The sequence below is a fragment of the Cottoperca gobio genome, chromosome 3 (genome assembly GCF_900634415.1).
Source record: "Cottoperca gobio chromosome 3, fCotGob3.1, whole genome shotgun sequence".
NCBI lineage: Eukaryota > Metazoa > Chordata > Actinopteri > Perciformes > Bovichtidae > Cottoperca > Cottoperca gobio.
Window position 1 is genome coordinate 26939041 of NC_041357.1, and position 143016 is coordinate 27082056.

Consider the following 143016-nt stretch of genomic DNA (forward strand, 5'->3'; position numbering starts at 1 on the left):
TCCAGTGTTGATAGGCATTGATTAAATCCACACAGCTGTGACCTTACTATGAGCCCCAGGAGAGGAGTTCAGCTTCCATGGTCCGATAACACCAGAGCTGTACAGTCCTACTCCATCATAATTATGTCCAGCCAGGACCAAATGTCTCCTGTTCTTCCTGTTCAACACAAATGTGCTCAGAGGATTGAATGTAGCATTAGGAGGTTTCATGCTGCAGCAGACCGACGACATTTGTTTTTCCAAAGTTAGAGAACATTGTGTGCAATACAATACTAAACGCCAAAAAAGCTAAATTATGACTTCCAATTTGTGTAAGACGTTTTACTTTCATAGATATTGGTAATGAGTTATATGTGCCGTCATAAACTAACTGTACAATTTGGAGTGAAGGTTTTTAATACTTTTTTCAATTTTTGTGCCGAGGAAGAAACAATCAATATTTTTAATCTGCATCTATAACTTACTCAGTTTCCCTGCCTGTCAGTACAGGCAAATAATACAGCGGAAGAAAAGGAACTGACTTCTTTAACATTTTCCCACATTGACTTGGAATATATCACTAATATATTTGTGTTCTCTCTCAAGGCGTCAGACATTTTCTCTCTGATTTCCTCTTTAACTCACAATAAGGACATTGAGGGTGAGGATTTTAAATAGCCCCAACTGTCTGTTTACCTACTAACCTACATTCTTGTTCATTTATTTCTTAACTTTAGCTTTTTACTGGCTGCTTCCTTCGTCTGTGTCTCTTCCAGGCAGTGTTTCTGACATCTAACCCTTGTGACCAAAGAAGCACAAAGAAAAGATTTACAGACAGACAAAGTTTGCATGGCTTGTCCGGGAGCACCGAGACACACCTTTCTAAGCACATTAAGATCTCATCTAGGGCAGAAAGAATTGAGTCTAGTCAGCATGATTTAGGGACGCTTGTCAGTGAAAAGTGCCCTTGTAAAAGACCCTCACCGTGATAAATGGGATCAATTTTACAGTTCTGTTAATACTGACGGCCCGTCGAGCTGTTTTGTCATTTGAATTACACCCGTGCAAAAGAAACGTATGCAGTCAGACAAAAATACAGCTACACATGAACAAATGCATGTATGTGCAAACAATCTTACAGTAAACACATACAGTACACTCATTTCCCTGTCAGCCTCTCGGTTTTTAATCTGCGACGTACAATTTGGTAAACCTGCCTTTCAACTTTCAATCTTTAATTTTGAATGGGTAAAATGACCAGGCAATCTCCTTCAATGTGAACGTTAGGAGACTTTCACCTCTAAATCAGACTTCTGGGGACGTCCCAGACCAATGAATCCCTTCAGGATGCCTCAAAACATGTTTGGTTTAATACCCCTCCCTGCAGAGTACATTCAGGAGGTCACATTAAGTCCCGCTCTATCAGCAGGTGTCACTGAAGACAATTTATCTTCCTCACTCTTGCTGTATGACGTATAGGACACTACACTCTGGAGCAATCTCACCGTCCTGCCTATCACCGAGACGCTGAACACATTAATGAACAGGCTAATCTGTCTTCTCCAGAGACTATTCATTACTCACTAAGTCTGACGCAACAGATATGAACTGCTGAGATAAAACCTCTCTGTGGCCAATTACTATTTTGGGAATTGCATAAGGAATATTCCTCAATAACACTGTCCATCTACAAGACAAGTTGCAAATGTAGTGAGGATGCAGCGTAAACATGTCTGTAGGAAAGTTTCATCTCTGGTCTTTTTTGAAGTCCCACACTGCCTTTTAAAAAAACAGCCTATGAAAATGGTTTGCTTGCAGAATTATGAATCAATGAACAAGGAGTAATTATTTTTGTGGTCAGCGTACTGTATTATGCATTTCTGCAGAGTTTGTGGAATGTGTTTCAGTAGTTCAGGCCAAGTGGAAGTGATAAACGTTGGATGCCTGCCAGAGGCCACTGATGAGCAGCTGCAGTGACTGGCCTCAAACTATCAGAGAGCTTCCAGTGATGTCAGCAGAGTAGATGTTTTATAGTGAGTACGACTGGATTTACGTGTACTTTAGAAGCTCAGAGCACCACGTTTGGATCTCTGTTGAACCATGTTTTGCTCATTTCTGAGCAAATGTGGTGTACATGTAAAACATAAGCAATACCACAATGTAAGAGTAAAGTGTTAATTTAAAATATGCATTTAATGTATAAAGATAAACGTGAAAATTGCCACTATAAATGTTATATTATTAAATATTGTATCATTGGACTGTTAATATGTAGCTATGTGTCATAAACTGCAAGTTAATTGGAATTTTACCTGTCAAAAGTGTAGTGGGTAAAAGTACAATATTTCCTTATAACATGTAGTGGATGAGTATAAAGTACAAACAACCATTACATGAACATCCTCCTCACTGCCAATTGTTTGCAGTTACACCGTGAGAACAGTTTGAGTGGTCTTGTGAATTAAACATGCGGGTTAAACCTAATGTGCTTGAGTGAAGCAGTGTTCAGGAGAAACATGACGGAAAGCTGTTAACACATAAACACACATATGTATGCATACACACATGCACACACTTAAACCAAAACTCTCAATAATATCCTGAGATTGTCGTCATAACACAAAAACATCTTGCATGAACCAATGAGATGGGTTGATCCCTCTGCAGCGAGCGGATGGTGGGCAATCGATAGCTTCACATGAGGCTGCGACTCTCTGGTGCAGGAGCCAAGCACTCCAGGTAATGAACTGCCTGCTTGATATATCTCCCTGGCAGGGTGGAACTGCAGTGGTGCAACATGGTACTGCAACAACAACAAATTCTTTGATTAGCAATTTCTCTTCCCTGGCACACAGAGAAATCTCTTACACGCACACACTAACTGTCGGTCGATGTGTAAACATGTCCACTGTCAAACACTCATGTGGCTCCTGCAGGATCCTATAAACACTGTTTATATTTTTATACTAAACTCTATTCAACTCCATTGAAAAGAAAAAGCAACAAGAGGTTGGCAGTCTGTTTGGATCCTCAATCTTTTTCAGAGCTGGTTCCTGTTTGTATTGCGTCCGCCGAGAATAAAGACAGGCTACCTGCTGGAGTGAATGTGATTACCGGTAATGATTTAGAGACGTGAGCAAAAGGCTAAGCTGATAACACTTCACACCCAGAACAAAACAACGGGACCTCTGCTTGTATGTGAGCGCACCAGCTGAGACTTCTGCACAACATACCCTTATGATATATGCTGTGACCCTTGAACTATAGTATGCAAGGAGACGTACGTAAGTTAATACTAAATATTAATGGTATTGTCATGCAATGATTTATGCTTAAAGATCCCCTACAAACACATTTTAAGACTAAATATTCACAATGATTTGTGTCACTGTATGTCCATGCTAACAAACCAGTTGTCACAAAATCATGTTGCACATATAACTCTCAGATTCAGATTCAAGGAGAGTAAAGAGAACTTTACTTTGCTTTGTCTTTAAGAGTTAACAGCCATGCTAGTGGCTCTATACGCCTGTACTTAACACTGCAGTTCTTTGAGCTATAAGCTAACATCCGCATGCTAACATGTTTTGGAGGTTTACTGTTGACTGTGTTCACTGCGTTAGTTTAGCGTGATAGCATGCTAACATTACATTAAAACACAAGAGCTGAGAGCCGCAAACATCTCACTTGAATCTCTCAAATAGTTTGTGCACCTACTTACCATAAAATGTAACTTGTGGGAATATATACGACCTTTTAGAAGACTTTATTAGGGAGGACAACAGCTTGGGATTAGGTGATTCAAATATAAAAAGTCCAACCTTTATTTATCCTGGGATGTCAGACCACGATCAAACTTCTTGTTTGGCATTTACATACATTCATACCTGGCAGCTGCTTACTGCAACGTGTACTGCTTAGATATAAAAACCACCTCAAACTCAAGTTACTCTTTCTGAATCAACAATATTTCAATGTCAATAAGGAAGTTAAGAAAAAAGCAACCAGCAAAGTATTTATCCATCTATCCTTTGAGGAATTAGAGACGGGATCCTATCAGTGATGGGACCGTTGGCTTTGATCCAAAGTCCAAACAACCTTCTTGCTCTCTAATCAGAAATGATATTGTAGACAGAGTATTTCACAGAATGAAGGATGAAATGAGAAGAAAAGAATGAAATGTGAGTGTGATAGAAAATAGAATTCACATAATACGTTTAAAGTATTACTAATTAAATTTTAGGCATTTTCTTCCAGCTTCCGGTATTTCAAAGAAAACACAAATCATCCCCATTTCCTAAATACTTTTCTCTGATTTTATTTTGAAAAAGAGAGTTGAAAGTGCACTACAGGGAGCCACGCTGTTTGATTTTGTGTGAAGATTTCCAACAGAAAGAACACTTTGCCATTTACTGAGGTGACGTCAGGCCTTCGCAGGGCGTATTCACAGTACCAAGTTAACTTACTGTAGACCTTAAAGGTTAAATATGTAATTCTGAGCCACCTGCTCCACAGAAATAGGGAGTCAGTATATCACCTCTACGTTACGGAAATGTGTTTATTAGAATAAATCCAAAGTGTCAGAAACTAGAAAACAACCCGCATATTTGTCTCATCTTTGAATGTAATCCAATAATAATAATAATAATAATAATAATAATAATAATAATAATAATACTATAAAACAGACAAGTGATGCAATACATCTATAGTCAAACTAATTGAGGGTCAAAACCTAATCAGCCCCCATTGATCTGCTCTCAATGATCCAGAATAAAAGTCTTTGGAGTTAAAATTTATAACCCAGACGAGTCCTTGAGGCTGCTCTTGATGCCGGATACAGTTCCTTTACTACCCATTATAATGAGGCTTTAAGTAGCGTGCTGACTGTAAATCTGCCTCGCTAAGGTTGTGCTGCCCCTCGTCTGACTGGAACTCACCTCACTAAATCTCACATCCAGGAGCAGATAATTATTTATTGTCTTCTCCTGAGCACACTCGCCAAAGCAGTGTGCAGACAGCAAATGATCGCAAGTCACCAGGATTGTCAGCTAATTGTTGATGGGAAGAGAATTAGGCCCAGATGTGTATATCGATCATATGTCTGGGTTGTTTTATTGAGGATAGACAGGGGACCGCACGCTGACATGTGACTACTTGCTTGGCTCCTATCACATGAACAAAGCATAAATATTCTTCTTTAAGTCTGTAGAAAATCCTCAGATATGATCTTTTGTAACATTCCAGGTCTGCATGTTGTAGGCCTATAGTAGCATACTGAATTCATACATATCCACATACAACCATTGATTAGGGTGTGGGGGCACCAGAGGTCAGAGAAATACAAATGGATCACACTAAATGCACTGACTGCGTAGTAGCCTATTCCTTCCCTAGAATTCAGACATGTCTTCACCAAATCCAAGTGGTACATATGTGACCTACCATCTAAAGTAGCTGCTGAGCTTACAGTAACCGATCACAGACCCGGTACAGGACCTGCAGGACTCGCTGGGGACGGAGAGAGCAGCGCGCCAGGGGCAGGCTGCTGCTGCGCGTTGGCAGAGCGTCTTTCTGCCAACGCGCAGCAGCAGCCTGCCCCTGGTGCGCTGCTCTCCCTACCCCAGTGAGGAAACTCGATGCAATTAATGGCGTGGATTGCTGTAAAGTAACCACACGACGGAGCAACACATATTGCCATTCGTTAATTATCTCTTGTTCAGGCATCAGCACAGTGCTGGTTAAGTGTCCAAACCGTGCGCGCGTATTATTCCGGCATGTCCGAGAGCAAGAGCGCTGAAAACCGCAGCTTTGAGGCTTCATCCCCGATAACTCCAGCGGATCAGATGGTGCCGAAAAAATGACTTCGGCTCTTTTCATCCTCGCTTACTTTTTCTCTTTGCTTCACTGTAAGTGTGTCTTTATTTACACTCTGTGACTTTACCTATTTATTCAGGCTGTTGTAGATTGTGCTTTTATCTGTGCGTCAGCTCCAAAGTTGTTTTGGGTGAAAGTGCTTCTGTGGTGAGAAGTGATTGTCTTTGTTTTTATGTGTCCCAAAGTCAAATCGCAGCTTTTAATTTGGAGTTCAGCTACGTTTCCAGTGCAGTGGCTCAGTTGCATATCTTAAACATAACGAAAAGATGCAGATTGCACCCGAAATGTCTTACTTTACTTTTCTAATCTATAAAATGAATTTGAGATCTCAATGTACATTTTTATTTAAATTAAAAACACATGCATGAATAACATATATGTATTTCAACACGGTGTCTCCTTAGAGGTAATTTGATGAGTCAGTCCTGCTTTCAAATGTGGCCTGTAGTCATCAAACCAGCACCAATACGAAGGTTTGAGATATTTAGTATAGAGTCACAACCATTATGCCTCCACAACATATACACAGGAGACATGTACACAATGTTAGAAACATCTTCTTAAACCTTTAAAATTACTTAACCTTTGTGCTTACCATCCTTTTTTTCTTAACTGGTGTGGATTTACTTGTTGAGATCAATGGGACTCTACGTTTACTTTACACTTTGTCTCACAGGATAAGACTTTTTAAATGAATGAAAAGAGTACATCACACTGACACCCCCTCTGAGAGTATGTTGTCACAGTTTTGACATTTAAGTGATGAATCCTCGTGTGTGTCACGGAGACAAAGCTTTCTTCTTCTACCTTTTTCTCCATGTAAATGAAGAAAGAAGCTTTGATAATGCCCTGATCTTATTAATATTGATCATTATATCACTAAGAGGTGGAATACAAAGGAATAGAAAAGAGAGAAATCTGCATTCATACTTGTAACACCTCACTTAACCTTTGCCCCTTGTTGTGCTTCATTCACACACTTCATTACGCTCTCGGGTCTCGAACAGTTTTGTGGAATAATGTTTTTCAGTGTGGTGTGCAGAGTGACCTTATCAACTCCACAACAGCTGACTCTAGCATTGTATTAACACGCCTGACCTCACTCTCAATCAACATAATGTCAACACGCTTATAAAACACTGCACATTTTACACATGAAACCTACACACATACACACACACACACACACACACACACACACACACACACACACACACACACACACACACACACACACACACACACACATCACTGGCAGTCCACAGCAGGTGTGCCAGTGGCCTTTACCTCTGGGGAAGGCAGAGCTTGTTTCTCTCAGGTCTCCGAGGGCTTTGACAACACACCATCTGTTAGAGAGTGATGTGGAGAACCCACTGTGTTGGATAGGATCTCAGCCAAGTGTCTGACAAAGGCACAGTCGTGGCAGCATGCACTGACCCATGCGGCCAGACTGTCAGCATGCCACGCCCTGCAAAGCTCCAGGAGTCCGTGTGCCGATAATGGCACACACAGTTTGATATCGAGCAACAGGACAAGCATTGCAGTTGGAAGTCTAATGTTGTTCTTACTTATTGTGAACTGCATCACTTAGCACATGTGCTGATTCTCTGAAGTTCTGCAGCCATGAATATCACTCTGCTGAGTATTGACAACAGAAGTGGTTCTTCGTCAACGGTCCCATCAGTAAGCGTCTCACCTCATTGGAGTGTTTCCCGCGAGTAAGTCGACTCAGCTACTCCAGAGCACGTGGGCGCATTAATAACCAGCTGCGTGTAAAGAATATGGAAGAGGTACTGCTACATGTATTCATTCGACTCCAGATGAGAAGCACTGATCATCCGTTTCACTCAGGCTTGTCTTTACCTCTGACACGGGCTTCATTTATCAGGATTGGAGGGAAGAAGGTGTTGGTACTCATTCCCCCTTGACAGATAAATCCAGTGGTTTGGAGAAAAAAACAAAATGATTTAAATGCTGTGAAAATATCTGCCCTTATCCAAAATGAAATTACTTCATTATAGCTCAGAATAATTACCACAAAACACCCATGCCTAGATTTCTGAATTAGCAGCCGCTGTTTCCCTTAAGACTACAGTGAAGCAGTCTGACTTATTCCAGTGAAGGTATTTTGCTTAACATTTTTGCTCACTTCCTTTTCATAGTCTTTCAGTGTTTTAGCTGCAGGGTCAGGCGGAGAGGGTGGACATTGACTTTGATATTGGACCACCACTTAGTGCTAAAGCAGGAAGAAGTGTAGAGACAGAGAAAGTACGGGTGTGGGAGTCAGCGTGATGGATGGTCATGTGGCTTCCAGCGTGAGTTCATGTACCAACAGTTAATGCAACAAATGTAACCACAATCTTTCGCTGACCTTAAAGACACCTGTGTTCCGTGCATTTTGTAATTTATGGTCCTGTTTAGATTAAGACAGAGGATACAAACAGGGTATGCTTTAGGGAGTGGCTCCCTTGCGACAGGCTGCTACCACAGCATTCTCCGTCTTCTCGTCCTAGAAGTTTATCACCCTTCAGTGTGTTTTCAGTCCATGAAAGTTAATTGTAACATGTTGGTCGCCTAGAAGTGTCTTTTTCAGCCTTGGGTTGTACTTAGCTCCACCCTCGTAAAACCAAGAGTCCACAAACCAATGGGTGACGTCAAAGTGAGTACTTCCACTTCTTGTATACAGTCTATGGTTCATCTTCCGCCTCCTGAGGGAGGTGTGGCTGGAAGAAACCAATACTCCTCTTCAGCTCCATATTTGTCATATATGCTAAACCGCTGAGATATTTTGAGTGATCCAATCATATGTGAAGACTTTAAATTCCACTTGTCATCAAACCCAATCCAGTAGGCCTTTTTTATAAGTTGTTATAAACACTTCTCTCTCAGGTCTGAATCCCCAGAATGGCCAAAAAGCAAAACAGCAGTGATCTGGATTGTTTGGACTATAGTGAGGAAACACTGCAGTGCACTTTGCCACTTGTCATTTCCAGACAGATTTAAAGAATAGTTCAGTGTGACAGCTGAATTTAGTGGCTGTAAACACATCAGTTAAGTTATGCAAATAAGTGGAGCCAATCCTGTTTTGTGATTTAATGGATTGTAAATCAGTAAAGAAGTACTTTATGAAAACAAGCATGAACCTTAAGTTTTCGGTCTAATTTTCTAAAGGTTTTGTGTTGATACTGATATTTTGGATGTGATACCCGTGCATAAAAATAATCATTTGACAACATTGTGTCACCAGGTAGCAGCTGTGCTGACTCAGAGGAGCGTCTCATGAACTGGTTGCTGGGTAAGGATCGCTACAACCTGCTAATCCGCCCGGCTGTCAACAGGACCGAGAGAGTCCCAGTGAAGCTGCAAGTGTCTCTGGCTCAGCTTATCAGTGTAGTAAGGCACCAAATACTGCTACCCACCATGAGGATGTGTGTGTATTTGTTTATGTGTGTGTATCTGTGTGCGTGAGGGAGTAAATATGTGCTGGGGAAACAAAGAAGAGTGAAAATATAGGTTGCCACAAAGCTTTGAGAAAGCAGTTAGTTTGCAGAGAGGCCGTAGCTCTGAATGGATGGATGAAGTACATGATAGATCTGGTCAGTTGTGATCTCTGCCTCTGTCATGTCCAGATTGAAACTTCAGCACATTGGATTAAAAGGGGCCATAAAGCTGTTTTAGCCTCAGTGATAGTGGCTCTCCTCTGATTTACAGTGGAGGCTCCTCCCAGCTGCAGACCAAGGCAGCAAGGCTCATTTAGACTCTCACTTTATGAGTTTGCATTGTGCCCCTTGGAGTTATTGTTATGACTTTATTGGATGTGTTCGTCATGACAATGTAATGACAATTCCATCAACACACATGTTAACAAGCAATCTGAGAAGAGAGGAGGATTTAAATGCAGTCATTTTTGACCACGCCAGATCCAGAGTAAAGATGACGGTAAGCAGGAAGGTTCTTCTGAAGTTATTAACAACTCTGTCCTTAAAACTTAATAACTTTTGCTTTGCAATATAAATAACAGGAGCCAGAAAGTAGCTGTTTAGATGCCGACGCTGTCCGATCGAGATTATAATTTATTCTGTGTGCAACACACTGTTGTGTACACAAGCAGAGACTACCTCCTTCTCTTAATCCTCAGTGTCTTCAATGACTTTCTTATCGTGAAACCATCTCTATTATGTTAAAATGTTATGTAACAGACCATGAATAAGAGCGTTTGTTTATTGTTCCTTTGAATGGACATTGGACTGGATATTATTTAACATTATATATTACATAAATACATTTCAGCTGTTTATCCATTAGTATTATCTAACTGCTCCAGACGCTTACGCATTACTTTAAGCTAACAATTTTGACTCTTTAGCCATTACTTTTAGCCTACAATGTCAAACATTTATCAGCTACTTTTAGGTAATTTCTGTATTTCTACTTCTCTGCTTGCTTGCTGGTGTTAAGGTGTTACAACTGAGGAAGGTTTGTGCATAAAGCCTATTGTAGCTGGTTACTGGTTATGTAGTTATAGACCTAAGATCAGCAGATACATGTGTAATGCTATATGGATTTATTTTATTCCTCCATCACACAAATATGTGGATATACTGTATATATTCAAATTTTTGTTATGATAGTTGGGAATCACTGAGTGTTCTGAACAATGTTCTGGCTTAAATGCAATTATATTTAAATATACAATTTCAATTGTATTTGTACCTTAATTAAAAACATTTTCTCAAAGTAACTTCCACCTCACTTGTACATTTGCAGAATGAAAGAGAACAGATCATGACCACAAATGTCTGGCTCACTCAGGTAAGTGTAATGAAGCTCAGAGTCTCTTAATCAGTTTATTCAGTGTTACATGTCCTTCCCTGTGAACTTGAATTAAACCATATCCATTTTTCCTCTCTGTGTGGAACAAACTGCTTCTGTAATTGTGCTCCAAACACATTTCACTGATAATGAAGCATGTAATTAGAAATAAGCTGGTCTTGAGAAAGTGTGTGGAAGTCCGACTTGACGACCAGGTCTCTCTGTCTCTCCAGCACTGGGTGGATTACAGGTTATCATGGGACCCTGCAAAGTACGAAGGTATCGACAAGCTGCGCATTCCCTCCAGACACATCTGGCTCCCAGATATTGTCCTGTACAACAAGTAAGCATCATAGTCATAGTGTTATGTTACAGAGAGATTTTACATGATTATGTGAAGATTATTATATAGAAGAATATCTTTATTATGTTTTCTCTATCGGATTTCATCTATATTTGGGGATGGGAACGGGAAGCTCTTCCAGATAGCTAGACATTTGAGAATGAAGATAAAATAAGATGGTTTCTGTTCACAATCAATATCCCAACTGAAGCCTCTACAGAGTTTATACACCATGGAAGGTTTTAGTCTTTCCTCTGTGGATTTGGTTCCTTGGCTGTAGGAAATAACCAATACAAAGGTTCAGTATGGGTAGCTCTCCTCTTATCTGCACTTCACTGTGATTGCAGGGTTGATTACACAGGCCTCCGAGGTTGCATAAAAAGGCTCTCTAAAGTTTTTCCTCTTTCTTCCTCCTCTCATAGCGCTGATGGTACCTATGAGGTAACAGTCTTTACCAATGCCATTGTCCTTTTCAATGGCAGCATCAACTGGCTTCCTCCGGCCATCTACAAAAGCGCCTGTAAGATCGAGGTCAAGCATTTCCCCTTCGACCAGCAGAACTGCACCCTCAAGTTCCGCTCTTGGACGTACGACCACACGGAGATTGACCTGATCCTGAAGTCTGAGGTGGCTAGTATGGATGATTTTACGCCCAGTGGGGAGTGGGATATCCTGGCGCTGCCAGGCAGAAGGACTGTCAACCCTCTGGATCCCACCTATGTGGACCTCACGTATGACTTCATCATCAAGAGGAAGCCCCTTTTCTACACCATAAACCTCATCATTCCTTGTATTTTGATCACCTCTCTGGCCATCCTGGTCTTCTACTTACCCTCAGACTGCGGGGAGAAGATGACCCTCTGCATCTCCGTGCTCTTGGCTCTCACTGTGTTCTTGCTTTTAATCTCAAAGATTGTTCCTCCCACCTCACTGGATGTGCCCCTGATCGGCAAGTACCTGATGTTCACCATGGTGCTCGTGACCTTCTCCATCATCACCAGTGTGTGCGTGCTCAACGTCCACCACCGCTCTCCCAGCACCCACACCATGCCTTCCTGGGTCAAGCTGATATTTCTTGTTAAACTGCCTGCCTTACTCTTCATGAGACGCCCTCAAAATAACTCTGCACGCCAGAGACTTCGCCAACAGCGGTGTCTACGGGGGAGGAGATCCATTTTGGGCTTGGGTTACCCAGTCATAGCCCAAACAGGTATCACCATGTCGTCTTCTGCCCTGCTGTCTTCCGACTCTGCCTTCTCCACCCCAGGACACAAAAATGTAGCTCCTCCGCTGGGCTACAGCAACTCCAACAGGAAGGGGGACTTTCGCTCGACTGATTACCTTCCCAGTGGTTTCACTTCTACCCAAGACTTCCAGCAGAGACGCAGGTCAGATTGGGCTGCTGATGTCCATGAGGCGGTGAACGGGGTGCGCTTTGTGGCTGAGCACCTGATGGGAGATGATGATGATCAGAGTGTATGTATACACATTTAATCCATCTATACAGTGCTATAGCTAATTATTTGCTAAATTTGTTGTGCCACAAAATGATTTAACATCGGAAATGTAAGACTTTAAGAAAGATAGACATTTGAATATTTAAAGTTATACAATTTAAAGAGATTTTTACAAATATGGTGCGCAAATGTAATTATACAACAAACAGTGCTACTTGTATTCGCGTCAATCTCCAACCAAACTGTCAATGCTCCAGTTGCATTGTGGGTAATGTAGGCACCAGGTTTTAAGCCAGGAAATTGAATGCATGGAATAAAAAAGACGAAACTGTCCATAATGACGAGTGCAATGTTACATTAGTGGAATACTCTTTTAAATAGGTATTTGCAAAATTTCAACAATTAGGCTCCACTTTCTATCGGCGTGATGACACTACATTCTGTGACCTCAGTAAGTACTACCACTAACCTTAAGTGACCTTAAGACCTTTGGTAATCAATCCCTTTCTTTGGAAAAAGCAACAAAATAAGGAGGGAACCTGCAAAGAGAAATGACTTGTTTCAAAAACTACAAAGGTCAGCAGTAAAGATGGGGTGAAAGGATCAATAACTATTACGGTGTAGGTCTCAGCAATATGGAAACGTCCGTTCTGTCGGCAGTCAGCATCCTAAGAATAAGTTTTCCTGTAGTAAGGAATATTATTATTGGTATGAATGGATATAACACATATGAAAACGTATATTACAGAAGACCTTATGTTCCAATTCAATCCAATTCGATTGCAAGCAAACACAATAGACTACAATAAATATTGACATGATGTATAAGATGTGTAAACAGGGTTTTACAGTTTGTTTGGATGCAAATAACTCTCAATTAGTAAAAGATTATTTGGTTATCTCACCACTCTGCAATACTGCTGGTGTATTATAGTAAATGCCTGTAAAGTTTGTTGTGACAGAAACATGAAAACTGACCAAATTGAATTTGATTTCTGTATATTTGCAGGTAATAGAGGACTGGAAGTATGTGGCTATGGTGGTGGATCGTATGTTCCTGTGGATCTTTGTGATAGTGTGTGTGGTGGGCACCCTGGGCTTATTTCTCCAGCCTGTCTTCCAGACTCAGATTGTTCCCAACCAACAGCCCAGCTCAGAGGCTCCTCGCATATGATGAGCAACAACGAATACAGGGCCAGTTTTATTTTAACAATTTTATTTTTTTCAGCAATCAAGCTCATTCTTATGAGCTGAGGCAGCCATGTTGTAGTTGCAAAGTATTTTTTGGTGTTTGCTTAAAGCTTGTAGTACCATATTGGTGGTGTCCAAAAGTGGTTACAGCAACGTTATCTGTGCCAAACCCCACCAATAAGGCACCTGAGAGGCTTAAACCAGACACAACGTACTTACAACCACTCATTGAGTACATTAGTGGAACAGACATGATCTTTGTCAGAGATGGAATTGGATCAAATGTCTCCTAATAATGAAAACCACATGGTCCACATCAATAACACACTGTAGAGCCCCCAATATGACGTGGAAGTGGTACATCTGCAGGGGATCTAATGTGGCATCATTGTACGGAGGTCTTCAAGTATGCTGAGCTGTTACAGAAATATATTCAAATCATGAGAAATTATCAACATCTGTCTACTTTACTCTGTTTTACTCCTTATTTGTGTTTAAGTTATATTCCCATGTCATTAGAATGTGACGTGTGATTAAAGAATGAATAATGTGCTCTTTCAGTTTGATTAAATGTAAGAAATCTCCAATAAAGTACTAAAATTGTCAAGGTCTTGCCAAAGTGCTTAGTTAATCTGTGTTGGCAGTGATGAAGTTTGTCCTCAGAGCCAATGCGTGCGCTGAAGATGTGCCAATTAGAACATTTCATCACATGGATAAGACAGCTGTTCACTTGCAATGTGAGAGTGTGTGACCAGGCATAAAATAATGTTGATACAACAAAACTGTCGGGGGATAGAGCTGATCTGCACTACGATGTCTTGAGGCGCATAGTTATAGCCATAACTCTGACACATATCCTCAAGCAAAGCACTTCTGAAAATATCTGCACAGTGGCTTGTAGCACTCAATATAATAATTTACCTACTTAATCTGATCGACGACGTAATAAAACCGAATAATGTAATAACTTGACCAATAATGTAGAAAATGAAAAGAAGACACTTTATTCAATAGTTGTGTTTTGCCTTCATCGCTCTCTTGTGTAACGTTAGCCATCTTTGTCGTCTTCTGATGGTATCTAAGATCCACTCTGGTCTAATGGACGATCCTTGCACAATGAACAATCAGCATGGTAATGAGCGGGTTCATTTCCCACTGATATGGATTTTAGTTTAATGCATCTTTGCCTGATAACGACGTACCACTTGCCATCTGTTGCAAATTCAAATTCCACATAAAGCCTTTCTATTACATTTCCAAACATAAAATCAATGTCCAATGTTAGTGTTTCCAGTAGGTTAACTACACTATCAGTGTTATAAATGTTATATACTTGCACACTTTACTTTTCTGAGAAAGAAAAGCTGACTTTTTACATTATCTGTCAAAATGATTACATCACCAGCTTTGAAAAAAAAAAGACCCACCGGTTGCAATATCGGCAAAACATTTTTTATTGCAATATCAGTCAGGAAATGTTACATTATAGGTCACGTTATTACATTTTTGATCACATTAAGTGCAAATGTTATTACATTTCCAGGCATTACATTTTAAGAAAATGATTTAATAATCTTATGGCCATTCATTTGTTTATTTCCACTAGAGTTGATCTCTGTTAAGAGCTTATTTGCACATACGGGAAACTGCAGACACACAAATAAATGAGGCTTCACAAAAGGCAGAACACATGCTGGACCGAACCCACACACAACATTTACTGCTCGATGAACAGCGCTGAGTGGGCTCGTTTGAGATTCTGCAGACTGTTGATTCTTTTATGAGACCTTCTTTGAAATCAAGAGACAGCAATCAGCATCTCTTTGAATGCTTTACCTTAATCTCTGTTTACAGTTTCCAACCTCATTCATGCCTTTCGTTAGCTGTCTGTCATTAGTGGAGAGAGACAGTGCACTGCCACAGCATATCCATCAACAATTCATCATGTTTCACTCCAAACAAAGCGGGAGGAGGCGTCATACAATACTCGATGCAAGGTCCCGTAAATCAAAAGCCTTTGGTTATTAGTCTTCAATAAGATATGCATGGAAGCATTGTCCTTGAGAATTGATCTGCCACATACGCAAGCACTTGTGAGTTTCAAACAAACATCTACCATTATATAGTCCTCAGAAATGTGAGGGTTCAATCAAAATGACATGTTCCACTCCAAGTATTTTTAAATCTCCAGGATAGTCTTTGCAGCATGACATGACTTGTTAAATGACCCGAGCCTCAGCTGAAGTCTTGTGTAGGTGTACAAACAATCTAAGTTTCATTATGTGCTGTCTGGAGGTTAAAATAGCATTTACTCCTACTTCTATGTGATGTAATCCTATATTAAACCCACATGGGGGCAATTCTTGCCAACTCTTGCCCCACTTAAAGGAGTTGAGAGAGCAGGGTCAGACGCCAGAAAGCATCTCTGGTGCTGGTAAGGATTTATTTATCGTTTGAGGACACTTCAGCCAGGTGGATGTTTGCTGAAAAGCACTCAGACCTACCCTTCATCCAGCACAAGGACAGAACTGTCTAACCACGGGGTCATGCTGCTGGCCAACGGAAAGAAAAATGCTTCTTTGAACTGACGTTAAAGAAAGAAAAAAGGGAAAGTCAAAGTCAAAGATAGAGCTATATCCAAATTAGAAGTGGGCTTACTAGAAAAACACAGGATGTTATACGAAAACCAAAATATGTTATGCACACAAATTGTCGCCGAGGGCCATCCAGTAGCACATGCAATGGCTATTGATCATGTCTGATGAACTGAAGGCTATTTGGTGATTTATATGGACTGATTTAATATATGCTGTGAGGGGAAATATGTCTGTGTATGTGCATTGTCCATGGGAAATGTTCGCTCTGCACAACCTCAGTGCCAAAAACGTCTTAATGCAAAAAGCCCCTGAACATGTATATACAAGATTATGTATTGATGACTAAATAAACAACAAAGTTAATACCATCTTTAAGTATTATTTGTTAATAGTTTAACACTCAAAAACTCAGCTGCTCTGCTTCATCAAGATTGGGTGGGTGGGGTTTGATCACGTTTGATTGACAGGAACAGCCCCCAAATGTTTCATCAGATTCTGATTGAAATGCTGCTGAATCCTGATTGGTGTCCGAAAGTACGTGACCCATGGCCCCGCCCACTTCTGACCAGTGACAAATGCAAAGAGAGAAAAAGAAATACAGAAATCTCATGTAAAGAAACTAAAACCGGATGTAAAATAAGTTTTCAGGGTCTTTAAAAAGACAGATTTCTCTGTCCCTCAAACCTCCTACTTTAGGAACATAGTCTACGTAAATGCCTAATCTAATTTCAGTCTGTTGGAATACTTCCCATACCAAGACGAGAAAACTGTGATATAAAACCTGTCAGGAAATAGTCAAAATCAATTAAATAGCTGATTTGTGTAACTAATGTAATCCTGTTTAGATCTGTAAGTGTAAATGTGCACACTGACCAGTTTCCCCGCTTGTTCTATCAGATTAGTGCGCTATAGGCTGCACAGTGTGCCTCCTATCAGTGACTGTGTGGCTCAGTGTCGCTCTCTCTCTCTCTCTCTCTCTCTCTCTCTCTCTCTGCTTCTCTCTGGAGCTGCAGACGCGCTTTCACTCTTCTCACTTTCTCCTCCTGTCTGCTCGGCGCTGCCGCTGACCCAGGATACAATTTAGATTTGATTGAGGATGAAAGACCATTTTTGCCTCGTTTTGCCCATCTGTTCATTACTTATTCATCTTCTACCAGGTAAGTATTAAGCTACTACATTAACATACCATCTTGTTACTTACTTGTTGCTTGACTTGTTTAATAATGTTGCCACAATTAATGATGCAATTAGTTTTTATTGTAGGATAACTGTGAATTAACCTCATGTGTGAACAAAATAAATTAAAATCCTACATGTAAGAGAAACCTTCTGGGAAGTCAAACTAATGAAGGATGGCTGTTGTTGTTTTAAAGGGAACGTAATATAATTGGTGCCAATTGGTGAACAACACAGCATGGGATTGCAAAAAAATGAAGAAAAGAAAAGTGGTTATTAATTAAAATCAGTGGGAAGTAGATTAAATATGAAGGCATGCACTGCTCCCCTGGACAGATGACACACACCTGGCTGTTATTCGCCTTGTAAGCAAGCTGTACTGTAAAACCAACTAAACCACATTGCAGTGACGGATCTGTGTGACCCTCTGATCTTATTCAGGAGGCTCCTGTTCAGATGCAGAGCACAAGCTCTTCTCTGTGATATTCTCCAACTACAACCAGTACATACGACCGGTGAAAAATGTGACCGACCCGGTCGTTGTACAGTTCGAGGTGTCCATGTCACAGCTGGTCAAAGTGGTAAGTAGAAGGTTTGTGTATGCTGTGGTCTGTTGTACATGTTAGTTATTATGGGCTGCTACTTTTCCACAGTCAGACATATATTACCATGCATAATGACCTGAGAGAAAATAACAAGGGATATTATAGACAGCATCAAATGTGGAAGGTCTGGGTTTAAGAAGAAATATCTTAAGACACCTGAGATACTAAGTTCGCCGTAGCCCCTGGTTTCGTATCCTGAGGAGGAAACTTCAAGATGAAAGAAGGGGGCAGTGTGGCTGTTTGGCCAAGACAAGATGTGGAGTGTCAGCTGTCTGAGTACCTCTCAGTTAAGGCAGCCTCTTTCACTCAATCACTGCCACTTCAGATGAGCACCTCTGGATTTAAGGGCAGGTCTTGCTGGATTTGTTAAGGCAGACAGAGACTTTCAATAAATATTGAAAGTTTTGATGAATCATACCTTTACATTGCATCATTCTACAGAAAAGCTTTTATAAAATGATCTGAGCTGACATAAAAGTATGCAATAATAGCCTATAAACAAGGTTGGTTCAAGAAGGTAAATGGATAATGTGTGGTCTTCCCATCTCAATCTGTTTTCCTTTACCTATTACACACAGGCAATCTTTTTTGTTCTTTCTCCAGAGAGATGGATCAGTATTGAAGAACCGTCTAGAGATGTAGAGTATTTTGTTATATCCTCCTTAACTCAGTTGATGTAGAGGGCTGCGGCACTCCCCGTGCTGATGGATGACTATTATTTCCTCCCCACACCTGGTGCTCCCAACCCAGATGCAAGTGGTATTGGTCAGCCTACACACGATTACTGCAGGGCTAAATGAGCTCATTTAGACCATCAATAGCTCATCGCAGAGGTGACTCAGTCATCATTTCACAATCAGGGATCTTATCACAGGCTCTGTGCTTGTGGGTTTCAGAACAGATGGTAACATGGACTGTTCTTTTAAAGAAATGTGCTTATTCACCTTCTTGCAAAAGTTTGATGACAAGATCAATACCACTCTTTTGTCTTATTAATTATTATTAAATATGAAGCTATAGCCAAGAGTCAGTTAGCTTAGCATAAAGACTGGAAACAGGGGGAAACAGCTAGCCCGGCTCAGCCAGCTCATTCATTAACACATCATGTTGTTTATTCCCTATAAACTATCGAATAAGCGTATTTCCCAAAATGTGTAACTATTCTTTCAAGTCTTAGGTTTGATCACCACATCGGAACATTTGGTCAGCCATGTTTGGAGTGTTATACAGTACCTGGTGAAATAGTGAAATACAATCATGCAACCTTTCCCCCTCAGTTGTTCCCCCTCCCCTCGTTCTGCACCAGCTTCACCACGGAGTTAATCAAAGTTAAGGCTCTGCTGCGATCCTCTGACTCCAGCTGTCATGTGGGTTATGCTCTAGGCGCAGAGGACCCAGGTGTGCCTCTCTTAATCCTCTTGTCTGGGATCCACAGAGGTCTGACCCTGCAGAAAGCACACAAACAATCCTCCCTGGTGAATTGAATAATCGATGGTGACAGAGTTCTCCCTGTTTTAACTTCAAGATCATCTATTGTCTTTTTCTTTGCTTAAATGTCTTCATTATCAATTCTGCTTTGTTCTCAGGATGAAATCAATCAGATCATGGAGACAAATCTGTGGCTGAGACATGTAAGTTTATGGTGCATGGCTGAGAAAATAGACCTTGAGCAAGGACATTACGTTTGGATCCCGCCTTCTGTCATACATGATTCTTCGGGGCTAGGCTGACACATTGAATTATTCATGGCAGCTGCTTTATAAACACATTGATCCTTCTAGTCCAACCTTTTTTGAAAGAAAAACAATCATATAAATCACATGCACTAAGATTGCATGGTCAATATTATAAAAAGAAAATGTTTAAATAATTTGACAGCCGTCTGGAATTCATCATACTTGCCAAAGACCATAATATTCCTTTTGACAGTGTGACAGAAACCTCTAAGCACCTGCTGTGAACCGAGCCGGAAAGATTAAACTGCTTTAACCTCAATGTATTTCACATTCACAAAGAACAAGTCTACAACAACAATGAAGCTGTGTCCATAAATGATGTATGGCTTGATGGTTTTGTCATTCACTCTGTCCCACATGGTGACTCTGCTGCCAGGATGCATTGTGTAGTGAACTTGTTTTGAATCAAATGAGGCAGGGCAGGTCACCAGGTCCCACATTACAAGTTCTGAGCGAATGCACATCTGTGCTGGAGCCATGATCATGCTAAAGGATTGAGCTGTAATTGATGTTTAGTGCTCAGAGTTGAAGCACTGTTTGACTTAATGTAATGTCTCAAGTGTCTCTAAACAATGTACAAACAGTGCACATTTGTACAATTGTACAATACAGCTCTCTGAGGTCGCTTTACTACTGTTGCTTTATGAGTCTCACCAAGATCCCTGGCTGTCCTCAAGACAGGATCAACAACAGTGTGAAAAAGGTCCATAAAACACGATGTAAACTGTGTTTAATTATATCTCCTCTCAGACTGCATACTGTGTAATCTCTGTTTATATGCCACAGCTGGAGATGACGACTTCTCGTTTTCTTTTTATGAGGGATATTTTACAAGAGAATGCATTTGAAATCAGTTTGAGTAGATTGGTATAGTAAACGATAATCACCAGGAGGAAACAACTGGGGCCCTCTTGCTTTTATATCAGTTTTGTAGCTTTATGAAGCTGTTTACGGCAAACTTGTTGATTAAAGCCCTGAACAATGTTCTTGCAGAGTTGGCATCCTGGCACTTGCTTTGTTTAAACGGGACATTTCACTCTATGAATGTCTGTCTGTTGGTCAGTCCACCACTGCCCACATTTTCTCTAGCGCCACGATGGGGTCGATATGTTTTTGAGTGAAAGGTCTCGCCAACTATTACGGGGAAAAACATTTATTTTCTCAATTTCGTCCAATATTTGTCTGTAATTTCTCTGACTTGTTTTTTTATGTAATTTAATCATTCTGTTTTGTTTTTCAGATCTGGAATGACTACAAACTCAAATGGAAACCAAAGGATTTTGGAGGTGTGGAGTTTATCCGAGTGCCGTCCAACAAGATATGGAAGCCAGACATTGTGCTCTACAACAAGTGAGAGTAACAATACATTAAAAACCTGGCTTAACACCTCCATTGATTGTTGAGTGCATTTACGATAAAGGATTGGCAGACAATTACAATCTCTATCATTGCTCATTTTACATTGCTCATTTTTTGTTTGCATATTCTGAAGGGTTTGAGTTAATGAAACCACGTGGCATCTTCTTCTGATTAATATCTCCAATAGTAAATTGATTGTATCCTTCAGTTTAATCTTCAATGGCTCATCTGTCTCCAACCTTCACCCTCTTTTACTCTTTCTCTCTCCACAGTGCAGTCGGAGATTTCCAGGTTGATGACAAAACGAAGGCCTTGCTTCGTTACAATGGAGATGTTACCTGGATCCCTCCAGCCATATTCAAGAGCTCCTGCAAGATTGACGTCACTTACTTCCCCTTCGACTACCAAAACTGCACCATGAAGTTCGGCTCCTGGACATACGACAAGGCAAAGATCGATCTGGTGCTAATTGGCTCAACCATCAACCTCAAGGACTTCTGGGAGAGCGGCGAGTGGACGATCATCGACGCCCCTGGCTACAAACACGACATTAAGTACAACTGCTGCGAGGAAATCTACACGGACATCACTTACTCTTTGTACATCCGCCGTCTGCCACTTTTCTACACCATCAACATGATCATCCCCTGCCTCCTCATCTCCTTCCTCACCGTGCTTGTCTTTTACCTGCCATCTGATTGCGGTGAGAAAATCACTCTGTGTATCTCCGTCCTGCTGTCTTTAACGGTCTTCCTCCTCGTCATTACAGAGACCATCCCCTCCACATCGCTAGTCATACCCCTGATTGGCGAGTACCTCCTCTTCACTATGATTTTTGTCACCCTCTCGATTGTCATCACTGTTTTTGTGTTGAACGTCCACTACCGCACACCAAAGACCCACACTATGCCCTGCTGGGTGCAGACGGTGTTCCTGAGGATGCTGCCCAGGGTGATGTTCATGACTAGGCCAGAGAGGGACCCCGAGAAGGTGTCAGCGGCCGGCAGTGTTCAGACCACTCATTTAAGGCCCTGTGCCATTCATTCGTCAGGTACTCTGCAGAAGCAGCACAAACCTCCGGCCCTGGCCTCCAGCGTGGTATCCAGCCTGACAAACCGCCAACGGCTTTACAACAACACAGAGCTTTCCAACCTCAATGACTTAAGTGGAACCCTAGGCAAAGGTGCAGGCTCTACAGTCTTGGGCTGCGAGGGCCGTTGCAACTGTTGCTGGCACCAGAGATCCAGCAAACTGCCTGCAGACTCCGGGGGAGGGAGCGGAGGACTTGGCAGTATCGGGGCGCTGACTGGAGGCAGTGCTGTCGGAGGGGGGAGTCAGTGCTCCAGCTCCGACTCTCTGGATGGAGGAATCATGTCCCTGTTGCCTCTCTCCCCTGAGATCAGGGAGGCTCTTGAGAGTGTCAAATACATAGCAGAGAACATGAGACTACAGAATGAAGCACAGGAGGTGAGTGCTCATAATCATAAACTAAAGATTTAAAATCTTCATAGGAAATTTGCTTTCAAGGAAACGATTACAATATCAACATATCATTGCAAATGTTTTCCCTGTGATCCTCTCTCAGGTGCAGGATGACTGGAAGTACGTTGCCATGGTTATCGACAGGATCTTCCTTTGGGTCTTTGTCCTCGTGTGCATCATGGGAACAGCTGGCCTCTTCCTCCAGCCTTTATTACTTTGGGATGACATTTGACTTTGAAGAAACAAATACTTCATTACATGTAAGACTCTTGGCTTCGACAATACAGAGCGGATCCAAAGTCAAGAAGAGAAGATGACCGTGTTTAAGGACTGTCCAATGTCGAGGACATGTTTAACAAACAACGGCAAGGACCATAGTGGTTAGTCCTTTCATTGTGTACAAACTAGCTCTGCTGTGGCAATATAATCTATAATTCATAAGGTAACACGCTTACAGAATCAATTATTTTGTAGAGTAAATATTTGTAACAGTGATTAAATGTACTGGAATTGAAACATTTCAAATTAGGCAAGTATGTACATACATTCACAGATATGCCTCTGGAAAGCTCAATATTTGAAGAACAATTATCTTCCATAACAAGAAAATCGTAAAAAAAATGTTTATTAAATGTTAAATACACATTGAGTGCCATGCCAAATATACCGCATAAGTGTGTTCATGTTTCTGATGTTCAAAGAGTGACATCATGTGGTAACTCTTAGCTACTACAAATTCTAACAATGCTTTGTTTTAAAGGATACGTCAGCCATTTCATCATCATCTCGGTTGTAACATATTCCCAATTGTAACATTATATGAAAAGCTATGCTAATACTTTATGGGTTTAAGGCATTCAATGCTGTTTGATCTGGATAGCATGACCTTCTGGAGAGGGTGACATGAGAAAATGTCGTACAGAGTATTTGACCTTGCACATTGGATATTTTAAATGCCCTGAAAGTAATATATATACAAAGAGGAAAAAACATCCTCTATAAATATACACCTTTTAGTTCTGTTTTACTCGCATATTTCTGTAAATAAATCTTTAAAATACTTACATAAAGGTTGACCTCTTTTGTATCAGTGGTTTCTCTGAACGACCAGCATTTCTGACCCTGGAAACAAAAGATGTGGGATGTTGATGTGATTTCAAGGAGCCCACGAGGCTCTGTTTATTACTCTGTTCCACATCCTCTGTGCCCCCTTGGAGCTAACAGTTTATTGGATCACAATCAATATAGAGAGCACGAGAAGTGATGAAGGACCTTATTGGATTCCTTTTCTTCATCCAACCATCCTTCCTGACCAAAACACAATGTTCTGCCCTTTCTGCACTGCCTCTTAATAGCTTGGTCATGTCTGATGCTGTCAGGGGTAAGGGTCACATTCTCACATGTACTTAAAGATACATGCCGCCATGGTTGCCATTAATTTTGCTCCAGGTATGTGCTGATGGTTATTATACTCAAATCACAGTCTCCATGGCAGAATCTCCTACATGCACTGTGAGTGCTGAAAGAGTCTTCTTGCATGGGGTCTCAGTTTGTCACTGTCTGATTCTTGTCAGGCTATTGAACTAAAAATCCGAGCAGATGGCGAGATATGTGATTACAAGAAAATCCAGCCCATATTTAATTGAATGCTGGCAGGGAAGCACAGACAGACAGTATTAGCTCTCTGTCACATCTGATAAGAAACCCCTGGCTAATGAATTGAATTAAAGCTCACTCAGAACCCGTGTGTGGCTGCTCTGCAGGAGAGCAGGAGATCTGCCGGACCGATACCGTATGATGTACAAAATGAATGAGCTTCTAAACGTATCAGTGAATGTTTTCTCATGTGTGCTTTTGAGAAGTTAAATGGTAAAACTGGCTATGAAAAAGGGTGAAAAGAACAACAATTAAAAAGGTTTTCACTTTCCAGAAGCATGCATGAAGACATTATAACCGATGATGTTTCATTTTGGATTTAAAATACTCATATGTCACAATTCACCACAGAATGAACAGGAAGTGGCTCCTTTTAGTTTCTGCACGTTTATTCCTTCAGCTGTCCGTGGGTGTTGACAATAATCTAAAAGTTGCCTTTGAGAGCGTTTCACATGCACTGTGCAGTCTATGGGTGTCACATCGCTTATAATCATGAGAATAATCATCATTCTTCTGTGTAAGTACATCGACAAGTGATACGTATTCAATGAGTGAAGCTCTGCATGCATTTTTAAGGAAGAAAGTATTAATTTTACTTATTTTTCTTCAAGACGCTCTCGCAGATCAGGTCACAAGCCAAACTAATGGTGAGTTTTTATTTCAGGATACCAGCTCTGTGTGCTCTATTCTCAATGTGATTGATTTGCATTGTATCATTTGTCAATTCTGTCTGTTTTAACTCATAGTTACAGATATTTTCCCTGCGAGGATCATCGCACAACAGAAAATTATAAGCGAGAACAGCGAACTTTATGTGACCTGCACCACATTTGGGCTCAAGAAACAGATCCTGGTTTATGTTTATTTATGTAAGGATGACCTTTGGATCGATAACAAGATACAGAGGGAAGAACAAAGTGACACCCTCTTCACCGTGCACAGAGTCGGTCTTAATCACAGTGGAAGCTACAGCTGTGTTTACTCCTTAAGGAATGATTTGCTTCCCAAAGTAGCGAAGAGAGGACACAACATCATTGAGATTCTGGTTGTATGTAAGGATTTTTCATCCCTATGAAAGCATTGTGTCAACGTTATTTCTCTCCACTCATTTGTCCTTTCTGCCGCACAGCCAATTTTCTCCCCGCAGATATTTCAGTAGCTGGGCCGTCCACTGTCGGCGAGGGAGACGATGTTACATTCAGATGTACTGCTTCTGACACCCTGCAAACAATTGATGAATGTCAACTCATCCACTCTTACCTGAGGAAGAATGACAGCATCCTCCAAGTGCAGACATTTCATGTCACCCGGAGGGAGGCCATTTTCACCATCGAAGGTGCCGTCATGAGGGATTCGGGCGATTACAGCTGCGTGGTGCTGCCATCTAAATGCATCCAAGAGCATGAGAAAACACTCTATGGAAATAACACAGTAGTGCTCAAGGTCAAAGGTGAGGGTGTTAGCTGCTCATGGTTACAACATGCAGTAAAGAAGTTTTTCTGTTTGCACATTTTTCATCATTTGTATTTTTGCTTTCAAGGAAATATGGACTTTAGGATGATTATCACGTGTGGAGTGATAACCCTGATGTTGTTACTGGGTCTGGGTCTGTGGTGGATCAACAAACGAGGTCAGTTGATCAGAAGGAAATCGAAAGGAAAATCACTCACATTTTGCAGTGTATAGTACGATCATTCACTGACACACGAAACAAAATATCTGTTATTACTATTCAGATCTAATTTATATTCTGTACGACACAGGCTTGTCACACCAACCCCATTGCAACCTTCATCATACAGTATGCATGCTTTATTATACTCTAAAATGTTTGTTTTTCCCCCTATTTCAGCTGGCCACTATTTGTCCAAGTCATTGTGAGTTTTGTATCATTGATGTTGTCTTTAAAAGCATTCTTTAACCTATGAGCAGATAAGCAGAGAGTCATGTAGATTTCACTTTTCATTGCTGTGTTCAGTGATTTGTGCTCAAATAAAAATGTTTGATGTAATGCAGGATGTTTACAGTGAATTAAAACATGCTGGCTACACAACTGAATCTGTCAGTGCTGAGTTGATTAAAGGGCTGATTGTGTTTTCTTACAGTGTGGCGAGTCTGCAGGCCGACATGGTGGAGGAACAGCAGGTGCAGACAGAGGGGGAGGATCTGGAAGCACAAGATGGTAGGTTGAAAACGGAATTACAGTAAAGGCAGACTCCGGGGACTTTGTAATGAAATCACCGATGATGACTTAGAAAAACAAACATATTATAGCTACATTCAGGTCTCTTTAAGTACACAATGTGCTTTTCATTTTAAAGGGTTTAATGTCTGTGGTAAACACTTTATAAAAACATCATTAATACATTGTAAATTGATAGTTATTTCACTGTTAACAAACAAAAAAGTGCTGAATAATTCTTTGTTGATTAGCAGAGCATATAGAACAAATGTAACCCTCTTCTATTCGTCTCTCTTTTATACATTTACAGTTTCAGAAGACTCTTTCAGCATGGAGCAGGACGAAGAGTAAGAATATAAATTAATTTGAATACAAATAAAATGATGGTGGAAGATAACTCCCCTTCTCTCTTCAGTCGCTTTGAGCCTGTGAACTGAGATAATGATGATTCGCTAATTAAACAGATTTCTGCTATTTAAATTCTTCAACTTGAGCTGAATAAAAGGTACACATCTTGTATGGCGTCTACATAAATACTTGTTTTTTGTTTGTTCATTTTCTCAGGTATCAAAACGTATCTGTTCAGGCCGTTCCTCACGCTGATGACTTTGAGGGAGTCTACAATATGATCAGTAAGTGATAACCCACTTTGTTTTATTACTGAAGTCGTTTTGCCTATTGAAGGTTAGTAGATGACTTTGATTTCTAACATGCAGATGATGATGATGAGTACGATGACATTGAGCTGAGGTGTGCCAACTGACAAAATTTGAGTGTTTAAGGTATTGTGAACTTTACCATTGTAGTGCAATATTCTCATACAAAGAGCACAGTTGGCAAAGTGAGAAGTGAAGCGAAATCCCATCAAAATAGTTTTTTAATAACAAGGCAGCATGGACAGAAACATAATAAAAGGTATAATATTAAAGAAGGCATTACACAGTATGATGCAGCTTTGTCCTTTCAGATGATCAGGTTTTTCTGTTCAGCTCATCTTACAGGAAAACCACATCTTTATTTGTAGCAGCAGCGCAGATGTGAATAGCATTCTGCAGCATTCTCATGACGTACACAAGTAAATGTACAAGCGTTCACATTTAACCGTGAACTTCTCTGCCACAGATGAAATACCAGATGCAACATGTGAGTATGCCGTGTCCTCGCGACAGAAGAAGAAACCCAGATCCACCGCTCACCTCATCGCTTTCAGACCACTTCACACTTCATGAGGAAGGAAATGAATGTTAATATTTAGAACGGAGGAATGAAGTTGTTCCGGAACATCTGAACTTCAAATGATTCTTATTCTTATTAATATTATTATCAGTCCAGCTGAACGGCAATACAGCAGGAGGAATACAAAATGTCCTCATACATTAAATGCTTACATGGATCCCTTTTTTATTTCAGAGGGGTCAGATTACATTTCACCTATTTAGTGGGGGAATACTTGACTTCCTGTCAATTTGTACAATACAGTTTTTTAAATAATAAACACTGCAGCTGTTGTAAATTGTCTTGATTGATTTGACTATTAAACATTATAGAAAACAAATATTTGTATGTTTGTTTATATTAACCGTGACATTTAAAAGATGAAAGATGAAGGTTGCAGAGAGAGCCACTTGGATCCACGCCAGCCACTGCAAGAAAGTACCAAATCCCAAAACACCTCACACTGCCTGAACTTCTAGAGACTCGCAGAGGGTGTCGTTGCATCTAACTGGAAGAGGTTAGCCTCAGTTTGAGCAACGTACGCAGTTACACTGCCCTCGAAAACATCCAACTTAGGAGAAGCCATCAAGTGACATGCAGACGAGACTCTGTGTCACCATCGAGGGATCTCCAACAGAAGAGAAGATGACTGAGGATAATCAACCTTACCCAGGTCGTATGATGGACAGACTGATCGAAAAATGTTTGAACCCTCCAATTATACCATGGAGTAAGATACTATGTGCTGCACTTGTATAAATCATTCTGTACACCAATAATGCTAGTTTTGCCTGTTGCCATTGGACAACTTTCAGGTGCGTCCCAGGAGGCTCATTCTCGTAGCAAAAGAGCCGAATACAAAGCTCGGAATCAAATTGCAGCCGGCTTCGAATCTATCTTTCTCTTTATCTCGACGAATAAGAACGTAGATTGGATAAATTACATATATATTACAATCAGCAACGCTTCATTAATTACACGTACGATGCGATTAAAGGTTTCTCCGAACAATTAGAGGCCACCACCCTCATGGCATGGCAAAACAGAATGGCACTGGACATGCTCCCAGCAGAAAAAGGAGGTGTGTGTGTGCTCTTCGGTGATGCATGTTGAACTTATATTCCAAGCAACACCGCCCCAGACGGGTCAGTTACCAAAGCACTCACAGGACTAAGATCTCTCAGAGCAGAATTGGCTAGAAACTCTGGCATTGACACTTCACTCACAGGTTGGTTAGATGATATATTTGGACAATGGAAAGCAGTAGCTATGGCTATATTTAGCTCTCTCATTGTTCTTATCGGACTGTTAAGTCTATGTGGATGTTGCATCATTCCCTGCGCTAGAGGGTTAGTGATGAGAGCAATAGACAGATCTGTTTCACACACAATGCTAAAAACTGAGTCTCTGTCTTCTGAAACAACAAACGAACCCGACCTCTATCCTGATTTCTATCCAAATCCCCATGACTCACTCTCCGACGCCAGTTTTGACTCAAACAATTATGTAAATATAATCTCCTCCCTTCACAAACGTGTTCAACACACGTTTACAGATACTAATACAATTGAATCCCTGTGATAACTTAAATGAATAACATGTATAACATACTAGTAAAAATGTTGTAGACTATTATTTTGTTTATGTGATCATGTGTATCAAAAGGGTGGAATGTAATGGTCATTTTTATCTCGTCTTGTACTGTCGTATTCTCCATATGCTCATCTTATGTTTGTCCTACTTACAGCGATTAGGACGAGAGTACACTCGGGTCACGTCAGCTTGTATTCTTGTGTCAGCTGGATGTGCGTAGTGGCACAGCCGATGGTCTGTAAACATTGTCAGCCACTTGATGACTATATAGTCTAATTGTAGTCTCTGTTCGTTGAACTTCACTGCAGACTGCTTGACACTCTGTTGTAGAGCTCACTTCTTTAACCAAGTATCTTAGTAACAGAGATAATGAAAGAACTTCATACACTTCTGTCTTTGTTTTCTCATTTTGTAATGATTCAACACTAATCAGTAAACTACGAGCCGCCTTATCTGAGAAGAAAGGCGATCTATCCGCAGCAGTAGCTGTAATGACAAACCATGTTCTTCATGAGATACCAATTAAGAGGAGCATCCGATATACGTGTCGCTGCCGCTTTACTCCCATCTCTCATTACTGCTGCAGCTCCTGTGGGAAATACAACAGAGGAGCTGATGGACAGAACAGAGTTTGTCATCAGTGTGGGCATTGCTGTAAATATTCAACTTCTGTACATAATAGGAGCTTTAACTGTACGCCTTGTTAAGTACGTTTCATATTGATTTTTCATTGTGACCATGTGAGGTCACTTCACGTGCTAAAGCATTTCCTTTGGGGGAAAAACCACCACACTGCCATTCAGCTCGAACATGTAATACAAATGTTTTTTATACTGTGACTGCTGTCACAAAACAAACTTGTAATCAGATAGCAAATGTCTCTGTTAGCTTTTAATAAGCATGTCTAAGTGCTTGCTGTGCCTGCTAAACCTGAATCTGGATTGTGTCACACTGTTTTTCACCCTGCACTTCCTTGGGAGGGGTTGGTCTATTCTCATTGTTACATGGCTTTGGAAAAAGCCTCGCACAACTAACCTTTATCCTGCATGGAAGAGTATAAGAACAAATTCCTTTCATGCAGTGAAGGCTCACATGTGCAACCCAACTATAATTCCCCTGCTGCACCTCAGGGGGATTATAGCCAGTGGACATTTTAGAATTAATTTCTTTTCAGTTAATAAAAACATCCTAAACATGATTATGTATAACATTATTGTACATCAAGTAGGACAGAGTTCAGTGACTTGTCATTTTTTATTTGTTTTTCTCGAGACACACACATCTGAAAAACACAAGAGGGAGAAAAGTAATTGCTGCAACAGCAGCCAGAAAAGAAAGAAGTACATCTACGGAGTGGTAGGAATACCAGGGCAGTCTGTAGGACTCTGTCCTCAGGTGAGCTGCACCTTTGTGTCTCATGACAAACTCTATCCAGAAGAGGGCGGTATCCAGAGGCTTCATCGGCTGATCTCTGTGCAGCCTGGAGAGTCTCTGCATGTTCATCCTGTAGGAGGGCTCATTCAGGACTTCCTGTATGGCATTCACAAAGTTGTTGTCTTTGTCCACTGTGGCTAATGTAAGAAGCTCAGCAGCTCCTCTCTCCTGCAGACGCAGCAGGTTGTCGTATTGGTCAAAAAACACAGGCAGACCCACAACTGGGACTCCGTGATAAATAGCTTCTTGAACTCCGTTTGTTCCTCCGTGAGCCACAAACAGTTTGATCTTGGGATGTCCTAAAAGGTCATTCTGTGGCATCCAGTCGACTATCAAAGTGTTGTTGCCCAGAGTGGCTGGTCTGTCACCTTTATGCCTCCAGATGACTTTCTGGGGTAATTTAGCAAAAGCAGCAGCGATCTGGTTTGTCATGTCAGCGGGAAGTTCACTCACAAAAGACCCCAGAGACATGATGATGAACCCATGCTCTCCAGAACTCTGCACGAACTCCTCCAGGTGTTCAGGAAGAGGTTTTGGTGGTTTACACTGGAAGCCTCCAATATAGACAACATTAGGCATGGTGGGCCGAGGGAACTCAAACACAAAGTCCACTCTCATCAGCCACAGGTCTGCTCCCTGTAATAAGTCACTATATCTGACTTCTGGGTCAAAGAATTTATCACAGACAGCTTGATACTGAGGGCGGATTAACAATCCGTCCTGAGCTTGCCAAATGACAGAGAAAATAAGATTTGTGACTCTTTGTATGAAAGTCATTTTGTCTGACAGTCCTGAGCCAGTCAATGGGACATAAGATAAAGGAGAAGGTGCAATGGCCATATGTCCCTCTCCGCTAGTTATCCACCGCACATTATAGACCAGAGGCAGCTTAAGAGCGTGAGCCAACATTATACCAGCACCCCATGCCGGGTCAGTAAGCACCAAGTCATACTTACTCTCCTTTAAACTACTCATTAAGTCTTTATCTTTAAACATGCTGGTAGCCATTTTGCACATTATTCTATGCATGTTAAACATTGCCGTAAACATCTCGGCCTGCAAAGCTAGCGAAGCTCCAAACTGAGCTCCCTCCTCTTTCTATATCAATGATCTTTTTCAGGATCGGGTGAATGAAGTCAGTGATTAAAGGCTTCAGTGACAGGAACTGTGATTGTCTCAAAGTGCGGAGAGTCATCCTGGATGTACCAGCTTTTATTGGTTCGTACCACATCAACAGAGTGTCCTCGAGAGTGGAGAGCTTTGATCATGATGTCCATGTTAACCCAGTGGCTGCCCTCTAAAGGGACTATCAAAATCTTCCCTCCATGACAAATTCTCCACGACAAGAACACGATGGATAATAGGAGAAGAAATGTTGCATTTGTGTGGGCGGCCATCTTTAACCTGAAAGTAAAGAAATAGATACAATCATCATTCTTAGTCAGTCTGGATATCAAATCTAACTTTACATGCCTTTAACTGTTCCCAAAACAAATACAAATCTAGTTATATTAAATTACATGCAAGATTGATCTGTAACATACCTGTTGTACATGAAGTAGCTCCGGGCATGCATGTGCTTAGATGCTGGTGTGGAACACCAAGGAAAGGAACTACTGAATACATAACTAGAAATTCCACAAAAGCTCACATAAGTGGATTATGGATAAGCTTTTCTTTGGGCTTTTCTTCAGGGATGGACAACAATGTGACCTCTTTGTTGAAGCTGTGGGCAGAAATGTGTTACAGCTACTTATTTGTACCTCCTTGTGTGAATTCTGTTCTGATTTTTTTATTTATTCTAAGTAGCACATAGCTTTCAGTGTTTCATTTATAGTCAATATCATGCTCTGCTTAGAGGAGGATCTTCAAAAGGATGCTCGCACAAAATCACTAATAACATGCAAAGTATTTGATCCTTCAGGAAACAGCCGAAGGGATCCAAATAATTGTGTGTACCTCAGATCAACATCTCTCCGCAGGCAATGATACTGACAAACCAAAAGCAATGCCTAATAGCAGTGCGGGGCTGTCTTAGTAGTTCATATATTGTTAAATGCCATACTTAATATACGTTGGTTTAACTTTCTTTACTCTCAGGATCCCGGACCAATCTGACTTTTGGATACATTTATTTACTAATGCCAAGAAAAGAATCCATTCAACCTACTTGTGGTGCCATAATGTGCAACTGTGCCTCAGATGCATTGCATGTTTTGGGATTGATTTCAGCACTACATATATTTTTTCACCAGTTCCATGCAAAACCTTTTTACCTATTAGACAGGTGAATGCAATGTGCAGTGTCGGATGAAATTGAAAGAATATTGGGCCTTATGTTAAACTGACCAACTCAGTTTAGGAGCCCTCATTTTCTTTTGGACTCTTCTAGATCTCTTCACCCTTTATTCGTCTCGTCCATCTGTTTTTTTAAAATACAAATACAAAACTAAATGCCCCACAGACGTTATATGTGCTTGTTTTTTGTTTACAGTTTCTATATTTAGTGTAGCAGTAACTGGAATGTCACAAATTGCATCACTACAATCACCAATATGTTCATGCTGGTGGTGCCGTTGTTGTTTTTTCAGCTGTCCTGTGAAGATACGGCCATGAGGAGGCAGTGCAGCCTCATCTAAAGGCTGAGCTGCTCAGCTGCTGGAGCACAGAGAGTCTTTTCTGGTGCTTGGAGATGTTGATAGTGGCGTAATAAACCTAAGGCTCTTTATCACATGTCTCTATATTATATCCTCTGAGGTATCTGCATGCAACATCAAGTAACAAGAAAGATTTCTTTAGGTAAAAACATCCTTGACCCACAGTGCCTCCACACGGATCTGTTATTAAGACTCGTATTACAGTCCCCGTAAAGAATACAGGATTTGTCCTCAGGCAGAAAGGTTGTCAGGGAAATTCAAGTCTGGGCAAGAACGTCCGGCTCTCTTTCCCACGCACAGTCAAGCAGAATGAATAGAGAAGCTATTAAACCCTGTGTCTCCCTAAAAGGGAGTGTCTGACCTGTGTGGCACTCTAATGTATTATCTAAAGATCGTGCTCATGTAACTGTGGCCCTCTGAATGTACACAGGAGGAAAGATCACTGAGACATACAAGTCTTTTATTAGAAGGAATGTGTGGTTCTATGATCACTTTCCTTGTCCTTGCTCTTTATCACATTTGTGAAAGTAGAATTACAGTTGAACCATCACATTTATTTTAATTCTGCCCCACAGATAAAGTGGTCATTTTTCCAAACCCTACATATAGCAGATACGCACACATAGAGTAGTATGTGAAATGAGAATTCTCTATCTGTTGATCTGGGTGGCACGCTGTCATAAAATCTCCCTTACAGAGATTAATTAATTTGTTTTGAAATGAATTAAATGAGCCTGCAACCTTCATAAACACAAGAGCCAGTAGTTGGACATTTATCCCAAATTATCTATGATTCTTCTTATCATACGTGATACATCAATTGAGTCTGTTAATTTATCTTAATACATCGTTCAAAATCTCTCAAAAACAAACAAAAACATGTCTCTGAGAGATACACTAAGCAAACAAGGCCTCAAATCTGCAGCTGAAACTCTGGCACAGCTGTAGCGTACAGACTGAATGTGGAGAGGACGAGCAGGACCGTATCTAAGTTGTAATCACAGAATGTCAGTCTTTCAAATCTCAAATATGACCCACAACAAGCTGTTAATGTGCTTTGCCTCCATTAGTGGTTAGTTGAACTGCGGCTCTTAGAGGGTACTTCCAATATGGTTAGGGACGATGATGCTGGCCCATTTGTAAATAACCGGGATGAAGAGGAGAGCAGAGCCCAGGATCGACACCAGGAGGAAGGCCCAAAGAAACACTCGATCCAGGACCTGGGCTACAAATTTCCAGTCTTGAACCACCTGGAGCAAAAGAGAAGTGCATCACTTATCACTAATAAACATTTCTATTATTGCCTATGAATGTGCAAATACACAACATCTGACACACTCACCTCTCTGACCTCATTTTCTTTAACCACATGCATGGTTATGTAGCGAATAGAATCTAAAGCTGCTTGTAGGTTATGTCTGGTGTAGAGCAGAGGTGTAAGTTCAGATTTTGAGTTCTTCATCATACCCAGTCCTCCTGCTCTGGCTAGTTCAGCAGGAGCGTAACGGTCCACATGGCTGCGCATGCACAGCAGCTTAGGCAGTCGATGCAGGAAGATCCTCCTCACCCAGGGTGCCATGCCATGATGTGTAGAAGAGGAGCGATGGTGGATGTTGATAGCAAAAACGGTGATGACGATGGAGAGCGTGACGAAGATCATAGTAAAGACCAGGTACTCCCCGATGAGAGGGATAGCCTTCGAAGAGGAAGGAATGATCTCTTCGATGACCAGGAGGAAAACGGTGAGCGACACCAGAACTGAGGTGCAGAGAGAGATCTTCTCGCCACCGTTGGATGGCAAATAGAAGACAAGGATGGTGAGGAAAGACAGGCCAATGCAGGGGATGATGAGGAAGAGGGTGTAGAAAAGAGGCAGCCTGCGGATGATGAAGAAGTAGGTGATGGTGGGATAGGAAGAGCTGCTGTCTGTCCTCAGACCACGGCTGCCTGTAGCCTTCACTATCTCCCATTCACCGTTGTCAAAATAGTCCTGCTTGTCCACATGGAAGTCCTCCAGAGTGATGTCCACCTGTTAAATATGGAGTGAAATCTCATGTCAATCACTGGACCCAACTAACACTGATGTACTGTGGAGTAGAGACTCACCTGGGAGCCATCATATGTCCAGGAGCCAAACTTCATTGAACAGTTCTGGAGGTCAAAAGGGAAGAAGGTGACATCAATGATGCAGGCTGACTTGTAATTGGCTGGTGGTGTCCATGATATGGTCCCATCATACTTAACCACTGCCTTGGTGACAGTACCTTCAAAACGCCCATCTGAACTGTTGAAAGATTTATTCATGTAAAATATTAACTGATAGCTAGATTACCTTATTTTATAGTCATTGTTCAGATTTTCTGACACATTTAGAATATTTCAGTTTGAAATCTTTTTTTCTGTATCCTTTGAAATTCTTCAAAGACTTTTTATGATACAGAGCTGTCAATAGCTTTGTCCTAATCCTGCAGCCGCAGCCTTCGGAGGCTGCATTTCTAGACCGATAGCGTCACAGCGGCCGCGACAAGGCTGCCATTTTGAAGACATCTTCAAATGCAGCCAACAACTGTTAAAAAACTTTAAAACATTACATTTTCATTAAAATGATTGATTACGTGAGGGGATGTTAGTGATGCTAACCGATGATGCTAGCTAACCAGCTGCTTGGAGCTGCTGTAAAGCGTTTAAGATCATCACTTTCAAACGTAAGAGGTTCAAAAGTTGATTTATATTTTACAGAGATTGTGACGAATTTATAGATAATTTATACTTCATGTAGATAAAAGATAAAGAATTTCTCAGTATGGTCAAGAAATAACATCCATTTTGGAAAATATAAAATGCATCACATGGATGTCATTTCCTTCCATATATAATGGCACATACTTATCATACAATACAACGTCAGGGAGCCAGATCCTGTCAGAAGGGACTCGGATAGTTGTGATGCCCTGATAGTCATCCGGGTTCCATCTGAGCTTTCTGTCAAGCCACTCCTAAATTAAGGAAAACAAGTTGTAGCAAAAACTTATCAAAAACATGGTTTGACATTTTGGGAAATACGCTAATTCAATGTCTTGCCAAGAGCGAGATCAGAATAGTGATAACACTCATCTGTCTGTAAAACAAGAAGCTACAGCCAGAAGCAGCTAACTTAGCTTAGCACCAAGACTGAAAACAGGGAGGGAAAGCTAGCCTGGCTCTTTGGTAACAAGATCTGCCCACCAGCAGCTCTTAAGCTAATGTCTTAATTAGCTAGATGTACAGGTGCTGGTAGATGGATTGTGTTACCTTTGGAAAGCTGTTTCCAGTCTTTGTGCTCAGCTAAAATAACTAGCTGCTAGCTGTAGCTTCATCTTTACTGCGCAGACGTGAGAGTGGTATTGTTCTTCTCATCTAACTCTTGGTAAGAAAATCAAAAGACATAGTTTTTCAAAATGTAAAACCTTTCCTTAGAGTTAATACATATTGTGTAATGTTATATTTTGCTAGCATACACAGTTTGGTCCAGCTCCAGGCCACAGGAAAGGGTAGGCTACATGGACAATTAAATATAGCACAATGTACTGTTATTAAATTACTAACTAGCAAATCTGTTTGATTCAGCTTCGATATGCTATACATGGTAAGCCTTGTGAAAGACTAAGCTGGAGGGTAAACCTGTGTATAAACAAAGCTTAGTATTCATTTTCTAAATTGAAATGGTGACCGCCAAAGGAAGGACATAAATACAATTACTAAATCTGACATACTTTGCAAATGACATGTATGATAGATAGACATCCACCACTGGGGGCAATGCCCTTCCATCACTCTTTTGGCATGAGGCAATCCATCACTGTGAAAGGGAGCAACTGACCCAAATGGCAGAGTCTGGTCTGTGGAGATAACTTAAAAGATGCATGACAGACAGGACACCCGAGGCCATGAATAAGGCTGACAGGAACAGGAGAGGGGAAGAGGCGGCTTGGGGAGGCAGGTGCGTGGGCACAGGGCCCAAAGGACTCATATAGATGAGGACTGTCAGTGAAATGCCACCAGACCAGATTAAAAAAGGGATGACTGGTTGCCTCTAAATGCCATAATGCCAGAGGTTGTTGTTTTTTTAGTTTATATTTCCTCAACCATAAAATGAACACTAACAACCTTAAGAACTTTACCTGCATGTTTACTGATGATAGTTAAATGTAATGTTTAGGTTAGATGTGTTGCTCTACTTGCCTGTTTCATCCACACATTGGTTGTCATTCGCTGATTTTTCTCGTCCTAGAACAGTGAAACAACAAAAGTAATTTTGAGTTTAGATCCCATTCTGACTTTCAACCCGACTGTTGTACATTCATGGGGCGTAGTTAACACCTCAGAGACTCAAGACTCAATGATCAGTGCTTTTCTTCCTCACCACATCAACTAGCTGGGAGATGGCCAGTCCGAACTTCACACGGATCGTCTGGTTTAGGTATTCCACTGGACGGACCCATTTCTGGTAGTTTACAAAGAGGTATTTGAACAGTTTGTCTTCTGCTTTCGCAAAAGAGGAGAGTTTTGGAACCCCTAAAAGGTGTGAAAAAATGTGACGGTTAAATGGAAAAATAACAAGTTTATACTAATTTGCAGATAATTCAGCAAATACAACGGCACCTTTGATTTATTCAGCAGTCCCATGCTTTGTAATTAATCCATTTACAGTTCGGTTTTTAGCAATGCTTTCAAACAGCCCTGCATTCAGCTCTCTGACCTTATTACAGTGTTTATGTCATCTATAGTTTCTGGATATGACCTCTGTGTTAAAGCTTTGGTTTCAAGAGGCCGAGAAACTAAAGCTTTGAAGAAAGGACATACTGAATATACGTTGAGCTCAAGAATCCTTATGATATACAATGTATTTGACCCCTGTCAACAGAGAATGAAGGTAGCCTTTATTCAGTTAACAGCCTGTAAAGGAACTATTATCAAAAAGAAGGATAATATTAAAAATAGCAGTCATGAGTATTCAGTGTTTATATCATTTGGCTGCTTGCCTGTAAACTAGAGCCAACATCATAGCATGAAATGTTACAGTTTACTTTCATGAAATGAAAACACAGTGAAAGGGTTAAAGTTCAACGAACAACACCAAGACTGGACAATACCGAGGTAGCGACATGTCAATCACAAGGTAGCCATGCCCTCAAGCATACAACGCTTCATTGTCTATTTTACTCTAAATCAGGGGTCAGGCCAAGGACCCCCAAACTGGTGTAGCGTGGACCAGGGACCCCCTACACCCCCACACCTACAGTCAGAGACGTTTTGTAACTGATGGTGCTCTAAATGGTACCATCAGTTACAAAATGAAGACCATGCTGTATTAGGGAAGACTAGCAATTGAGACCATAAACGTGTCAGGGAAATGTGTACAAAGGTAAAGGTAAAAAAATATTTTTGCAACCAGTGGAATCACTCCTTGCTGGATATTAGAAAGAATGCAAGTTTAAGGCACATCGGCCCGTTTTCAGACCTATGTACTCTGTCCAGCTAACATGCAGTAGTGTCTCAAATAATTTCCAGTCTCGTCTTTATGTTATCACTTATTCAAAACAAACACTTTGGTAACAATGAATTGCACACAGGCTTATTGAGGAATGTTATATCAACTAAGCACATTTAAATATGATTGGAGAAAGCATTGCAGAGATTTGGTCCACTTCCTATTTACTGCATGTCCTTCACTTCTACAGTAAAAGACTGGTTTGCACTGTGACTCATATGCATCAGTGATAAATAAAATAAAAAGAATATCTGGTGCCAACTCACATTCAGCGCTTGATCAATGTCTTTCTATAAAATCGTTGACCTTCTATCCATACATGCATAAAAGCAAGACATCATGGCATCATGTTCAGTTACAAGATCAGTGTAATTATATAAAGCAGTGACACTGTTTTAATCACAGTCAAACTGGTGCATTGTTTTCCTGAAGCAGAGCTCCTCTACAGTGTAGACACATATTGATTACATTTTGAAATACACTCCATATCTTTCATCCCGCTCTTTAAATCTTTCACCAACGCGGTTATAAACTCAATTTATGGATGGAGTTCATGGCTGGAAATCTACCTCAAGACTGACCACAAATGTATGTTGTCACCCTCATCGGTGTGTGCGGATCGATAAAGACAAGACTGCAACACCCTCAATCAATGACTGTGTGATAAGCAAATTCATCATCTCTTCAGCCTCTCACCCCACTATCACTTGCTCGACTGAAAAGCAAGATGCAGAATCAATGCAGCTTGATTCAAATGACTCTGTTTTAGTGTATGATAAATAGAATGTATAGAGTTAGAAAATACAAAAAGATAATGTCTGTGCTATAAGGTTAAGGAATTTCTTATTTGCACCCATGCTGAGTAAAATTTATATTTAATATTAACACATTTTTAAGACCTGAGTCAATACTCTCTTCAAGGTGCAATGGACAGCATGGCAAAACATAAATCTAAATAAATTAAACATCTAATACATAATGTATGTGTAGTGTGCTACCATACAGGTGGTGAGCATTAGAGTGAGACATGTTGCGACAATCAGCCAAATATGCAAAATATCAATAACAGAAAGAGAGACCAAAAGATTGTAAAGCAACCCATCAGGTGCATACACATATGACCGTATGCATAAACATACTTTGTACATGCATACACATATACTGTACAACGGAGACATACACACGCACACATATATACACGCTGTCATGGCAACAGTGGTTCCTCTCTTCCCTCCTCTCTTGCTAGAACATACGGTTAATCTCTGGGTTGTGCATACTGTACTTACCTCTAGCATCAATCCTCACCTGCCCACACGCTGTCACTACAGAGTTCACCTGACCCGGTCATCACAGAATAAAGGACAGCTATCAGTGGCCTCGTACTTTAGCCGAACAAATGTTATTCTGTTGTTCGTTCCTGTTGTTGAACCTGTTCTGATGACTACCTGCAAGCCTCACAGCATTGCGTTTCATAGGACTGTCCTCAACTAAGGAAAATCTTCACTCCACAAATACTCATAACATAACATGACATTAAGTTTCTCCACCAATATTTGGGACTGAGTTTCTCCACAAACTATCACGTAAAAGCATCACCAGTCTTTACCAGAGATGTGCTCATAAGTTACTTGTAAATAAGTAATTCAGCATGAAAAAGGCAATAAAAAAACGACTAAATTACTAAAGAAAGTCGACTGGGAACAAAATGACCAAGTCAACTAATGCAGAAGAGGGGGCACCCCTAGTGCTTCATACGGAAGTGCCCCAAAACGAAGCCAACATGGACGTAAACCCACATTAAGTGCATATGGTCTTATGTTGTTAATGCACACTATTTTTCCCTGAGTTGTCCAGTGACATGAACACTCCCAAGTCGTGACCATCAGAATCTTTCCCATCCATCCGATGTTCCGATGTTTTCCTGGTTTTCTGTGTTATTGATTCTGCATCACGTAGCAAGGAAAACTCATGTAAATGGTAAATCCTCACAAAGTCAGCCAGAGGACGAGGTCCAAAATCTATGAGGAGAGCTCAATAATTACGGCTTCTATGAGGCTGAAATCGTTAATTCCCCCCCCCCCCCCCCCCCCCCCCAAAAAAAAGAAAACTACCTCAACAACTGTAAAACTTGATAGGAGAAAGTAAGTGTTTGACTTGGCAAGCTCTCTTCACTCTTCACTGACCATCTGCCAATTTCTACATCTTCTTCTGATTCTACATATCCACTAGAGTCCAACTTATCTTCGACTACGCCATCTGTCACACTGAGGCTATTACATTCCACCTGGGTAATTTGATGAGGCTTTCCCAGTCCTTGGAGAAACTTACGCAGCGAGTGGCACAGGTGGCAGCAGCACAGCAACGGCAGCAGCAGCAGCAGTGCAAGAGAGGTGGCTGCCCCTCCTGCTCTAAGCATCATATCAGAAGTGGCACTGGATCCACACAGCTGGTCCCTCGGGCATCACAGAGCTGGAAACAAAATATTAAAAACAGTGGTTATGAAATAACTGCAGCTTTTGTGTACAACAGGCAAACATCTGAGTTTTTAAGAATATCGTTTTTTTTATGCCTTGGGCTAAGGGTTCAAATCCCAAGGCAGCCAACCCTGCTCCTCTCTGGTAAAGACACGTTCAATCACAGTTACTGATTTCAGTGAATCGGCTGTGTAAAGCTTAAAAACCTGATGTCATCCATACTAAATAACAAACTGCATTCATCACACCTTTCTGTAGCATCCTTCACAAGCCAAGAATGCAATCTATCCATCACCTGACCCTCTCAAAAGTAATTAATACATTTCACACAGTAAGCATTCAAATGCTGTATACATACCCGCTCTGAGTGTCTTCCATTAACACCCAATCCAGAGTGGCAGCGGTGGTGGGAGTCTTGACGACAGCGACAGTGCTGCTCTAGCGCTCCTCCATTCCATGCAGGTTCTTTCTCTCGCCTCATACAGATGCTGCTTCACTCCCTACTGCCTCCGATTGTGCACAGGCACGCATCATCTCCTCCTCCTCCTCCTCTTCCTACAGAGAGCCCGCCCCATTCCGACCCCCCCCCCCCCCCCCCCCCACCTCCCCTTCTCCTAGCATTCTGTGGTCACTAATCATAAACAGGGATAGTCGCCCCCTCCGTGCAGCCACCTCTCTGCCTCTCCACAGCAGCATGAGGGAATCACAAGTGCAGCTCTACCACGGAAATGCTGCTTGTGATGTGATGATACACGTCCTTCTGCATGTGTGAGTGTGTCTGCTTCCATGGCGACAGCATATTGTGGGACCCAGAGATGCTGTATGGGTTGGGGGTGACATAACCAGCTTGTGTTGAAAGATCATTTAGCACCATATACATATATATAGCATGAATATTTTTGTTTTGATGATGATCTTGTTTTTCACTTTTTATTATTGGCTTGTAAAACACGATACTATTAAATATCTGATGTTTGCATTTATGTTTGATTAATTAAAAACTGTTTACTTTATCATTATTGTGTGGAGCTATGATAGTCCACACACTGAGTCAAAATATACAATATATTTTCAGTCTTAAGAAAAACGTATCTCTTTATCATCTTATCAACTCTGTTTGGTCAATATCTTTTGTAATCGCTCTGAGCATAAACACATTGTTTAAAGACTTGATGCATGTGTTAGACTAATGGCTGAGAATAGCCAGCCAGGCTACAATTTAATTTTCTTTGCAGTGTAATTACATAGTCTTAAAAAGGATTTTTCGGACCACAGTTATTAAAAATTAAAGATAATTCTATGATAATTTGTTCCTGAAGTAACTGTTCGATCCATTGGGTGAAAAAGTTTAAGAAGCTGTTTGTAAAACCAATCTTGTTTCATCAATGTGACAAGCTCCCTTTTAATATTGAATGCATGAAACAAAGTTCAATTTGACCTACTGTATGTTTTATAAACTGTGAGTGTGTGTGTGAAAACCATTCAAACCACCGAACCAATCAAAATATACTATAAACATATAGAGACAATATAATTCAAACATATTAATATTAATATCGTACACAAATAAGACATACATTGCACAGTAAAAAATGCAGATTTAAAAAAAGTCTGCAGATATCGAATTGATTGTAATGAAAATAAACAACTATAATGTTTTGATATTGTGTGTCAGTAATTACATTATATTACATCACAGTTCATTTAGCTGATGCTTTTGTCCAAAGCGACTTTGGAGACTCTTGTCCACAGTCAGGTAAATGACAGAAGGAGAGGAGGGATCGGGCAACAAAACAGACTTTAATGTCAACAAAAGATTGCAACAGACAGGGGCTTCTCCTGCTCCGCTTCTCTGCATCTCTCCTTCGCTCCTTCGCTGGTTCTCTGCTGCTCGGCTGCTCGGCTTCTTGGCGTCCTCGTCTGGGACCCAGCCTACTGTAAGAGGAACAGAACCAGGCCATCATCATGCTTTTATTATGTGACTGATTACCTGGTTCCGTTCAGCTGTCTGGCCTCCAGCTGGGACACTCCCATCTCTCCCGCAGCAGCTAACCACACCCTACTGCCACAGCGACTTACAATATGTGCAAACAATCATGAGGATACAACTCCGAACAGCAAGAATCTTGCAATTACATTAGCTTCAAATAGGTACAATCCTTTTAGTGTAGAGCAATAGCTTCAAATAAGCCAACCAAAAGTGCAACATACAGAAACAATAGAATACAAATTCAACCATTAGCTACAAATAAGCTAAACCAATGTAAGTGCAAAATACAAAAAATAGAATTTTATATTTTTCTCATTGGTCGAGGTGCAGTGCATCATTTTGGAGCCAGGATAAAAGGTGAAGTGTGGGAGAACTTGAGTAGGTTGAAGACCAGTCGGGCTGCTGCATTCTGGATGAGCTGTAGAGGTCGGATGGCACATGTAGGCATTCCAGCAAGGAGGGAGTTGCAGTAGTCAAGGCGTGAGATGACAAGAGCCTGGATAAGAACCTGCGTCGCCTTCATTAGGGGATGTATCCACCTGATGTTGTACAGTGTGTGTCTGCAGGAGCGGGTTGTTGCAGTGACGTTGGCACTGAAGGACAGTTGGTCTTCCAGTGTCACACCCAGATTCCTTGCAGTCCGAGTCGGGGAAACAACAGAGGTGCCGATGTTGACGGTAATGTCTTGGATGGGAGGGCATGGTCTTGTCAAGGTTGAGTTTCAAGTGATGTGCAGCGATCCACTGAGAGATATCAGCCAGACAAGCTGAGATCTGTGCCTCTACCTGGGTTTCAGATCTGGTAAAATACAGAATCAGTTGAGTGTTGTTAAGATAGACTTAATGAACAATGTCTTATTCATTAAGTTTACAAATGTATATACCATATGTTCATGTCTGAAGACATAACATGAGGTCCATGCCCTAAGGAAGTTCAGGGGGCCTCTCAAAGGTCATGAGAAGATGACCTCCACATGGCATAGTTTGCCGTGGTGCCATAGAGTCTGGACAAGTCAATAATGATGATTGAAAGGTTGGGTGTGTCAGAAAGTGTGTGCGTTCATTTACAGCTCCTATTTAAGGATGAGTTTCTCTTTGTCAGTTGGGACACTATGCGGTTGTGCTTGGAAGCAGGTAGTGTTCGCATTATTATTGTTTGTTGTACAACAAAATAATAATTAATAACTATATATTCCTCTCTGTTTCATACCACAATGTTGTGAGCGATAAATATCCACGACAGTGTCATCTGCGTAGCTGTGGTAGGAGAAGCCATGAGAGTGAATGACAGAGCCAATTGAGTTGGTGTACAGAGAAAAGAGGAGGGGACCCAGGACGGAGCCCTGAGGTACCCCAGGGGTGAGTTGACAAGGGTCCGACAGAACCCCTCTCCACGTTACCCTGTAAGTGCCGTCCTTTAGGTAGGATTCGAGCAGGGAGAGAGCAAAGCCTGAGACTCCCAGTTCTTGGAGGGTGTAGAGGAGGATCTGGTGGTTCACTGTATCAAAGGCAGCAGAAAGGTCCAGAAGGATGACAACAGAGGAGAGGGAGGCTGCTCTAGCAGCGTGACGTTCCTCAGTGACAGCGAGGAGGGCAGTCTCAGTTGAGTGGCCCGCCTTGAAACCAGATTGGTGTGGATTGAGAAGGTTGTTCTGGTGAAGGTAAGATGAAAGTTGATTAAAGACTACACGCTCAAGTAGAAATAAATGAAAGAAGAGAGACAGGTCTGTAGTTCATTTCAGAGGGGTCGAGTGAGGGTTTCTTAAAAAGAGGGTTCACTCTTGCCTCCTTAAGATTGCTAGGAAAGCAACCAGTTGTTAAGGAAGTGTTAATGAGATGGGTGAGAAAAGGAAGGAGGTCAGAAGCAATAGACTGGAGTAGGTGAGAGGGGATAGGGTCCAGAGGGCAGGTTCTCTATAGTCCTCCAGGTCCCCCAAAGGACCTGGAGGACTATAGAGAATCCACAATGTTTAATGTAACTGGCTTTGTTACAGTGACGGCATGAAATTTGAAAGTTGAGTGGGTGAAGGGTGGCAATGGATAAAGAGAAAATTTCCATTTGGGGGATTGATGGGAGGCGTAGATGAACTCAGTCTTGCGAGTGGCTGACCGGCACTTCCACAGGCCTCCTGTAGCGAGGTGTTGGGTATGAGAGGAGCGGGTAGGACATACGAAAGCAGAGATTACGGTGGTGTTGTGAAAATGTGCAAGTCCTGTAATCTCTACAAGAAGAGAAATGAATGGGAATGGAAAAATATACACATTTGAATAAGGAGAGGGAAGAGAGAGCAAACAAAAATACGAAAGCCCAGTAGCATTGGCTGTGCCTCCCACTTATCCTCCCCATGAAGACTCCTGCGAAAGACTCCTTTGTCTTTGTCCGATGAGGCTGCCGCTCCATCAAATGCTGTTTCCTTAAATTAAGACTTAATTACCTAGGTGGCTACAGCTGTGTTATCCACACCCACTGTAATCAGTCCACAAGATGGTCCTTACTGATAGCTTACAATTGAAAATCACTCAGGCAGTCAAGACAATTTATAAACAAAGTACACTTTAGCAGACAACCTATTAAAATCAATAAACTTTAACTTCGTAAAACAATACTCACAGTCTAGTAGAAGATCATTGAAGATTCAGATGCACAGATGCACACAGTAATCATAATTTTAAAAGAAAGCTAAAAACAGCATACATATAGGAGACTGAAGACAAGAAGGATTAAACCTCAGACACTGTAATACTGCCAACTCAGGGTCACTGACACTTTAGGTTGTGCTCTCAAATTATATAGGTCAGTGCAAAGACTGCATTGGAACACAGCCAGAGCAGACTAATATTATCACTTTTTAAATTATATTTCATGTGTAGCCTTATGTTTAATCCATTAACCATTAACTTCCTTGTCAGGATGTTTGCACGCACACAGGCCTATTAACTTTCTTGCATCCCTTCCACTTAGAAAGGCTAACCCTTCCGGAAGACACACGTCTGGACTTGCTGAGTTTGGTGTTGCCTACTGGTGCTGAACACAGAAGTTGGCTGAGAATGGTCAGCCAGGATTTTCTATGCAGTATAATTACATAGTCCTAAAAAGTGATTTTTCAGGCCACAGTAATTAAGAATTAAAGATGATTCTATGATAATTTGTTCCTAAAGTAACTGTTCAATCCAGTGAGTGAAATGGTTTAAGAAGCTTTTTTTCTTGTTTCATCAATGTGACAAGCTCCCTTTTCAATATTGAATCCATGAAACAATGTTCGATTTGACCTACTGTATGTTTTATAAGCTGTGAGTATGAAAACCAATCATTCAAACCATCAAACCAATCAAAATATACTATAGACATATAGAGAAAACATGCTTTAATCATGTTAATATTAATATCGTAAACGCATAACACATACAATAATATGTTCAAATATCAAAATCAATGATTGTTTAAAAAAACAGGTTACATAGAGGAAACTGAAGACAAGAAGGATTAACACTCAGACACTGTAAAACTGCCAACTCAGGGTCACTGACAGTTTAGGTTATGCCTCAAATTATAGAAGTCGGTGCAAAGACTGCATTTGAACACAGCCAGAGCAGACTAATATTATCACTTTTTAAATTATATTTCATGCGTAGCCTTTTGTTTAATCCTTTATTCTTTTCCAAGTAACACAATTATAGTAAGCAGACAAGATCGCCATCTTGTCATCTTGTGTTTGGCTGGTCTAATGAGGTCAGAGTTTGTGACCTAAAGGATGATGGCTGACTGAATAAAACATTGTAACCAAAAGGCCAAGGACACATATTAAAGCATAGACTTTGAACGCATTAAGCCGTACAAGCTGATATGCCATTGATTCTGAATAACAAGGTACTGGAGATATGTCTACGGTACTGATCCTATCAACCATTAACTTCCTTATCAGGGTGTTTGCACGCACACAGTTGGCCTATTAACTTTCTTGCATCCCTCCCACTCAGAACAGCTAACCCTTCCGGAAGACACAAGTCTGGACTTGCTGAGTTTGGTGTTGCCTACTGGTGCTGAACACAGAAGTTCACTCGGTGACTTTTTTTTTCTTGTGAGGAGGATCAAAACAGACCACAGTAGGTGCAAATGCTATATGTAAAGAATGTTTGAGAGTAAATATGCAAGTGTACTGTCTGTTAACGTTAGCAGATGCTAACTTTGCTGCTCAGTCAGTGGAAGGATGGACAGTGGTGCACAAAATCCTGCCGATGTTTGTTATCTTGTTTGATTTTGTGTGTGAGCGTTGCAGTACACTGGACAAGGTTCTAACAAAAAGAGAGCTTTATTTTATAAAAAGCTAGTAAAAATACAAAGCAACAAATAAAACTGAAAACACAAACCAGGAAGACACGAGGCGCACGAGGCGCACGAGGCGCCATCAACAACAGGGGTGACACTTAGATGATAAACTCACAAGGAACACTAGGACAGACAGGGATATATACACACAGACACTAAACGAGGGAACGAGACACAGCTGGGAGAGAAAGGCAAATACACAGGAGGAAACTAATGAAGGGAACGAGAGACACACCTGGGGAGAAAAGCAGAAAACACAAGGGCAGGAAGTAATACCAGACATGACACAAGGGGAAGGGAACATTTCAAAATAAAACAGGAAACAGAAACCAAGATCATAACATTAGGTGAGATCAGCTCAAAATGTTCCCAGACAGGACAGGGGGAAATCTCCTATTTCTTGCTGGTTCCATCGCAAAAAAAGAAGCTTGACTAGATTGCAAACAAATGCGCTAATAAAGTCCCAAGTCCACAAATTGTGAGGGTGGATCAATAGCGGTTCGCTCCCCCTTATATTTCGAATCTCACGCCAAACATGCGAACCAGTTCATGAATCAGTCACGTGGTACGGCAAGTTCGTGAGGCTCCGAACGTCATCACATACGTCATCAACACAATCCTCGATTCGGGGTGGATCGCCCACCCCAAACTGCAAAATTTGGTATTGATCCGGTACCAAGTAGATACAGGGCCAGTATTGCCGATTCCGATACCGATTCCGATACTTTTTTTGAAAGGCCTCTGCCAGTCCTTAGCAACTACAACTCCTTTAGCCTAAGGCAGTCTTTCTCAAATAGTGACCCCCTAGTGGATTGCGAGTATATTGGTAAAATGTCATGTTTGAAATGTATTTATTATAAGTTCAAAGTGTTTCTCAAACTGTTTAAAAATGACTAGTATAGAGTGTAGCATAGATGTAGCCTAGTTACGCAGCTATGTGTAGATCTTAGATCGTTCTTACGTCATAAATGATCTGCGCGGTCAATTTGAGCGGTCAACTGACAAGATGGATGGATGGCTAAAGACAGGGTCAGTTAAAAGAAAATTAAATGAACAATCTGACGCGACAGGCAAGGTGCATCGTCCTGATGCAGGTGATTCAGCAGCTTCAAGTGCTTCAGCCGCAGCAACAAGTCATTTTGTGTGCGTTACTGAGTCCCAGGAGAGGGGGTCGCCGTGTAACCACCACCCAGCTGAAAGCTCTGAAACTCGGCTTGAACGTGGAAAGTCTTGTGTTTTTAGATGTTTGTATACATTTGTGGTGTTGCCACAGTAGGTTACCTTTTTTGTTTTCTGCAAACATCTCAGCGTACAGTATTTTGGTCTGCAGCTGTAAAATAACACCAAACGGCGCTCCTCTTCTTCTCTGTCATCATGCAGCCAGCTGTGCGCTGCTGAGTGACGTGACTGCACGACAGAAACACTCACAGTTTAACAGGGGAGGAGGTAGCCTTAGGCAGGGGAGGGGGGTAGAGTGAGCATGAGCGAAGTGAGTGAGTGAGGGGAGCGGTGATTTAACGGGAGTTGTGTACTGAACGTAGGGAAGAGAAACTGAAACTTAAGTATCGATCTCATCACGCAAGATGATCCGATACATCGATATTTTAGAGTGACCCGCCCACCACCACTCGACACACGCTTCGAAGCCTCGCTACGTAAGGGCACATCACAACTTTTTACTTTTTGTACTTTCGGCTTTGTTTTATTGCAGCTCGCTTTTTGTTAAAACCCTCGTCTGCTGTGCTGCATCTGGGTCCTCTCCTAAACCACACCATAACAATTATAGTGAGCAGGCAAGATCGCCATCTTGTCATCTTATGTTTGGCTGGTCTAATGAGGTCAGGGTTTGTGACCTAAAGGATGATGGCTGACGGAATAAAACATTGTACAACTATTAAAGCATAGACTTTGAATGCATTAAGCTGTATAAGCTGACATGCCATTGATTCTGAATAACAAGGTAGCTACTGGAGATATATCTACGATGCTGATCCTATCAACCATTAACTTCCTTATCAGGATGTTTGCACGCACACAGTTGACCTACTAACTTTCTTGCATCCCTTCCACTCAGAACAGCTAACCCTTCCGGAAGACACAAGTCTGGACTTGCTGAGTTTGGTGTTGCCTACTGGTGCTGAACACAGAAGTTTGCACCGTGACTTTTTTTTTCCTGTGAGGAGGATCACAACAGACCACAGTAGGTGCAAATGCTATATGTAAAGAATGTTTGAGAGTAAATATGCAAGTGTACTGTCTGTTAACGTTAGCAGATGCTAACTTTGCTGCTCAGTCAGTGGAAGGATGGACAGTGGTGCACAAAATCCTGCCGATGTTTGTTATCTTGTTTGATTTTGTGTGTGAGCGTGTGTGTGTATGTAAAGGTCATATCAGATGCATTGTTACTGGACTACAGACGGACTTCATACAGGCCTAACCATGCACAGTCAATTTAAAGGATTTTTACATCAAAATAACTGAGGTTCACTAGAACAGATTTTTTACCTTGAGCTGATAAAAACAAAAAACTAAAATAACAGCGGTGTACAGTGTCAAAGAAATCCAGAAAGTCAGAAATAATAGTATTAAGAGACTCTTATGTTTCCTGCAGCATGGACATCATCACAAGTGTTAAGATCGTTTTATTAAGTTTGAAATGAACACAGTACATCTGCACTGTAATGATATTTTTTCACCATGGTCGATTGATTGTCCTTTGTTTTCATTTCAGATGAGAATGATCTATTGCTGCAGTGCTTTACTGCTGCTCGTCCTCATTCCCAGAGCCTGTGAAGGAGGCAACATCTTGGTCGTACCAATTGAGGGCAGCCACTGGATCAACATGGACATTTTACTTCAAGCTTTGCACTCGAGAGGACACACTGTAACTATTCTGCGTTCAAGCAAAAGTTGGTACATCAAGGAGGAATCCTCTTATTACAATGCCTATACAGTTCAAGTGGAGAAGAGCTTAGATGAAAAGTTCATTACAGAAATCTTATTTAAGGCCATTGAATATGAAAGAGGAGCTCTTTCCTTGACGAGTTGTCTCAACATGATTGTAGATATGTTCAGCGTTCTTGTTGATGCTCACAGAACCGTGGGTGAATTTGTATCAGCAGCACTAGATGACAAAGAGTTAATGAGAAACTTGAAAGACAGTAAGTTTGACCTGGTGCTCACTGACCCCTGCTGGGGAAGTGGAGTCATTTTGGCCAAATATTTGAACCTTCCTTTGGTTTATAATGTCCGTTGGATAATAACTGAAGAGGGTCATCTTGCTGTTGCTCCTTCACCTTTATCATATATTCCTATAACAGGATCTGGAAACACTGATAAGATGACCTTTTTCCAGAGAGTTAAAAACGTCCTTATGCATCTAAATACCCACGTACATAATCAGCGGGTAATTAAGCTAGTATACCAGAAGTTGTGTGAAAAATATCTTGGCGCCGATAGTGACTTTAACCAATTAATGCTTGATGCAGACCTGTGGCTGATGAGAGTGGACTTTGTGTTTGAGTTCCCTCGGCCCACCATGCCTAATGTTGTCTATATTGGAGGCTTCCAGTGTAAACCACCAAAACCTCTTCCTGAACACCTGGAGGAGTTTGTGCAGAGTTCTGGAGAGCATGGGGTCATCATCATGTCTCTGGGGGCTTTTGTGAGTAAACTTCCCGCTGACATGACAAACCAGATCGCTGCTGATTTTGCTAAATTACCCCAGAAAGTCATCTGGAGGCATAAAGGTGACAGACCAGACAATCTGGGCAACAACACTTTGATAGTCGACTGGATGCCACAGAATGACCTTTTAGGACATCCCAAGATCAAACTGTTTGTGGCTCACGGAGGAACAAACGGAGTTCAAGAAGCTATTTATCACGGAGTCCCAGTTGTGGGTCTGCCGTTGTTTTTCGACCAATACGACAACCTGCTGCGTCTGAAAGAGAGAGGAGCTGCTGAGCTTCTTACCGTTCAAACAGTGGACAAAGACAACAATTTTCTGAATGCCATACAGGAAGTCCTGAATGAGCCCTCCTACAGGATGAACATGCAGAGACTCTCCAGGCTGCACAAAGATCAGCCGATGAAGCCTCTGGATACCGCCCTCTTCTGGATAGAGTTTGTCATGAGACACAAAGGTGCAGCTCACCTGAAAGCACAGTCTTACAGAATGCCCTGGTATTCCTACCACTCCGTTGATGTGTTTTTGTTCCTGGCTGGAGCTGTGCTGCTCGTGCTTTTAACTTTTTTCATTTTCATCAGGTTTTTATACACCACTAATGTGTAAACCTAAAGTGAAACGTGACTAATCATTCAAGGGACATATATTCTGCACATTGATGTAAAGAAATACATCAATATAAAAATGGATTTTGGTATTAATATTAGGATTGATATAAGATTGTTCCACTTCCATGGCGAAAGCATATTGTGGGAACCAGAGATGTTGTATGGGATGGGGGGGACATAACCAGCTTGTGTTGAAAAATCCATTTGCACCATATTTTGTCAGGCTTGGAGATCATGTGTCAGAGAAGCATATCGTCCACTTTGGAGTTCCACAAGGGAGCTGCCTCGGTCCATTCCTTTTCTCCCTATACATGCTCCCACTCGGGACACCATTAGAGAACACAATGTGTGCTTCCATAGCTACGTGGGATGACACACAACTGTACATTTCTGCTGAACCAAATGATACTACAGATGTTAACTCCATCACCACCTGTCTGTCAGCAATATATAAATGGATGAGAAATAATTTCTTAAAATTAAATGAGAACAAAACTGAAATCCTACTAGTAGGTCCTGTAACAAAAAGAGAGATGATACTGAATAACATGGGGAAACTTACTCCTTAGATTAAACCTGAAGTTACAAGTCTTGGTGTTATCATAGACTCAGATCTAAGCTTTAAATCCCACATAAACAAGGTGTGAAAAACATCATTCTTCCACCTTAGAAATATAGCTAAAATCCGACAATTTATAAATCAAAAAGATGCTGAAAAACTAATCCATGCTTTTATCTCAAGCCGACTCGATTACTGTAATGCACTTTTTACCGGCCACCCAAACAAAACAACGGAGAGACTTCAGCTCATCCAAAACGCTGCAGCGAGGCTGCTGACTAGAACCAAGAGAAGAGACCACATCAGTCCAGTGTTAGCTGCTCTACACCGGCTTCCAGTAACTTTTAGAATTGACTTTAAGGTCCTCCTCCTTGTATACAAAGCCCTAAATGGAACCGCACCAAGTTACACTGTCAACTCTCTAATCAACTATGTGCCCCCAAGAACATTGCGATCTTCTACTACTGGTTTATTAAATGTTCCCAAAAACATCCAAAAGAAAATCAGGGGATGCAGCCTTTTGCAATTATGCACCAAAGCTATGGAACACTTTACCTGCAGACATTAGGGAGGCAAGCTCGCTCAATATCTTCAAAAGTAAACTAAAAACATATATTTTTACTTTAGCCTTTTAATAGTGATATTTTATATCTCTTTACTTTAGCCTTTTAATGGTGATATTTTATATCTTTTTATCTTAGCCTTTTAATGGTGAATTGTTTAATGCTGCTACTCTATGCCACTTTAAACTAATTTAAATGATTTCATTCTGTACTGTTAATTTTTGCTATAACTTGTTTAACATTGAATGTGTAAAGGTAACTTCAATAAATTTCAGAGTGTGCTTTTGAAAAACCTGAGATCAAATAGATTGTTTTACCACCAATATTATTGGAGAAAAGCTGGCTTTAACCAATAGATTTAAGACTACCAAGAGCAGGTAGCAAAGGGAGTAAACCAGTTGAAAGGCACAGGGCCCATTGTTGATCTCATGCTTTCAAAATATGGCTCTGATAGTTTAAAAAATTTACAAGAATGGTGATGAATGTGGTCTCCCGGCAGGAGGGTCGTTAAGTACGGCACAGATACGGAAACTAGGCATGATTTCCAATATTATTTTATACTATTATAATTCTGCTATTTTATACTATTTTAATTCTGCTATTTTATACTATTTTAATTCTGCTATTTTATACTATTTTAATTCTGCTATTTCATACTATTTCTAATGCTACTTCACACTCATTTACATCAACACTGTGATTATTGTACTGTAAATGCTCTATCTAATCTTGTACAATGTTTTTTGCTGTGAAGCACTTTGGGCTGCAATTCTTGTATGAAAGGTGCTATACAAATAAATCTTATTATTATTATTAACTCCGAATATTTTGTTTTGGTGATGATCTTGTTTTTCACTTTTTATTATTTGCTTGTAAAACACGATACTATTAAATATCTGACGTTTGCATTTCTGTTTGATTAATTAAAAACTGTTCACTTTATCTTTATTGTGTGGAGCTATGATAGTCCAACACACACTGAGTCAAAATATACAATATATTTTCAGTCTTAAGAAAAAAGGTATCTCCTTATCATCTTATCATCTCCGTTCGGTCAATATCTTTTGTAATCGCTCTGAGCATAAACACATTGTTGAAAGACTTGATGCTCAGTGTTAAACTAATGGCTGAGAATGGTCAGCCAGGCTACAACTTAATTTTCTTTGCAGTATAATTACATAGTCTTAAAAAGGATTTTTCAGACCACAGTTATTAAAAATTAAAGATGATTCTATGATAACTTGTTTCCTAAATTAACTGTTCGATCCAGTGGGTGAAAAGGTTTAAGCTTTAAGCTTTTTGTAAAAAACAATCTTGTTTCATCAATGTGACAAGCTCCCTTTTCAATATTGAATGCATGAAACAATGTTCGATTTGACCTACTGTACGTTTCATAAACTGAATGTGAAAACCATTCATTCAAACCATCAAAATATACTATAGACATATAGAGATAACATGCTTTAATCATATTAATATTAATATCGTACACACATAAGACATACAATAATATGTCCAATCACAGTAAAAAAAATGCAGATTTAAAAAAGAGAACTGCTGATATCGAGTTGATTGTTTAAAAGAAAGCTAAAAACAGCTTACATAGAGGAGACTGAAGACAAGAAGGAGACTGAAGACAAGAAGGATTAACACTCAGACACTGTAATGCTGCCAACTCAGGGTCACTGACGATTTAGGTTGTGCTCTCAAATTATAGGAGTCAGTGCAAAGACTGCATTGGAAGTCAGCCAGAGCAGACTAATATGATCACTTTTTAAATTATATTTCATGCGTAGCCTTTTGTTTAATCCTTTATTCTTTGCCAAGTAGCACAATTATTGTCACAATCTGGTTTTCGTGTTTCTTGTTTCATTTTGAAATGTTCACTCCCCTTGTGTCTTGTCTTACTTCCGGTCCTTGTGTTTTTCCCTCACTCTGTGATTGTTAATTTGATCCTTCTGTTTCCATTCACCCTGCCCTTGTGTTTTTGCCTTTCTCCCCCAGCTGTGTCTCGTTCCCTTGTTTAGTGTCTGTCCCATTGTTCCTTGTCGGTTTGTCATTCATGTTTCACCCTTGTTACTGGGTGTTTTCCTCGTGCCTTCTAGTACCTCCTCGTGTCTTCCTGGTTTGTGTTTTCAGTTTACCTTTTACTAGTGATGGCGTCATGAAGTCATGAAGCTTCATGAAGCATTGAAGCTTTCCATCCAATTGGTTCACTCATGGGCCGAAGCTTCATGGTGCTTAATTTGCTCTACTGTGTCATCAAGTGGACAATAAATGTCAAACCGGCAGAGTGATTATAATGGCATGGCTTTGGTGTGTGAAGCTTTGAATTGAATAAATGAATGATGTTTGTGATGCCAATACATACATTTATGGACTTATTAATATGGTGTCTGTCAATGGCGGGGTCAAAAGGGAAAGTGGAAACAAATTAGGCAGAGGGTTGTTATGTGAATGTGCTTGTGTTACGTCAGTATCGATGAGCTGTTATTGTTCTTTTGAACACAACAGACACTTCACCTTTTAAAATACCAGAAATAAGAAGAAAGACATTAGAACAAGGGATACACTGTGGTGTCACATTTGTTTACAGTATATTACTCTAGCTATTATTACTATGTGCTTACCTTATTAGGTGTCACGGTGGGGAAAAAGGTGAGGACCCAAATGCAGTACACTGGACAAGGTTCTAACAAAAAGAGAGCTTTATTTTATAAAAAGCTAGTAAAAATACAAAGCAACAAATAAAACTGAAAACACAAACCAGGAAGACACGAGGCGCACGAGGCGCACGAGGCGCACGAGGCGCACGAGGCGCCATCAACAACAGGGGTGACACTTAGATGATAAACTCACAAGGAACACTAGGACAGACAGGGATATATACACACAGACACTAAACGAGGGAACGAGACACAGCTGGGAGAGAAAGGCAAATACACAGGAGGAAACTAATGAAGGGAACGAGAGACACACCTGGGGAGAAAAGCAGAAAACACAAGGGCAGGAAGTAATACCAGACATGACACAAGGGGAAGGGAACATTTCAAAATAAAACAGGAAACAGAAACCAAGATCATAACATTAGGTGAGATCAGCTCAAAATGTTCCCAGACAGGACAGGGGGAAATCTCCTATTTCTTGCTGGTTCCATCGCAAAAAAAGAAGCTTGACTAGATTGCAAACAAATGCGCTAATAAAGTCCCAAGTCCACAAATTGTGAGGGTGGATCAATAGCGGTTTCGCTCCCCCTTATATTTCGAATCTCACGCCAAACATGCGAACCAGTTCATGAATCAGTCACGTGGTACGGCAAGTTCGTGAGGCTCCGAACGTCATCACATACGTCATCAACACAATCCTCGATTCGGGGTGGATCGCCCACCCCAAACTGCAAAATTTGGTATTGATCCGGTACCAAGTAGATACAGGGCCAGTATTGCCGATTCCGATACCGATTCCGATACTTTTTTTGAAAGGCCTCTGCCAGTCCTTAGCAACTACAACTCCTTTAGCCTAAGGCAGTCTTTCTCAAATAGTGACCCCTAGTGGATTGCGAGTATATTGGTAAAATGTCATGTTTGAAATGTATTTATTATAAGTTCAAAGTGTTTCTCAAACTGTTTAAAAATGACTAGTATAGAGTGTAGCATAGATGTAGCCTAGTTACGCAGCTATGTGTAGATCTTAGATCGTTCTTACGTCATAAATGATCTGCGCGGTCAATTTGAGCGGTCAACTGACAAGATGGATGGATGGCTAAAGACAGGGTCAGTTAAAAGAAAATTAAATGAACAATCTGACGCGACAGGCAAGGTGCATCGTCCTGATGCAGGTGATTCAGCAGCTTCAAGTGCTTCAGCCGCAGCAACAAGTCATTTTGTGTGCGTTACTGAGTCCCAGGAGAGGGGGTCGCCGTGTAACCACCACCCAGCTGAAAGCTCTGAAACTCGGCTTGAACGTGGAAAGTCTTGTGTTTTTAGATGTTTGTATACATTTGTGGTGTTGCCACAGTAGGTTACCTTTTTTTGTTTTCTGCAAACATCTCAGCGTACAGTATTTTGGTCTGCAGCTGTAAAATAACACCAAACGGCGCTCCTCTTCTTCTCTGTCATCATGCAGCCAGCTGTGCGCTGCTGAGTGACGTGACTGCACGCCAGAAACACTCACAGTTTAACAGGGGAGGAGGTAGCCTTAGGCAGGGGAGGGGGGTAGAGTGAGCATGAGCGAAGTGAGTGAGTGAGGGGAGCGGTGATTTAACGGGAGTTGTGTACTGAACGTAGGGAAGAGAAACTGAAACTTAAGTATCGATCTCATCACGCAAGATGATCCGATACATCGATATTTTAGAGTGACCCGCCCACCACCACTCGACACACGCTTCGAAGCCTCGCTACGTAAGGGCACATCACAACTTTTTACTTTTTGTACTTTCGGCTTTGTTTTATTGCAGCTCGCTTTTTGTTAAAACCCTCGTCTGCTGTGCTGCATCTGGGTCCTCTCCTAAACCACACCATAACAATTATAGTGAGCAGGCAAGATCGCCATCTTGTCATCTTATGTTTGGCTGGTCTAATGAGGTCAGGGTTTGTGACCTAAAGGATGATGGCTGACGGAATAAAACATTGTACAACTATTAAAGCATAGACTTTGAATGCATTAAGCTGTATAAGCTGACATGCCATTGATTCTGAATAACAAGGTAGCTACTGGAGATATATCTACGATGCTGATCCTATCAACCATTAACTTCCTTATCAGGATGTTTGCACGCACACAGTTGACCTACTAACTTTCTTGCATCCCTTCCACTCAGAACAGCTAACCCTTCCGGAAGACACAAGTCTGGACTTGCTGAGTTTGGTGTTGCCTACTGGTGCTGAACACAGAAGTTTGCACCGTGACTTTTTTTTTCCTGTGAGGAGGATCACAACAGACCACAGTAGGTGCAAATGCTATATGTAAAGAATGTTTGAGAGTAAATATGCAAGTGTACTGTCTGTTAACGTTAGCAGATGCTACCTTTGCTGCTCAGTCAGTGGAAGGATGGACAGTGGTGCACAAAATCCTGCCGATGTTTGTTATCTTGCTTGATTTTGTGTGAGCGTGTGTGTGTATGTAAGGTCATATCAGATGCATTGTCACTGGACTACAGACAGGACTTAATACAGGCCTAACCATGCACAGTCAATTTAATGGATTTTTACATCAAAATAACTGAGGCTCACTAGAACAGATGTTTTACCTTGAGCTGATAAAAAAGAAAAGAAAATAACAGCAGTGTACAGTGTCAAAGAAATCCAGAAATAACAGTATTAAGAGACTCTTATGTTTCCTGCAGCATGGACATCATCACAAGTGTTAAGATCGTTTTATTAAGTTTGAAATGAACACAGTACATCTGCACTGTAATGACATTTTTTCACCATGGTCAATATGATTGTCCTTTGTTTTCATTTCAGATGAGAATGATCTATTGCTGCAGTGCTTTGCTGCTGCTCGTCCTCATTCCCAGAGCCTGTGAAGGAGGCAACATCTTGGTCGTACCAATTGAGGGCAGCCACTGGATCAACATGGACATTTTACTTCAAGCTTTGCACTCGAGAGGACACACTGTAACTATTCTGCGTTCAAGCAAAAGTTGGTACATCAAGGAGGAATCCTCTTATTACAATGCCTATACAGTTCAAGTGGAGAAGAGCTTAGATGAAAAGTTCATGACAGAAATCTTATTTAAGGCCATTGAATATGAAAGAGGAGCTCTTTCCTTGACGAGTTGTCTCAACATGATTGTAGAAATGATAAGCATGTTTCTTGATGTTTACAGAACCGTGGGTGAATTTGTATCAGCAACCCTAGAAGACAAAGAGTTAATGAGAAACATGAAGGACAGTAAGTTTGACCTGGTGCTCACTGACCCCTGTGGGGGTATTGGAGTCATTTTGGCCAAATATTTGAACCTTCCTTTGGTTTATAATGTTCGTTGGATAATAGCTGAAGAGGGTCATCTTTCTATTGCTCCTTCACCTTTATCATATATTCCTATAACAGGATCTGGAAACACTGATAAGATGACCTTTTTCCAGAGAGTTAAAAACGTCCTTATGTATCTAAATACCCACGTACATAATCAGCTGGTAATTAAGCTAGTATACCAGAAGTTGTGTGAAAAATATCTTGGCGCCGATAGTGACTTTAATCAATTAATACTTGATGCAGACCTGTGGCTGATGAGAGTGGACTTTGTGTTTGAGTTCCCTCGGCCCACCATGCCTAATGTTGTCTATATTGGAGGCTTCCAGTGTAAACCACCAAAACCTCTTCCTGAACACCTGGAGGAGTTTGTGCAGAGTTCTGGAGAGCATGGGGTCATCATCATGTCTCTGGGGGCTTTTGTGAGTGAACTTCCCGCTGACATGACAAACCAGATCGCTGCTGATTTTGCTAAATTACCCCAGAAAGTCATCTGGAGGCATAAAGGTGACAGACCAGCCACTCTGGGCAACAACACTTTGATAGTCGACTGGATGCCACAGAATGACCTTTTAGGACATCCCAAGATCAAACTGTTTGTGGCTCACGGAGGAACAAACGGAGTTCAAGAAGCTATTTATCACGGAGTCCCAGTTGTGGGTCTGCCCTTGTTTTTCGACCAATACGACAACCTGCTGCGTCTGAAAGAGAGAGGAGCTGCTGAGCTTCTTACCGTTCAAACAGTGGACAAAGACAACAACTTTGTGAATGCCATACAGGAAGTCCTGAATGAGCCCTCCTACAGGATGAACATGCAGAGACTCTCCAGGCTGCACAGAGATCAGCTGATGAAGCCTCTGGATACCGCCCTCTTCTGGATAGAGTTTGTCATGAGACACAAAGGTGCAGCTCACCTGAAAGCACAGTCTTACAGAATGCCCTGGTATTCCTACCACTCCGTTGATGTGTTGTTGTTCCTGGCTGGAGCTGTGCTGCTCATGCTTTTAACTTTTTTCATTTTCATCAGGTTTTTATACACCACTAATGTGTAAACCTAAAGTGAAACGTGACTAATCATTCAAGGGACATATATTCTGCACATTGATGTAAAGAAATACATCATTATGAAAATGGATTTTGGGATTAATATTATAGATTGAGATAAGATTTGCTTGACTGCCCATTTATGCAACATTTGATTGTTACCAAGCGATGGCCTTATTTTGTATGTTATTTTATTTGTATTTTAGTAAAGTATTTGTATTAACCAAATATATATTGTGACCTTTTTATAACAAACGCTACAAATAAAATACTAGGATTGGATGTCAATCGAGTTATATGTTATTAGTCAAAGTGGGGATAATTATGATCTGTATTCGACCTTTTGTTGAAGGATAAAGGCAGGAGTGCTCCTAATACCTAACTGTAGCTCCATAAACCTGTTCCTGAAAGAGATTTGAAAGGTTTTGATTGTTCATGTCTGATTATTCCTGGAGAAGCTAAAATATGTATTCTGACTCATTCATTGCCCAATTTGTGTTATGTGTAGTCAGCCATTTTCAGTCTTACACCTCCAACCACCAGGCGGTGCATCTGTATTTTGACATAACTGATGTAGATGCATTTAAGGAGGTCATCGTAATCAGCTTCAGGTGTTGCTGCTTTGTGTGGCGACACAACAGTTTCTGAACGTGCTCCTGCCTCGCAGAGCCACAGCCTTTGTTAATGCTCAATTTTGTGGTTAGGACTTTTTGTGGAGCATTTGAAAAGGAAATATTTGACAATACTGGATCAGCAAATGGTGAGCTGTAAAGAACCACACAATAAATCTCTCAGCAGCGTTCTAAGGGTAGATAATAGGTACTACACTTTGTTATACCTCATAATAGTATGTTTGACTTGTGAAACGTGTTTACCAAAGGGTGGAGTCTCTCCCTCAACGGTTTGCACAGGTCTCTGCGGGTTATAGAGGCGTGATCAGCGCCTGCCTTTTATTACAGCTCGAAAGCTGGAGACACATTTATCTTCGATCAAACTGTTCAAGATGTTTTGAACTTAGACTGGAGATTCAACTGAGTGAGTTCTGTTCATCTTTATTAGTTTTACAGTTTTCTAATATTGTCCTGTAGATTCAGATTACTTCACTTCAAAAGGTTTTAATGTAAATTTGCTGATTTATAGATTTGTATCTCGCTTTTCTCATAAGATTTGTAAATGTTTGGTTGTATTTCTTAGGCTCGTTTCCTAGCTTTTGAAAGATAAACTTGATACATTTTACTTTATAAGGTCCTTACATTTGAGGATTATATGTATCGGAAGATGTATGTAAGGAATATAATTCATGCAGTATGTTTATGTGGTTTAGATTCCTCATTTTACATTAAAATACTGGCATTCAACACTTGTCATATCAAATGTTGTTAAACTGCTCAATCAGTTAGTGCACCATCCAAATGATACTGTGTGTGGTGCTAATATATAAAATCAGCTTTTCTTTCTTTTAAAGGGAACAAATGTGTTAGTTCTTTTTGTCTTTTAAGGTATCACTAGCTGTAATGCATAAGTTCTCACTGCATTTAAAAAGAGAATATAGTGCACTGTTTATCTGAAGTAGACCACATATGGAAACTCTTTCCTGTTGATAGCGCCGCAGCTCTGGCTTATTGCACCATGAGGACTCCGCTTCCCTTGTAAGGGACAAAAGTATTTGCAGTCACTGCTTGTGGGTGGGACAGAGCAAACCAGGAAGTGTTTTTAGCCACACTGGTTTGACTTGAAGCTCTTCACAGGTCTGTTTTTGTTTGGATATTATCTGGCTTTGTTTGCATGAGTGCCGAGAAAGTTCTCACTGTGATCTTGACATTTGAAAGATTTTCTGTGGAGAGAGGGTTGTAAGGAGCGGTTCGGTACTGAAAGGGAACTCTTTGATTTTAGCTTTTGCCAGCTAATGTTATTGAATCAAGTCTTTTGTTGAAAGATTAGACATTTGATCAATAAGAAAATAGGTGCATTCTATTTGTTACACAGGGATTATGTGTTTTCTTAGATGAAAGCTCTTGAATATTTTTCTCATGCCCAATGAGCACAGCTCCGGTTGTAAAAACACTTCTGCTCAGGGAGACTGGGGTTTAACACAATATGCACGCGGAGCTCTTGGCACCGAACAGCACTCTAATTTCCTGAGAGAGCCTCCATCCACGTGAGGGCTGTCAGAAGGAATTTCCCCTACACAAAAAGAGAGCATTGAAAGGAACATCATTGTAGCTCTGTGGTATATTATCTGCCTTTGTGCACACATTTCCTGAATTACATAAGTCCTAGCTTCTGCTTTTTTTCCCCGTTCTACTTTCAGACATCCCTTTTTCAGAAGCTGTGAAGATGTTTTTGTCATTGGCTTCCATCGTCTCTCTTTTGGCTGTCGTTACTCCAGCTGCCCATGGTGGGAAAATTCTGGTTTTTCCACATGACGGCAGCCATTGGGTGAACATGAGGGTCCTTGTTGAGGAGCTGCACTCAAGGGGACACACTGTGACTGTCATCCGGGCTGCAGACAGCTGGTACATCAGTGAAACGTCTCCGCGTTACAAGACTGTCACAGTGGATATTGCTGGTGGTGCAAATGAGGATTTTTTTCGTCTCTTTGTCTCTGAAGTTATTAGAATTAAACGAAGCAAGGGGTCTGCGTGGACCCGTTTTGCTTTAGACATGGAGTTAAAAGACAAGTTCTTTGAACTACACAAGAAAGTCTGTGAAGTGGTCGTGTACTTGTTTGAAAATAAAGACTTAATGAAGTCTTTTCAAGACGCCAAGTATGATATGGTTTTGACGGACCCTGCTAACGGAGGAGGTGTTTTTCTAGCTCACTATCTCGGATTGCCGTTAGTCTTTAATGCTCGATGGACTGTTCATGGTGAAGCCCATTTTGCTATTGCACCCTCTCCGCTTTCCTACGTCCCACTTCCAACTTCAGAATTATCGGATCAAATGACTTTCGTAGAAAGGGTCAAAAACATTGTCTTTTACACCATGAGAATGTATCTGTACAAGCAGGTAGTTGGACCACATTATTCTGCATTGTCCAGCCGCTACTTTGGCTCAGATGTAGACTACTTCTCCCTGTTTCAAGCTGCAGACCTGTGGCTGATGAGAGTGGACTTTGTGTTTGAGTTCCCTCGGCCCACCATGCCCAATGTTATCTATATGGGAGGGTTCCAGTGTAAACCAGCAAAACCTCTTCCTGAACACCTGGAGGAGTTTGTGCAGAGTTCTGGAGAGCATGGGGTCATCATCATGTCTCTGGGGACTTTGATTGGCGAGCTTCCCCATGACCTAGCTGATGAGATCGCTGCTGCTTTTGCTAAATTACCGCAGAAAGTCATCTGGAGGCATAAAGGTGACAGACCAGCCACTCTGGGCAACAACACTTTGCTAGTCGACTGGATGCCACAGAATGACCTCCTAGGACATCCAAATATGAAACTGTTTGTAAGTCATGGAGGAACAAATGGAATTTATGAGGCCATATATCATGGCGTTCCAATTGTAGGCATTCCCATTGTGTTTGATCAAGCCGGCAACCTCGCCAGACTGAGAGCAAAGGGCGTTGCAAAGGTTATGGATGTTTCTGAATTGGACAGGAAAATATTTCTGAATGCCGTACAGGAAGTCCTGAATGAGCCCTCTTACAGGATGAACATGCAGAGACTCTCCAGGCTGCACAGAGATCAGCCGATGAAGCCTCTGGATACCGCCCTCTTCTGGATAGAGTTTGTCATGAGACACAAAGGTGCAGCTCACCTGAGGACAGAGTCCTACAGACTGCCCTGGTATTCCTACCACTCTGTAGATGTCATACTGTTTTTACTAACTATTGCACTACTTATTTTGTTGTTTTTTGCTGGGTTAGTATGGTTTTGCTTTAGATTGTGTTTGAAAAGAAAAGTGAAATCTGACTAACCAGTAAAGATAATTTCAGTCAGTGTGGCATGCGATCAGTTGAATATTGTACGGAGGTTTTATTTTTGAATTGTGCTTTTAGTTTTCTAGCATAATGTGTCAAATTAAATGTAATGACCAGTTTTGACTGCCAACTAAAACAAAGAGAAAAAGTTTGATTACTTTTGTCTAAAGTGGAGTCATTGTAATGGATCTGTATGTGAGCATCACTTTGTGTTTATCCAAAATGCAAATAACCGTGCAACTAGTAGACTAACTCGATGACAAGATACAAATGTCAACTCTCTTACTCTTTTTTTATTGTATACTACATTGTGCTAAAATCATACTGTCAAAATAAAAAGACTCACATTGTCAATAAACAAAAGGTGGACTGGAGAAAAAATAATGCATGTTTATTTCTTATTTTCCAACCAGCATAGGTTTGCCCTTAGCTATTTACAACATCCCCCTGAAAGAAAAAATACAAGTTATTTAAAAATATGACATTTTGTTCTGGAGAACACTTGTGATGGTATTTCCAAAAGGAATCACCTTCTGGTAAGAGATGAACACATACACAAGCTAGGTCTTTGGTGTCACACATGCCACAGTAGAGATTCTCCTTCTGAGTAGTGAGGTGTCCACTGGTGGCAAAATTACACCGTACCAAGAAAAGTCATCATTTGTTTGTTAGTAGTAGGTTTAGGAGACTGAATAGCTTCAATACTCTTCAGAGTTTAATATTGTGTCAATATAAATGACTGATAGCTACTGTATCTATTTGAACTACAATGATTTTACAAACGTTTTTTTCGTTTTAGCTGGCATGCAATATACATGTTCTAGTTGTTTCTTAGTTTAGTTCCTCTGTTGTACAGGTTACTTACTATTAAGCTTTTACTGAAGTTACAAAACATGTTAAACTGTATATTGCATCATACATCAATAATAAGGTTAAATAAAAATGTAAACCTTTTGTTTTTTAGCTTGTTGTTCATTTGATGTTCTATAATTACATTAACTGCAGCCGGCATCACATACTACTGCAACACTTTTAAAAAGCAAACAAATTTAAAGAATTATAAAACCTTTAAGAAATAGAAGGTCAATAGCATTTTGATAAACTTGAAAATGAAAAAAAAATTGCTAAAGTATAATATGCTTTCTTCCCAACTTTAGAATACAAGAATGTATCGGCCCTGGATCTGGATCACTGTCTGCTTGCTCTGTGCAACAATGATTTATGGTGGCAAAGTTCTTGTTTTTCCAGTGGACGGGAGTCACTGGGTAAATATGAAAGTCATCATTGAGGACCTACATGCGAGGGGCCACCAGGTTTCTGTTGTGCGAACATCAGATAGCTGGTACATCAAGGAAACCTCCCCATTCTATACTTCAATTACACTCGAAACGGAGTCTGGATTTGATGAAGACACTCTAACTACGTTTGTGTCCCATATGCTGGAGATCCAAAGGACAGGGAAGTCTGCCTGGATGCTTTTTAAACTGGCAATGGAAGAAGCACAAGAGACCGCTGAGCTGCATAAGAAAACAAACAAAATGCTTGAGCAGATCTTTGAAAACAAAGATTTTCTACGGTCGCTACAAGATGCCAAATATGACCTCGTCCTTGCAGACCCTTTTATACCAGTAGGTGTCATACTTGCCCACTACCTAAAGCTGCCTCTTGTTCTTAATGTCAGATGGACCAGTCAAGGTGAAGGACATTTTTCCATTGCACCCTCTCCTCTTTCTTATGTTCCACTGACGGGGACTGTGCTTTCAGATAAAATGAGCTTTCTTGAGAGGCTTCTGAATGTAATTGTGTTTTGCTTCACAGAATATCAATTTACACAGCATGTTTCACCAACATATAAGGGCTTAGTTGATAAATATTTAGGTCCAGACAAAGACTTTGCATCCTTGTTTCAAGCCGCAGACCTGTGGCTGATGAGAGTGGACTTTGTGTTTGAGTTCCCTCGGCCCACCATGCCTAATGTTGTCTATGTGGGAGGGTTCCAGTGTAAACCAGCAAAACCTCTTCCTGAACACCTGGAGGAGTTTGTGCAGAGTTCTGGAGAGCATGGGTTCATCATCATGTCTCTGGGGACTTTGATTGGCGAGCTTCCCCATGACCTAGCTGATGAGATCGCTGCTGCTTTTGCTAAATTACCGCAGAAAGTCATCTGGAGGCATAAAGGTGACAGACCAGCCACTCTGGGCAACAACACTTTGCTAGTCGACTGGATGCCACAGAATGACCTTTTAGGACATTCCAAGATCAAACTGTTTGTGGCTCACGGAGGAACAAACGGAGTTCAAGAAGCTATTTATCACGGAGTTCCTATTGTAGGACTTCCATTGATTTTGGATCAGCCTGATAATCTACTTAGAATTGAAGTAAGAGGAGCAGGGAAGATAATTGATATTTTTAGTATGAATGAAGACATCTTCTTTCAGGGTATTCAGGAAGTCCTGAATGAGCCCTCCTACAGGATGAACATGCAGAGACTCTCCAGGCTGCACAGAGATCAGCCGATGAAGCCTCTGGATACCGCCCTCTTCTGGATAGAGTTTGTCATGAGACACAAAGGTGCAGCTCACCTGAGGACAGAGTCCTACAGACTGCCCTGGTATTCCTACCACTCTGTAGATGTCATACTGTTTTTACTAACTATTGCACTACTTATTTTGTTGTTTTTTGCTGGGTTAGTATGGTTTTGCTTTAGATTGTGTTTGAAAAGAAAAGTGAAATCTGACTAACCAGTAAAGATAATTTCAGTCAGTGTGGCATGCGATCAGTTGAATATTGTACGGAGGTTTTATTTTTGAATTGTGCTTTTAGTTTTCTAGCATAATGTGTCAAATTAAATGTAATGACCAGTTTTGACTGCCAACTAAAACAAAGAGAAAAAGTTTGATTACTTTTGTCTAAAGTGGAGTCATTGTAATGGATCTGTATGTGAGCATCACTTTGTGTTTATCCAAAATGCAAATAACCGTACAACTAGTAGACTAACTCGATGACAAGATACAAATGTCAACTCTCTTACTCTTTTTTTATTGTATACTACATTGTGCTAAAATCATACTGTCAAAATAAAAAAGACTCACATTGTCAATAAACAAAAAGTGGACTGGAGAAAAATAATGCATGTTTATTTCTTATTTTCCAACCAGCATAGGTTTGCCCTTAGCTATTTACAACATCCCCCTGAAAGAAAAAATACAAGTTATTTAAAAATATGACATTTTGTTCTGGAGAACACTTGTGATGGTATTTCCAAAAGGAATCACCTTCTGGTAAGAGATGAACACATACAGAAGCTAGGTCTTTGGTGTCACACATGCCACAGTATTTCCTTCAGCCAAGTTCCATGCTTTAGTGCAGGGGTCGGGAACCTATGGCTCGCGAGCCATATATGGCTCTTTCAAGCTGCAGGTTTAACAGTGAGATGCTTCGTTATGTCGCACAAACAGGCCAGCTCACATCGTCCCAGAGATCTGTGCTGTGTTTCCCTTTGCTTTCCAAAAACTTTCATTTCATTTACACATTTAGATACTTCCTCAAATGTCTTTTCCCGTGGTTGTGCCATGCATTGATGCAATTACCAAAACCGGCGGGCCAGGTATGACAGACATATGATATTTTCTCGCAGGCCGGATATAATTGCCTTGAGTTTGACACCCGTGCAGTAAACACTGAAACGTGCACATAAATTAGATAACGTAAGCGTTTAGTTTATTTAATAAAAGAGCACGTGTTCAATGAAACACTGATACTGCTATTAGTACTCGGAGAAGTGTTATTCTTAAAAAATGCACGCATAAAGTTGCATTCAAATCTATTAAATATATGGCTCTCAAGGAAATACATAAAAAAATATTTGGCTTTTATGGCTCTCCCAGCCAAAAAGGTTCCCGACCCCTGCTTTAGTGAGTGCAATGAGCTCAGCTGCTTGAGCACAGAGGTGAGAAGGGAGTTTACTTAACAGGGTGTTGTTTTCAGTAGAACATGACATCCTGTTTACTAAACTCCCTTCATACTGCAAAACCTACTCGGACACTGCCTGTGTCAGGGGAACGAGATGCTGACCCATCCTCAAACTGTTCCATCTCTGGGTTAAAAGGAGGAGCATCAGTCGCCACACAGTCATGTTCATCACCATCTGCTGGAGTGAGAAGTAGAGTAACTGGATTAATCACATCATTTAACAGTGATGTTCAGCATGTCAAGTAGTGTGGTGTGATATCTTAGCCAGCGCTGTGCTGACATATGTGATGTTTTCTGTGTGTGAAGAATGTGAGACACTTGCAGGAGGAACCATGAGTGTGAGTTCACCATAACCAATGAGGTCACGTGACTCGAGCACAGCTCTTTCAGCAGCTGCCACAGCTCGGAGACAAAGAGAAAGTCCTGCGGCTACAGGGTCGAGTTTAGTGGAGAAATAAGCAATAGGTCTTTTCTCACCATCATGGTCTTGTGTCAGAACAGAAGTCATGTAGCTGTAGTAAATGGTGAGTCAGGTTTATGGAGATCCAGTGTGGGTGCGTCTAACAGAGAGCTCTTTAAGCCAGTGAGCAACAAGCTCTGTCACCGTCAGTAGTCCAGGTCAGTCTGTTATGTGCACTCAGATTATTTCCATAAATCATAGATTCTCTTTCTGAGTAGTAAGGTATCCACTGGTGACAAAATTACACCATACCAAGAAAACTCATAGTTGTTAGTAGTAGGTTTAGGAACAGACTGAATAGCCTCAATACATTTAGGAGAGAGGGATTTGCCCTCTGCTTTGATCACATGTCCTAAACAGGTTACTTGAATCTTGCACAAACCTCTACAGGCTGTTGCTTGTCACAAATGTTGCTTACTGGGAGAATAGAAGTTCTGACAGTTCTGCATGAAATAATCACTCCAGCCATCACGAGTAAATCAAACACAGGTGTAATGCTTTCAAGTGCTTCTTGTTTTATAGGATATTGTTTAATTCATGGGCATAATTTGGACTTTGGGTGCATAGTCAGAGGCTCTGCATTCTTCATGAGACCAACATCTTATTTATGAGAAGACTAAATTATGTGGAACCTCAGAGAAGTCATCCATGTTGACAGCACCTTAAGTCTTGGTGAAATTGTTTTTCATGACTGGAACTACTTCTGTTGTTTAATTAGTGAGGTCGAGGTCATAACTATGTTGGATACATCTCCCGTTTTGCTGTACAGCGTTTTGAGATCGCATTCAACCGGCAGGAAATCAGTGAAGTGCATGTGATGATGAACCCATATCCTCGTGTCCTTCCACTCCCGGTCAACAGGTGACGCCAGAGACACACGAGGACAAACTCATCTTATTGTGGTTGCTGTAAGACGCAGCAGCAGCAGCCTCTCCTGTCCAGAAAACATGCATTACGCATAGGCCTACAGTATGCTCTCCACAGTTCCAAAACTTTCACCTTTCCCTTCTGACACATGTGCTGTACAATGTAAGTGTGTGATTTCTTATCTTCATTACTTTCTTTTTATTTTCCCGAAGCTTTCCGCTCTCATTCTCTTTCTTTCTCTCAACCCTGTCCGCTGTTTCCTGGACATTTCCGAGTGCGTTACTGCGTCGGATTTCTCTTTCTTCCATTTGTAATTGTAATGCATCCAATTGTCTAAAACTAAAACCCAATTCTTCCAACTCTTTTAGTTGTTTTAAACTATCTGTGTTTGTCACACATCGCCTGCTTTGTTGAGGGAAAGACTGGTGCTGGACGAGAGTTCCCCCCCCCCCCAGACTTTGTTTTACACTTGCACTTTTTTGCCCATTATTCCAGTTATCTGGATCCACCAGAAGTATTAAACCACTGCTAATATAATAACCAAGACGCGTATGTCTGCAACTACTTATGTAAAAGTTCCCGGTAATACAATTAATTCTGATAAATTCTCTTTAGAATGACATTATTAATTCATGTGTTACCGTGCAGGTATATTCTCATGCATGAGTTCAGCCTCTCATCCGGAGGAAGTTTCCTATTTTGTTGCCCTCTGTCCTCGTGTCTGTCAAATGCGCGCAGACAAAGAGACACAATAAAACTAAATGAGACTATATGATACATTTCTATTAACACTCACCTGAGAATAGTAGACTACATAACACAACTTTTATAAAGGCATGTTGCTATAACTGAATTGTTTTCACAATCTGAACCTTTTTATGTGACAAAATAGTTTGTTTTTAATGTTATTTTCTGTTCTGTTTTGTTTCTGTTATTTGCTTCAGCGCTAAACACCACGAGGAACCTCTAAGACAGTGGTTCTCAATCTTTTTTGGGCCAGCACCCCCCTATCCATTATCCAGGTCCCTTACCGCCCCCCCATGAAATAAAATGTAGGCTTCCTGTTTGTCTCCCCTGAATTCTAATGTTGATTATTATTCTGTTTGTATTATTCTAATTATTATTCTTGGTATTTATAATTTATATTACATATTGATTATATTAATTTAGTATTTCAATTCTTATAATATTTTTCTTATTATTAGGCGGCTATATTATGTTATTATAAGAACTCAAATTCTCTGAGATTGAAGTTGCATAATAACATTTCAAATAATAATAAATATTATATTATTAAACAAATGTTTTGTTGTTTTTACCTTCAATTGCCCTGATACACCATGTAACCAGGGGGCAAACAAAGACATTTTATTAAGGAGTGTTCAACAAATGCAACGGTAAGAAGATTCAAACTTTAATCTGTGTCATAGACTGCAGCCAATCAGAGACGGGTCAGACATTCAAAATGTAACTGGTGTTAAACACAGCAGCCTCAGAAATGTGAAACAATTTGCACTCTTAGGTGATCCAACAATAAACGAGCACAAAGGAACAAGTCTGCGCTTTTTAAACGCACACAGCCTGAATCAGCAGCGGTGATGCAGATGTTAGCTCTACTGATGTTAGCTCTGCAGGTGTTAGCTCTACTATAACGTTAGCTCTACTGATGTTAGCTCTGCAGATGTTAGCTCTGCTATAACGTTAGCTCTACTGATGTTATCTCTGCTGATGTTAGCTCTGCTGGTGTTAGCTCTGCTGGTGTTAGCTCTACTGATGTTAGCTCTGCTGATGTTAGCTCTACTGATGTTAGCTCTGCTGATTTTAGCTCTACTGATGTTACCTCTGCTGGTGTTAGCTCTACTGATGTTAGCTCTGCAGGTGTTAGCTCTGCAGGTGTTAGCTCTGCTGCTACGAGCAGCCAGAGTGCAGCTGCATCTGCTGCTGGTCCAAGTCCCGACCAGAGTGTTAGTGTTTTAACATTAATTCAGATTAGTTTTATTCATGGGGTATCTTTGGAATAACATTAATGCTTTCGAGCAGTGGTGGCTGAGGGGGACGGCGCTTGTTTTAGTTTTTCAAGCAGCACTTTATCGCTCAGCAAAATAAAAATAAAAGTCTAAAAACACAATGTTAACTTTATTCAAACGCACTCGACTCGTCCTTTCAGCTCGTGCAGTTTGGCATGTTTCGTGCTGTAATGCAGCTCGAGAGCCTTTTTCATGACCACAAACGCGTCCACACAAACACTGGCCTTTTACTTCCACAAACAAATAAACGTTCTTCCATTTCTCCTGGAACATTCCGCATCCACCTTTCTCTTTGTTACACTCGCCATGCTGTGTTCACTGACGTCAATGACCGTGCTTCCAGCGCCCCCCGACGTCTTCTGAACGCCCCCTGGGTGGCGCTACCGCCCCCATTGAGAACCCCTGCTCTAAGAGAATCAGAAATCCTTTATTAGTCCCACAACAGCGACATTTACAGCGTTACAGCAAAAGAACAAGAAAGTAAAGTGGTGAATGCACAATAAATAAATAAATAGAATAAAATAGAGTAACAGTAGTATAAGTACAAAGTCGTTGATAAAAAGTAGTAAAAGTGAATATTGCAGTACCAAAGTCCTACTCGGCAAGGACGTGTTCTGTTCTCTGTCACAGGAGAATATTGAAAAGCATACACTGGATGCCAAAAATGTAACACTAGCATGTGTTTAATATGTTGTCAATATAGATGACTGATAGCTAATGTATCTATTTGAACTGCAGTGATTTTACAAAAGTTTTTTTTTAGCTGGCATGCAATATACATGTTCTACTTGTTTCTGTGGTTCAGTTCCTCTCAGTTGTACAGATTGCTTACTATTTAGATTTTACTGAACATACTAAACATGTTAAACTGTATATTGCATCATACATCAATAATAAGGTTAAATACAAATGTAAACACCTTGCTTTGTAGCTTATTTTACATTTGATGTTCTATTATGACATTAACTGCAGCCGGAAACTACTGTAAAACTTTTAAAAGTAAATAATTCTAAAACCTTTAAGAAATAGAAGGTCAATAGCATTTTGATAAACTTGAAAATGAAAAAAAAAAATTGCTAAATTATAATATGCTTTCTTCCCAACTTTAGAATACAAGAATGTATCGGCCCTGGATCTGGATCACTGTCTGCTTGCTCTGTGCAACAATGATTTATGGTGGCAAAGTTCTTGTTTTTCCAGTGGACGGGAGTCACTGGGTAAATATGAAAGTTATCATTGAGGACCTACATGCGAGGGGCCACCAGGTTTCTGTTGTGCGAACATCAGATAGCTGGTACATCAAGGAAACCTCCCCATTCTATACTTCAATTACACTCGAAACGGAGTCTGGATTTGATGAAGACTTTGCAACTGCGTTGATGACCAAGTTGCTGGAGATCCAAAGGGCAGGGAAGTCTGCCTGGATGCTTTTTAAACTGGCAATGGAAGAAGCACAAAAGGCCGCTGAGCTGCATAACAAAACAAACAAAATGCTTGAGCAGATCTTTGAAAACAAAGATTTTCTACGGTCGCTACAAGATGCCAAATATGACCTCGTCCTTGCAGACCCTGTTATACCAGTAGGTGTCATACTTGCCCACTACCTAAAGCTGCCTCTTGTTCTTAATGTCAGATGGACCAGTCAAGGTGAAGGACATTTTTCCATTGCACCCTCTCCTCTTTCTTATGTTCCACTGACGGGGACTGTGCTTTCAGATAAAATGAGCTTTCTTGAGAGGCTTCTGAATGTAATTGTGTTTTGCTTCACAAAATATCACATTGCACAGTATGTTTTACCACATTATAAGGGCTTAGTTGAAAAATATTTAGGTCCAGACAAAGACTTTGCATCCTTGTTTCAAGCTGCAGACCTGTGGCTGATGAGAGTGGACTTTGTGTTTGAGTTCCCTCGGCCCACCATGCCTAATGTTGTCTATATGGGAGGGTTCCAGTGTAAACCAGCAAAACCTCTTCCTGAACACCTGGAGGAGTTTGTGCAGAGTTCTGGAGAGCATGGGTTCATCATCATGTCTCTGGGGACTTTGATTGGCGAGCTTCCCCATGACCTAGCTGATGAGATCGCTGCTGCTTTTGCTAAATTACCGCAGAAAGTCATCTGGAGGCATAAAGGTGACAGACCAGCCACTCTGGGCAACAACACTTTGCTCGTCGACTGGATGCCACAGAATGACCTTTTAGGACATCCCAAGATCAAACTGTTTGTGGCTCACGGAGGAACAAACGGAGTTCAAGAAGCTATTTATCACGGAGTTCCTATTGTAGGACTTCCATTGATTTTTGATCAGCCTGATAATCTACTTAGAATTGAAATAAGAGGAGCAGGGAAGATAATTGATATTTTTAGTATGAATGAAGACATCTTCTTTCAGGGTATTCAGGAAGTCCTGAATGAGCCCTCCTACAGGATGAACATGCAGAGACTCTCCAGGCTGCACAGAGATCAGCCGATGAAGCCTCTGGATACCGCCCTCTTCTGGATAGAGTTTGTCATGAGACACAAAGGTGCAGCTCACCTGAGGACAGAGTCCTACAGACTGCCCTGGTATTCCTACCACTCTGTAGATGTCATACTGTTTTTACTAACTATTGCACTACTTATTTTGTTGTTTTTTGCTGGGTTAGTATGGTTTTGCTTTAGATTGTGTTTGAAAAGAAAAGTGAAATCTGACTAACCAGTAAAGATAATTTCAGTCAGTGTGGCATGCGATCAGTTGAATATTGTACGGAGGTTTTATTTTTGAATTGATTCATTGTAATGGATCTGTATGCGAGCATCACTTTTTGTTTATCCAAAATGCAAATAACCGTACAACTAGTAGACTAACTCGATGACAAGATACAAATGTCAACTCTCTTACTCTTTTTTTTATTGTATACTACATTGTGCTAAAATCATACTGTCAAAATAAAAAGACTCACATTGTCAATAAACAAAAGGTGGACTGGAGAAAAATAATGCATGTTTATTTCTTATTTTCCAACCAGCATAGGTTTGCCCTTAGCTATTTACAACATCCCCCTGAAAGAAAAATAAGATTTAATTTTAAAATATGACATTCTGTTGATGAGAACACTTGATGACGTGATGGTATTTCCAAAATGAATCACCTTCTGGTAAGAGATGAACACATACAGAAGCTAGGTCTTTGGTGTCACACATGCCACAGTATTTCCTTCAGCCAAGTTGCATGCTTTAGTGAGTGCAATGAGCTCAGCTGCTTGAGCACAGAGGTGAGAAGGGAGTTTACTTAACAGGATGTTGTTTTCAGTAGAACATGACATCTTGTTTACTAAACTCCCTTCATACTGCAAAACCCACTCGGCCACTGCCTGTGTCAGGGGAACGAGATGCTGACCCATCCTCAAACTGTTCCATCTCTGGGTTAAAAGGAGGAGCATCAGTCGCCACACAGTCATGTTCATCACCATCTGCTGGAGTGAGAAGTAGAGTAACTGGATTAATCACATCATTTAACAGTGATGTTCAGCATGTCAAGTATTGTGGTGTGATATCTTAGCCAGCGCTGTGCTGACATATGTGATGTTTTCTGTGTGTGAAGAATGTGAGACACTTGCAGGAGGAACCATGAGTGTGAGTTCACCATAACCAATGAGGTCACGTGACTCGAGCACAGCTCTTTCAGCAGCTGCCACAGCTCGGAGACAAAGAGAAAGTCCTGCGGCTACAGGGTCGAGTTTAGTGGAGAAATAAGCAATAGGTCTTTTCCCACCATCATGGTCTTGTGTCAGTACAGAAGTCATGTAGCTGTAGTAAATGGTGAGTCAGGTTTATGGAGATCCAGTGTGGGTGCGTCTAACAGAGAGCTCTTTAAGTCAGTGAGCAACAAGCTCTGTCACCGTCAGCAGTCAGATTTTTAACATAAATCATAGAAGAGAGCGGAGATTCTCTTTCTGAGTAGTAAGGTATCCACTGGTGGCAAAATTACACCATACCAAGAAAGCTCATATCACATGCTACTTTAATCACATGTCCGAAACAGGTTACTTGAGTCTTGCAAAAACCTCCATTCTGTCCCTTATCGCACATTTTGTTTACTGGGAAAATAGAAGTTCTCACCGGTGAGTTATTGCATGGAATAATGACTCTAGCCTTCAGAAGTGAATCAAAAACAGGTGTAATACTTTCAAGTGCTTTTTGTTTTATAGGATATTTCATTCATGGGTGGAAATTGGACTTTGGCTGGTTTATCAGAGGCTCTGCATTCTTCATGAGACCAACATCTTATTTATGAGAAGACTAGGATATGTGGAACATCAGATAAGGCAGATACATTTCTATTAACACTCACCTGAGAATAGTAGACTACATAACACAACTTTTATAAAGGCATGTTGCTGTAGTTCTTTTTACCATAGGTGAGTGATTAAACTGAATTGTTTTCACAATCTGAACCTTTTTATGTGACAAAATAGTTTGTTTTCAATGTTATGTTTTGCTTCAGAGCTAAACACCACAAGGAACCTCTACCACACGTTCTTATCACCTGTGGGTTCAATAAGATGACATTGCAGTACCAAAGTCCTACTCGGCTAACACGTGTTCTGCCAGGAGAATATTGAAAAGCATACACTGGATGCCAAAAAGGTAACACTAGCATGTGTTTAATATTTTGTCAATATAGATGACTGATAGCTACTGTATCTATTTGAATTGCAATGATTGTCCAATTTTTTTGTTTTAGCTGGCATGCAATATACATGTTCTACTTGTTTCTGTGGTTCAGTTCCTCTCAGTTGTACAGATTGCTTACTAGTTAGATTTTACTGAACATACTAAACATGTTAAACTGTATATTGCATCATACATCAATAATAAGGTTAAATACAAATGTAAACACCTTGCTTTGTAGCTTATTTTACATTTGATGTTCTATTATGACATTAACTGCAGCCGGAAACTACTGTAAAACTTTTAAAAGCAAAAAAAAGTAAATCATTCTAAAACCTTTAAGAAATAGAAGGTCAATAGCATTTTGATAAACTTGAAAATGAAAAAAACATTTGCTAAATTATAATATGCTTTCTTCCCAACTTTAGAATACAAGAATGTATCGGCCCTGGATCTGGATCACTGTCTGCTTGCTCTGTGCAACAATGATTTATGGTGGCAAAGTTCTTGTTTTTCCAGTGGACGGGAGTCACTGGGTAAATATGAAAGTCATCATTGAGGACCTACATGCGAGGGGCCACCAGGTTTCTGTTGTGCGAACATCAGACAGCTGGTACATCAAGGAAACCTCCCCATTCTATACTTCAATTACACTCGAAACGGAGTCTGGATTTGATGAAGACACTCTAACTATGGTTGTGACCCATATGCTGGAGATCCAAAGGGCAGGGAAGTCTGCCTGGATGCTTTTTAAACTGGCAATGGAAGAAGCACAAGAGACCGCTGAGCTGCATAACAAAACAAACAAAATGCTTGAGCATATTTTTGAAAACAAAGATCTTATTCGGTCGCTACAAGATGCCAAATATGACCTCGTCCTTGCAGACCCTTTTATGCCAGTAGGTGTCATACTTGCCCACTACCTAAAGCTGCCTCTTGTTCTTAATGTCAGATGGACCAGTCAAGGTGAAGGACATTTTTCCATTGCACCCTCTCCTCTTTCTTATGTTCCACTGACGGGGACTGTGCTTTCAGATAAAATGAGCTTTCTTGAGAGGCTTCTGAATGTAATCCTTTTTTGCTTCACAGAATATCAATTTACACAGTATGTTTTACCACATTATAAGGGCTTAGTTGATAAATATTTAGGTCCAGACAAAGACTTTGCATCCTTGTTTCAAGCCTGCAGACCTGTGGCTGATGAGAGTGGACTTTGTGTTTGAGTTCCCTCGGCCCACCATGCCTAATGTTATCTATATGGGAGGGTTCCAGTGTAAACCAGCAAAACCTCTTCCTGAACACCTGGAGGAGTTTGTGCAGAGTTCTGGAGAGCATGGGTTCATCATCATGTCTCTGGGGACTTTGATTGGCGAGCTTCCCCATGACCTAGCTGATGAGATCGCTGCTGCTTTTGCTAAATTACCGCAGAAAGTCATCTGGAGGCATAAAGGTGACAGACCAGCCACTCTGGGCAACAACACTTTGCTCGTCGACTGGATGCCACAGAATGACCTTTTAGGACATCCCAAGATCAAACTGTTTGTGGCTCACGGAGGAACAAACGGAGTTCAAGAAGCTATTTATCACGGAGTTCCTATTGTAGGACTTCCATTGATTTTTGATCAGCCTGATAATCTACTTAGAATTGAAATAAGAGGAGCAGGGAAGATAATTGATATTTTTAGTATGAATGAAGACATCTTCTTTCAGGGTATTCAGGAAGTCCTGAATGAGCCCTCCTACAGGATGAACATGCAGAGACTCTCCAGGCTGCACAGAGATCAGCCGATGAAGCCTCTGGATACCGCCCTCTTCTGGATAGAGTTTGTCATGAGACACAAAGGTGCAGCTCACCTGAGGACAGAGTCCTACAGACTGCCCTGGTATTCCTACCACTCTGTAGATGTGATGCTCTTCTTAGTTGGAGTTGTGCTGATCATTCTGGGCACCTTTGCTGCCTTAATAAGGTCTTTATGCTCCATGTGTCTGAGAACAAAAAGTAAACATGAATCTAAAAAATCAAAGTAGCAATCACAATGAAATCTTAAACACAACTATGATTAAAATATGTAACACATGTTAGCTTAGCTATCTGTCCTATAATGTAATCAGAATAACCAATTAGTTGATTATGATTCTACTAATAAAAGAAACCTAAATCAATCAGAGCTTCATCATTTTTCATCATATGAAGAACCAATACTGTATGTTTAGGACTGATTAGTTTTGATTTTACTTTCATTCTTTCATATTCTTACACTATTGTTATTTCACAAACCCTGTACTCTTGTTAAACAATGTCATACCTTTTAAGCATGCTATTCTTCAAATTCTAGTCAGGGTTTCACATCACATATTCAATATTCTCTGAAACCTTAGAGTCCATACAGATACAACTTTAACTCGTGGGAGAAAGGGTTAACGAAATGTACAGTAACATTGCTGCTTTATAGGGAAGAAAATAACAGCATATTCAACATATTTGGGTAGTGTTCATGTGTTTGTGCTCTTTAATTAGCACACATTGCTCACATGTGTTTTGCTCTCTTAGCTCCACTGGTTAAATTCACTCTTACACTGCAACACAATATACTATATTCAATATACAATATACTATATTCTTTCCTCAAGGTTTGTCAGTATTTGAGATTCATGTTCTTATCTTATTCAAGCCAAGTATAGATTTAAACATATCCAATTTCACACAAAAAGATTAGGACACACCAGGGACACATATATATATATATACATATATACTATATATACATATATATATATTATATATATATATATATATATATATATATATAATTACTATATATACATATATACTATATATATAATATAATATAATATAACTAATATATATAAATATATATATATATATGTATATATAGTATATATGTATATATATATATATATATATTATATATATATATATATATAGTAATATAGTAATATATATATATATATATACTATATTACATATATATATAATATATATATATACATATATATATCTTACATATATACTATATATATATATAAAATATATCTTATACTACTATATATACTATATATATATATATATATATATATATATATATATATACTATATACTATATATATATATATACTATATCTATATATAGTGTATAGTATATATATATATACTATATATATATATATATATATATATACTATATATATATATATATATATATGTATACTATATACTATATATATATATATATATATATATATATATATATATATACTATATATATATATATATATATATATATATATATATATATATATACTATATACTATATATATATATATATATATATATTATGCTTTTTTTAATACTTTAAACAATCCTTAATTAGTTTTTTACCTGTAAGATTTTGTATTATGGACTATCTTGTTTTTTATATAACACACAACATTAGGCTACATTATGCTCCTCTTTCATTTTAGTCTGATCATCCGACCTTGAGATTCATTAGAAGTCGAATATGTTGACATAATGGATGTTGAAATTCTAAGAATGAATTAAATATTTTGAAAATGAAGAGAAGTGATTTTGAATACTATTCACTACTACAGGATATCTGAAATGCACAATATAAAAACCAACATTTTACTTTGAAATGTATCATGCCTCTTTGACTGAGCCCTCATGAAGGGAACACGAGTGTTATCATCATAGTCCAAGGTGCAATGATAAAGACACATTCATGATTCACCCTCCGTTACAAGTATATCTTGACTTTATGCATTAGTTGATACAGAGAGAGCAGACCTTGTTCATTTTGAATGAAGTAGACATTGTTACTGTAGCATTTCAGAAAAAGCGTTCAAAACAGTTACAACAGCTTTAAAATGAACTTCATTAAAAGTGTTAAGGACAGTAAGCATGCTGATCGTTACTTAAACAGTATGAGATAATACTATTAGCTCATGGTATACTTTTAGTAAATCACGTTTTAAAACTGCTCTTGTATGTGAAAGCTGTCCCTTAATACTTCAATGTGGATATGTCTCTGGAGACTTTTGTGGGTGAAATTCATGTTGCAAAAAAAATGTGATAGCTGCAGCATTTGCCAAATTACCTCTGAAAGCCATAAAAGTGATAGGCCAGCTACTCTGGGAAAGAGCAATTTACCCTCAAGGTCATCCAAACAGTTTATTGCTCATAAAGGAAAGCAGTTCAAGACTCTATTGAGTCGCAGTTTTGGGTCTTCATTTGTTTGCTATTGAATATGGAGCCTTGCTGTGTCTTGAAGTGAGGCGAGCAGAGTGGATAAATACAACAACTTCCTCAGGGCCATACAGGAAGTCCTGAATAAGCCCTCCCACAGGATGAACATGCAGGGTCTGCCCCAATTTATACGCTTAATGGGCTTAACTGGCACTTGGGCAATGTTGTAAATAATAAAAAATACAAGTCAGAGCTACATTACTGCTGTATGTGTCGATTTTGGCCGACATGCACAGAATCTCCAGGCTGCAGAGGACAGCCAATGAAGCCATTCTGGATGAAGGCTGCCCTCTGACGCAACGCTGTTGCTCAGCGGAGAAGCTACAGTCATTGTATTCCTCTGTAGGTATCCTGCTAGTGCAGCTCGTTGTAGCATGTGTTACACTCATTATTCTGCACTTGTTTCAGCTGTGTTAAGGTATGTCTGGCATTTAATATAAGCCTAAAGTTGAAAGGATATTCCAATTGTTACCATGCCTTGCTTTGAATGTCACAACCACAGCACTTGTTATTTAAATGATTATTTTGCTGGTATTTGTAAAATGCACTAAAATGAGAGATGTTACAGTGAAGTTGATCACACTTTAAGAAATGAACTATTTGCTAACTAAATGCATATGACATGACTGTACACAATCCCTGAGGGTTTTTCTTAAATAAATAAATTCTTTTATTACAAAACATTTAAAAAAACATACTGCAAATACTGTTACAGAATGTGGTTCTACATGCGACTACTGGCTGCAGCCATGACACAAATCATCATGTACATGTTTTTACATCAGAGAAGTCATTAGGGATATCAGTTCAGTCTGAATGATCACTGATAGGTGGGATATGATATGACGGGGGTCCGACCCGATTAGTTTGGAGACATTTGCTACAAAAAAAGTGAAATTTCACCTCGATGGAGCATTTTCATTTTTGGCCAACACACCTCAAACTAATATTAGTCAGATCAATACTAGCTTCCTGGTGGGTTCCACGTGTGTCAATAAAGCTACAAGAAAAAAATGAAATGCTATTTTCAAGGTATAAAGAGTTGAAGGTCAGAGAGCAGTGCGGACTGAGTTTCTCAGAGCTGCTGGCTGAAAATTAAATTCCACTAAACACACAAAATGTGCCAAAGTGAAATATCACTTTGAAGCAACAGTTTGACAATTTAGAAAACATCTGCAAGTTAGATAATCGATACCACTCTCATGTCTGTCCGGTAAATATAAAGCTGGAGTCAACAGCTATTTAGCATATAGACAGGAACAAGGGGGAACGAGATAATTCAGTTTTATGACGGGCTATGTGCTGGACTATTTCTTGCAGTAATTCCATGGAGTCTCCGCTGGTTGCCTGTCAACTGCTCCAATACAAGTAATAGTCCGGCACATTGTTTTTACACTTGTACGGCTCAAACTAATGATATAAGGGATGTGTTAGTGACCTTTAGAGGGGCTGGCACCCAATGTGTTAGGCTGCTATTCCCCCATATGTCCAGTCTTTATGCTAAACTAAGCTGCCGGCTGTAGTTTCATATTCCCCCGACAGACGAGAGAGGTATCGATCGTCTCATCTAACTCCAAAAACAGCATATTTCCCAAAATATTCCTTTAAAGATTGATTACAAACTAATCAGTGGCTGCACTGAAGTCTGACATGAACACAGGCACAAGACTGGCTATATATCAACTGAAGAAATAGAAACAAGTGTTTTCAATTGTATCCGTATTTACAGCACTGACCATTCAAACCCTTTGTCCAATTTGTATCGGGGGAAATACTCTCAAACAACATGTATTAACACGAGTCATAGTAAAGTCTGTTCAGGGTATTTACAAAGTGTCCATGCCAGCAGGGCAGCTGTGGTGGGCGGTGTAAGTCCTCTCATGATGTCCTGGTCCGTAGAGAGCTCATCCTGAGCACAGTGAGCTCTGCTACATCTGCATCCTGCAGCTCCACCTCTTGTTGGCAGCTTTCTCTGATTACATACACTACGAGACCCACACAGATGAAAATGAGGAGGACTATGCCTATAACCTGGGGTACAAAAGAGCCAAGCAACACTTTGTTTAGTAAACATCCACAGAAACAGAGGTGTATTAAAAGTTACAAAAGGCTAATGGCATTGCATTATGGATATATTCTCTACAGTGCGTCCTCGGGGGAGGTGTTTTTACTCCACTCATCCTACATAATCTTCTGTAAACTAGAAAATATTTAACTCACCTGAGAAAAAACAAACAGCTGCTGTGAGCGGAGCATTAGTTCTTGTGGGGTGACATCTCCCTCACTAATTGGCTCACACCACTTCTGCGGCGCTGCTTTGTCAACTAGTACAAATCTACCCTCCCAGTCTGTCATAGCACAAGCAAAGTATTGGCCATCGAGGAACAACAGAATCAGCCACACGATAGCAGGAACAAAACTGGAGAGGGAAACAGTTTTCGTGCACCACGGATCACATCTGCATCCTTGAATGATCAGCATCAACGTGAAGGCCATGACGGCAGGAATGATGAAGAATGCTGATGAAAACGCTCCGTTCCATGTAGGGTTGCAAGGACACTCAAACTCCAGCTCCACCAGCTTCTCTAGTCCCATGAGGATAAAGCCAAAAGCCACATTTGATACCAGAGGACTGTTGCTAAGTTCATTTTTCAGCCTGGTAAGCCATTGTTGTCTACTTTCCATACTAGATTGACCGAAAAATGAAGACAACCGCTGTAAAAAGCCCAAAAGAGGGTCCACCGTTGTGAACACATTGGCAACAGCTAAGTGATGCGTAATTAACGCATCCAGGGGTAAGTTCTCCCCTCAGGCAAAATGCCACACTTCCACTCTGATTGGTTTTGAACAAGGGAGGGTGTGCCGACTGCTCTGACATTTCTCTAGCTCATTGGTCTGTGCGAGGTTTCAGGTGGGGTTACATTTTAAATGTGGTCTCTCATGGACAAACTGGAGGGAGGGCTGTAAAGTGGAGGGAAGTTTGTTCTGCAGTTGAGCACAGACTGTCCCTCTGCAATAGTCCAGCAAAAAAACATGCGTGTGGAGGTGTAGGTATTTATCAAAGGGCAAAGCTTTTACATTAAAGGATCAAGTTACAGGACCAACTCTAAAACTAATAAAAGAATTGAAATGTTACAATTTAAAAAAGTATATTACATAAAAAGATTACTGAACTCATATAATTAAACTACAAGCCTGGTTATAAAAGTACCAAGTGCTCAGGGTTTTTTTTTTTGGTTCATTTGTTGCAACTGTCTGCAATTAAAAATAGGAATACATGCTGACTGTGTTTAGTTTACCTCAACTGGCCACACGAGGTCGCCCATGCAGCAGCACAGATTAAGGATAAAGAGGATTACAGGAGGCCATGTTGAACTTTCAAGGGGATGTGGTACATGCAGTTTGAGAACACCCAGGCCATTGATGTGATGACATAATTCATAAATGACCTCAGTGAGCTCAAGAGCCTAAACTCCTCACATTGCAACCTGAAAGTATTTAGGCTCTGTGAAAGAGGCTTGGGAAGATGTGACTGGTGAAAACTGTGGCTGGATTAATTTCAGATTTTCTGCATAACCAGTGGCAGTTATTACATGCACCTACTCATATATTGTCTGCAGAGATATAGCCTACAGGCGATTGTTCTGCAGAGTTTGCAACACATCTGACTTGACTACTTGTGATAAACGAGCTGACAATTTATAGTTACATTAATATTGCAAGAGATGGTAAAAATAGTAAGGAAATCATAGGCAGGCAATGACTGTAGTCTCCGACAGTTGAGTGGATGCTGTGTGAGCAGGAACAACATGCTCTAAATGGGACATTTTGAAAATGTGCAGCATCTCGTTAAAAAACATGTAAGCTTGTCTGCGGACAAGGACACGAAGGCTGATGGGGCACATTATTAACTGAGTTCACAAGCAACATCAATTGAATACGTGCTATAGGTTGTGTGAGTGTGAGTGTGTGTGCGTGCCTGTGTGTATTTATCCACGGTCATGAGCGCATAGGGCACGCGCAGCTTCTCGTTGCTGCCGTCGGTGTCCAACCAGCATCTGTTCCTTTTTTTTTTAAATTGGGTACAGACTTATGTTTCGGCTCCATCACTTCTCGTCGGGAATCATTTCTGCGCTATACTTTCATTTTAATAACCGAACCGTGACCGCGAGAGCGCAAATGCGCATCGCTCTGCGCATCTTTGAATCTTCTGAACTACACTGTGGACAATCTCCCTGACATCCAAAGACCTCTCCTCCACAATCCGACGAGGCTTCTTCACCGCCTATGGCCGAACATCGGCATCCCTGAGCCGCTGGCCTCGTCCCGGACCTTTCACCCATCGCTGTCCTCAAAAAGTCTTTGAATCAGGGAGACATTTCTACAAACATATATTTTTTTAAATCATCCTCGGCTGAGTATTTTTAAAGAACCCGGTGCTATGCAGGGCCCATCTCTGTAGATCTTGTGATTAATACACGATCTCTCCTCCCACATTCGTCCGACCGAGACCCTGGTACTCTCCTCGAGCCCCAGCGATGCATCCTAACGCAGTGATGCTGGCGGTGGTCCTTCTATGGAACTTGATGCTGCCTTTCATCTCGGCTCAAAACGGTAAGAAAACAGATGTGACCATGGCATTACTGTAAACATCGTGTTGAGGGAAAGTGACTTGACTTGAGTGAGGACGCCCAAGCGAAATGTTTCTAAAGAGGATTTTGACTGCGTTAAAGCTACTACTGTAGTTTCACGCATCTCGACAACAAGGCCAGAGTTAGACACCAACAAATGGGATTCAATATCTGACTGCAAAAAACGGAACTATTAACGAATAAACCAGGAAACAAAACTGACGTTCTTGTGATATTTTTGCAAGGTTATTTCCTGTCAACTGAGGAGTGTGTCTGTGAGAGGGATTAACTGCCACCCGGGCATCTCGTGTATGGTTTCAAATGTGTTTTACAAATACACAATGAGCAGTGTTGCTGGGAACACAACTGATGTTAGTACCTTGATGGAACTAGTTCTGAATATTTACATTTAGTAGTAGCCTATGGGAAGCCTGAGGCTGTATGCCAGAGTGCAGTTTGTTTAGTCAAAGGGGGTTGGGTTGTGTCAGGCAAGACTAACCTGCTATGGATGCTGATCCAGTAACATGTTATCAACACCCAGCACAGGCTTAAGACTCGCCCAGTGTGTGTAGATAGGCCTACTGTAAATACCGGGCCCTTCTGGATCACAGTTATTTTGCCTATGCATCAATTTGACTGAGACAACTACTCCCATAGTACACCACATTTTCTCTCTTGCAAAAGAGTATTGCAAAAACGAGATGCATACCCAAATAACATCTGATGATCATGTAGCACAAGTTGTTTTCTCTTTTCTAAATATTCAGGGACAGGGAATTAGGGATTTGTTGACATAGATTGTTGGTTTGTGATTTCAAAAGTTCACCGTGCATTAATCATAATAAAACTGACATGATTGCGTTTAAGTAAATGTCAGCAACATGCTGTTGGGTGTTCCAGGCTGCCCTCCTCTGACACAGCATGTCCTGACTTCATATGCTGTTGAATCACATCACCCAGAGGGCCACACAAATCAGCAGCATTTCATGAGATAAATCTTTATTTCTTTTTTAAATAACCTCCATGGGAACCTTTGTACAACCCTCACATGGTTGTGAAGATGCTGACGCTTTGATATAAAAGCTGAACAACCACTGCATGTATTCACATCCTTTAAGAAGCTACCCATGTGTCAAGACATCTGCGTTGATAAATCAATATCATTGACATGATGTAATCCTCTTTCAGAGAAAATGAAGGCAGGGAATTACTCTGCATATATAAAATTTGAATGCTTAACGTCCACCTCGTCTTTTCTGTGAGCTAATCGGACACCCACTATGAAGACTTAACAAGAAATCCATCTTGATGAGAAGGTTGTGTAAAACCTCACAGTGCTGTCCTACCTTTTTAAGGATTTATTTAGCAAATATTTGAAGATATTCCAGGTTATTTATGCCTAAACAGCTAAACTAAGTGTTGTACATTGGAACAGTTTGTTCTATTTATTGTATTTTATATATTTTGTGTGTAATAGTGAAATGAAAGAAGCACAATAAGTCAAATCAGCCTCAAGTCTTCAGCTTGTGAGGAGACAAAATAACAAAAATACCACAGCAGTTATACAACTAAATATTATCCCCAGAATTCCTTTCTTTCTTCTTTGTTAATTTCTCCGAGGTGCTCGAAGTGTGTGTGCACGCACAGTGAGGTGTTCTCTGATCTTGCTATCTGGAAAATCAAATACCCAATAAGCCCTCCATTGTTTGATACAGCTCAAGCAAAGGCATTCCAAACACTTCCTGTGGTCTTTGTCCAGTGTTAGTGCCCACTCACTGAGGCCCAGTTAACACCACACACACACACACACACACACACACACACACACACACACACACACACACACAGCCAGGGGTCAGTGGGAGACACACTGGTGCCACCCTGTCACTAAATATGTGGCCGCTTTATTGGTGAATGTAGGAATCCTAAAGTCTGCTAATCTACAGATTTCATTTCCCGTAAATAGACCCGACATTCATCACATTGATCACAGTCGTAAAAAGATACAGTTAGTCTCTAGTAATATTTGCTCTCATCGCATGCATCCAAATGCCATTTCATTTCTCCCTCACAGTTCAGTTTAAGGGCAATAGGTGCATAGCCTCTTATGCAATCCTAGATATTCCTGTGATATTACAGACAGTGGGGGAGTATAATAATTATAAGTGCATGAGATGTAATCACTGTATCTGGGAAGCAGAGGGAATTCATGTCATTATTTCCTCACGCTTAGGGAGAAGTAGGCCTACTATAGGTGGCCAGTCTCTGCGACAGATATTTGGAGGACTGTAAATAGCATCCGTCCATTCTGCCTCGTTTCTATTTTTACCACAGAGACACAGCACTGAGAACTGTGGCTTTAAGGTCCTTTTGTGAAAGTGAATTCATTAACTCTTAATGGACGGCCTCCTTGTGCACAGCTGCACAGCCTTCTAAAGACTCGCTAGGTGGCTGTGAACGATTTAAGCTGAGAGATGATGTGATCTCTATGCACAGAAAGCTGTTGAGAAGGTGGCTGGGGCTGACCTGAGGAAGTGCTTTTGTTTCTTATATAAGTTCCCCACACGAAGCATGGAGCCTGATCTTGCTGCCAACTTTGTTGTTGTATTATCGCTGCCTGTGTGAATCAAAACGTCAAGACAGCCTTTAGAACAATATGATTATTATATATATATATATATATGCAATTTATATTTGTTTTCTCTCATTGAGCTGTTTGGTGAGCAGTTGCTTAAGATTGCACACACACACACACACACACAACAGCAAAGATTGGGTTCTTGTTAAGGTTACACAGAGTATGAAGCTTTCCCCACATGTAATGCAATATGCACTGCAGTCTCTAACTCTTCTCTGCATCACTTATGCATTTTCATCAACAGAAGCCAACATTGTGTTTTAAGATGAGCATGTATAGCTACATACCATTCAATCAATAGCCTTACTGTATGTGATGCAGCAGCTTGGCCATTATCATGCGTCTGTCCAAGCTCTGCACAAACGCACATTTGTGAGTCTGGAAAATATGCTGTAGGACTGAAGCCAGCTCTTACACTGAGTCACGCTTGCCCACTGTGAAATCTGATATGGACTGCACTGATTAGGAGGAGCATCACACAGTCTAAAACACACTGCAGGTATGATTGTCCAGGGAAGCTTTTTTGCTGAGCACGCATGCTGTTTCTTTCAGCACCACCCTGTTTCACATTCATACAGTTACACACATTCACAGCTGGAAGTTTCCCAATTTGGCCACAGCCCTGTAGTACTGGTTGGTCTGCCGGAACAGCGCAGGTTAAGTGTGCTGCACAAGAGCAGCTCAGAGACAGGATACTCTAAGAGGTTACTCTCATTTATACCTGGCTCCATTTTTCCCATCAGTATTTTAAGTAGTGACCTGGCAGACGGGGTTGGCTCATGTCAGCTGATACTCAGCACATCAGGGTGGTTTACATTGACGAATAATAATACTTGGATGCATGTCGTGGGTTGAGAAATAGCGTTTGTCACCCCTGCAGAAAGAGTTGTGAAGGTGTGGTTCTTCTAATGTTTTAATGATTGTGGTATTTTGATGATCGGTGTCCCATGACGCATCTTTCTCCCTGCTTCTTGGGTTTTACATCAAATCATTTGAATTCCCTTGTTTTGACCTCTGAAAGAGAAATAGGAAGTGCACGCTGGTTGTGATTAGAAGATGGGATTAGAGCATTTCTACTCAGCACAGGGGTTATTGGGATTTAAATCTCATTAAACTGTTGCCTCTCTTGTGTGATCTGAATGACAGACTCAAGTATTACCACCAAAATGGAAATGGTCGGCACAGCGCCTCCTATTTCTGAAGATTCAGCTTTGCAAACAAAAGAAAAAATACACATTGCTCCATTGCAACAAATAGGGTATTTATGTGATGTGAAGTCAGCGAGGAAAACTATAACCACCCTGTCATCAATGTGTTCAGGGCTATACATCATCGCAGCCTCTCTGACACAAATGTAACTGCACACTACATATCACAGAGACAAATTGTATTGTTAAGTTCTTATACTTGTAACATTTTATTACATGACTTCTACACATTGAAGCATTCTTCTACACTACTGATATCACTACATTTGCTTGTAGGGACGTGAAATGGCCTTCTAGCTTTATACAATGCAGAATGTAACTGCACAACAGCTGCTAGCATAAACAACAAGGTCAGCAACGCCTGTAATTCATTAGCCATGTTGAATTAACCACTGGCAGTCACACGGTAATCCAAGGCTGATGTTTCCTTCCGGAAAAGTGTCATGTGATAGGGGCATGACGAATCAGGGAAGGACCGATGAGACCCAATCAGGAGAGCATGAGGGTGTCCGTGTCATCGCATTCAAAAGTCTCCATTCAAACTAAAACGGGGTCAGCAGCGGGTTCAGTCGTCTTTAGGGTTTCTAAAATGACGGAGTAGTGCGGACGCTAGGAGTAAACGTATAAGTGTGGATGTGGGCTTCGACTCGTCTTAAACAAAGATGACATTTACTGAACATTACTGCTGATGTTACGCCAGAACATTCAGCAATTGCCTACTGCCCGTGCATACTTTCCTTTAAAGACTATGATTATAGACATTTTATTAATCATAGTAACATTAGAACTATTTCTTTATTGGTTTGGTTATTCAGTTACCAAACAGCAAGTATTTGAGTATAATTATATATCAGGGTGTACAGAAGTGTGCACAAACAATAGAATATGTAAAAAGAAAGCACAGTTGAGGTTATATGTTAAATAAGTTATTCGTTTCGAAAGAATAGAAACCACTGGATGTTTGGATAAGTACTTGTGACCTGAAGGTAATAGGACATAATATGTAAAACCTTTAAACTTTAACACCGTCTCACTTTTTGATATCACGGTGCACATTTAACTCAGTGCCGAACATCCCTCGGGTAGATCGGTAAAGGTAATGGCTGACACCCAAAGTAAATCTCACATGTGCCTAATTTGAAATGTTCTCTGACCGGTGTGGGTGTGTGCACACCGTCCTTGCATGACAACTCCCTGACTCACCGTATTTGTTGTGTGGCCCCTGTTAGGAAAGTTACACCTTTCTGGTTATTTGAGGTATTTGGAGGCTGATGACCTTGACACATTCCCAGGATAGCTCTGCCCCAACTTCAACCCAAAATGAGATGGAACTAGAATAACAGAAAGCTCCTGTGTTCATGGACAGGCTTTACATTTCACCTGAACCTGTCTCTAGCTTAGATCCAGCAAAACAAAAAGGGACAAACATGAGTTTAACCTTTAACCTTTTACCATGTAACATATCCCACAACTGCTACCAATTTTCTCATCTAACAACCGTGAGTTAAAGATATTAAAATATAAACGATATGATCCCATAAATGACCCGAACAGGCACACACACCTGTCCCAGTACCATGCAGGTACAACAAATATGCACCGAAACCCACAACTCAAACACACATAACCAGTTCTGCGGCCCTAGGGGGTTTCCTACTCGCTGCTTTCTCTGGTTGTAGGATGGAAGATGAGTCACTCTCAGGATGCATGGTGGTGTGTGTGTGTGGTGTGTGTGTGTGTGTGTGTGTGTGTGTGTGTGTATGTATGGCTGGCTGTCAGTCCTCAGGGGATCTCCCTTCTCTTCCTACATCAGTGGAGTATGTAGGCTGTAATGACTGTGACTTCCACTTAGACTAAGACAGAGCTTGTCACAGAAAACTGATTATTTTGTGATACTATTGTTCACATGTCAAAAAGGAGTAAAATAAACTAAATCATGCAATTCAGACACGGCACTGTGAAGGCCTTCATTATTTTTATATTGAAATATTTCTGTTAACCCACCTACTCATGTAATTCTCCTGGGTTAGGTTACATACAAGCCATATACAGAACATATGTCTCTTCCTTCTGCGGAGCTCTCATTTGTTTCAACTATCCTACAATATTCTTTTAGAAATGCTGCATTTAGTGATGTAATGCCAAAATACAGCGGGGAGTCTGTGCCAGTACACGTGGGCGGCTCGGCGCAATAATTAAAATGTTCTAGTCGTGTTCATGTGTTTTAGGCAGGAAGAAATTCTTCGTAACACAAGTCAACATGTCACAGAAGTCTCAGGAATCTGTTGACTGACTGCGGGTACTCTCTCTGCACACGTTGCCCCAACTCTTAGTATTAAGCAGAGCGGCGCATGAGAATCACCTGTAGCGAGAAACACGTATTTTAAGTAGGACTCCTGATGTTGTCTTTTAAATGCAGCTTTCTTTTTCTTGGAAGGCTCTTCTGCTTCTGTCTCCTCATTGGGTCTTTTCCCTTTCTGAAAAAGCTCTTAAGATGTTTGTTTTCCACTCCGCTTGTGGGCTTAATTCTTTTAAGTAAAGTATCCCGTGACTGAGACGAGCGTCTTGACCTCTGGTCTTGACGTGTCAAGAGACACAGACGGATGTATCCGGTCATTTTTCAAAATAAAACATCAGACGGATAATCAATAGAATATTTTTTATTCATTTTTTCTGTGCGGCCCGGTACCAAATGACCCGCGGACCGGTGGTTGGGGGACCACTGCTGTAGACGACAGCAGAGTAACAGAATCTGACAGGCGCTTCTGATGTGAACAGCCAGGCCACCGATGACACAGCGCGGCGCTTCCACGTCCAGTGTCAACCCTGGCGTTAGACTCTGTAAAATAATATTTAAATAAAAAATAATTAAGACTAAAAACATTTTACTCGTGTCCATGTACAATAAATGGCAAGATGGGCCTGCTATACATTAATATACAACACGATGGTGAACATGCCATCACAGCATAAAGAGGAAGTCATCTTTCTTCTGTCACCAAGTCGCTGAGATCCGACCACCATCCATCGCACCTCTCTTTGTCACCTCTTGTCTCCCAGCACGCCTTTGAAATGAATGAGTACCGGCTGGCTGCTTTGTTTTCACTGCCAGTATAAGCTCCTTGTTTAAACAGCACGAAAACTGGTGTGCTCATTGGCCAAGTGTTGTGTGTAGTTTGTTCTGGGAGTATTTCCTGAGCCTCCCTGAGTCGGAATTTAAATGAATTCATCTGCTCCTTTTTCTGATTTAATTTGCCGTCACCTTGGAGGATGGTCATTATTTCTTTTAAAGATGATACCATACTGTGATTATGAGCACTTATGCATGGCTGACAATAGTTATCTGAGCCATGTGCCGAGCTAATTTACCATTATTCACGTAATAATGGTAAAGGCTGCCATAGTAAATGTTCTGTCAAATTGAAATATTGCTTTAACAGTGTAGGCGGATAGGCTTGGGTTCACCCTGTGGGATTATGTGGTGAGCTCCAGATGTTTCCAGAGAAAAGAAACAAATGCTAATTACTCTGCATATCTCCAGGCATGGCACATAGAAACACAAGTTGTAAGCACCGAATCTCCGAGCAGCAATACTGCAATTCGTGTCATATTTATTTATCTGAAATTCTCTTTTCCAATCGTCTAATTTTCAAATGGCTCTGAGCCACAAACGGGCTGTTAAGCAACAGACGTGTTACCATGTTACTAACTAAAATCCACGTATTGGGGAATATTTGTACTCTGACAGCCTTTTTTTTTGCATCCAGAGCCCAGCGAGTTAATTAGCCGTAAACCTTGTGAATGGTATTTAAATTCAAACTTTTAATGAAAGTATTTAAATGAAATGTAACTGGCTTCATTGAGCTGAATGCAGTTGTTTACGCTCCTTCCTCGGGCTTCCACGGGCTAATCTGTTCATGTGCTTATGATACATTACTTTGAGCAGGGCAGACAGATCTGTAGCCTGTAAGCTGTTGTATTTAGACACAACACAGTCTAACACTCGAGAGACCACAGACTCTTTGTTCCCATTTCCTTTACAAAAATTCAGGGCAGAGTTAAGGCAATGTTTTTTTTCTGATTCATTTAAGCACATGTGGTTTACAGCTGACAGGCTGCAGGGGCGGCAGAGAACAGCGTCTGTGGTCCTGGTGATTTGTCATTAGATGAGGTTCACTAAGGCTGGCAGTGTATTGTTGGGCTAACTACTGATGTGAAACAGGGTCATGAATCAGGCACAGGCACAGCATGGTGCACTCACAGTTGTGGCAATAATGCTTAGGGATCCCGTTTTATTATAAATTCCACTGCATGTCATATTTGAAATGTGTTTTATGTGGTTATATAAAAAAAAAATGGGGGGGGGGTTGTTCTTAAAACTTCTCCAGATTAAAGGCCGGAGGTGTAAAGTAGAGAGGATGTGCATCTCTCGGTAAGTTAATTTAGCTTTGAAAGAACAAGTGAACTGTGTGCGATTCTTTCCTAACTGTCATGCTCCTCTGTAGCTTTATGTGCATTTTATAAACCTGCTCTTAAAGTCCAGCTTATCCAAAATGAGAGCTGACTGACCTAATTTCTGGTGTTACCAGCACGAGCCGATATGGATGAAGAGATTAGGTTTATGCATGTATGCATACAGTTACATCTACTTGTGATGATTTCTGTGAATTGCTTTTTAAAGGCATTTCAAGGTCTGAGATAAAAGATGAAACCATGAGAGATGGCATTAGTCTTTAACGTAATAAGCAAGTAATATATGTTTGACAACCCAGAATGTAGACTTTTAAAACTGACGTGAACATTTTGGTTCAGTCTCCAAAAAAGGGCCAATATCACGATATCGTTTCCTTCCAGGTCTCCGGTTTCCTCCCACAGTGGCATGCATGTCAGGTGAACCGGTGTCTCTAAATTGCCTGCAGGTGTGAATATGAGAGTGTGAACGTGTTTGTCCATCTCAATGTGTGATAGCCCCGTGACAGACTCTTATTCAGCTCTCTCCTAAACTAACTTTTAAGGAGACGGATTAAACCAGTTATTCGAGTGTTTTGTTAAATGTTATGGTAAAGTGGGGTTTACAGGTGCAGGTACGGTCACTAAAGTCCACACATCAAACATCTTGCTGCTCTCATCTTTACAAAGTTAAATGTGAGAGAGATTTAGAGAAAAGGAAACTACACAAGACACCAGCTCCACTTGCTGGTATAGACTTGGGACTCGTTGACTATGACTTTGTCTGACAGTTGTTTGGCCTTAGTTGACCTTTCCACACCTTCTTACTGCTCTAACCCTCTTCTACCCTTTCCTTCCCTGCCATCCCGATACACTTTTCCTCTCCAGCTGGGTTTGTGAAGTCGCCAATGTCTGAGACTAAGCTTACGGGGGACACCTTTGAGCTGTACTGCGACGTGGTTGGTAACCCCACTCCAGAGATCCAGTGGTGGTATGCTGAGATCAACCGCGCTGACTCCTTCAAGCAGCTATGGGACGGAGCCCGCAAGCGTCGGGTATCCATCAACACGGCCTACGGCGCCAATGGGGTCAGTGTGCTCGGCATCAAGCGTCTCACACTGGAGGACTCTGGGACCTATGAGTGCCGGGCCAGCAACGACCCCAAGCGCAATGACCTACGACAAAACCCTGCCATCACCTGGATCCGCGCCCAGGCCACCATTTCGGTGCTACAGAGTGAGTGGTCTATGTCCTGTAGTACCTAGATGATGAACAAACTAATCCCCTTCCCAACCAGTCCAGCCCGTAAAAACCTCTCAGGGCCCATCCTCCCCACAGCAGTCACTGGGCAGACACAAATAAAACAAACACCAATCTCGTTATTTATTCATTTCTACAAGTATTTATATAAAGAAATATTCTATCTGTCTAAATCCCTTATGTTTGTTTTCATTAATATTAAATCTTGTTTCTTAATTTGGTTTGGTAAATATCTTTGTTCTCTCCTACTGACCTCAGACTCCCCGTCTCTCCCCAAGTCCCTTGAGCATGTTGTAAATGACCACAAACCCAGGAACTTTATCTCTATCCACACTTCCTTCTTCACTTCCACACGCAACCTTTGTTCTTACTGTCTCATGTGTCCTTTTTTATTTTTATTTTACAATATTCTGATCATTATCTTTTTCTCTGTATCCTAATTCCACCCATTTCCTGTCCCTGGATTTATTTGTGATGCTTATTCCCTTAACATTATGTTGTGTCTCTTGCGTTACGTGGATTGTTTTACTCACGTCAAAGCCCTGCCTGCTAAAAGCAGCGGAAACCTAGCGGTGCTGTGAAGTTATGGTGCTTTTGATTTGGCTTTCTCACTCTGGGCACAGTGTAAATGAGACTGTAAGAAGACACAAGGAGAGATCTGTTAAGGTGTAAAGGAGTGATTCCTGCTGTCAACCCTTTCCTGATAAAAGCAAACATTTTCTGCTTTAGAATTTGTGTGTGGTAATCCAATAAAGGATGAGACCACGAGAGGGCCTTGAGTGTCTCATTCCTTGTTTTAGATGAGTCAGATATTTGTCTTCTGCAAAACAGTCTCTGTGGACTCGCCCGTGCACTGTGTAACCTTGTGCCTTCTCAGCCATTAAGCATGTGACTGTGAATCAGTAATGACATTATATCCTTTAACTCTCTGCACTATGCACACAAACATTCGAAACAAACTGAATTTCAACTGGACCCTTCTAATCTGTACACGCTTCAGTGCTCTGCCCACTGGAGCACGGGGATATGAGGAATGTTGTTAGTCATAGTGAAGCTCTCTGAGAAGCTACGAGGAGTTTGATCCTCGCCGGCTCTTCTGATTGGACTGACACATTTTGATTTCTGTGTGAGCACGATTTGATTAGGTGTCGGGCTGATAAAATATTATGAGAAGTGCAAGAGACAGCAGCTGTTCAATTCTCACATTTACTCGTTTCCTACTTTCCCCGTCCTCTCGAAATATATTCTGTCATTACTGAGGAGTAAATGTTCTTCACATATACATGTAATATCCACGTTATTACATGTATATAACAGGCTATACATAATAGCCCATTGATATAAATGTATTGTTTCTAGCTGGGGGGGAAACACGCCAACGTCCGATTGTCTTGACAGACATTCATTCATTGTTAATATTAACTGAAGATACATATTCTTAAGATGCACTTTCTACATTCATGTTGCTTAAAGTGATACTCTACACAAATCTATCTTCCGAGTATGAAACTCTCAAAGAAACATTTGGAGTAATACGCTCATTTGTCAAAGCTTTGCTTTGTTTAATAGATGAGAACGTCGATACCACTCTGTATTGTTATTCTCATCTAACTCATCGCCAGAGAGCAAATGAGCCAACACGAAGATCTATTGCTTTGACAAAGAACATCAGCTGTGGTTAGCTTTAATTTATGTCAAATACAACTGATTCCAATGGTGGCAAGCTTTCAAAATGTCTGTTGAAACTTCTCTAACCACTCTCACGTCACTGTTAGCACACAATCTGTCTAAATACAGTGTTTCTGTGTCACACTGCCTTTTCATCACCCTTCTAACGGCACATACAATTACAGTGCCGGAGTGGTTTACCGTGTTTCTGTGGATGAGTTTACATTTTTTTCTCCCAGCGTGCAAAGCTTTTCACCTTAACACGTGAATGTAAGCTCATTAATTTAAGATGAACACAGCTGGTTTCTCCGTGAAAAAGTAAACCTCAAACCTTTTTCAGCCAATTTGCAAACCTACAAGTGATGAGCGTTTCATACTGAGATACAAACACATAGATGTTGCATGCAGTATAACGTTAACTCATGACTTACAGTACAGACAGACTTTACACGTCAAAGCAAAGTAACTATTTCACAAAAAGCATGTTTGTGAAACTTAAAGGTGTGTGAAGTTCTACTGTTTAATGTAAAGTAACACAACGTGTGTTGTTCTAAATTGAATGTTTTAAAAGTATCCTTATTAAGCAACCATGTGCTCAGGAGGCCCACAGTTACTGGGACACCTCTCTGATGGTATTGTAATGTGTTACAATGATATAATCCCTAAATATAGACCTATTTAGTTGAATAGATTGAACGCATCTTGCCTTAATGTATCAGAATACAGCTTTACTTGACACTTGTTTTGATTATTACATTATATTGTATTATAGTACCAGCAAGAAGCAAGGACGGGGATCAGGCTTCACTACACCTCGACTCATGTAGAGCTACATTTTATATTTAGTCACATTGTGATATGGCGATACAATATCCAACAGTTGAAGTTGTGACAAGGTGTCCTACAAACAACCTTCTGGTTAAATTGCCTGTGGACTACTGTGCCGTGTTTGCTAAATGTTAATTTATGTACCTCATGTTGTGTGTGTATGCATGTCTCTAAGATACTATTAATAGTACATGTGGTTCTGCTTGGTGGGGGAGAGAGAGATGTAAGGGGGGGGGGGAGGGAAGAGATATCCCCTTAGCTATCGAGTATACAGAATTGCAAGAAGAAGGTGCCATGAATGCTAATAGAAGACACTTGCAGGTCTCAGTAGCCCTTCTTTCCCCTCGCCTCCCCTTTTACATTGCTAGTGGCCTTGCAGCAGCAGCCAATAGTAGGATTATGATGCTTCTCCTCTCTGCTCCTCCCCTCGGGGGCTCCATCGTTGCCATGGTTGGCCCGCCCTGGAGGAGGAGGAGGAGGAGGAGGAGGGAGAAGGAGGAGGCTTCCTGCTCGCTACTCAAGGCAGAGCAAAGGGCGCCTCTCTCTCAGATGACACCTCCTGCTTCCCTGAACGTCCTTGAGAAATGGACCCCTGGTATTGTTTAGCAACCAGTGTGCTTAGCAATTTAGAGGGTGAAGGAATGTAGGTGTTCATTCAGCAGTCATGTAAAATGTCAAAGGACTGTTCAGTGTATACATCTTCAGCCCAGATCTCCAAGTACAAGGCTTTTTATTCTGATGACATTTACATGCAGGCTTAGGGTACGCCATCTTTGAGAGCTCATCCAGTTTCCTTTGTTAAAATGAAACATTGACATTACTGCAGTTATCAGCTACAGTATTCTGTCAAATGTCCTCCTGGAGGCTGTGTGACTGTACATTTAGACTATTCAGAAATGTATTTTTGAATGCAGTGCAACGCAGAGATAGGTATAATTAATCAAATTAATATTTGATTAATATAGAGATATTGAGACGTATACATTTCTCTCATACTCTTAATGTTGACCATCCAAAAATACTATTAATCCCTACTTTGTTTAATCTAAAGATTATTGTTTGATACATTTCAGCTCTTTCATGTGCCATTATGTCTTTTGTTTATTTGTTGTGTGCACTTTTGTCTTCACTTCATAGACACCCTCCTACACAGATCGTATAAATAAAGCATACAACCTTCAGCTACTACTACAGCATGGGAGGAATCATTAAAAACAGCGTTGAGCCCCACTTCTGTGATGAGGTTTGACTGTCTCTGTCTTCCAGAACCAAAGATCAATGCCTCTGATCAGACCATCCTGTCAGCGGAGACTCCTGTCAAAAAAGTGACCCTGCTGTGTAACCTCACCACTGCCCACACGCCCCACAAGGAAAGCTTCTGGGTGAAGAATGGACAGGAAATCACAAACACACGGACAGAGCAGAGGAACACAGCATACAGGTGACAAACAGCTTTGCCTCTACGTAGTAAGTGGTACATATTGTGCCGACTGCTATCTAAATGTTTCATGTAAAATGGAAGTGGCTATGCAATATCACACATCACGTCTCGGTCTCAAAGAGCAGCGGTCTGCAAAATGTTGCAGGGCAGGACCTTCCTGAGACAAAGACAGAACACTGATGGAAATAGGAGTGTTGCTCACATTGTCAGAAATAGTAACTCAGGTTTGTTGTTCTGCTTGGATAACTAACTGTCAGTATTTGCGTGTAAATGGGTCAGACCACAGAGCTGCAGACATTTTCTCTTCTACAGTAAGTAGTCAATGTGCATGTTTTGCACATTTTACATGGACATGAGCGAGTCAACAACTCATTGACGCTAGAATGTACGCAGGTCATCTTCGAGCAGTTAGTGAGGCAATTAATCAACACATTTATTTTAATGTTTGATGGGAAATGCTTTGCTATTGGCATGTGTTCTTTACCCAGAATAGTTTTAAATATGTGCAGACCGCTGTTGATTGAGATCAATGCTCAGACAACTCCTGGATTTCTCACCCATTTGATTTTCAAATGAAATATGCAGCCTTAAACCACATATTGAACTATACCTATTCATATAAAGAAACTCCAACTAGTTGTTGCTTCCTGCTGTCACACAGTATAGCCATTGGAGCACAAAGCTACTGTCGCCCCCGTAGACATACCACAGACTCTCCCTCGCCACAAGATAAGACCAATTGGTCACTTCCTTGTCACATTACATCAGTGATATTCTGAACATTACAGCTAAAATGCCCGTGGTGCCCTGCAGAATTCAGAGCTGCTGTTCCGTAATATAACAGCATAATGTTAACATTTTGCCTCCTATTGCCTCGTAGGCCCCTCAAGCTTTCACTGCAGTGGTCCGAACTACTTACTGGAGTTAAACTGAAATGACTTGACTTGATTTACTTGACGACTTACAGTGTACTGTAGGCGACGGGTAAATGAAAGTTATTGAATAAGTTGGTGTTTTGTATTTTGTTGTAGAATCACTAAACCACGGGCGGATGATTCCGGGGAATACATGTGTGTTTACACATTTGACATGGCGCCGAATGCAAACGCTACAATTGAAGTAAAAGGTAAGATTGACATATTAACACGTGCAATTTTCTTATACAAATGCCAATGTCTGACAATTGATTTCCTTTCATGATGTATTCAAATTGTGAAAAAGCCCCGGCTTTAGTTTTAGCTTGAATCATGTCACCTGCGGTTTTCTACTAAGAGATGGAGAGATGAAGGTTTCCCACAAGAGTTAACCACCCAAAGCTGTGTGAAGTGGGTCTTTGTCGACAAAGATTGATTCATCCAGCGCAGTGGTTATGACGGGGGCAATCCTGAGGCGGTTGTCACTCTTTCACTGAGACAACAGTCTAGCAAAATGGACAGGCGCTGCACATGCTCACTAAAACCTGTTCAGCCCATTAGGAGGCCTCCTGACGAGCAGTTAAACACATTTGAAGTTTGGAAATGTATTTTATAGAATGAATAAAGGTTTAAGTAGAGAAAGTTAACTCGGACAGTCTATGTAATAGCAAACCTAACCAAATAACTACTGTTTCCGTTTCGTTCAAGCTAACGGCAAAGCCTTCAACTTTAATAAGGAATCTTCTCTGACAAAGGGAAACCCTGTTCATGAGAGGCTCGCCTGTGTGTAGTGCTTAAGCCAATTTGCTGTGGCATGGCTATGGCGCACACTGAGCATGCCCTACCTCTTATTCCGCCGCTGTCTTAAAACGCTGCCTTATTGCATAACATGGGTGATGACCGTGTGTGTTCGGCTTTCACTGGATTGTGAGATGATGGGACTCATCGCCATTCAAACTGAAGTGTCCTAGCCATCACTAGGCTGCAGCACTGTGACTGCTGAGGCTCGCTATCTGTCCCCTGGAGGAACACGTCATTCTTTTAACTAAACTGATGATGCATGCCCCTTTAAAAAGGCCTGCATTCTATGTCTAAAAAAACATTAGAAAACCAGAATGTTTTGACATTCAGAGCTGCTCGATATAAACAAAGCACAGTTAAATACACTTAAATACTCTTGTGATTTTCTAGAGGTGTTTGAGATCTTTTGTGACCCAGGTAGCAAGCCCACTGTGTAGCTAGCCAGCTTTGCACTGCGCTTCTGGCTGCAGTTCACTGAGATCCCTCGCCTACAGTGTCCTTGGCACACTCATCCTTGCAGGACTCAGCTCAGAGGCAACAGATGGAGGATTCTGTGATGTTGTAGGATTAAGGCTCTGAATCCTGTCCCAGCCATCTCTGTGGCAGCAGTGGAGTTTATTGTCTGCTATACTAAGCTTACCACAGATACATATTTGGTACCTCATACTTCTCACATTTTAAGTAAATGTTAAGCACAGTTCTCTGAAAACCTTCTTACATGCATGCAACAAATATCGATTGTCCACGTTTGTGCAATTCTACACACAATCTCAAAATCAAAACGTGTCACCGGTTAAACGTAAAGTAGGGAAAGGATTGGATTAAATGGCTCTTTAAAATCTGATGTAATCTTAAATCAGTTTTTGTCTAGCACACACAGATTAATAATCACAGTAATCGTAGTGAGGAGAGTAAAATGGAAGTTTCTGCCTGTTTTAGCGCCACTCTGAGGGCCGTCTCTGTGCTGTCTGTTCCCGACATAATACAGTCAGGATAGGGCAAAAATGAGCCTGGCCACTCCCCTGCTCAGGGAGCACGTGCACACCATAATTAGAGTGCAGTGATGTCACCAGAGCTCAGACCCCTCCTGCTCCATTATCCATGCGCAGCTGAAAAATGCTAACTCCAGGCGTCTCTCTTATCCTGCTTAATTGCATGGAAGGAATTATTGTCATTCTGAGGATTAGTGGAGGAGCAGGAACAGTTATCTTCCTGATGCTGTGCAGAGTTACACGGAGAGTCTGTGTCTCACCTTTGGGAAAGACCGTGTTCTATTGATGGATCAGTTTGACTTGGCATCTGTTGCAGTGCTTTATGACATATGCCAACGTTTATCAAATTCATTTTCATCATCAGTTTATTCATTAATCAGGGACAAATTACACAATTTGTCTTTGGCTTGAAATGTCTTCTGTGGAATTCACTGTGGAATTATTTTGAATGGGAACATCTGGTAACAGCATATCATACTGATTCCCCTCTTCCCTGACCTCATTATGAATTGTATTTAAATGCTTTTATCTCTTCCAGAGTGCATTCCCTGTTGCTGGGGTTTGGTGGTGGGGGTATACGTGCTCACAAATTAACTGCACACCCAAAACTACACTTTTTTTTATCAAGGGTTGTAGTCCAGAGGCTGTGTTCTACTAGACTCAGTGTAGTTTTACAAACGGGGTTTCTTTTTTTCTATCGTTCTGATACGCTAAAAAGTAGGTCATTTTGTTTTTATTTGAATCTTTTCAGGTATCTACTACTTAAAAAACGACTCGTCACTTCTAGGAAACTAAACCTTTTTACATTAGCAAAGCTATTTTGTAAGGATCCATCAGCTACAGCCCTCATGAGGTTGTGTCTGCACGCCTTGTCAAAGACTCATGGGAGTTGTAGTCTAATAATTAGAGTATAATTAGTGCTACAGTATGTGCAAAAACAGTATTGGTGTTAAAACTAGTACGGTAGTAGATACCCATTTACCTTAGAATACAAGATCAATACCTCCGTATCATGCTTTAGCTTTTAAAACGTTTACACTACAAGTTAAATGGAAAAGAGGATTGCCTTGAAATGTAGGAAACATTGTACAGCACACATTCAGTTACCTCCGTGTGAGATACTGTGAAGTACAAATGATGTAATGACATGATTTCAACTAAATAATGCAACACGATTCACATGATTTTTGAAAATATCTGGAACGCGCCCACTAACTGCTTCTTCTTGACTGCAATAGTCTGAAGTAGTAAAATAATCAAAGGAAAATGAGCCGCTTCAGTTTGTCAACCCTGCTATAGAGACTCTTAATTACACTCCACTCTCTCACCCAGTCATCTGAATAACACAAATTATTACCACAGCCAGAACAGCCAATCATGCTTTCCTTATTCATGCCATCTGGTAAGAGTTAAAACGTGCCTTTGAATGTCTTACTTCTGCCAACTCAGCTAATGATCCATTTTATTTATTTATTGTACCTTTCCAGCAAAACCTGCTATCACTGGCCACAAGCGAAGTGAAAATAAAAACGAGGGGGAAAATGCAATGCTTTACTGCAAGTCTGTTGGTTACCCACATCCCACCTGGACATGGTGCAAAATGGACGGAACATCCTACACGGTATATGTACATATATACTGTATATACAGTATGTAAACTGTATACTGTATATATAAATATAAACTGTGAGACACACACATGCTAACAACTTCAACACACACACACACACACACAGAGCAAGTGTTTATTGTTTTCTTGATTTTATTTATACCTTCTTCTTTTTAATGTAATTCTTACTTGACGCTTTAGAAATATTGCCAATGAAACATATTGAGTTGAGAGAAATAATAAAGGGCATGCTATATACCTACTCAAAATTAAGCATATTTTTTTTTTACATTTTCAATATATTTAACTTTAAGAAATGGTTGTTGTGTTCCAGGACATCGACAACTCCACAGGACGCTTCTTCATCACTATCAGAGACAACTACACCGAGCTCAACATCCTCAACCTGGACATAAACGTCGATGCTGGAGTATACCAATGCAATGCCACTAGTGTGATTGGAAACACCGCCGAGACCACTATTCTACGGGTGCGCAGCCACCTTGCACCGCTTTGGCCTTTCCTGGGTGTGCTCGCAGAAATTATAATCCTAGTAGTCATCATCGTTGTGTACGAGAAACGCAAGAGTCCAGATGACATTATTGAAGGTGAGAAAAGCTTTCCTCTGTGACTAACAGTAGACACTTAGAAGTAAGAAACTATGAAAGTAGATACGACATTATTGTAATTTGAAACATTTGAGACGTTTCAAGGTTATTTTTGTCAGCTATAAAAAAGGTATAGCGATATTTTAAATGTATACAAATAATGACTAACTGACTAATACTACGTTTTATTCGGGTACATCATTAAAGGTAGCAACGGTTTCAGCAAGTACAGGAATTACCTTGTAACTCCCTTTTCCAAAAGGACAATGGCTGAAAGGTCAAATGTCATCAAAAGCGGAGTGTTTCACATCTTAAAGGACCAGTGTGTAGCTTTCAGGGGGATTTATTGGCAGAAATGTAATATAATATTCATAACTATGTTTGCATTGGTGTATAACCACCTGAAATTATTAATCATATTTCCATGCTTGGAATGAGCCCTTCATGTCTGCTGCGTTGCACCACCATGTTTCTACAGTAGCCCAGAACAGACAAACCACTGGCTCTAGAGATGGCCTTTTGCATTTTGTACGCCACCTGAAGGCCGCAGTAGGTTCTCCAACATGCTCGGTAGCGGACGGGTGAGCGGAGGTGTATTCAGCAATCTGCAACCTCACCACTTGCCACTAAATCTTACACACTGGTCCTTAAAGCGACAAGAACCACGAGGTCACATCTGCTCTCAGAAGATATCTTGTTGAGGCCAACTGACTATCAAAGAACTCGCCTTCTTGCCTCTCGACCGGTGTGGAGAGAGGAAGAGCATTGTCACATATAAGCCACATATTGGATGCATGCAAATATGACCTTTATAAATGCACATAAGTTACAGCTAACCTTTCAACGAGTTGGCCGTCTGTGTGCTGTGCTAATGGAAATGTTAGGTGCACATTTGTTTTCATATTGATGGCAGAATAACCGTGTTCATAAAGGTGGGTTTATCAGCCTGTGGCTATAAAACAGTCCGACGATATAACTTAATTGGTTACTATTCTTTTCCCCTTCCATTCTTTCCAAATGGCAACATAATCTAAACGGGTGGTAAGTGAGAGATCCTGCATGGTTTCGGAGATGTTTTTTCTTTCTGTCAATTTGTATGTTTTTACGAGCCCACAGTCCAGTCGCTGAGATATTAACGCAGTAAATCAGTGTCTTCATTCATTTCCTTTTTCATTAGGTTGAACCCATAAAGTCCGGCATGTTTTCAAAGGTGATAGTCAAACGTTTTTTGACATGAATTAAATTGCGTATATCTCAATAGAGGCATAATCGTTAGTCAAATTAAAAACCTAATACATTTCTTTTTAATTATAAATAAACATTTTGTGCCTCTTAACTGTTCCTCATTAAAAATGCAAGCCTGTAGCAGTCTGTTAGCTGTCGTAATGCAAACCTAAAAGAAAGAAGTGAAACATTATTAAAGCCCAAACCTTCAAGCTTTGGAGTAAAAGATCAAAGTTATCCTCTTTGACTGCTAGCAATATTTCTTAATATTCAATTATAATCGTCTATATTCAAATCCAAACCACCTGCATGCCTTGATTCAGTTTCACAGTTATTTGGTTATTTGCTTGCTGAATGCACAACGTTTTATATGTCTTACATTAACTGACAAATCATTTAAAACTAAATGTATCTTATCGTTTTGGAGTAAGTCCCTCAAGCAGACCCTGCAGATGGACAGACACATGTAGACGAGCGATATTAAAGCTGTAATCCACTAATGATTTGAAACACCCTTGTATTAACATCGACTGTTATGAACACTTAAATGTTTAGTCCTCTAATTGAAGGATGACCCTTGTTTTTCAATGGAATCTATTGAATAAAAAAACTGTACTCTCTTCAGGCCACTACAGTTGTAGCATTACAAAGCTACTTCACTGTAAAGAGTACAAAAGATAATCTCAAGGGCCCCTACACTCGTGGCCACTCGAGGTTACACCGAAGTGTCTGCAGTCTGGGTCTGAACATTATGCCGACAGATGTGGACAAATGAAAAGAACAATTCTGAATCCATTTACTCATTTGTTGGTTTAACATTCAACCAATTAATGCAATTATTTCAACTTCTTTATTATTATTTCTAGTATCCCGTACATAAGATCAGCTTTCCCATTTAACAAAAGAAATGGTCCACACGCTTCAGGCGGCGGACCATATCCCCTCGATAAGAATGTGACAAGATGAAAATGTCTAGAAAGCCTGCGGGCGTTTCCAGTCTGACCTCTACTCAATGTGGCTTTGTCTTCTTTTTTATTTTGGAATAAAAAAAACCCAAACCACTAATATATGAATCACTCCAACTAAGCAACAGTTGTCCTCCACACTAACACGGACTACACACATGGAGCTTCAGGGTACAAACGGCTTTTCATTTACTTACCGTGGGAGACGTCGGAAATGTGCAATTGTAGGCCAAACAAAATAAGATTGACTCGATTAAATGAGTAAGGAATAATAAGTAGATAAATCTGTTTTAGACCAGACTGTCCAAGAGTTAATCAGATGTGATGCTGTTTCTCCTTTCCATGTTCTTTCTCTTAACTGTGCACACTTTACCCACAATTACAGAAGACTAAACATTTAATCAACAGTTCAAAACAGTGTTTTATTACTAAAGTAATACATCAGTTTATAATAGCTATAACATTATATAACAATATATAACATTATGTGTTTGTGACCTGTTAAAATAGTTAATCATGAGGTGAAAAATACAATACTTGCATGCTCATACACAAACCCCACAGCTCAAGAGAGCTCTGTGCACGGCCTCTAGTTTGGTTTCATCTAACGGAAAAATGAAGCGATTAAAGTGGATTATATTTGCCATGTTTATGCCATTCAAATCAGGAATGAGGACTCCCTCCTCGTGATGCACAGCCTCTCTAATATCTCCCTTTAGCAGCCCTGATTCACGGAGGTTTTGGCCCCTGTCTGCGTGCATTATGAATTCTGGTCTCTTGATGGCTTAGCTGTGCTTGAACACTTTTATACTCCAGAGCTTCTGAAGCAGAGCCTGACATTTTTTATTCTGAATTTTAAAAACGACTTGCTTAAATTACAGATTTTGCCGTGTGATGCCTTGCTTAAATTAGAGATCGCTTTATGTAATAAGGCGAAATTGTAGGCTAAAAAACTTGCACCCGCACACACTGTATGTTTTGGATGCACTACACAACTATCAATCTAACGCAGTACAAATCTGTTACTTGTTGTTATGTGCTTGCAAAGCAGTAAACATAGCTTTTGTGGTGCATACTGTACACATGAGGTGTGAAAATGGTGGGATAGTGAACGAAGTGATCACAGAATCATGTTTGTCAAACATTATAACTGTCATAATCTGCTCCATATTAATGCCATGGAATGCTGCTTATCTCAGACTTACAACTGCATGGAGAATATATCACTGTGCCTATGACTGGTTACTTACCTGTTGACACATTTCCATCTGTATGCCAAACACCAACCACCTTGTCAACCCCAAGGCTGTGGGTTCTTTTAACTAACCTGTCACTCAATGCAACGATATTCTGTATTATTCACCAGTTCCTCTTCCTGCAGTGTTTCTTACTGTTACATTCTAATGTTTGTTGTTTATTTCACTGTTGTATGGTACTGAAAAATGTGTATTTTTTAATAAATGCTACGTCAATAATCTGAATGGAATTAGCACTGAATATAGAGATATTAACCATGTACTGCAGGGAATTGATGCTGAGAGAAGGCTTTGAAGGGATTCATGTTTTTATGCCAAGTCAGTCACAATGTCACACCCATGTACGCTCTTTCAAAATCACTGACATTGCTAAGTGTAATTAAAAGATGGCTTTAAGTGAGCCATCTGTAATCCTCCTACACATATGCTCAGTCTGAAATGAGCAGGAAACCCCTGAGATTCAAATCGCGTGTGAAGCTATGTTTAGAATACTTGGCATTAAATATGTGGTTATTTAAGAAACCGTACCACAGTTTCTTTCCCCCACATTTCCAGCCCTTCTACTACACACATGTAAACCTTTCTTTAATGCAGGAATCTAATATATTCTATGCTTAGAGGTTTCCTTCTGAGTCTGTTTATCATACGAAAGGATCGTGCATGCAAAGCTGCTCAACAGCTAACTCCCATGTCTGTGATGTCAGAGCTTCCCACCAGTGCACGATTCTGCCACACCAGTATCCAAGTATTCAAAGCAATCTGTGCTGTCAGCTGCATCATGCCACCATATCTATGTTCTCTGAAGGGTTTTCAGCTAATTTTAGGTTTCAAGTTGATTTTTAAACCAAATATAAGGAACATTGTGAAAACTGTCAGCAAATTAAAAGACATTATATTCAGTAAATGTGCTGAAACATGCAACACGGATATTTTTCTTGTACGTTTGTCTCATACTAGACTTCTGTGTTCTGTGTTTGTCTTTTCTGATGGCTAAGACGATGAACCAGTTGCACCAATGTAAGTAAATGCATATTCCTATTGCTCCACATATAATTTATACCGAAATACGAGCTACTGTGATTTTAATTGCTTTTACCTGTATGCCACTAAATCATAAGTCCTTTTTTTCCCCCCCAGGAAAACAAATTCAACAAACAACCACAAGGACAAAAACATTCGCCAGAGGAATACAAAATAAGCAATTTACTCAAGTAAGACACTGTTGTAGGGGATGGGGGCTAAATATAGAACTCACTGTGAGGATTATCCATAGTCACGCCTTCTCTTGATTTTCTCTTCACAGATGAGATGGCTAAACTGCATTTTTTTGACTACATGAAGGTATCAGAGGTGGATAGAGCTCCGGGCAGTTTCGAAAAAAGCATATCTTGTCTCATTTTATGAGAAACAATATCAGCATAACACTGGCAACAAAAAGAACATAATGGCTGTCTTAAGCATGCCTTATTCAGTCTTTCGTGGAGATTTCAGGATGACGAATAATGACTAAAACCACCACAAAGGTGTACACATTTTTAATGTGCTGTTGATGTCTCCTTTATTGATTTAATCATATCCTCAAATGAGGTGATCCCTTTTGTATTACATATCATGTACAATGCATGCAAGATAATTACGCAATAGGATACTCAGAATAGATATTTTCTGTTGTTATCCCCGTGTGGCTTTTTTTGCATCTAAAATGACCTATGTTTTTTATGGAGTCATCCTTATTTATATACATATACATCCGTATGTATACGTGTATACATCTATATAAATGTATGTATATACATGTGTGTATGTATACGTGTATACATCTATATAAATGTATGTATATACATGTGTGTATGTATACGTGTATACATCTATATAAATGTATGTATATATATATATATATATATATATACATATACATATATATATATATACACACACACGTGTATGTATGTATATATATATATATATATATATATATATATACATACACATACATATATACACAATTATATATATATATATATAAATATATATATATAGTTTGTTTTATTCTTGAAAATTTGTACAGCATATCATGGTCATTTAAGTATGTTTGATTTTGTGACAATGAGTCCACTTTTAACAGAACTTTTATTGTGAAGCAAGGGCTTCAATGACTGGCAGTATTTAAATTTAATTGAGAGTGATTACAGAAAATGACTACTGTGTGTTTAATTATATAAACAAAAATGATAAGTGTATTATTTTTTTCTTTCCAGAGTAACTTAGGTGTCTTGTATATGTTGAAGTATGAGTGTTCAAATGATAGGAAATCTGTAAAAAAAATATTTTTTTTATATTTCCCAATTGATTTTTATTTGTTTTCTCTCTTTAACTGTATAGCATGGCTATAATCCTATGCAATATGTATTCTTAAATAGATATATGGAGGGCAGTTTGTTTAACTCAGTGAAGCTTTAATATTGTGGGATCACTTGGAAGCTGGCATAGCAAAATTCACTGCTGTAGCTGCATGACTCCTCTTTCAATACGATGTATCCATGTGTGTTGCGGTGGAAATGGGCCTGCATTAAGGTGGGAACACAGGGACCAGAGTATATAGCCACGATCAAACATATGAGTGAGACCAATATTTTTTTTCTGAATAAAAAATGTCAAAATTAATCCAGATTTTCTTGCTTTAACCACTTAATACCCAATACCATTCAAAAACATCTCAGCAAGACACACATCCACCACCACCAGGCACTGCCTACACAAATTCTGTACGAAAAAACACATTGCACTGACTTGACCTTTCTGCCTTTCAGCTGTTGTTGCCATTTTTCACTCTTGAAGCAGTTTTTTCAGCTCCCCCTCCACCTTCTCCACAAATGTGTAAAAGCTGGGATCCAGCAGACAAAGACGCAGGATCGGCTCCAAGTCACCTTGTACCAATGAATCGTGACGATATACTTGAGGCAGAATCACAGCAGGCTGTGCCAAGATGTGCTGTGGAAGGTCCACAACAAATACTGAAATTAAAGTTTCAAGTTATAAAAGAACAAATAATGTCATCATTGAAGGAAGTAAATTAACTGAGCAACCAGCAATCATGAAAATCAATGAAAACATATTGCTCCATAGTTCAATTTAACACAAAATTACAATTAACATGTTGTACAGTGGATGTTCAGTGGTTAAATCTCATGAACAATCACTACCTGGGTGAGACGCTTGATGGATAATGATCCTTGCACAACCTCAGGCTCCACTCTCACAGCCTGTAAAGTCTGCTGACACACAAAAGAAGAAAAAAAGATTTGACAAACGCAGCGTGACTCCACTGGGTTAAGAAGCTAATCAATGGCTTCATTACTAAATGAAACATATCCACCCCTCAAAGCCCTTTCATCCTCACCGTGAACTCCTTCACTGTGTCTGTTCACTGAAGGTCACATTCAAACCCACGTCCATTTCTTTCTCTGTCCTTCATGTTGAATGTTGTAAGTCAGATGTTTGGATCTAAGTTTTACTCTGAATGTACTATAATTAACCATATGCAGTGTTTTTAAGTTTCAAAGTAAATAAAAGCGACTGAAATGAAGCAGGATTGTATGATAGAGCACCAACGATCGAAAAATGCTTGTCTTCATAATCAACAACAACAGGCAATATTAAGAACTCATTTCTTCAGTGGATTAAAGGTTATGCCACTTTGATGCTTGTATTTATACATTAATTATATTATTGTTCTACATTCCTGTCTGTGTGTGTATGTATGGAGTGGGACACACTGTGTTATACACCATATATTGTGATTTGCTAATGATTCATGTACAGTATATACTCCACCACCTACTGTAGCTGCAGTGTCACCTCTAAGAATAAGACTGGATTGTAAATAGCAACATCTAGTGAGAATAATAAGGGGGTCACTGCTGATGAAACTGACCACAGTTTTGTATCACAGTACTGTTGATTAAACAATTAGTACTGATTAAACATCAATTATTGAACTTTAAATTACACGGATATAAATGTGAAACAAACTGTACACTAAATGGTGATAGAGGAGATCAGTGTCTATCCTGACTGTACAGCCACTAAGCTTCATGTTGTGTATGTCATAGGCATATTTTGGGGATTTCTATGGGCAACACATTTTAAACATACAGACAAATGATCTGGGTGCTAGCGCTGGTTATAATACAGACATTTTATTTATTAAATTGTAAAGTGGGCAACCTGTGTCACTGGTGCAGAGAACTCAGCAGGGGACTGATTAGGGGGTAATGGGGCGTCCTCCTGAGTGGTGACAGACATGTACTCCATCAATTTTTTCGCAGCACTCGAACACTCCTTTATAGCCTTTTCCCTGCTACTTCCATCAAACTGCATCCTCATCATGCGGCTCTCTCCCTGCAGAAATCCACAAATACATTCAAGCTGTGCCGATGAAAACACTGGTTTGTATGTTGCGTTTGTTAAATCAACATCTCATTTAAATAATAAAAGAGTTGGAATAAAAAGGAGACTTCCAAATGTAATGTTCAGGAAACTCATGTCTGAATGTTACATTTGACAAATTATCTGGGTAATATTTGTATTATTATCACAGCAACTGAATAAACAGTATAACAATATATATAAATCCAAAACTAGTTTTGTTATATTGTAATAAATGCAATGGTCTTGATCTTGCAAGAGAACTAAGATACCAGGAAAGACTTTGAGAAAATACTATCCATTGTGGGATTGCAATTCATCTCACGACTCACCTTCTGACTAAATCGAAACATCAGGTTATCAGATTTCTGGTGTACTTTGAGAAACTCGGATCCGCAGAGCAAAGGGATTGTATCCTGAGAAAAGACAAGAGAACAAACGTCTTTAGCAGTTTCACCCATAGGATACATTAACTCATAGATTGCACATTTGGGGTGTCCATTTTTAAGAATGTAAAAGCGTCTTCTTTTGTACTTTTCCAAGTGAAAGCAGCTTGATTTCCATAGATTCACTCTGGACTGCTAAAAAAAAGTTACATAAAACTGACTGCAGGGGTCTCTATTCACTCAATAACCTCCAAGCACCAGCTTTGAGGCTTATGATAAGCTTTTCACACAGGGAATCAAACAAGCAGATGTATACATCAAAAGCCAAATACTGTAATCAGCCTATTCTGTTAAATGTTTTGACTTTGATAATAACAATGCAGGTATATCAACAGGGTTTCCTTCGAACAATGGCACTGCATCAGGGAGGAGGTGCTCTACTGTAATGTAGCACTATCATTCCACATCCATAACACTCTCATGTTCAGTCATTTAGTCATTTAGTCATAGTACGCTGACCAAATTGTTTCTGCTTTCAGTGCAACAATTCCATTACTAAGTCATTTTGGAAGTAAATATTTAACTAAGAAAATACATTTTTGTGGAGCTGCTTGCTCACAATGACATATTCAAATGCTTTATAACATTAAAATTAGGGGAACAAATCATTCGATTTCAATGTCCATTCAAATGCAAACTTATGTGACCACCGTTTGCAATTAATTAAAGGAAAAATCTGAATAAATGTAAAACATGTTGCTGTTTTACATAATCCTCGACTCAGGTGGAATGAGTTATGGATTGCTGGTAAGGCCTCTCTTTGTATGTGAAACTGCTTATGCTGCATCTTGACCAGGATTCCCTTGAAAAATTGATATTTTTTCTCAATTTGACCTTCCTGGCTAAACAAAGGATAAAAACAACGTGTAGAAATCTAACAAATGTAGACGTTTCCATACAAAGCACGATGGGAAGATGATGTGAATCATATTTTATGGCCTTCAGTCGCCAGCTCTAAACCCAGCCGAAGACATATGGGAGATTTTGGACAAGCATCTGAAACTCTCTCGACCGTCATCATTAAATTACCAAATATATTTTTGGAAGAATGGTGTTTCATACCTCCAAAACACATGCCATGGAGTGCCGACTCTGCTCTGGTTGCTCAATGTGGTCACTGTATGTAGCGTTGTCAGTGAGACTGTATGTAAGATACATATGCATTTACAGATAGCTGATTTTACACTGTTGGGTGGTGCCTGTGAAGTCAGGAGAAGCCATATTTTAATCCAAAGTAACCCATTGATTCTCTTTAACACAAGAAATGTCAGTTGTGTTCAAAGACAATTCCAAAAATCTCTTTCAGACCTTACCATGTAGCCTAAGGGCTTAAACTCTCTGTATTGAAAGTTCCTGAGCATTCACCAATCTATAATAGAGCAGTCTATCATCCTCGGTGAAAGCTCTCTGCAGTCTGACCTGAATATCTGTCTGGCTCGGCACACTGGTGGAGCAAGATAGCTTTGTCACCTGCCAAAACTTCATTAATGAGACATTGGGTAGTCCCTCAAATTCATGTTGTCTGCAGGCCAGGAAGTTAACTTTTTGTGTCTAAAAAGGTCATAACTGGTAAAAACCCCCCAGATTCATATTACACTTTCACTATTCATGATTGTCCACAATTGGTATTGGCCTACTTTTGGATGTAAGATGTACATGTGACTCTGCTGTGCCAAGGGTTGGCAATAAACCAATGTTCAGACAATACATGCCAAGTCCAATGTTCAATGAGGCATAGAAATAGAAACTGAATCAAGGCATGTAAATTCCAGCCCAACCGGACGACCATATGAAATATTTCTATCAAAATCTGAATCAAGCCTGAAGTGGGCTATTAAAGTTCTGAGGGACATTTGGGGTGACTCAACCAAAACAATCCGGTCAAATGTCATAAGATTTAAATCAGAAATGTCAAGCTCTTCAGCAGAATATTATGAGGCCTTCATCGAAGCTTATTATCTGGAAAGCAGATTTCTGTTAAAGATTTACATCCAAGAAACTGGTGTCTTTACATAAACATATAGATTGTTAATTTCTTTATATTCACAGAGAAGCCATGGTACATGAGCATAAAATCTACAATGTAGTGGTACATGATACATGAACACTCTTTGAAGAGGTTAGAGCAGACATGTCCGATCCAGGAATGTCGTTTTGTAGCAGCATTACTAATAATGAATAGTTCATATAAAATGTTTCTTCCATATAGGAGAGGACAACCAGTAATAACAACTGTGTCGTGTCTACAGAATGCTAGTGTCAGAGCATGACAATCACAGCTGCAGCCTTACATGATTTCAAGCTACTTCCCTTTAGCAATCATTTATTTTTTGACCTGCAGAGCTTCAAGTATAGGTACAAAGCAACACCTATGCAACACACTGTTTCGAGTCGAAATGTCAAGGTCTTATGAGCTACAAGTCTGTATGTCAACATCGAAATAACTTGATGTACACCACAGAACGGCTACACCGATTTTAAAAGGATGATTTCTCTGTGAAGTGTCCAAAACTTGTAGCAGAGTGTAAACCTTAAATTGACCGGTCACTGGTCCTATGCACACAGCTCACACTGACACCACGTGTAGGTGAGAGCAAAAAAGGTTTTTATTGATTCATTTTCCTTTGTACAAGTTTATGATAACAAAAACATTTCTACCCAAAAATGCCCGTGTATCTCGGCAAACTCTATAAATCCTCAGGTTAATCCGCAACTCGTTCTACAACATACAGAGTCGGGAAACTGTGCGGCTCTACTCTGCCCCAGCCGCTAAGTTTACTTAATCAGTCTGTCCTGAAGTCACTTGCTTGTATTTGTTAGCGTGCAATATAATATATATAGTATATATATATTAAAAAGGTAGGAACACATGAGTAAATATCAATATGTAAATAATAATAAATAATATTTAATTGCCTCTTACAATGTGTATTTACGAGATGATCTTAAAAGGATATTTTCATTACCGTATGCTCATGACATTTTCAACCACGAGCTTTTTAATATATAATCCTATTTAATCCATAATCCTTCAGAATACATATCACATGGAAACCCAAAAGTCAAAAGAATAGGCTTTCTAACCACCAACAAGAACACTCATGAGGCTGAAATAAGGCTCAACCTTCAGGTGTCGTGTGCATATCATTATAGAAAATGCATGGAAAGCAAAACAGAAAACAAAAACAGCCTAAATCTAAGCACACCGTCTTCTTACCAAGCTTTCTTGTCCTTGCAATACCAGCAAGTATCCAGATTCCACAATTGTGATGAAAATGTCAGGTTTATCACGATTTGCCTCAAATACCTGGTGAAGAGAAGAGAATATTAGCATGTGCAAATAATGCATAATTAGTTTTCCTAATCAACTCATTATGGATCCATCTGTACATTTTAGAGGGTGTTTGGTAAAAAGACAGTTACGGTAGGCTAAAGGAAACAGTATGAGCATTAACTTAAACCCTATTGTTCTATGAGGTGTTTTTTACCCTGCAATGTGGTAAAGTCATGTTTTTTTTTTATTGAAAAATTAGAATGTATTCCTTTTGCTGTACGTCTATTCTCAAAGTCGTCATATTGTAGGTAGATTTCGTTTTTAACGACCATCCGTCCCTGTCGTCACACTAAACATGTAGCTCCAGCTTGCCATCTAGAGTCAGATGCAGTCAATGAAAGGCAAACCCACAATCCTTAAAGCTACACTTCCTAAATGTGTTTCAGCAAACAACAGCATCCCCAATTCTCTTTAGTCCAAGCTCAGGGCTACAAACTCAAAACAGATTGACAAAGTCTTCCGCACAGTACAGTAGTTGCCAAATTGTTGTTTTATCTGTGAAACAGTGAATATGTTACTTAGGCTGTGTCTTTAGAATCAGAACTAAGACGACATACTGCACTTTAATAAGGAATGCAACTAAAAAGAGCTGTTATTAGTATCAGTAAATGATCAATTAGTCTATTGTTATTATTAAGCTGGGCTACAATGTATCTTAAATAATGACCAGATGACCATCCTAACTTACCAGAGCCCAAAGTGATGTCTTGAAATTGCTCACTTAGCCTGACATGACAGCCAAAAGATATCTCATTCAGAGTTACAACAGGCCAACGAAGACACTTTGACATGTCACAACAGCAAAAGCAGAGGTGTAAAAAATACAATTAAATATGATGGCTTAATTCAGCTCAGTGTTTTGTGCATGCTGGCGTATTGAACCGAGCAATCTCTGATGTTATTAGTAACACCTGTGCTTTTTCTACTTTGACAAGTTAAAATCTCTGGTGTAAAGAAAATGCTTATATGCTGCTACTGATACCATTTCTTTTACATTTTATATTTTCAATCTATTTCTGGAGATCCATCTTTGTCTGCATGTGATGTTTTTGTATCAACCGCCCATGTGAGTACCAAAACTGAATTTAAAACAGGGCTGGGAATCACTTCAGAACTGCAGCTTTCCAAATGAAAGCTGTATGCACTGCAGTAAAAAGCAGATTTTCTCATTTCCATATATTTAACTGAATAACTTTAGGTTTTCTAAATGTCGCTCAGGCAAAAGAAGCTATTTTAAGGTCAATGTAAGCTCCAACAACATGGTGGGAATGGTTTTCTAATTTTTTACATTTCACAATACTTAGTCCTAACTGATTACACGCAAGAAACACAGACAAATACAGATAACAGTACTTAAAATAGCTATGTGTAAATTCAAGTGGCAACATCCTAAAATGTATCTTTCCACACTTGTGGAAGATGATCCAAAGTATTATAATTAGATAGACTTATTTTGAATTGATGCAGCACCACTGTTGTTATGTTTACAGTAAATGTATTGATTTTATTGATCAAATGTATTTATTAATAGACTTTATTGGACTTTACCAGGAAGTCTATCCTGCTTGCATCCTGCCTGCATATCCGATTTGCACCCATTTACAGTTTCACTGCATTTGACTTTAAAAGACAAGAAAAACAAAAGCATCATTATACAAAATTAAAGAAATAAGAAAAATATATAAATGAATGCAGATTTAAAAAAGCATGTTTAGTTGATTCATGCAATTTACAAGGATATGTGTCACATTTTAAATTAATTACAATCAGTTAAAATCATTTGTATTGAGCAGAAATGTTATGGAAATAGCTTTAAAACAGCGTTTAAAGTTTTTAAACAATCTTCTGGGGTTTTGACACTTAAGGTTTACAATTTCAGAAAATTACAAACAAAAAAGGATCGCGTGACTTGGGGTGTAACGTAAATGACACGCCTTAACGTTACGGGGGGGGGGGGGGGGGGGGTGTGTGTGTGTGTGTGTGTGTGTGTATCCTAACCGGCAGGTAGGTCCAAATTATGTGATACATATGAAGTGGGTTTGAATTCATGTGTGCAATAATGTTATAATTAGCCAATACACGTTAGCTGCCAAACTATGGTTACTTGGGACTAATAACGGTAGCTAGTGTCAGACTATGCTACGATAGCTAACGTTAGCTTCATAGGAAAGCTAGCTAATCTTAGCTAGCTAGCATAACGCAGTTCAATAACTTGTCAGTTACCTTCCACGGACTTCCCTCTGTAGAGCCTGGAACAAAACGCCCATATCGTGCTAACGTCCATGACTGGCTGGTGGTCATTTCGAGTATTTCTTTGTCGATCTTTTTCTTTTCTAATTTAAACCAACACCTGACGTGCTAACAAACAGCGTGAGTGGGCGAGCCTGGTTGCGTATTGGCGCGCAGCGCGAGCACACACCTATTGTACCCAGAAAATGCATTCTTCACCTTGACTGACAGATAGGCAACATGTGTGTCTCAACATGTGACATAATAAATGGGAGACAGTTTTACTCTGGGTGGGGACAAAAAAATGTTGATAGAGATCTTGTAAAACACATTACACTTTTGTTTTCATTTGAGTATCAGATTAATTTAATATATATATATATATATATATATATGAGCTACTGGGATGCCTATCCTTTTCATAATAATTTGAGTTATTTTATTTCCATTTTATTTGTATTGTTGTAATTGTCTGATTTTATTTCCTTATTGCCCTGCAATGCTTTTGTTCCTGGTTCAACTAAAGCACTTTGTTACTTTGTTAAATAAAGTTTTTTCTATTATTATTATTATTATTATTATTATTATTATTATTATTGGTGATATTATTATTATCATTATCAATGGAAGTGCTTCCTTTTTCACATAAATATTGTAAGTGTTCCAGAATTGTGTAAAATTGATCCATGATTACAAGAAATCAAACAAATATTTGAAGAAAGGGTTCAATCATATGTTCATTGGTCTAATTGCATTCTTCTAAAGACAATATTCAATGCTTTTTGTTTGTCATTATCCTAGATGAGAAGAAAATATTTAAAATTTCAAAATATATTCATTTATTTATTTTAACAACACGGGTGATGTGTTGTGGCACCATCTTAAGATGGATATCTTGTGAACTATGTATCCTTAATTGGACAAAAACAATATAATCAGAATGTATTTATGTATCCTTCATATATATATATATATATATATATATATATATATATATATATATATATATATATTGCCATTTGAGAGGTCACTCACCAGTTCTATATGGGAGTCTGTTTGATAAAATACTTTTTGCCAAATTATAGACGAGCCTACTGTACTTCAACTGTATCTGTGTGCGCAAATTACGCAGCTGATCAGACTGATAATAGTGATGGCAAACAGGCTACTTGGTGTTTTCAAGTAAAGTGGGCAGAACAATGGGTTTGCATTGCCTACCTGTAGCCTTAACTTAAGAGACAAGGAGAGCGTTTTAAGAATGGGAAGAGCATTCCCCTTTAAACAAGGTGGGCTGAGCTTATTTGCAGTTCTCGCTCCTATGGCAACCCAATAGATCAGCATCATGAATATTCACAGTTCGCCAAAACGCACCGTGACTATGGATCAGTGATGTCAGCGGTCCCTGGAATGCTCTACTGTATTTTGCATGATTGTGTGGCGTTGTTTGATGGCAGCTGGCAAGACATCTGGTGAAAAGAGCATCCTTCGTCGTGCATGACCTTTCCCTCGTCTCCATATCACCGTCCGTCTGCACGTCCCTCACATGTCACGCTAAGGTGACTTTCAAGCAGTTTTTTCCACTTTTGCGCACAATGTCGGAACGGCACAAAGATGTACATCGGGGACGCAGTGGCCAAGCGGACCGCCCAGGCTGTGCGTGAGGACATATGCAAACTGTCAGGTAGTCTTATTATGAGAAAGAGTATCTCTCATCTGTTTCTTTAGAGCCACGGCGGTCCATGTCATGTGTAGCAGGCTTTCAGGGATTCAGATTAGCTCCAGACTGATCGCTCTCACAAACAGATAGGGAGCGCGGGGCTGGTGGCAATAATCGTTACTATACAGCCTAACAATCTGGATTTATTTAATTTTCTCCACTGAGTCTCAATGTCATAATGGAGAGGTTGCACTCCTCCATGCGTAAAAGGCTCTACAGTTTGCCACAGCACATTGGACAGAAAACATCTATAATGGGCGAAGGAGAAGACGCAGACAAGGACACCCGGAGGAAGAGTCTTAGGATGAAGCCTCTACTGTCACCGTCACCGACCTCTGGGGGAAGCTGCAAAGGCATCGGGGAGACCAAAAGTGGGGAGTCTGTGATCATGGAGACGGACATAGGGAGACCGATGAAGACCAGTTCAAATGGAGATTGCCGGAGATTTCGAGGCAGCCTCTCGTCCATCACAAGCCGCCATGTGCACGACTCTGACACGGCGGAGGAAAGGCGCCTCATCACCGAGGGGGATGTCACCCCGAACGAGGAGAGCCCCCCCGGAGTCATCGGTGATGGGCCGCCGGATCAAGGCGCGCAAGGGGCCAGCGGTGGCGGCGATGGAACGCAAAAAGATTCCCCAGACCAGCAGTCAGGGTTTATAAAGTTGGATGGCATTGATCAAATTCTGCCGGACGACGAGAGATTATTTCAAGCTGGGTTCATACACAGACAGTTAGGGGCAATGCTTCAACCAGGGGTCAACAAGTTCTCCCTGAGGATGTTTGGAAGTGAGAAGGCGGTTGAACGGGAACAAGAGCGGGTTAAATCCGCCGGATTTTGGATAATTCACCCGTACAGTGACTTCAGGTAAATGTAGACACCGAACACTCATGTTCTCCAAACAACACAAGGCTTAGAATGAGGCGTCACGTTAACATCAATGCCTTTCACACATTCAGGTGTTTATCTCAGTGTTTATTTACAAGGGAAGAGCAGCCTCTTCATCGTTTTATGCAGCTTCATGGCACCTTCATCACTTATTTAACCCATTCACTTTAAAAGATGAAAGGCTTTACTGCTTTATGAAAATCCTTACAATTGACTAATTATTTAATTTATTAATAAGGCATTGTTAGTGCCATAGCAGTATGATAATTATATTCATCAGTTTCAGGGTATGGACATGTTATCCAGGAGGCCTGTAGATACACTGTGTTGAGTTATGGAACAGCACACAGATTACACATCCTTTACTAATTAGGCCAATTTACCTATCTGGGCAGATTCTATCCAAATGGATGTATAATTGAAGCCTGTTAGTGGTTTCTTATTTATTTGAGGAAGCGTGTGCTCAGGGGACATACTTTATCATTGATTAGAGTTAGTGATGAGGCCTCCGCTTCTCGCTGTTTTCACAGGCTTACATATTGATTTTCATATTCTTTTATACATGGTATGTTTTAAATATACCAAGGTTAAGTCGTTTTTATTTTCGGTTAAAAGTTCAAGAGCTGTTTAGAAATGATCAACATTGTATGTCTGCTTTTAATGGTGTTATACTCTAGTGACGCACTGTAGCTGCAAAACTGAATAGAAAAAGTCCACAAGTACTCTTTTTTTGTGGCCTACAGATTCCTCTCTGCTTTTAGTGCCCTTGAGTTTGTTATTGGCCGCATGCATCTGAAACATTTCTCCGTGGAGGCTCTTAGTTGCTAAGCAAGACAAGATTTAAGTTCCTTCATCCTTGCTTTTTACGGTTTTAGAATTTGCTTTTGGTGGAATTAAACAGTTTGATTCAAATTCTTTATATATGCATGCACACCTTTTTCTTTTCTTTTACATCTCAGATGAACAATTTCTAAGAAGTGCCAGTGAGCACTTGTGTACACTTATTAATTGCCAAAACAGTTATACTGTGGCTTGAACTGCAAAGTATACACACTATATTACACACAAATATAGTATTTTGATTGAAAAGTGCTCACATAATTTAATCAACCTATCCATTTCAATCAAATTTGACAATACTACATCTATTTTGACTACTTTATAACTTGTATTATAAGTAGATAATGAACCTTACCTTTATTATAATTGAACACATTATGCTCTGGTTTAATAATTCAGGTACAACGCTTTCATTACAAGCTGTGCCAGCCTTGGCATTTAGTTCACATATGCAGCTAACATTTGAATCATGTGGGGGCACATGATGTGAAATAAAATGGAGCAAGATTGTCAGACACACTGTACTGTATGTCTCCTTGTCTGTGACATTGGATGTTCTCAACCCTGCCTGGTGTTTGTTTGGCTATGATGGTGTAATAACATGCGATATATATATAGAGACTCACTTCCCACAAAAGTGTGATTATCTTCCTCAAGAATAAAATGTCTGACGTTGAGAGAAATGTGAGTTTTAAGAACGAGTTTCTCACAAGCCGGGGGGGTCAGGGGAAAAGGCTAAATAAGACTTCTAAAATAGAAAACATCCTGAGAGAGGGGACCCCTGTGGTGGCTAACATCGCTGGATGTGTTATTTAGAATTTTATATTTATGATTGACTCATTCGTCAGCTGTCATGAAAAGTATTTTTTAATTGAGCTGTTTGTGTGCATGAGAGAGAGAGAGAGAGAGAGAGAGAGAGAGAGAGAGAGAGAGAGAGAGAGAGAGAGAGAGAGAGAGAGAGAGAGAGAGAGAGAGAGAGAGAGAGAGAGAGAGAGAGAGAGAGAGAGAGAGAGAGAGAGAGAGAGAGAGAGAGAGAGAGAGAGAGAGAGAGAGAGAGGTACAACAAAGACATGTTGTTTTTGTGCATTTAAAGAAAATGCTTTTTTGTAGCATCACGTTTCAGCCAACTGTACATTTGATTCAGGTACAACTAGACCCAGGTGATCTTCTCTGTTGATACAGTGTTCCCAGTCTGTGATTGGTTTATTTTGCATTAAGGAATCTGTCTGTCTCCATATAGTATTCCCCCAGCATCTGCTCAGGCAGAACCTGTAAACAAAGGCCTAGCACTGGGAACTATTTGCAGATATACTAAAACGCTACACTGATTAGCGATTCCTATTTCCAAAGCCACAGTTTGGACAGGTCATCATCCGTAAGTGAGACATGAATTAGACAGTTTGCCATTTTTGTTACGCTCCTCCCAGCTGCTTGTGTTTCCTCTGACCCCCTCTGCTCTCTTACTCACTGTGTTAAATGTCACGAGGAAGGGTGATTTGGGGCTTGGGGAGACTGTCCTGATACAGAAAGGTCAGACATTTGGCAACGGTCAACAATTTTGATCAAGATGCTGAAACAGGGGGCTCCACACTGCACTTAGTGGAATAGATGAACGTGTGACTCTCTGAGTGAGATGTACCACAAATAAATGGATAAATGGAAATGCAATGAGAGAGAAGTGCTCTATAAAATGAGGTTAGCCACCTACTTGTTCGGGGTTTGAGGGTAGATATTGTATATTACCATAATTAAAAAAGTTGCCGATCTGAGAGCAGTTTGCTTGTTGTTGAATCACTCAACACTATGATTACACAAACACTCAATGCTACAATTAAAACCACAGATGTGGAACTCAATCAGGAGAGCACGAGTATTGAACCTGTGCTTCGGCTAACTGTGTATATGAAAAGATTCTTGTTGTCTGGGACTTAAATGACAAAGACAAAGCTTATAAACTCCTTACTGTAATTTACAAATAGATTAAAGGATCATGGCCCATAACTGACTGGAAGCCAACATCGATGCGTCAAATGATATTTCAAACTCATCTCCATGTGAGATGGAGAAAAATAGTACGCCATGTCAGTGAGCGTGTTGAGATGAGTTACAGCTAGTATTTTATTTTTAATGAACTGAAGGAGAAACATGATATTTGGACGCCTACTTTCTCCAAAATCAAGATCAGAGACAGGACAAGATGACTGTAATTAAAGTACACAAGGAGATGAGTGGGACCATTTTAATGGGCCCAGAGAAGAGAAGGTTCTCTGTGACTCAAAGTTTTATTCCCATGTCTGCATCAAAGCTGTGGCACTATAATCTCAAATTAGAGTGTCACAAGGAATCACACAGTCATCACTGCGTCTGAATTCAGCAAAAATCTCCTCTTGTCAAGTATTGTATAACGCTAAGAAGCAAGGGAGGAGCAATATCTTGCAAGGGAAAAAGATGGATTAAAAATGGCATCATAATCCAATCTACAGCCTCATTTCCAGATCCAAAGCTGAACATCCTCCTTCGATTCTGAACAAGCATCTCCCAGCGAGCAGATGTGGCCAGAAAGTGACATCCTCAAGTGTACACAATGATTCATATGAAGTCTTTTAAATGAGGGCGATTATTACTGTCCTTGAGCACATGCTGTCCATGAAATATCTGTGGGGGTTTGGAAGGATTGTTGAGCAATCCATATGATTGGTGTAGATATTACTGCACCCTCTGCCCCGCTCCTCACTGGATGCTTTTTGTTGCATGTCTGCTCTGCTCTGCTACTTACTTGTCACTGTCATGAAAATGTGACTTTATGTTGGTTGTACCATAAACTGAGCTGAGACCTATCGATGCCACATTTGGTCGTGAATAGAGATTGATAAAAGTCATATCGTGCTTATTGCCACTTTTTGAGGATAATAGAATATTCCTAGTGCTTGATTGACAAAATGATACCCTTCTCACACAATGGATCCTGTATCTGTGTATGATGAAGACCAGGTGATGATTTTCTTCTTCTTAACTGTTTGCATAGGGCCCCTTGAGTGGATTCTATCAATGCAGCAGCATTGTGCAGACTTCTAGACAGATGATGTGGTGCAATATTAGAATGCAGCCCTCTGATCGTCAAGTGCCTTTTAATTATCTTGTGATTCAGAGCCCAGAGGACACATCTGTTGGAAAGACTTCCACATTTCCCCGGAGAGATAGACAAGAAGGTGTCACACTTTGGAATTATCTTTTTGCACTGAAAGCTCTAATTATCCCCCGTTTTCCCTTTTAGAGCCGTGTTGGCGACACTATCAGAGAGGGGGGTCAGCTGTCCTGCAGTTTCTGTCAGTCAGTTAAATCCCTTTGCAACTGTCAGGAGAATCCTTCCATCCCTTCTCCACTACAGCCTTGTATTACTCCCGCACACCCAGTTCTGTTTCCCAGAAGACATTACCTAGACAGTGGCAAAAATAAATCCTGTGAAAAGACAAGTTACAACTTCTGTTATTTCTTTTGCAGAGAATACATAAAAGAAAAGTAGAGCAGATGTAGTCACTGATGTGCACATTAAGGCTGTGATATAGTTAAGGGAAATAACTTTTAGGCAAAGTGTTGACTAAATGAAAATGTGCACTGTGTATCCTGGAAGCGTTTACATTTGGATTTGATGTTTCATTCTCTTGCTACAGTGAGTCATAGCACTTTTTACGTCCTCCATTAGCACACATAGAAAAACCTTTGTGGACAGCTTCTCACTGTAGCATAGCTGTGTTGACTTTGTGCACGTTTGCATGTCTCAAAGACTAAAATGATAATGAAATCTCAGTGAACTTGATAAGAATAACGGGGCAATGATAGCGGTGCTAACTGTACTTATCTTGTATTTTGTGGGGAATCTGGGGGAACTAAATCCCATGGTTATTACTCCCTTGATGAATTTTGAGACATTTGAATACTGCGTAAATTGTGCACTTTAGCTTTACAGTCCTTCCTGTATCAAGCATTGGCAGCCACTAACGACTGTAGGCTTGTTGTTGAAGATGCAGTACTTCTTACTGTACCGGAGCGTGCGCACGTGTATCCGTGTGTCTGTGTCTATTGTGTTTGTGAGAGGCAGGGATCACATTTAATAACATCATTCTCTATTTCAGTCAGGTTGATTACAGTTGATTTGAGAGTATGTTTGGATATTGATTTGTTTGGGTCTCGTGGGGTCCTCTAGCTCGCCGTCAGTGGATTTATTGAAAAATGAGATGAAGTGACGCACACGGCTGCAGCGAAAGGTGATACTCCCGTCTTGTGGCGGTGAAAGGAGTCATAGTTTGAGTGAGAGTTACAGAAAGGTCAAGGTGAGGAGCTGGAAATGCAGTAGAGGAGTGTAATGCCCGGACATTCAGAGCCCCTTTAAACTGTTTTTGACAGGTTTCCAGTGCAGATGGTCTTAATGATGATGATTCGCAAGATCCGTACAAGATGAAAATGTTTTCCATAAAAGCTGCATGAAGTGAGTCCAGACGGGAGAGTGTTACCGTGTGCCCTGGTGGAGCAGGTCTTCTTGTATCATACTGTGGTGCTCATCTGCATGGGAAGGTGGAGGAAAACAAGCGTTTTGACTCTACATAGGATGAATGTCATCTATTCCTTTCGGTCTCCAATAAATAATTCCTCCTTTTTAATTTAGTGAGGGTAAAACATGGGGATTACACATGGTTCTGGCTGGGCCTGAAAGTGGGGTAATCAAAATAGGCTGCTGTGCTCATCCACGAATATTAGGAGCCAAGAGATTATTACAGCACAATCTATTTAATGGAGGGAGCGCGGAGATGATGTGCGTGGCCGGTGGGTGGAAGGTTGCCTGTCATAGTGGCAGAATGATTGAACGGTACCGCGTGACCTCGCCAGGCACACTTGTGTGGGAGTGTGAAATCAGGACACGAGATAACAACTGTAAGAGAACGGCTTTTTTTTTTCTTCTCCCCCTTTTTGTTTTGCATGTCAGGAGTTTTTTTTTGTTACCCTCCTGAAATGTCATATAATTCAGCTTTACATATTAGGTAGAGAGCTGAGTTTAACCTTGGCAAAGTGACGGTAATCTCGAGGTGAGATTATATTGATTGATTGGACATCATATACGTTTTGAAAATAGGAAAGCCTGCTCCAAGCATTTTCTGTTAAGTGCCGTCACCCAGCTGGCATGCTTAATGTATTTTAGTCACCTGACAAATGTAATGTCGTGTGTCCTTCTCGCACCACCATCCTCTGCACTGCAACATCAATTTATAATCTCTCCAGGTGGATACATAGCACGAGTCAGCCAAGACTTTCCCCTCTTTTAACACATTTCGGTGTCCAATTTATTTCTCTTGCCAACGGACAGATGTGATTATTATCCCACTGACCACATGACTAAATATGTCAGTTTCACTTATGTTAACATTTCAGAGGAGTTTACGGGGAAAATATGTATTTCTTATTTATTTAACAAATGATCACCTTATAGTCAAGTCACGTCTAACGTGCCTTGTGTGTGAGATACGAGTGACCGAGACCTCTGTTGACCTTTCTGTATTTCTGTTCATACATTCTCTGAAGAGAGGAGCCCGCTCTCTTTCCACACAATGGACTGATACTGGTACCTTGTTGACTTCACCTGTTCACTTGGCTCATGCAGGGGAGGAAACAGGTTGCAGCTGGATTTGTGAGCGTTGTGACATTTAATACACTTAATATATAAATAGTGCAAAAGGGCTGATTGTAACTCTGTGGAGATACACACAGTCCCAGTGATGCCTTACTGTATGCTTCTTATGTTTAGCTTGTGGCACAGTTACACTACCAAATAGTGGCTCTGGTTATAAATCTCATTTTACATATTTAGTTTTAATTTCAATCCGACATTTGAGAAGTGCTGGTCAAAAAGCACTCAACATCAACACAGATTCTATACAGTGTGTGTACTCTTTCAGTGATACCCAAGAGGGCATTCTTTACTTTGACTAAGGGCAGAGAATCAGCCTTCTGCGTCATAACCTAAAGGATAACCAGACAGAAGAATATTCACTCTGATATTATTGCTTTTACTAACCGATGTGTAATCGCTGAAGAATTTATTGCACATAAAAAGTGAAAACTTTGAAAAGAAGAAATGATTTTTGATCAAGAGAGCACAGCACACTGCATTGTATGGTGATTGTCAACATGGTTGGAATGAATCATTGAATCATACACCACTGTTTTTTGACCTCTGAAACAACATGGTGTGATATATGAAAGCCCATACTCAAGTATTGATTGCAAACTTTATTTTGACCCTGATTCGTCTTTCAACTGGAGAAAAATGGTGTTCTGAGAGACTGCTGAGTGTTTCACCCCCAACAAAAATCCCATGTTTTTATGCATAGATTGTATTGTACTGTAACCAAATCTGAACTTCCCTTGTGTTGACCTCTGCATGCACGCTGCAGCCGCAGCCTGTTCATTCCTCCTCACACAGATTCGGCTACAGCCAGTACACACAGTTTGACCTTTTCAGCCCTGCCTGTGTCCCAGGTGGATTCTCACAGCCCCTGTCTCTCTGAAATTGGATTGCTTTTTTCCTATCAGCCTAGATAGGAAATGGCCAAGATGTCAAACTGGCACTGATATGCTGCTCCAGGGGGTGGACAAAATATAAGAAACACCATATTACAAATTACTTTATATTTAATGCAAGACACTCAGCTTCACAGACACGTTCTATTAAGTTCAGTGGCAATTAGCAGAATGTGCCAGAAACAATAACCAGTTCCACCTGCAGGTGACTCAGGTGCACGACTGTGTGTCACGAAACAGAGCTTGTGCCAAACATTCATCCAGTCATCACATGTCATTCTTCTACTTCTTACCATTATAACATTGCAAATATCACTCCCTCCAGTCATCTGTGCAGGACTTACATGGGAGAAGGATGGCATTTCATTAGACAACCTCTCCAGGTGTAAGAATGTATAGAAGGCTAAAGAGCTTTGGAAACAGTGGGGTTTCCACTCAGAGAGGACCAGAGTCCAGTGCGCTGAATAAAGAACTCTGTGTGTGGCTGGCGTGATTCTCAGGAAATACTTCCACGGATCAATGTGTTTGGCTTTGCTCTGCCACATGCTGGGAGTCGAGAAGACTCACACAAATGGCTGGATTATGAGACATGTAGTGGTGAGAGACAGACCCTCTTCTCTGCTATGGGGAGGGGGATGGGGACTTTGTCTTCACCATGTTATCCACAGTCGATAGCATGTCCTCTTATTCCCCACACTAGTTTTGGTTGTACCAAGTTACCCAGTGTTTGATTGAATAGGGAGGCAGCAGCAAAGCTGGTGTGTATAAATCCAACCCTGACCCTGTTTATCATGTACAATCAAGAAATTATAGAGCTAACAAATACACATGATAAATCCTGCCCTGTTTGGTTTAACAGTCAGATAAGCCTCCGCTTTTGCTTACTCACGCAGACCAGCAGAAATCAGCTAAACTGCATCTCCTCTCTGATTTGATTTGATTTCATGCTCCGAGTGTCTTCTTAGTGAGGCTTTTCCATCAGCTTTTAAGCTTTATTTATTTATTTTGGTTTTATTCAACTCTAATTATGTGCAACATTGCTAAAAAACAACAAGTGTAGAAAGAATAGTGATGACCCGTCCAGAAGACCACAGTGACATGGATCTCTCGACACTTCGCCTCCCTGGTTGTCCCCGTCCTTTTGTCCTAACATGTTGTACAGAGTCTCATTTTCTCTCTCTGATTCCGCATTTTCTCTCCCCTTATTTTTTCTCTTCGTGTCCCTTCTCTCCTTGTCACCCTTTGACCTCAGATCACAGTTTTGGAGATGGATAGAAAAGGCTTTCATTGTGGCTGCTCCATTTGCTGATTGCAGCACCTGAAGTGGTGAAGATAATGGCCCAGTACTGGTGCAGCTCAGAGCAAGGGCGTGAGGTGATGGTTTACATTGTGACCAGCTCCTGGTATTATAGGCATTACATTATCTTAGCACTTCATCTATGTTCAGAGAAAGCCCGTTGCTCCATCTTTCTCTGTCTCTGGCTCTCTCCTGTCCAACAGAGCAGCGGGGCCGGCGAGGGGAGGGGTTTTTGTGTTCAGTTGGGAGGCACTGACCGGTGTTTCCTCTGCCACACACTGTGGCTGGCTGACTGAGGACCCCTTTGACATGACTCTAAGGACCTTGTGGGAGATAACAAGGCATCATGATAAAACACAGATGCAATTAGTGGCAGGATGACAGTCCACAAAGCTGGAGTGCAGATACTGGCACATGCTAGTAGGATAAGTGCATGCTGATGGAACCGGCTGGAGAGCTCTGTGTCCTCTCCGTGTCTTCTACATTACAGCCCTGCCACTCACTGTCTCTCAGTTTTTTCCTCGCAGTGGGCATATTTATTTGCTGACCGCAAACAACCTGTGTACAGTTTTTGTGAGCAGATAGGTAGAAGGTTGCGCTCTGGGAAGCTGTGAAGGACTCTGCAGGGCGACAGAGACGAGGACAGGGATACAGAATAGCCACAAGGCGCCAGGCAGAGCCTCTTTGTTTCGAAAACAGCCCAACAAATCAAAAGAAATCCCACTGATATGAAAAGGGGACAGACTTGGCTACTTCCTAGCATTCTTCTCAGTGGGCTCCCTGATTACATCTGGTCAGTTTGCAAAGTGGCTTTGGTGATTTCATGATTAAGTCAGAGCTCTTAAGTGCACACTTCAGAGCTGTTCAAACATCAGAGCAAGTTTAGGCTGGACTTAGTTCAATGAGTGGATCTGAGGCTTATTGTTGGTTGTGTGGGATCCACGCTGTGGCATTAGAGAGTTTCTTTAAGATGGTTAACCTGGATCCAGACCTCTGAACGACGAGAGCAACAAGCATTTCAGTGATTAATACGCTACTGAATGGTTTGAATTCCCTTTAAACACATAATAGAAAATCATCATTAAAGGAATGTGCTGTGTTTTTTGTAAATGCACACTGGAGACAACCCTGCGCCAGTAAAAGCTCCAAAGCGTTTGGTGAGGGAACATGACCCTGAATACTTTACATTTGGATTAATACTGGCAGGCAGTGATGGGTGAGGGTTAGCAGAATATTTATTTTGGTCATTAAAGCTGACAGTGGTGTAACACACATGTATAGCTCAGTTAATGTTTCTCGGAAATGTTTTGTGGGCCTTAAGTTACAAAAGGTTTTGTGCCATCATATTATGAGCAATATAATGCACCAAGTGACCCACAGGCAGGTTGCACTTTAATTCAAGTTAAAGCATTGTCTGACCATATGCAATAGGGTGATAATGATCAATACAGGCTTCTCTCCCTGCTGTGTTTACACTAATTACTGATGTAAAAGCTATAATTCAGTTGTTGTCAAGTGTTCAGAAGACCTGTCGACCAACTGATCGCAGACTCCACTCTTGTGTTTTGCCTCCTTTTTTGTCAGTGCTTACCTTTTAAAGGGGTCAGATCTCTGTCAACTGGGAAATGTTCTTCTGCAGCAGATGTGACATTGCCTTTAGCATCGTCTTTCTCTTGGCTGTGTTGAATAACAGTCCTCGACAGAGCGCTGTACCCTTACCTTCATGTCCTACCATAGAACTACCTGTAATCTTATTTCTGGATCTCTTTTAGCAGTGTTAGGTAAGGTTCACTCCTCTCAGTTGATTTTACCTCTCCCCTCTGTAGGTATTTAGTAAATCCCTCTGTTTTCACGTAGCCTAAGGTTGGGGAGATTTGCCTCTTCCTCTGATGAAATCTGCCTAGGTTTGATAAAACAGCGTGCCTCAGCTAAATATAGCAACCTGCGACTGCACAGCCCCAGTGTCAGTGATGTGCTTGCAGTGTGCCTGCTGGCTGTGCTCGGCAAAGACAGCACCGTTACGACAGTTCATTGGAGCGGGTGACAACAAGAATAGGATTAACCCTTTTAACCTGATTTCTTTTTTGTTCTCCCAGACACTTAAATCTTGCTGAGTTTGCCAACTGGCTTGTTTAAACCAACGGGCTGCTCTTTTATAGGCAATACACAGTTGTTACAGATGTTGTTCTCCTCCTAGTGTGACGGGCTTTGTCATAGATCAGCCTACCTCTTCCTCTGACTAAGTGTAGCTTATGTAAAATTAGTTTTCTTTCTCACAAGAGCCTTTCATGCTTCATTTTCATTCAATCCTCCTCATTTATTCATTCAAAATGGCAGTGGACTTTATAAGACTGTTGCTCTGTCAGTTATCATTTAAGTGTAACTGCAATGTAGAGCAGGTTCAGTTAAATGTGTGCTACAACAGCAGATAGCTGTCAGTAAAGTTAAAAAAACCTAATATTATAAATAACTCTCACTGGCTTTAAATAGTATGTGCCCTTTACCCACGGTCAAACAACGTGTGCATTAAATTAAACTTGTATATCAGATACAGTAACATCTAATGGCAGTGAAGTGGTTTCTCCAATGAAGGCCGACAAGCAGTTATACCGTGAACCAGCTTCTGCAGATAAAGAAAACTGTTTTAAGAGACGATAGGTTTAGTTTCAGACCGTCCTCCCCAGAACAATTACAGCAGGGGTCATTACATTTGTTACATTTCAGCTATCGGTGTCTATGAAAGTGACATCTCTCTAAACTTAATCTCATCTGTATCTGCAGCTAAACACAGAGAAACAGGTCCAGATGTTTAACACACATTTAGACACTGACAATAATCAACACACACTGTAGGCCTACAATCTGAGTCCCTTTAGAAGTGATGCAACACACGAGGCTAAACACACCGGGTATGAGCCAAATGTGATCAATCTTCATGATTGGCTTTATATAATTGTTTCCAAGCCTAAAATGAATGTTGGTTTATCTACATCTCTACTTCAATTCCCTTAAGTCACATTCAACCCTGATTAAATCCACACAGTCAGCTATAGTTCAAGAGAAAACAAGAGAGTCCTGGTAGGAATGGGTCCTTGGTATAAACCAAAACCTGGAGATCAAGTATAGGAACCCGTGTGTATGGGCATGTTGTGGTCAAAAATCAAGCGGGGTGTTTGTGCTATCACTTAATTCTCATGCATATAGTCAGTCAGTACTCCTGATAGCTCAACCTTATCCTCAGAGAGAAAATGGGAGCACACACACACACACACACACACACACACACACACATTAATTATTCAAAAGGGAAACTACTTTCTCGTGCAAAAACAGTTCCATTCCAATCATTTAGTAGCCCCAAATCACATTTACAGTGATGGAAGTGCAGTCTGGGAGCACCCAGTGTTCTTCTGCTGTTCCCATTCAGTCAGTGTGCTGCAGAATAAGGGGAGGCACTGTTACATGCTGTCTGCCACGTGCACCTGACATGACAGATGATCTGCTCGCATTCAGCCAACAGATAGACGTCTCGACAAGGGAAATGTAAACAAGTCCACACACATATGCATGCAAAAATACAAACATATAAACATATACCCCCTGTAATCTCCCTGTATATGCAGGACTATATATACACACATTCTTTTATCCCTTCTCCCTCCCCCTTAATTTAAATATAGGCTACTCCGAAAGGTAAATGTGTGTCCATCTCCGGCTGTTTGTGGGGGCTCTCACGATCCCTTTCAGGTAGGCTGGCAGGGTGAGGAGAATGAGAGAGGCTTATCGTGTAGTCAGATGCACTCTGAGGGTGACAACATGTTCCTGCTGTCCCTGGTCACCCCACCGGAGAGCAGAGTGGGTTGTGCCTCTGTCCCCACAGACCGCAAAATGTCAGGGCTCCCTTCATCAGTACGTTGAACTCTCGGCACCACAACAAGTTAGGTGTGAGCTATGCTGCTGCCTCTTTGTTTTCAACGTTTCTCTGCTTCGTCGGGCCTCGTTCCCGATCTTCCCCACTGGTCATAATAATAATTAATTCAGATTGTATCTGATGTATTTTAAAAGCACATTGTTACATGTCTATTTTATGACTCGCCTTTGTGAGGCAAGCGAAAAGATTGATGTATAAAAAATGTCAGAAAAAGTCAAAGCGTCAGCAGTTTCCATCTTTCTTTCTCATTAGTTGTCATACTTAAAATAAGTATTTAATTGCTGTAGCTGGGGTCTAACATATTTTCTTATTTAGCATCCTTTGTGCACTAAATGTATTTTATAAAACAGTTTAAAATGAGATGTTTCTCTCTCCCCTAACATCGGGGAATATCACCTTCACATCTCCACTACTAGGTCGCTGCATTTTGCTCTCATTTGATTTCAAGACAGGTGGTTTAACACACAGTGTGAGTCATTGATTTGGGAGGCACAAAGAGATATGGGATTGTTTAATGCCTTTGAAATGTCCACCTAAGATCCCGCACTCGCCCCAACTGTATTTATAGAACAATGTTCTTCCATGTCAGGGTCCCAGTGAATAATAAAGCACAGTAAATGGATCCCTGCTATGTTTAGGTGGCCTGACCTCCATTAGGAGGCAACCACAAGAGTGAAAAGGAGAAATCATGAGCATATACTCTACACATGCGCACACACACACACACACACACACACACGAACACTCAAACATGTGCATGTAAAACCACAGTCTACACGTAAAAACACTTATATTCCACCAGGATTCCTACACAGCTCTTTGAAATTCTTCATATTGAGCGACTTCCTGATCCGTAAACATTGTTGTGTCAATCACAATATGTATTAAAGGGTGCGCTCAAACCCTATCAGACTAATGCTCATAGAATATCTTCCACCAGTATATTTCTGTATTTGAAAAACAATGGTACCACAAAAAGGGTACCATGCTCTGATTGTTTTGTCTCTTTTTGCCGTTTTGGAACATCCGTGGTGCTCTTCCCTTCATATTTAGAAAGACGCATTTTCACAATGAGCATACAGCAGCACCAGAAATCCCCACACTCCTACAACAAGTGAGGCTTACTCACACAGGTGGCGGCAGTAGCTGTGTGTGGCTTCTGCCAGAGTGACATACAGAGGTCTTAAACAGCATTCTGTCTTGCTATTCTTTTGGTAAAGATGTTGAGGAGCTCTCCTCTCCACCTTTCATTCATACAGCATCCTCTAACTAAAGTCAGGCATCTTTCTCAGGCCCTACCTGGATACTATTAACCCCTGCTTGTGATAGTATTTTGTAGAAAAGAAGCAAAAACACTTTTTTAAATGGGAAAGTATTATGTGTGGTTGAGTCATCAGAAACAAAGAATCTTAATTCATCGCTGGTAGACCCTGTCACGCGCTGGGAGCTCACGTACATCAGAATAGTAAGCTGTGTAGGATGACAATAAACGCACAGGCTATCTAGCATTTATAATATTAGTAAATTGGCAATTTGAAGAACAAATGTCATTACCTATGTTTGCGTTTCTTCCTTTGAAGTTTTTCTTGTCCTCTTGGGCTTTCAGTCTTAACATGAGCAAACACAGTGGTGGCAAGGTCTGTCTAAATATAACTCCACTTGACAACAAGCTGGAACAGTACCCTTTTACTTTGAAGAATTCCAATTACTGTCACCGTATCTTCAGTGTGTGTGTGTGTGTGTGTGTGTGTGTGTGTGCATGTTTCTGTGTGTGCAATAGTTGAAACTGAGATGTGTGTGTATTCTGTATATTTATGTATGCATGTGTAAGTGTGAGATGCTCTTGAAAACTGTCACCGAGCACGTTACAACTTAAGCGTCTGCAGTTTTCTTTACTGTGATGTACAGTCGGTCCTCAGATTTCTGTGTTAGTAGAAAAGAGAATATTGGTTCCAAATGCAACCATGACAAACACGAACATGGAGAATACGGTGAATACGGTCGCTGATGTGTTTGGTTTTGCCTCCATAATACATCAGTAATGGTGTTTAGTCATGCTCACAGAAAGAAAATACAACATTGTTTGCAAACATCTCATATTATTAGCTGTGACCAAGTCTGCACCATTTAAAAGTTTATTGTATAGCGGCGTGCAACATCTGTGATGGCAGAAGCATCAGTAGGAATATCAAGGTACCAAGAATTAAACCACTTAAAGTTGATGCACTTTATCAGAAGCATATCTCAAAGGCCATTTAACTAATCATCAATACAATGATAAACTGTGCACCATCCAACAAAGCAAAGAAAAAAAGCACAAGAATGGAAGAAAGAAATGGAAGTTCATCTTTATCTGTGTGCGTGTGCTCTGTGAGGCAGACGGTACCTGCACTGAAAACTACTTTTCTTTCTTAACTCGACACGACATGGGCCAGGGGACTTTTTGGATCAAGCTGTGTCATCCTGTAAAGCAGCTGTTCATTGAAAAGCCGTGAGTTGTTTACTTCAACACGCCGTGAATCAACCATGAAATCAATAGACATCAGCTGCAACAAGGACGTGAAAGTGCAGTAATTACTTGCGGTAGAGTTGCTATATTGCAGTAACAATGCATATCCTATCCTGCTTATGTATTGTAGTACCCTTTCTTCCTTGTGTCTTATGGCCCTGCTCTTGAGATTGGTTTTGCGCAGAGACAGATGTTTGTGGCCCAGTTAAAGACAGGTGGGTAAATCATCCAAGCTCACTGGGCCAGTCCACCATGCAGAACACCCTCATGGTGTGATCCATGCAGTATACAGGATATATCACCCTTAACACAAAAGAGCCAATCTGGATGCAATTACCAAGCCAGCAGACGGTGCAATTTATTTCCAAACTCTCAAGCCTAGAAGACAGACGAGGTCACAGTACAGTTTGTAATTAACAGTTAGCCCTCTTTGACCTTTGAGTTGGGATTTACTGTACAAACACAAATAGCTCTCATGTCAAGCTGCTACCTGGTACGGCAGGGAGGTAACATATTATGTATAGGTTATTACGTTATCGTTGCACCATGTGTGTACACTTGCTCAAATGCACAACAACCAACGGTGTTTTACTATATTCTGACTTCAGCGTTCTCTCTTTCACCATCCAATCTCTGACTTTCTCAATTTCTCTCTCCAATAAGGTTTTACTGGGACTTGACCATGCTGCTGCTGATGGTAGGCAACCTCATCATCATCCCCGTGGGCATCACATTCTTCAAGGACGAGCACACGCCCCCCTGGATCGTGTTCAACGTGGTTTCCGACACTTTCTTCCTCATGGACCTGGTCCTCAACTTCCGGACGGGTATCGTCAAGGAGGACAACACGGAGATCATCCTGGATCCGCAACAGATCAAGATCAAGTACTTGCGGAGTTGGTTTGTGGTGGACTTCATCTCCTCCATCCCCGTGGACTACATTTTCCTCATTGTGGAGACGCGCATCGATTCAGATTTCTACAAGACGGCGCGAGCCTTGCGGATTGTCCGCTTCACAAAGATCCTCAGCTTGCTGCGACTCCTGCGCCTCTCTAGGCTCATCCGCTACATCCACCAATGGGAAGAGGTAGGAAGTGCACCTTAGTGTGTTTTAATATATGAGTATAGTTGTGATGAATGTTGGGCCACGTGTATGATGTGGATGCTATTTTGAGTTGGACTTCACAAACTTGAGTCTGGGAAAATACCAAGGAAATCACAATGATTGACAATAATACAAGCGTACCAATTGATGAAGCTAATCAAACGCATAGGGCTTAAATCCAACTATAATCCAATTGGTATTCCCATGCTGGGGAGTTACTTTGAGTATGTTTTCAGAAGCTCTGTACCTTCTCCTGGGAAGAAAATATGGATAGATGCCGCTTCTGATTACATCCCCCCTTGAAAAGGAGTGAAGAGGCTCTTTTGCTGAACCCCTGTCATCATTAAGTTGATGAGGCCAGAAGTTGATTAGCATTTTCCCACTGTGCGCCCATCCAGCTAGCAATGGGACCACAGAGAACCAGAGAGGGATTGCTGCGACACAAGCATGATTATAATTGTGGCAATAATTAGCAAAGTTCCCATTGCTCTCACTGGATGGATCTTGTTGTAGAGTCTCGGGGGGGTAAAAGGTGCAAAGTGAAGCTTCAGAGTCTCAGTGTGGAGTCAACAAGAAGACACTTCACTCGAGGATAATATGAGACCATCGAGGCTGCCATGTTGGTCAGTCCCAAAACAAGAGAAAGAAATGTAATAAATGCAACCCACGAGTAGGACTACTTGTTCAGTGCTTCATAATAACCGGCTGTTTGTCATACCACATGTCCTCCTTCAAAATAATCAAAGCCCCCTACAAGCTTGTATTTCTTTGAGGCGATGGACGCTGCAGTGCGGAGGCTTTAGTTTGGGGTTTAGTGTCTTGATGTACTTTGGCACGAGAAGTGTGCACGGTCATAATACAGATGTTATATTGCTCTGCTGCAGTTCACAGAGAGAAAAGCAACGTATTTAGTTGGTCAGTTTGTTTAGGCCCACAGATGGGTTGTGCACTTCGTCACAACTTTTGTGCCCTGATACATTTCAACCGATCACTAAACTCCTTTTTTATTTTACATCAGTTTTGATAGTCATAGTATGTAATGGGCAAATCATTTATTTTTACGTTCTGTTTACATAAAAACTATAAAAGCACACAGAGCAGACCCGCTCCAGGACAATGAATAGAAAATGCATTAATTGTGTTTTGCTGCAGCTTTATGTGGCTTCAGTATTACTAAGGGGGCTGTTTCTCTTCAACAAAACAACTATTTAATAGTGAGTCCAGGTGTGTGTGTTTCTTTCTGGCACCACTGATTTGCTGATGAGCCCTTTGATTTTATTTATAACGTACACAAGTACACATCGTTCTGGTGCTTTCGGACAAATACAAGCAAACTTTAAAATGATCATCAACACAATGGATTCAGTCAAGAACAGAAATGAGTTACTTGGCTCAGCTGCTTGGACTACTTTTGCACTAATTTCACATCCACATAGGGCCTACTTACAACACGGTACTGATATCCAGTGATTACCGTGTTTGCAAACTGTAGTCGGTGGCTGTGCTCGTCACCTGACTGCATGACATTACATGGACCAATGGAAAGGTTGAACAGCAAGCTGATTGCCAATCAAACCACAATATCCCCAGACCTGCCCACAGGCATTCTGAAACGCTCCTGGTTTCAAATATTGAGCTGGCACTCCGTGTAGAACAGTGTGTATAAGTGTGGCGGCATTAGTCATGCAAGGCCTCTGTGATGCCATTTCAAAGAGAGGAAAAGTTCAAATGAATCACTGGGGGAGAATCCCTTTGCCACCTTGTGCCTCCATGCATGCATGCCTGCTGCTGTACTTCTGAGCCCGCAATGAAGGCAGGGATACATGCAGGTTGAGGTCGGCCTTCATTTGAATAGGGTGGACACACTGACAGTGAGCTGTCATATGTTCAGCCTGCGCAATGTGGCAACAAAGGAAGGAGAGGAGAGAGGAGGAAATGTTAGCGGGAAAAGAGAGCGGACTTGCTTACACACTTTTTTTTGGTTGTGATCGACCACCTCTGTTTTAGAAGATGAGAAGAAAGAAAGAGCAACAATTCCTTTTCATGTCATTAAAAATGTAGCAAGGACTTTGCAGGACAGTAATGACTGCAGCAGCTACACACCATCGAAACAATACTTGAAAGAAAGGGGACATTACACGCACAGAGGCAGCTGCCATTTACATGTTTGATGCCTGTGTGGATGGTGTGTGTGTGTGTGTGTGTGTGTGTGTGTGGTTTGCTGATGAATGCTAGTTAGGCAGACAGAGTGAAAGGCCAGCTTTGCCTCAGCGCCAGAGTACTCCAGATGCAACCTCACAGAAATGTCATCTGTCACTGCCACTGTCACTTGTCGCCGAGGTCTCCACACCTGACTGACTTTTTGACTTTTTCTATTGACAGCTACAACTTCAGACAGCGTGTATGTATCTCATCGCCATTTGAATATTTTGGTAACACTTCACACTGACCTCACATTGGTCTTTTCATCATTCTCATTTGTTCATAGATGAATACACAGTTATACACTGAGAAGTGAAACTTTATTTCCCCTGGTGTTCACAGACGCAGGATCCGTGTGATCCACGACACCGTGCAATTTTTAGCCCCTGTGACATCACTGAATGCCATTCAGCGTTACTTGCCACTCTATATATGTCGGCGCGATGAGGTGCACCTCTCTGACATGGCAGGAGCTGCATGCTGTGATGTCCCGATGTCCTCCAAAAGGCAAAGCTGATTTATTTTACTCATATTTCACGAGTATCTGCACGCTATAAATAGTCATGCACAAATTCATTTGGAGTGTTATTGTTTGAGTTTCATTTCCTCCTCAAGAAGTCACACAGAGGACACTTCTTCCGGGAGTGTTGAATACAGCTCAGTGAACTGCACTGCATGGGTTTACGCCTCGTCGAGTGATACTGTTGGGAGCGCATTTTAAAATTAGAATCTTTTCTCATGTACTCTCTGCGGTGAATAAAGATTTTTAGGATTTCAGACCAAGACAAAGGGAATAAAACAATGTCAAATGTACTGAAGTGATGGAGAAGCAAAATCATGGACACAACCCAGCTGAGATGTATTACAGGTAAAGCGCCTGAGGGGAGTCGTCAAAGAATTCAGGAACGGGCATAAGACTGTCTGTTTTGAAGTCATCAAAAATAGATTCATCCTCACCACACAGACCATAGAAACCTGTATCAAAGGGTGACTAAGCTAATCATTTGCTTCACATCCTCGCTCAAGAAGTTGCACCAGTGTGACCTGGACTTTCACAGCAATAGGCCGGTCCAACACGTCATAACTCTGCTTCATAATCCTTCGGGGACAGTTAACTTTTTCCCCACACGTAGCATCATCCTCGGTCATTTTTCAGTATTTATAAGTGAAATAACAACGTGACTGAGAGACATGAAGCTGCCGAATGTACTGATGCCTTCTTTAGAGCCAAAACAATGGTACAGGTCATACACACATGTACGTGCACATCTGGCAAGTGCTTAATCGCTGGGTGCATTGCAATCCAAATACACGTCCAGTCATTGTAATATACTGTATCTATGTCGAGTGTGTTTTTCCTGCGTGTGAGCGTGTGCATGCTTTCGCTCCCTTCGTTGACGTGGACTATAATTGCATGTACTTAGGAGAGCATACTGAGCTCATAGCCTGCAGCTCAGACATGTTGGCACATAACCACAAATTGTTGAAGTGTCCTTGAGTGTGATGCTTGACCCCCGAACTGCTCCAGTGGGGCTTCCCAGAAGACAACAGAGGGCGGGGGGGGGGAAAGCCGAGCTACATTCCTTTTTGGATTGTCATCAAACGTACTACAATGAAGTGATTTAATTTTTTTTTTAAATATGAACATAAATCATTTTATATGTGACTTAAAGTAGTTTTCACTCCACTGCTTTAAAGCCGTATTTACTAGTTTAATTGCAGATTTATCTTATTAATACAAAATATAGTCAACAAATGAAATTTGGAGTAATATTATATATTAAACTACTAGCAGTATATAAAGTAATTCAAATTAGATTCACCTTTACCAGCTGCAACGTTGAATATATTTGTACATTAATGCATCAATAATTATAATCCAATAATATATTATTTGGAAATGAGACATTCTGCTTAATAAGTACTTTAATACTTTAAGTATATTTTGATGCAAATACTGTTGTACTCAAGTAAATGTTTGAATGCAGGACTTTTACTGGTGGTATTGATATTTGTAGTTCCCTTTAGGATTTACGTATATTGGTATTGTATAAAATACATATTGTGCATCGTGGCTAGATCAAGTGTTATAATGTACTTCCATTTAATTTTCAAATGATTTCAAATGATTTTCCTCTAACATGCTTTGTCGGTACATACTATTCATTTAAATACAAAGCACAACATGCTCCTAGAACATTTCTGCACGTAAAGTGACGTCTGAAACTGCAATCGTATCATCTTCGCTTTAAAGACTGTAATCCGAGCACCACTAACACCATCAGTATCCTTTAAGCATTGCATAAGTGAAGGTTTTGGTGGTGGTGGCTGTACGGCAGTCTTAACACTGTCATGCATAATGGCGTTCAACTTGATGTGCAGATGTACATCACACACACACACACACACACACACACGGAGCAGACTGGCGTTATGACGTCTACCCTGTCTCCCTCTTGTCAGTTTCCTCTTGTCACTTTTCATCGGGATAAAAATAAGACTGTGACCGGATATTCTCCTCATTGGAGTCGTCTCCTGTTGACGAACCAGTGACTTGGATGAGATTAGTCATCCTGTTAAATCAGATTCAAGGCAGTGCACTAATGACTAAGCTCTGAGGGCTTCCTCCCATCGTGCCCGACTCCTACCACATAGTCGTCTCGACTGGCTGACCCAGTAAACGTTGCTTTTAGCGTGAATGGAGATGAATTTATGAGACAAGAGCTGAGCCCTTAACGGGGGGGGGGGGGGGGGGGGTGTAAAGTCAAATGACTTGAGGTGTAAGGCACTATGCTACACCACCTGTGTTTATTTATTATAAGCAGGAAGAACGTCTATCTCTTTTAATATTGGCATCTTGGGCCGGTAAGATTTACGGCTGTGTGCTGCAGTTACGGAGAAACAAAGCGATGTGTCAGTAAAGTGCGCTTTGATAGAAGTCAGCCATGTGGCTGCCCCCGTGGGTCCAGAGAAGGAGAGAGGCGCCTTTTATTTCCACCCAGTAAATCTATACAAAAATATTTAAATAAGGTAAATCAGCTAATCAGCCCCCCACGCACTGACCCATTACCTTGGCCGAGGACTGGTCTTTGAGAGATAAGACAAGCAGGAAGAATAGATTTAATGGGCTATTATTGAGTGCACAATGAGGCTTGCCAGCAACAGTGACAGGTCCTCAACATTGTGAATGAGCCTCGTGTGATATCAATGCCCACAGTGGATTTGGTGAAAAAACTATTACACCAAAAATGTGAAATCCTGCACAAACCCAATTGCGCATCTTGGAAGGGAGCGGAGTGAGAGTGGTTTTTGTGACGGGAGCCCTGCAGGCCTGTTTAGACAGATGATGGAAGGGTGTTCCCAGTGGTCCACTCCCAGGCCTACTTCTCATTCTCCGCATGTGCTTCATCCAACAAAACTGCATGCATGAACATGACATTTCGGTCGAGGCATTTATAGTGAGAAATCTAACCCCTGCCCCTGCTTCAAAAATCTGCCATCAGCTGGGATGATTAAAAATAACACCGAGACATGCGTAGATTGATTTAGCTGATAAACTTCATCACTCATCATGTCTTGCTCAAAACAGGAAGATGCAGCATGTGGCAATTAACACACTATATCTCGTCCAAATGAAATATATTCATGTTTTAAACTGATCAATAAGATTTATATCATGCTTTCTGATGTATATTTGAAACCATGTCTCTGTAGTACAAGCAAACAATAATAACGCTCCAGTGTGTGTGAGGGTGCTGAATCTTCAACAATCACCAAAATGACATAATCTTTAATGCATTAAACACAAATAATTGGTGAGCTGCACTAACAAAAGATTAGACCACAGAGTAGAACAATGCAGTGTAGACAAAAAGCAGTAGAATATATACAGAACATATTATAGTATGTGCAATTGAATTGAATCATTACATGAATTATGCAAAACAAATTAAAGCAACTGTAATAATAAAAGATATCACTTGGTGCGTAGCAGTGAAACTCAAACGCAGTCGGGGTTAGGTGGAGATTTGAGGTAGACAGGACATCAGGACAAACAACTGAAGAATTCTGCTTTCTCTTATGTGTCGGGAAACCATCAAGCCCAAACATTCATCATCATTAGCAGCGTGAGCTGCAAACACCAGATGCCTCGGTATAGTGCTACATCAAATGTGTCTGGGCAGCTACCATCAGCACCGTGGGACATATGCATCTATTCTCTCACCTGATCACGCTCTTCTCACTCCATCTGTTTGAGATGACTCGGCAGCTGCCTTCACCCTCTCTGTGCCTGTGTGGGCCTGAGCGCTGCCTCACAAGGATACAGATTAGTTTATGACTTTAGCAGTTTCTGACCCTCTTTGCTCTTTAGTTTCTAGTTTTATATGTTGTGAATATATGTGCTGTGTTTCTCCCATTGAAGTATGCAAAAAGTCTATTTGTGTTCAAATGTTGTCCAGCTGTGTTTATATGTTAAACTATATACATTAGGATATGGGTTCTTTTAGCAGGAGCAGATGATTGACATGTATTAGGTTATAAAATACAACATTTCCAAGATTTAATTTAAGATTTAAGGTACAAACTACGCCCGCTTACAGTTCTTCTATCCAAATACAGAGACAGATAGTTTATCGGTTAAACAGATACAGATACAGATAATCCTTTCTCTGCTACTGTTAGTAGACGGCAATGGTAGTCAGCAGGGTAAGAAATGGTAGTAATCATAGTATTTAAAGTTGTAGTTTTATTA

The 143016-nt window shown here is 40.5% G+C and overlaps 12 protein-coding genes and 2 pseudogenes across 25 annotated transcripts in view; 11 read left to right on the top strand and 3 right to left on the bottom strand.

Annotated features, from left to right (window-relative positions):
• The first annotated feature begins 5634 nt into the window (after positions 1 to 5634).
• chrnb4 (cholinergic receptor, nicotinic, beta 4 (neuronal)) lies at positions 5635 to 14254 on the top strand. 3 transcript variants are annotated; one of them, XM_029458854.1, is made up of 6 exons: positions 5635 to 5888; positions 9104 to 9249; positions 10624 to 10668; positions 10902 to 11011; positions 11434 to 12487; positions 13478 to 14254. In XM_029458854.1, exons 1-6 carry the CDS (start codon positions 5840 to 5842, stop codon positions 13640 to 13642), a joined length of 1569 nt encoding a protein of 522 aa, XP_029314714.1. In that variant the 5' UTR covers positions 5635 to 5839; the 3' UTR covers positions 13643 to 14254. The 3 variants fall into 3 exon arrangements, with proteins under 3 accessions (XP_029314714.1, XP_029314731.1, XP_029314722.1); XM_029458871.1 differs by lacking the exon at positions 5635 to 5888 and having other exon boundaries at positions 9170 to 9286; XM_029458862.1 differs by lacking the exons at positions 5635 to 5888; positions 9104 to 9249 and adding an exon at positions 9749 to 9795.
• A 3618-nt stretch (positions 14255 to 17872) lies between these two features.
• On the top strand, positions 17873 to 23664 carry chrna3 (cholinergic receptor, nicotinic, alpha 3). Its single transcript, XM_029458660.1, has 5 exons — positions 17873 to 18013; positions 19624 to 19668; positions 21014 to 21123; positions 21405 to 22599; positions 22718 to 23664. The coding sequence occupies exons 1-5, from the start codon at positions 17993 to 17995 to the stop codon at positions 22844 to 22846; spliced, it is 1500 nt and encodes a 499-aa protein (XP_029314520.1). The 5' UTR covers positions 17873 to 17992; the 3' UTR covers positions 22847 to 23664.
• A 1072-nt stretch (positions 23665 to 24736) lies between these two features.
• On the top strand, positions 24737 to 27861 carry LOC115006338 (uncharacterized). 2 transcript variants are annotated; one of them, XM_029428531.1, is made up of 11 exons: positions 24737 to 24787; positions 24882 to 24917; positions 25145 to 25322; positions 25400 to 25720; positions 25811 to 25900; positions 26123 to 26147; positions 26376 to 26452; positions 26763 to 26799; positions 27017 to 27084; positions 27169 to 27234; positions 27575 to 27705. In XM_029428531.1, exons 2-10 carry the CDS (start codon positions 24915 to 24917, stop codon positions 27213 to 27215), a joined length of 846 nt encoding a protein of 281 aa, XP_029284391.1. In that variant the 5' UTR covers positions 24737 to 24787; positions 24882 to 24914; the 3' UTR covers positions 27216 to 27234; positions 27575 to 27705. The 2 variants fall into 2 exon arrangements, with proteins under 2 accessions (XP_029284391.1, XP_029284390.1); XM_029428530.1 differs by lacking the exon at positions 27169 to 27234 and having other exon boundaries at positions 27575 to 27861.
• A 1973-nt stretch (positions 27862 to 29834) lies between these two features.
• Positions 29835 to 31486, bottom strand: LOC115004135 (UDP-glucuronosyltransferase 2A1-like). Its single transcript, XM_029426073.1, has 3 exons — positions 31442 to 31486; positions 30575 to 31360; positions 29835 to 29849 (listed from the first exon to the last, which is right to left on the bottom strand). The coding sequence occupies exons 1-3, from the start codon at positions 31469 to 31471 to the stop codon at positions 29835 to 29837; spliced, it is 831 nt and encodes a 276-aa protein (XP_029281933.1). The 5' UTR covers positions 31472 to 31486.
• Positions 31487 to 32895: 1409 nt separating this feature from the next.
• Positions 32896 to 41873, bottom strand: chrna5 (cholinergic receptor, nicotinic, alpha 5). 2 transcript variants are annotated; one of them, XM_029428468.1, is made up of 8 exons: positions 41714 to 41873; positions 41210 to 41350; positions 37754 to 37905; positions 37573 to 37617; positions 36238 to 36347; positions 35458 to 35635; positions 34694 to 35380; positions 32896 to 34601 (listed from the first exon to the last, which is right to left on the bottom strand). In XM_029428468.1, the coding sequence occupies exons 2-8, from the start codon at positions 41298 to 41300 to the stop codon at positions 34443 to 34445; spliced, it is 1422 nt and encodes a 473-aa protein (XP_029284328.1). In that variant the 5' UTR covers positions 41301 to 41350; positions 41714 to 41873; the 3' UTR covers positions 32896 to 34442. The 2 variants fall into 2 exon arrangements, with proteins under 2 accessions (XP_029284328.1, XP_029284329.1); XM_029428469.1 differs by lacking the exons at positions 37754 to 37905; positions 41714 to 41873 and having other exon boundaries at positions 41210 to 41307.
• An 8853-nt stretch (positions 41874 to 50726) lies between these two features.
• On the top strand, positions 50727 to 51965 carry LOC115004151 (UDP-glucuronosyltransferase 2C1-like). Its single transcript, XM_029426074.1, has 2 exons — positions 50727 to 51284; positions 51399 to 51965. Exons 1-2 carry the CDS (start codon positions 50727 to 50729, stop codon positions 51963 to 51965), a joined length of 1125 nt encoding a protein of 374 aa, XP_029281934.1.
• A 5341-nt stretch (positions 51966 to 57306) lies between these two features.
• LOC115027341 (UDP-glucuronosyltransferase 2A2-like) lies at positions 57307 to 64412 on the top strand. Its single transcript, XM_029460617.1, has 4 exons — positions 57307 to 57489; positions 57909 to 58034; positions 58555 to 58732; positions 62421 to 64412. Exons 3-4 carry the CDS (start codon positions 58555 to 58557, stop codon positions 64022 to 64024), a joined length of 1782 nt encoding a protein of 593 aa, XP_029316477.1. The 5' UTR covers positions 57307 to 57489; positions 57909 to 58034; the 3' UTR covers positions 64025 to 64412.
• LOC115027349 (UDP-glucuronosyltransferase 2C1-like) lies at positions 58963 to 67148 on the top strand. Of its 4 annotated transcripts, none has more exons than XM_029460637.1 (2): positions 58963 to 58984; positions 65186 to 67148. In XM_029460637.1, the coding sequence occupies exon 2, from the start codon at positions 65195 to 65197 to the stop codon at positions 66767 to 66769; it is 1575 nt and encodes a 524-aa protein (XP_029316497.1). In that variant the 5' UTR covers positions 58963 to 58984; positions 65186 to 65194; the 3' UTR covers positions 66770 to 67148. The 4 variants fall into 4 exon arrangements, with proteins under 4 accessions (XP_029316497.1, XP_029316490.1, XP_029316515.1 ...); XM_029460630.1 differs by lacking the exon at positions 58963 to 58984 and adding an exon at positions 60522 to 60869; XM_029460655.1 differs by lacking the exon at positions 58963 to 58984 and adding an exon at positions 60806 to 60928.
• Positions 58975 to 60391, top strand: LOC115028733 (UDP-glucuronosyltransferase 2C1-like). The gene has a single exon (XM_029462564.1). It carries the CDS (start codon positions 58975 to 58977, stop codon positions 60115 to 60117), a length of 1143 nt encoding a protein of 380 aa, XP_029318424.1. The 3' UTR covers positions 60118 to 60391.
• A 2165-nt stretch (positions 67149 to 69313) lies between the features above and the next one.
• LOC115027373 (UDP-glucuronosyltransferase 2C1 pseudogene) lies at positions 69314 to 74328 on the top strand (annotated as a pseudogene).
• A 1534-nt stretch (positions 74329 to 75862) lies between these two features.
• Positions 75863 to 78049, top strand: LOC115026616 (UDP-glucuronosyltransferase 2C1 pseudogene; annotated as a pseudogene).
• Positions 78050 to 84361: 6312 nt separating this feature from the next.
• On the top strand, positions 84362 to 108581 carry nptnb (neuroplastin b). 2 transcript variants are annotated; one of them, XM_029456035.1, is made up of 9 exons: positions 84362 to 84886; positions 94087 to 94434; positions 98221 to 98395; positions 99427 to 99521; positions 102590 to 102723; positions 103046 to 103319; positions 107772 to 107781; positions 107902 to 107975; positions 108068 to 108580. In XM_029456035.1, exons 1-8 carry the CDS (start codon positions 84811 to 84813, stop codon positions 107960 to 107962), a joined length of 1173 nt encoding a protein of 390 aa, XP_029311895.1. In that variant the 5' UTR covers positions 84362 to 84810; the 3' UTR covers positions 107963 to 107975; positions 108068 to 108580. The 2 variants fall into 2 exon arrangements, with proteins under 2 accessions (XP_029311895.1, XP_029311885.1); XM_029456025.1 differs by having other exon boundaries at positions 84811 to 84886; positions 107760 to 107781; positions 108068 to 108581.
• Positions 91426 to 117410, bottom strand: rec114 (REC114 meiotic recombination protein). 5 transcript variants are annotated; one of them, XM_029456064.1, is made up of 7 exons: positions 117196 to 117410; positions 114856 to 114945; positions 111525 to 111608; positions 110992 to 111165; positions 109968 to 110039; positions 109555 to 109755; positions 91426 to 91588 (listed from the first exon to the last, which is right to left on the bottom strand). In XM_029456064.1, the coding sequence occupies exons 1-6, from the start codon at positions 117271 to 117273 to the stop codon at positions 109591 to 109593; spliced, it is 663 nt and encodes a 220-aa protein (XP_029311924.1). In that variant the 5' UTR covers positions 117274 to 117410; the 3' UTR covers positions 91426 to 91588; positions 109555 to 109590. The 5 variants fall into 5 exon arrangements, with proteins under 5 accessions (XP_029311924.1, XP_029311914.1, XP_029311906.1 ...); XM_029456054.1 differs by having other exon boundaries at positions 109560 to 109755; positions 117196 to 117409; XM_029456046.1 differs by lacking the exon at positions 91426 to 91588 and having other exon boundaries at positions 108824 to 109755; positions 117196 to 117409.
• hcn4 (hyperpolarization activated cyclic nucleotide-gated potassium channel 4) overlaps positions 116959 to 143016 on the top strand; it is a 58614-nt gene continuing 32556 nt past the window's right edge. The window contains exons 1-2 of one of the 2 annotated variants that reach the window (XM_029456012.1): positions 116959 to 116976; positions 135620 to 136043. In XM_029456012.1, the coding sequence (XP_029311872.1) occupies positions 135639 to 136043 (405 nt within the window). In that variant the 5' untranslated portion in view covers positions 116959 to 116976; positions 135620 to 135638. Of the gene's footprint in view, positions 116977 to 119096; positions 119786 to 135619; positions 136044 to 143016 lie in introns of those variants that run through there. The other variant, XM_029456003.1, reaches the window with a different exon arrangement.

Excerpts from the sequence above, each read along its gene's own strand:
- chrnb4 (XM_029458854.1), top strand. The coding sequence starts at position 5,840 with ATGACTTCGGCTCTTTTCATCCTCGCTTACTTTTTCTCTTTGCTTCAC. Across the intron at positions 9,250-10,623 it reads TGGCTCAGCTTATCAGTGTA|AATGAAAGAGAACAGATCAT; the intron begins GTAAGGCACCAA and ends GTACATTTGCAG. Across the intron at positions 11,012-11,433 it reads GATATTGTCCTGTACAACAA|CGCTGATGGTACCTATGAGG; the intron begins GTAAGCATCATA and ends CTCCTCTCATAG.
- chrna3 (XM_029458660.1), top strand. The coding sequence starts at position 17,993 with ATGTCACAGCTGGTCAAAGTG. Across the intron at positions 18,014-19,623 it reads TGTCACAGCTGGTCAAAGTG|GATGAAATCAATCAGATCAT; the intron begins GTAAGTAGAAGG and ends CTTTGTTCTCAG. Across the intron at positions 21,124-21,404 it reads GACATTGTGCTCTACAACAA|TGCAGTCGGAGATTTCCAGG; the intron begins GTGAGAGTAACA and ends CTCTCTCCACAG.
- LOC115006338 (XM_029428530.1), top strand. Across the intron at positions 25,323-25,399 it reads CATTGAGATTCTGGTTGTAT|CCAATTTTCTCCCCGCAGAT; the intron begins GTAAGGATTTTT and ends TCTGCCGCACAG. Across the intron at positions 26,148-26,375 it reads CACTATTTGTCCAAGTCATT|TGTGGCGAGTCTGCAGGCCG; the intron begins GTGAGTTTTGTA and ends GTTTTCTTACAG.
- LOC115004135 (XM_029426073.1), bottom strand. The coding sequence starts at position 31,471 with ATGACTTTCATACAAAGAGTCACAAATCTT. Across the intron at positions 31,361-31,441 it reads TACAAAGAGTCACAAATCTT|CCAGAAGTCAGATATAGTGA; the intron begins ATTTTCTCTGTC and ends AAATTCTTTGAC.
- chrna5 (XM_029428468.1), bottom strand. The coding sequence starts at position 41,300 with ATGATGCTTAGAGCAGGAGGGGCAGCCACCTCTCTTGCACTGCTGCTG. Across the intron at positions 36,348-37,572 it reads CCAATGTGTGGATGAAACAG|GAGTGGCTTGACAGAAAGCT; the intron begins GCAAGTAGAGCA and ends TCCTTAATTTAG. Across the intron at positions 35,636-36,237 it reads GACGTTGTATTGTATGATAA|TTCAGATGGGCGTTTTGAAG; the intron begins GTATGTGCCATT and ends ATCTTTCAACAG.
- LOC115004151 (XM_029426074.1), top strand. The coding sequence starts at position 50,727 with ATGATTGTAGATATGTTCAGCGTTCTTGTTGATGCTCACAGAACCGTG. Across the intron at positions 51,285-51,398 it reads CTGAACACCTGGAGGAGTTT|AAAGTCATCTGGAGGCATAA; the intron begins GTGCAGAGTTCT and ends AAATTACCCCAG.
- LOC115027341 (XM_029460617.1), top strand. The coding sequence starts at position 58,555 with ATGAGAATGATCTATTGCTGCAGTGCTTTGCTGCTGCTCGTCCTCATT. Across the intron at positions 58,733-62,420 it reads TATTCTGCGTTCAAGCAAAA|ACATCCCTTTTTCAGAAGCT; the intron begins GTTGGTACATCA and ends TTCTACTTTCAG.
- LOC115028733 (XM_029462564.1), top strand. The coding sequence starts at position 58,975 with ATGAAGGACAGTAAGTTTGACCTGGTGCTCACTGACCCCTGTGGGGGT.
- nptnb (XM_029456025.1), top strand. The coding sequence starts at position 84,811 with ATGCATCCTAACGCAGTGATGCTGGCGGTGGTCCTTCTATGGAACTTG. Across the intron at positions 94,435-98,220 it reads CACCATTTCGGTGCTACAGA|AACCAAAGATCAATGCCTCT; the intron begins GTGAGTGGTCTA and ends TCTGTCTTCCAG. Across the intron at positions 99,522-102,589 it reads CGCTACAATTGAAGTAAAAG|CAAAACCTGCTATCACTGGC; the intron begins GTAAGATTGACA and ends GTACCTTTCCAG.
- rec114 (XM_029456064.1), bottom strand. The coding sequence starts at position 117,273 with ATGACCACCAGCCAGTCATGGACGTTAGCACGATATGGGCGTTTTGTT. Across the intron at positions 111,609-114,855 it reads TGCAAGGACAAGAAAGCTTG|GATACAATCCCTTTGCTCTG; the intron begins GTAAGAAGACGG and ends GTCTTTTCTCAG. Across the intron at positions 111,166-111,524 it reads TGTTTCGATTTAGTCAGAAG|GGAGAGAGCCGCATGATGAG; the intron begins GTGAGTCGTGAG and ends GGATTTCTGCAG.